At 40.1% G+C, this 144,179-nt stretch overlaps 6 protein-coding genes and 2 long non-coding RNA genes across 9 annotated transcripts; 4 read left to right on the top strand and 4 right to left on the bottom strand.

Annotated features, from left to right (window-relative positions):
• The first annotated feature begins 241 nt into the window (after window positions 1–241).
• On the top strand, window positions 242–12,034 carry LOC309712303 (integrin alpha-M-like). The gene is made up of 30 exons (XM_082543012.1): window positions 242–328; window positions 755–857; window positions 1,039–1,142; window positions 1,467–1,537; window positions 1,953–2,067; window positions 2,577–2,704; window positions 2,829–2,974; window positions 3,321–3,471; window positions 5,475–5,625; window positions 6,022–6,095; window positions 6,267–6,387; window positions 6,531–6,670; window positions 6,796–6,942; window positions 7,037–7,249; window positions 7,353–7,486; window positions 8,165–8,307; window positions 8,420–8,574; window positions 8,670–8,795; window positions 9,282–9,355; window positions 9,822–9,963; window positions 10,053–10,151; window positions 10,253–10,332; window positions 10,408–10,494; window positions 10,594–10,660; window positions 10,740–10,838; window positions 10,912–10,992; window positions 11,206–11,316; window positions 11,446–11,559; window positions 11,639–11,749; window positions 11,956–12,034. Exons 1-30 carry the CDS (start codon window positions 292–294, stop codon window positions 12,016–12,018), a joined length of 3,387 nt encoding a protein of 1,128 aa, XP_082399138.1. The 5' UTR covers window positions 242–291; the 3' UTR covers window positions 12,019–12,034.
• LOC309712330 lies at window positions 11,826–15,457 on the bottom strand. Its single transcript, XR_014278240.1, has 3 exons — window positions 15,426–15,457; window positions 13,552–13,603; window positions 11,826–12,044 (listed from the first exon to the last, which is right to left on the bottom strand). It is a non-coding gene; the product is annotated as an uncharacterized lncRNA (long non-coding RNA).
• Window positions 15,458–29,904: 14,447 nt separating this feature from the next.
• LOC309712319 (uncharacterized protein) lies at window positions 29,905–32,388 on the top strand. The gene is made up of 3 exons (XM_082543036.1): window positions 29,905–30,182; window positions 30,371–30,433; window positions 30,785–32,388. The coding sequence occupies exons 1-3, from the start codon at window positions 30,081–30,083 to the stop codon at window positions 31,895–31,897; spliced, it is 1,278 nt and encodes a 425-aa protein (XP_082399162.1). The 5' UTR covers window positions 29,905–30,080; the 3' UTR covers window positions 31,898–32,388.
• A 4,503-nt stretch (window positions 32,389–36,891) lies between these two features.
• On the bottom strand, window positions 36,892–37,878 carry LOC309712328. The gene is made up of 3 exons (XR_014278238.1): window positions 37,822–37,878; window positions 37,313–37,536; window positions 36,892–37,028 (listed from the first exon to the last, which is right to left on the bottom strand). It is a non-coding gene; the product is annotated as an uncharacterized lncRNA (long non-coding RNA).
• Window positions 37,879–37,883: 5 nt separating this feature from the next.
• Window positions 37,884–43,468, top strand: LOC309713175 (G2/M phase-specific E3 ubiquitin-protein ligase-like; the record flags this gene model as incomplete). Its single annotated transcript, XM_082544576.1, has 9 exons — window positions 37,884–38,068; window positions 39,919–40,344; window positions 40,556–40,616; window positions 41,184–41,319; window positions 41,541–41,636; window positions 41,863–42,155; window positions 42,440–42,663; window positions 42,948–43,148; window positions 43,259–43,468. Exons 2-9 carry the CDS (start codon window positions 40,237–40,239, stop codon window positions 43,466–43,468), a joined length of 1,329 nt encoding a protein of 442 aa, XP_082400702.1. The 5' UTR covers window positions 37,884–38,068; window positions 39,919–40,236.
• Window positions 43,469–44,219: 751 nt separating this feature from the next.
• On the bottom strand, window positions 44,220–46,693 carry LOC309712320 (uncharacterized protein). The gene is made up of 3 exons (XM_082543037.1): window positions 46,426–46,693; window positions 46,175–46,237; window positions 44,220–45,823 (listed from the first exon to the last, which is right to left on the bottom strand). The coding sequence occupies exons 1-3, from the start codon at window positions 46,525–46,527 to the stop codon at window positions 44,711–44,713; spliced, it is 1,278 nt and encodes a 425-aa protein (XP_082399163.1). The 5' UTR covers window positions 46,528–46,693; the 3' UTR covers window positions 44,220–44,710.
• Window positions 46,694–55,334: 8,641 nt separating this feature from the next.
• LOC309712304 (integrin alpha-M-like) lies at window positions 55,335–82,350 on the top strand. 2 transcript variants are annotated; one of them, XM_082543013.1, is made up of 30 exons: window positions 55,335–55,445; window positions 56,144–56,246; window positions 56,507–56,610; window positions 57,451–57,521; window positions 57,873–57,987; window positions 59,611–59,738; window positions 59,864–60,009; window positions 64,972–65,122; window positions 72,505–72,655; window positions 72,919–72,992; window positions 74,487–74,607; window positions 74,741–74,880; window positions 75,008–75,154; window positions 75,245–75,457; window positions 75,562–75,695; window positions 76,282–76,424; window positions 76,535–76,689; window positions 76,825–76,947; window positions 77,502–77,575; window positions 79,796–79,937; window positions 80,026–80,124; window positions 80,238–80,317; window positions 80,403–80,489; window positions 80,569–80,638; window positions 80,738–80,836; window positions 80,959–81,039; window positions 81,134–81,265; window positions 81,427–81,540; window positions 81,627–81,737; window positions 81,904–82,350. In XM_082543013.1, exons 1-30 carry the CDS (start codon window positions 55,409–55,411, stop codon window positions 82,000–82,002), a joined length of 3,444 nt encoding a protein of 1,147 aa, XP_082399139.1. In that variant the 5' UTR covers window positions 55,335–55,408; the 3' UTR covers window positions 82,003–82,350. The 2 variants fall into 2 exon arrangements, with proteins under 2 accessions (XP_082399139.1, XP_082399140.1); XM_082543014.1 differs by having other exon boundaries at window positions 81,155–81,265.
• A 16,317-nt stretch (window positions 82,351–98,667) lies between these two features.
• On the bottom strand, window positions 98,668–123,792 carry LOC309712309 (integrin alpha-M-like). Its single transcript, XM_082543020.1, has 30 exons — window positions 122,930–123,792; window positions 114,158–114,260; window positions 113,878–113,981; window positions 113,370–113,440; window positions 113,021–113,135; window positions 112,677–112,804; window positions 112,434–112,579; window positions 111,873–112,023; window positions 110,915–111,065; window positions 110,093–110,166; window positions 109,802–109,922; window positions 109,574–109,713; window positions 109,335–109,481; window positions 109,032–109,244; window positions 108,805–108,938; window positions 108,006–108,148; window positions 107,749–107,903; window positions 107,510–107,635; window positions 106,401–106,474; window positions 102,079–102,220; window positions 101,892–101,990; window positions 101,704–101,783; window positions 101,533–101,619; window positions 101,369–101,438; window positions 100,434–100,532; window positions 100,241–100,321; window positions 100,010–100,120; window positions 99,818–99,931; window positions 99,629–99,739; window positions 98,668–99,456 (listed from the first exon to the last, which is right to left on the bottom strand). The coding sequence occupies exons 1-30, from the start codon at window positions 122,961–122,963 to the stop codon at window positions 99,358–99,360; spliced, it is 3,423 nt and encodes a 1,140-aa protein (XP_082399146.1). The 5' UTR covers window positions 122,964–123,792; the 3' UTR covers window positions 98,668–99,357.
• Window positions 123,793–144,179: the final 20,387 nt, after the last annotated feature.

A 144,179-nucleotide genomic window follows, 5' to 3' on the forward strand; every position in this document is an offset into this window, starting at 1 on the left:
TAATAAACAGAATGGCTTGTTTAAGGATTATTGTTGTTTACTGAAAAATGTAATGCTTAAAGAACTTGATCAAAATTAAGTAACACCACTTAACAGTAGCAGCACTGTGTCTTATCAAACACAGTGCTGTCAACATTGTAACTCCTCCTACATAAGACTTCCTCCTAATGACTCTCCTAGCTTTGATCAGTCGCCCTATAATATCTGCATTTTTGGTTTCATCTCCTCTGATGCTTTCAGCAGAAGTAGTACTTCACTCATCTGTCATTTATTTTTCATGGGAGTAACACAATGGAGTGGACAATAAGTGTTACAACTTTATTGTCAGGTAAGACAGGTTTGTGCATTCTGATTTAGTCTTTTATTCTCTAATAATTAACATCTCCAAATAGTGAAGATACAAATGACATTTAATTAAATCTGCAACCTGTGTTTCCACTAAATAAAATCTATAAGCAAATGGAATTCCACATCTAGCTGTTTTTTTCTTCTTCAGTTCTTTAGAAAAGCAAATGTATGTATGGTTGTTTTTAAGTGAATATTGCTCCAATTCACTATGTTCAGAACTTAAATCAGAATTTCTGACTTTGTTGCTCTTTAGTTGGAATACAAAATGAAATAAACAAAACCCATTGAAGTAAAAAAAAAGTGACACAGTGTATACATTTTCTTGTATACCTTAAATATAGATAACTATAACTACATAATCGTCCATTACATGAGACTATGATGTTCTTTCTTCTTTAATTCTCAGTATTAAATGCTGCACTTTGTTTCAACATTGATCCTGTGGCTTGGAAGACCCTGAGGAGTGCTGCTGCTGGTTTTGGCTACCAAGTGGTGCAAAGACAATCAGAGTAAGACAGAACAAGGATTATTATGTTTAATGTGGATTTGCAACTGCTATGTATTTTGTATTTTTAGAACAAAGATCTCTGTTATGGCCAACAGAAATAATTAAACAAGCATACAATATTTCTGAGCTTATTGCTCTCTAGACTTACATCATTCTCATTATTCTGTTATTTATTTCCTTAGTTTGCTCATCAGTGCTCCACTTGAACAGTATTCACAAAATGGAAGAGGGAAAATATATACGTGCACCACCTCCTCCCCAAAGTGCCAAAATATTGAATTTGAAGGTAGGTAACTGTTTGTCTTGACAGGATGTCCTGAAACTTTGACTTTCCACATCCAAGCCCAGAATTAAATTGGTTAAATCAAATCATAGTTTGAGTAGATTTCCAAAACAAATATTTTAGTATGTAACAGTAATGTAGTAAAAATTATATTACTGATGAAGTACACCAAGCAAAGAAAAGCAAATTATTAAGATTATTCTTTTTAATTTTTCAGTTGTTATAGCTGTCATGTCAAAAAGGAAAAAGTTCTTTAATTGTGGTACTTTGGAGTTGTCAAAAGTTTTTTATGAGTGTTATAACAAATGTAGAATACTTTTATTACAGCACCAGGTTTTGCAGTCAACATGTCGCTTGGTTTAACAATGAAAAGTGATCCCACGGCACAAAACACTGTGGTGAGTTGTTGAACTACAGACATTACCAGTGCTTTGTTAAAAATCACAAAGGATGAAATTCTTCTGTCCTCTGCGTCTCAGATGTTTTCTTATAGTTAGAAAATAAATCATGAGTTTGTGGCATGCCCTTATTATTTTTTTGGTGGGGAGGGGTTGAGTTACAATAACTTCAGAATATTTAATAAAGACATGCAAAATTTTACCTTTATACGCTGAAAAGAATAAAAATTAATAAAACTGGGCCTAAAGGTCTTTTTTTTGTAATTCAGGTTTTTACCATTTAAGCTGTGTGAAAAGCTGAATGTAATTTTTTTTTAAGATTTGGTTGATTTTATATGGAGCAAACTATTGCTTAAAAGAAATGGAAATAATCAACTCAGTGTATTAATCACAACTTGACTTTTTCTCCTCTCAGGTGTGTGGGCCAACCATTCCAAATGACTGCAATAGTATCACCATGTACAACGGTGTGTGCTTTGAGATGGATCACTCTAGTACATTTGGAACACCCAGACCTGATTTTATTCAAGGTAACAGTACATGGAGCTTGGAAAAATATACCTCAAATCATTAAAATCCTGCCTAAAAAAAAAAAAAAAACACTTGCATTTTATACTTCATCATAGTGTCAAAATCTTTTATGTTTGTGCCTTTCTATTATTTTGTACATATTCCTCTAGTTTATATAGCTCTTCTGTTGGCTATTTATTTCTGATGTCTTTACTATTTTTTTTTCACTTACAACTGCAGAGTTGGGATTATACATGTACAATGACAATAAAAAGCTATTTTTTTCTATTCTATTCTGTAAGTAAAGCTTATTTAAGTAAGTTTTACTTAGTTTTTTGAGGCAACAAGTTTGCATAATGTTTTAAGTTCTGGTAACTAATTGGATTTTATAGTGTAATCTCTAAATCTCAGCACAACTGAAACTGTATTATGACTTTATATTTCGTATAACTGAAAGTATGTTGAAACCATTAAAAACATCTATTAACCCATTAAAAATTTATTTCATTTTGAATCTATATCTTGAAAGCGTGCCCGCCCCAAGCAGACATTGCCTTTCTGTTGGATGGTTCAATCAGTGTGTCTTCTAGAGATTTTCAAACAATGAAGAAGTTTGTGAAAGATCTAATCCAGTCATTGCTTTCAATTGATACACAGGTGAGGTGCTGTAATCCTTTAAATACTAGCACACACATAAAATAGTTTCATTATTATTTCCATTTAACTTCACAAAACTTGGCTGTTTTACGTGTTTTAAATATTTTTTCCCCTTCCTTTTTAGTTTTCTGTTTCCCAGTTCTCTACTTCACCACAGGTTCATTTTTACTGCACAAAATTTTCATCATCTACATCACTGGATACTACCATCAAAGAAATTAGCAAACTAGGAGGAACTACTTACACAGCGAAGGCCATCAAACATGTTGTGTAAGGGATGCAAAGATATTATTATTTATTCCCTAACTCTGTAAATCTAACCACACTGAGCACTGTGGTCCATGTGTTCAAGCTTTTTGAAAGAGACAATGAAAGACTTGTGTTTGGGGGTATTCTACTAATTGTGAGATGGCCCAAAGAAAACCTCAATTCAAATACTTGCAAAGCTAATTTTGAAAAAAACAAAACAAAAAAAAAAACTCCAATAAATAAATTTGCTAAGTACAAAAATCCGTCTACATCGAAAGGTAATATGAAAAAGAATGATGCATGCTGAAATAATACTCAATAATTCTCAAGATGTTTTGACATTAGATTTTTGTTTTTCATTTAACAGGGAAAAGGTTTTCATACCACAAAGAGGTTCCAGACCAAATGTGAAGAAGGTCTTGATAGTAATTACCGATGGGCAATCCCATGATCGAAATCATCTGCACAGTGCAGCACAGCTAGCAGAGAGTAAAAACATTGTTCGATTTGCTATTGGGGTAAGTACTTTGATTATTTAAGCTTGCAGAATGTGTAAAGTTGTTTGACCATCGGAACCAATGCCATGAAGGTTCTAATGCACTGTTTTTGTTACCAGATGAAATTATTGCGTAAGCAGGGGGTGTCCAATGCATTATGTACCTCAGCACAGCTGTATTTAATTATAGTGAGCATGTAATCATGCGTAGTATCAGAACTAGAGATGGCACGATACCACATTTTTATGTCTGATACCGATATAAATTTGGATATCTGCCGATACCGATATGAATCCGATATAGTGTGTTTTTTAATCAATAAAACTGTTTTTATTAATATCTTGCTGCTTTTTGTATAAGTTCAGACTCAAATTAAAAACTGTGGCTCAGGGGGTTGGGAATTGCATCTGTAACCGGAAGGTCGCTGGTTCGATCCCTGGCCTCTCTGTCCTGGTCGTTGTGTCCTTGGGCAAGACACTTTACCCTACTTGCCTACTGGTGTTGGCCAGAGGGGCCGATGGCGCGGTATGGCAGCCTCGCTTCTGTCAGTCTGCCCCAGGGTAGCTGTGGCTACAACTGTAGCTGCCTCCACCAGTGTGTGAATGTGAGAGTGAATGAATAGTGGCATTGTAAAGCGCTTTGGGTGCCTTGAAAAGCGCTATATAAATCCAATCCATTATTATTATAAAAACAAAACAAAACACTAAAGCTATTCTGTTATAAAAAATGCACTGCACCCAGAATATTTCATAGTTCAGCAATACTGATCAATCTAATAAACCTAAACCTACTCCATCCTCCCTATTCTGGTATTTTAAAGAGTAAGCAACCTAACTAATAGGGTTCTAAAACTCCCAGCAAAAAAATAAAATAAAATAGGGAATCACCCTCCACCTCGTGATGCTTAATCGACATAATCAACTTTAATTTGATGCAGTGTGAAAAAAAATGCACAGAAATCTATTATTTTTCAAGAGTAATTAAAGAGATTCAACATCTTTCTTCAACAGAATTGCAGACTGCACAGATGGTACCTTCCCAAAGGAAAAAGTACTATAGCTTACTAGGGTATATTAGATTTAATAGTTACTATATACAGTAATGGACTTCTATACATTTTACATCAGATTAAAACTTTGGGTGTAAGATTCGGATAATTATTTATTAAAAGCTAGACATTTTAAATGAGAATAAGAAAGGAAAGTATGTCTTTGTGCCCCCCTTTTCCCTGTTCATGCCCTATCGGCCCCCCTGGCTAAACTTTGCTAGATCCGCCCCTGCACAGTTACCAGCCGTCAGCTACGTAGAAAAGGATCCTGGTGTAGAAAGTAATATTAAATAAATTCTAACAACAGCTTATCAAGGTTAAACGTGCTGCTGTTGTTCAGCCGCTGGTTTCCTCTTTCTGGCGCGAAGTGGGCGATAAACAAACAAGAGAGACTGACTCGCAACAGAAAAGCCGATCAGCTGATCATTAATCAGTTTCACATAGCAGCAGGAGAGAGAAGAGGCAGTCGCTCCATATATCGGTTGTTAAGCTTAACGTGGGAATTCTTTATAAACATTCAGAGATGAACTTACACACTTGCTTTACTTCTCTCTGGGATCACTTCCTCAGAGATGAAATGCCGGATTGCTAGCAAGGCTACAAATACACACAGCCGCTCTATCACATGACGCATACTGCTCCGAGGTGCTACGGTTATGAGCCGAGTTACGCCATGTCGCAAGTTTTTTGAGGTGCTTTTTTGATATTTAATGGATCGGATTACTTTTTTTATTTCCCTCCGATATCCGATCCAGTAATTTACGTCAGTATCGGACCAATACCGATACTTAATATCGGATCAGTCCATCTGTAATCAGAACCCAAACATATTTCTAACAAATAATGCATCATTCCTGTCTGTAAATGATATATTATAATGGGGTGAAAACGTTAAGTTTATGATTGTATTTTGTTAAAGGGACCAAATCATTTTGCATAGCATGACAATGTAAACATAATTTCCCAACAAACCTAGGTGGGGAATGCATTTACTAAAACTGAAGCAAAACGAGAACTGCACACCATTGCATCGTCTCCTTCAGACAAACACGTGTTTCAAGTGAAGAACTTCAACGCACTTGAATTAATAAGACAGAATCTGCAGGAGAAAATTTTCTCCATCGAAGGTACAAACATGAATTTAATGCTAGATTTTTGTTTCCTTTATTGGTTTGTTATCCTACTGATTGACTAAAATAACATACATTGTAAATACATTGTATTAACCTTTTTATTTACTATATTACTTTATTGTGTCATGGCAAAATATCTCATCACTATACATTATTGAAACTGAACACTAATTGCCACTTCAAACCTAATGAAAGGATTGAAAGAATTAACTTGTAAATGTTGTATTGTGTCTCTTTTTTACCTTCTAGTTTATTTTTGTGTTTATAATAAATAGCAAAAAAAATAAATCTTTTGAAACTATTACTTGAAGCATAATGAATTTGTATTTACAAAATTTGCAAAGTGAAATTTGTTTTATGTGTTTTATCATCTTGTTTTTTATGTTACAGGATCTCAAAGCAGTGGAGAGTCACTGAAAATGGAAATGTCTCAAGAGGGATTCAGTGCAGTTTATGTGCCTGAGGTAATTAAAACCACCTGAAACTCACCAGACAGTATAGTCATAGAAAGAGAGATTCCTGTGTGCCAAATTGTGTGACGTAAAGGCAAACAGACAGTTATGCAACTGAACACCATCCAGATTTTAAATGCAAAGTAAATTGTATTTTAAATGTATTTTCTGTCTGCACTGTAGGGAATTCAAATGTCTATTGTTGGTGCAAACCAATGGAAGGGAGGCTACGTGCAATACACAACAGAGGGCCAGAAAGTGAAAACATATGAGGATGTGTCTTTGGAGCCTGACAGTTATCTTGGTAGTTTTTAACAATTGAATTCATATATCTGTCTTTGTGTGTATAGCTCTACTGCAATTAATTGACCAAAACACATGTATCAGTTTGCAAAATGGAAAAAGTCGCAATAAGGAGTCTTTCCCTTTTGATTACCTAAATTCTAGGTTACTCCATGGCAATTGTTATAACCAAAAATGGCACACTTACTATTATTGGTGCTCCAAGATATAAACACAGAGGAGTGGTGGTCGCTGTTAACAGACAAAGCTTTGAAAACCAAAAGATTGAGCCCTTTTCATCACAGGTATGTACTTACAGCAATACAGATCTGAATTACATTGTAAACTGTACATAAATTATTTCCTAAAACAAAAGCTTTTGATTAAAGAAAACATGAATCATTTCATTAATAATATCTTCCTTACACAGTATCAGACTGGTGAATATTTCGGTGCAGAGGTGTGTACCATGGACATAAATAATGATGACATCACTGATCTAATCTTCATATCAGCCCCAATGTACACGGAGCCTGATAGAGAGGGAAGAGTTTATGTTTGCAGATTAACTGGTTTGGTAAATTGCATTTTAACTACTGCCATAGAATTAATCAGTTTATTTGTATACTTTTTAATGATGATAAAAAACACTCTCACTTTCCTCCATTTAGTTTGTGGAGTGTAATTTTGATGATCCATTAGTACTAAGAGGACATGCAGCTGTCAAAGGAAGGTTCGGCTCTTCTCTTGCTGTGCTGCCTGATCTAAACTCAGATGGATTCAGGGATTTGGCAGTTGGAGCACCTTTGGAGAATAGTGGTGAAGGCAGCATCTACATATTCCACAGTGAAGGAGGAGGAAGAATCAGTTCTACTTACTCACAGGTACACAACATCAAAGAACTCACAAGATGACTGAAATCATCTACCATGTAAATCCAATATCTAAACAATCTGCAGCTTAATTAAAATATGTCCATGTATGCAGAGAATAACTGGCTCTGAGGTCCAGTCAGGACTGAAGTTCTTTGGCCTGTCCATCAGTCAGTCGTCTTTTGACCAGAGTGGTGATGGACTTCCTGATTTAGCGGTGGGTTCAAAGGGCACAGTTGTCTTACTGAGGTAAGTCCAAGATACTCCAGTCATGCACTATTGTTGTCTGTCGTAATTCTACAATCTTTGTTGATGGTCCAACTTAATAAATACACTAATTGTATAAAGTTCAGGTCAGTTTGTATGCTCAATATTCTAAGAAGAGTGCATATTAAGTTGGTCAAAAATGATCAGGTTTTTCATGATAAGGGATTATTGAATTTTAATCACATACAGCTATCATATTATATGAAGGTTTGTTTTAAAATCCTCACAGACCATTGGCATTTTTGGAATTGACTTACCACAAGATAAGAAGCACAGATTAAGCACAGCTCCTGTGGGTTTCATTCAAATATCAAAATGAAATATGAAATGCATAACAGTAGCCTTTTCCTAACAAACATGAACAAATGCATACATTACCTAACAGCAGAAGATGTCATTAAAAGGGTGGTTAGTTCAGAAGACCGTAATGTTCAAATCGTTTTTATTTAGTGAGGCTATTACCATGATGAAGTTGCACCACTGGAACATAAGAGTGATAATCTTAAAAAAGCGGTAATGTTCTAAAACTTTGAAATGTTGGTAAAGCAAATATTTGACTGATGCTAATTCACGGTAAAACACCAAAATTGAAGGGCAGCTTTTAGTTTGGTACTATTTAAAGAGCCAAATCTTGTTCTCATTTGTTTTCCTACTCTCCAGATCAAGACCCATAGTACTGATTGAAGCTGACGTGTCATTCAGCCCAAACCGAATTCCTACTCAGAATGTAGACTGCTCAAAACCATTGGAGAACACAGCTGAAATCTGCTTTACTATGAGTACAATATCTACAGTCAACACAGGTTCATCATTCTCCTTGTTTTCTCTGAACTACAAAGCCACTGTCCAGCGATTTAACTTTTTATTTATTTATGTACATTTGCAGCATTGAAATCAAACACTCATTTATTCCAGCTCAAGTGAAGATTAATTATACTTTAACACTGGATGCCACTCGCAAGCCTCCAAAAAACCGAGCTTACAGCAGCGGGAAACAACAAGAGGAGTCCGGATCAGTTATTATTGACTTAAGAAGAAAAAAGTGTTCAACTATAAAATTTCTTATTGAGGTAAAGCCTAACAACAAAATATTTTGTTTAATGAATTTTATTTTTAAGACTCGACCAAATCTGAATTTAAACTTAACACTGCTCCCTTCTTGCAGGCCTGTCCAGAAGATGCTCTTAATGAACTTTCCAATTATCTTGAATTTTTGTTTTATGGGTTGCCCTCCAACACAAATCTCAGACCAAGTCTTTCCCAGCAAGCTCAAACAACAACAATTTATCCAGTAAGTGAACTTTAAAAAACAAACACCAGACACCTCTTTGCTGGTGCTTGCTAAAGGATGTGGTAAATGTCTCCACTTGACTCAAAAAGTGAGAAAGAAAATGAAAGAATGTGTACTTTGTATCAGATCAGAGAGTGGCTTTTTGACTTCATAGTCACTATAGGCCACATTACTGGCACCATAGACAGAAAGAATTTGACCCTCTCATGCCTGGGTGTTGCTGCTAGTCCAGTTTCCTCACGAATGGGGCAAGCTAGGAGCTAAGCAAAAAGGTCTGGGTTAGCTCCACACCTAGCAAGAAAGAGCCATGTACTACTGTGGGAAGTTCCATCCTCCTCCTCAAGACATTCTCTATCCTGAATGAGGAGGATTTCCTCAAAATATAAATATGAAAGAAATGACATTTGATTCACCTAAACAATGTTTTATTTTGTCGGTAAATATTATATTTAGTATATGCTCTTTACATCATGTCATCTTTCACAGTTGAGGTTTGAGATTAACTGCAGGACTGACAACAAATGTGTTGATAACCTGAAAGTGGATTTCAATTTCACCAGGTGAGTTGATCTGCTGAGAATCTTCCTACATAAACAGATCACAAGAATGTCTCCTTAATATCCCCTTTTGCACCAATTTATGTCCCCTCAATACAAATTTTAAGTGCTTTGTTAAAGCTTTAACTCCCCCACCCCAATTTCCATAACGTACCGTTAATAAAACGAGAAAAACTGATGACAGCCTCAATGGTTCTTTACGTCAGCAAATTTGAGCATAACTCAATAAATTAGAAAGGTAAAAATATATTCCCACATCGCACCCGTGGCCCTTTGATGCATGTCTTCCTCTTTTCTGTCTACTCTTCATTGTTAAGCTACTGAATAAAGACAAATAGTCTGAAAACAAATCTTAAAATAGCATGTTAGCATTGGGCTCAAAGCTGAATATGATGGCGCTTCAATAACTTTTGTGTTGCAGCAGTCTTATTTTTCCCCCCTTTCTTCTGATCCTCATTCAAACCACCAGATCCTCAGTGGTTAAAGTGGGCATTGATGAGCTTCTGAATGTCACAGTCACAGTGGAGAACAGAGGAGAAAACTCCTACAACAGTCGTGTTATTCTCACGTACCCAGCTGGACTCTCCTACAGGAAGTTCACCATTCAGCAGGTAAAGCATCAGAATCAAGTCTGTATCAGTTCATCACTGATCTGCTGTTCTTCCAATGCCTCCAGCAGTCATTTTCTTTTCTAACAAAGGGAAGAATTGAGTGCAACTCCTTGGACAGTGAAGATGGTTTATCACAAGGAATGACAGGCTGCACTATTGACAAGCCAATTTTCAAGAGCAAAACTGAGGTTTGTTTTTTTTAATGTTTTTTTTTAATGTAGAACATCTTTTCTCACTTTTAGTGAGAGTTTTAAAGACAAAGCACTCTTATCTCTCTCAATAAATTCAGGCTTCTTTCATTGTCGCCTATGAGATTAAAACCAACAGTCAACTTGAGAGGAAGATTTTTGTCACTGCAGATATCACCAGGTACTGTTCCTTTGGCACAAGTACATTTCATGTAAGCATAGATACAGTACAAATGTTTTCACTTTTCTCTTTTAGTGGAAATCAGGAGCATGCCCCTACAAGTGAACTTTACAAAAAGCAATGGATTGATGTGAAATACAGCATTTTCATGACATTTGAAAGGTGTGTGTTGTTCTGTTTAAAAATAAAAGAAGTCAATTAGAAATTAACAAATGTTGTCTTGCATAGTATTTATTTAATCTTTAACATATGTCTTTTTAGCTCCCTTAGCTACAACAATTTCACATTTGGGATGACATTTCAGAAACCAGTCCAACAGTCAATCAAAGTATGAAATAACTTCTTGAGTAAGTTCCTTGATTTAGAATGAACGTAACGATTGGTGTTCCTTTTCTTTTCTTATTTAGGTTACAAATTATATCAGAACACTTAACTTTACCGTGGTGATCAGGGTTCCAGTGAAACTTGGTGAAAAAGACATTTGGGTGGATTTGAGCAGCCTACAGGTAATATATAAATGTTTTGCCATGATGCAAAATCATGGCAAAACCAAGCATACATAAATCAAATATACTGCAGATTTCAGACTGTCAGAGTGGAAATGATGAAGAACCAGGTGCCACAGATTTTGTTCCAAAGATACAAAAGGATAAAGTGGTGGTAAGTATGCCTCTGCACTTTAGCTGCTGAAAATCAGACTAATTGGAGAGTTAAAAACACATTGCACACTACACTGATCTTTATCTAACAATGTAAAGCATCTTGAAGCAACTGTTGTTGTGATTTGGTACTATATAAATAAAATTGGATTGAACTGAATATATCACAATACACTGGATCACAGCAAGTGTACTCTTTTTAAATCACCCACAGGACTGCTCTGTAGCCATGTGCAGAGTGTTCAAGTGCAACACATTCATGGCAAGGCTGCAGAGTAGGACGTACAAAATCTCTGCCAACCTCAGTTCAAGATGGATAGAGCAGGTAATTAAAGGGTAATTGTGGTAATAAAAAAAAAAAAAAGTACAACTGTTACTATGTACTTGTAACTTCATTAAATTTTTCAGACATTTACTCTTAACTCATTCTTTTTTTGTTGTTGTTGTTTAAAAGATTGGACTTCAATCTGCCAAATTCCTCTTGACCAGCACAGCCAGTCTGGAGTACGATGAAACCCAGTACATCTACTTTTCAACAGGGTCCAACAGTAATCCTCCTGTATACAAGGTGAGTACACAATATTTCCTCTTGTTTCAGTTATACAAGAGCTGGAAAGTCATCCACATTCTGTCACCTCATTGTTCAGATAGAGGCAGAAGTAGACGTGTGGCCTGAGCCAGATTTTACCAAAGAGATCATTGGAGGATCCCTGGGAGGTTTGGCCTTTCTGGCTTTACTCACTGTTGGCCTGTATAAGGTGAGATGGTCTACTTTTTTTTCCAGTCAATATCACAATTTTAAAAATGTTTAAAAGAGTTAAAGAAACTGTTTCAAAGCTTATTATCTTTAGTCACTAACTTTTTATTACATTATTATTATATTATAGCATTTATTTTCCTTTGTCATTGCAACTCCATTGCATGATTGCTGCCTTTTTAAATGTTTTTTTCCTTGCACTCCTAGGCTGGATTTTTCAAGAGTAAATATAAACAGATGATAAATGAAAATGCAAAAGACAGCAGCTAATGCAGGTGCATCCCCAGCGGAATTACCTAAAAAGAAACAAACATGGTGTGTGTAAATGTTCATGCCACCACATTTGAAGAATTATACAAAAAAACAGCTGTGTCTGAAATCATTCCCTCACTCACTCATTCACTATTATCTATAACATAGGTTCCTACCTGGTGGTCATGACCCTAAAAATTGGGTCACAACATAAACCTCAAATATCAAAGAACGTTTATTTTTTTACAAAGTACCTTCAGAAGTGCTTCATAGTCTTTTACAGGATCATACACATTCATCAGAATATGAGAAAAAACTCCAAATTAAGATGTCTGAACAGAAAAACATAATTGTCAATTTACTGCTTAGATATCACACATTCACCCCAAGGTAAAGCATCATAAATATATATAATTCAGACTCCTGGAAAAGACTAAATGTAGTGAACTACTGGATCGGAATAGAGGGATTTTGATCCAATCCTGTGGTAGATCTTTTCAAAGTGACTGTATATTTTTTAGGAATCTTATTGCTCATCTCAAGGGTGTAGATTTGGTTTTGGTATTGGTGGGGACGGATGATTCAACCACCGAACCCTGCCCTGTTTCTTTTTTTTTTCTTTTGTCTTTGCTTCTTGATAAAAAACGAAAAATATACTTGCCTACATATGCTATTCTACATGCTTTTAAACCATTTAAAATTACAATTCAGAGTTTTATATGTGAATTATATAATGTTAAGTTACAATTAAATAAATGACTAAGTATTTTAGACTTTAGTTTGCTTCAGCCATATTCCATATAAATCAGGTATCATACAAAAATAAAAATACAGTCATGACAATAAAAGAATATGACTTTAAGGACTTAACAACATTACTTCAGTTATAGTACACCAACATCTCTGATACATTAGCACTATGGGAACACTGAATGACTTGGTGGTTTTTGTCCATAAAACTACTCATCTAAGATTACCACAAAGTAAAAGATCTCTCAGCAAAATAATGCAACATTTTAGGCACACTATTGCCCCGATCAACTCAGTGAGCTGGGATTTTTTATTCTAAACATGAACTACTGTTACAGCAACAGACATGGACGACTGGTGTCCCACACAACAACTCAATGTCCACTATGTGAAGGAGCCAAATACATGTCTTCTCCTCTCGTTAACTGAGATAAACTGCTGGTATATTTGTTTTATATATATACTGTCCAGTCTCTCCTGGTGGACATGGCATACAGCAGCATTGTTTAATCTCATTTGAGTCATTGTTGAACTTAGCCATGTTTTTAGTCTTCTGAGAGCACTGAAGCTTCTTTCAGCCTCAGCTGAGGATACTGGGATGATGATAATAAATACTAGTTAATCTATAGCACCAAAACATCAGTCAGTCACCTGTGACCTCGTCTCTTCACCTCTGTCCGAGCTACAACATGGCAGAGCTGCCTCTGTCACTTGATAAGTAACAGTGAGACATTCCAAATACATGCAGTCACACGTGTTTTAAATAAAGTAATGAACCAACAAGTCATCATCCAATTTCACCTGTGATCTTGTATCCCCATTACTCTGAGCTTTATGTTGGTTCTTCTGTCACCTGACAAATAGGACATACATGACAATACGAATAAAATGGGTAGCTGCTTCAGTGTTTCTATCAATTTGTGCAGATCTTGACTCATCAGTAATGTTTGTAGGGTGAGTGCATTTTTAAAACAATTTGTGCAAAATGCACTACAAGGTGGAATATTTGCAAAATCATGACTAGAGATGGACCGATCCGATATTACGTATCGGTATCGGTCCGATACTGACCTAAATTACTGGATCGGATATCGGAGAAAAATAAAAAATGTAATCCGATCCATTAAATATCACGAAAGCACCTCACAAAACTTGCAACACGCCGTAACTCACCTCAGAACATTAGCACGTCGGAGCAGTATGCATCACGTGATAGAGCGGCTGTGGCATGCGGGACCTGTCGGTGGTCTGGATAGCATGTGGAGCTTCGCTAGCAACCCGGCATTTCATCTCCGACAAAGTTATCCCGAGAGAAGTAAAGCAAGTGTGTAAGTCCATCTCTGAATGTTTGTAAAGCATTCCTGCGTTAAGCTTAACAAACGATATATAGAGCGACTGCCTCTTCTTGCTGCTACTTCAATCATGAAACTGCTTAACGATCAGCTGATCGGCTTTTCTGTCGCCAGTCGTGTCTCTAGTTTGCTTTTGGCCCACTTTGCACCAGAAAGAGGAAACCAGCGGCTGAACAACAGCAGCACGTTTAAGCTTGATCAGCTGTTGTTAGAATGTATTTAATATTACTTTCTACTCGAGGATCTTTTTCTACGTAGCTGACGCTGGTAACTGTGCAGGGGCGGATCTAGCAAAGTTTAGCCAGGGGGGCCGATAGGGCATTAACAGGGAAAAGGGGGCACAAAGACATACTTTTCTTTCTTATTCTCATTTAAAATGTCTAGCTTTTAATAAATAATTATCTGACACCCAAAGTTTTAATTTGATGTAAAATGAATAGAAGTCAATTACTGTATATAGTAACTATTAAGTCTAATATACCCTAGTAAGCTATAGTACTTTTTCCTTTGGGAAGGTACCATCTGTGCAGTCTGCAATTTTGTTGAAGAAAGATGTTGAATCTATTTAATATTTCTTGAAAAAGAATTGATTTCTGTGCATTTTTTTTCACACTGCATCAAATTAAGGTTGATTACGTCGATTAAGCATCATGAGGTGGCGCGTGAGGGGTGGTTCCCTATTTTTTATTTATTTATTTTTGTTGTTGCTGGGAGTTGGAGCCCTATTAGTTAGGTTGCTTAATATTTATGCTAAGTACTCTTTAAAATACCAGAATAGGGAGGATGGTGTAGGTTTAAGTTTATTAGATTGATCAGTATTGCTGAACTATGAAATATTTTTTTTTGCATACAGGTATAACAGAATAGCTTTAGTGTAGTTGTTGTTTTAAACTTGAGTATGAACTTATACAAAATGCAGCAAGATATTTAAAAAACAGTTTTGTTGATTAAAAAACACTATATCGGATTCATATCGGTATCGGCAGATATTCAAATTTATGATATCGGTATCGGTATCGGACATAAAAAAGTGGTATCGTGCCATCTCTAATCATGACTACCTTGTGATATTTCGTCTCAAAAATTAAATATCCTGGCTTGCTCGAGGCTGCCGTTTTCTCTGACAGTTTCAATCAAAATTTGAAATGCTACTCTGCGAGACTGAGATAACTAATAGTGCTGCATGTTGTGCAGTTAGTTTCCAAAACACGTTATTATTGGTTACATACAATTTTAGACTAATGTGGGCCAAAGCCTAGCATAGCCTGTAACGTTATTATGATGGACACATATTATGAGTTAACTTGGCTTCAAGTGACTTACAGGTTTCTTTGAAAAATTTCTCTTTGCTGCCATCCTCCTCTCCTCCTTGCAGGTCCTGGCAGCGCAGGCTTGCCACTGCCAAAACTAAACAGAGCTCCCTGAAAGGCACAGCCAATCAAATTGGCCATATTTGTCACATGATGTAGGACTCCAGTAGAGAAGTAATTTAACTCTTTCTGCACTGCTAGGTGAATGAGATGTTGACAGATCGATTTTTTTCTTTCTGTCGGTTTTGTTTTTCTTTACTCGAAGAGATCAAATTATTGGTGGGTACAATTCAGTAACTGCTGGATATTGGTGGGGACATGTCCCTTCCATCCATGCCAAATCTACACCTTGGCTCATCTATGTTGTAACTTGTGTGAGTTTAAATTTCTGCAAACATTTCACAATGATTGTTTAGAATTTTTTTGCTAGGTGAAAAGAACTTTCATGGCATCATGTATTGTAAAAATGTATGAAATTCGGTGGATATATTTCAATACTTAGCTTGCTTATAAAACCCTGAGAAATGTGACTTGCTTTATTCAGAAATAAATTAAAAGATTTTTCAGCTTTGTGTTGTATTATATGAAAAAGGTATTTCATATTTCAGTGTTAATCATTTGCTGTATGTAAACATAATAATTAATTACTGATCTCATATGACTCATTAACACATTTTTAATTTGAAAAATGAAAGTATAGCGTAATAAACATATTCTTGGCTAATGAGTTTGGATCATCATTATGCAAATTAATGCACTCTTGATGAGTCCTTCTGAAGCAGGGATGTCAAACTCATTTTACATTGTGGGCCAGTAAAACTTCTTTACACTCCAGTTACATATTTAACTGTTTTTCTACACGATAAAGAGAAAACTGTTGTGACAAAGAAAGAATTCTGTCAGCATGACTCTTTGGACTTAAATTGTCAAAAAGAGAAACAAAAATTTCTATAGTAGAAAGTGAAAAACAGAAAAGTTTCTGTTTTTCACAAAGTTACAGATTGTTTTTTTAGAGACATAGCTAAGAGTTTTGCAATTTGGCATAATTTGTGAAAGCTTAAATTACTTCGGTACTGAATGTCAGAAATTAGGCCTTATTGTCAGAGGTTATTTTGGGGAAAAAACAACAACAACAACAAAAAAACCCAATACACTTTCTGTCTTCGGAACAACTGCCCCCCCTTCCTTCTTTCATGATAAAACGATTGGCCGCAAGTCCCACCTCTGCCCGCATGGATTCTTAGGAGGGCTGAAAATTCGGCTCCAACATATAGACTGGCCATTAATAACTGACATATGAAATTGTCTTGCAGTCCAGATATAATTCCCTCGAAGCACAGGCAGACGCAAGTGGTTTTCTGTCACTGATTTATTTGAAGACTTCTCTCCAAAGCCACCATAAAAACTATACAGCATTAACAAAATAAAACTCAACGTAAGACACAGCACCAAAAATAACACCGTACAACAAACACGATAAATCAATAAATATCTCCTTGGCTGCATGCTGCAAAAAGCGAATAAGCCGCCGTTCTTCTGAGGTTTCCTTTAACCGTCTGTAGTTAAAGTCCACTTAACATGACTTTCAATAAAGACCATTTTTTCTGCATGCTTACAGGTGTTTTCGCCTTCTTTCTACCCAAAGAGGAAACTAGCGCAACTGGTAAGCGAGCTTGACTTTCAAAATAAGAGCACCAAAACGTTAACTGCATAAATGGTGTATGGGGAAAGAGGACCCAAGATGCAGGACTCTGCGATGCAAACAGTGCGTTTATTTACAGTGGAGTAAACAGTACACAATAAATTCCCCGTGCGCCTCCAAATCCCGTGCCGTGACTCCTTCTCAGTGCCCGTGCTCAGTGTCTCCGCTCCCGTGAAACTTGTGCTCGCTGCTCTCCCGTTCCCGCACTCCTGCTGGAAAACTACAAAGACAGCCGTTAACCCACAACTTAACAGCGATAGACTTAGCATGCACTGACTTTGCTGGAAACACTGACGGGTAGTGACTCAACGATCCAGCGTCGAGGAGCTCTCAGCCACACTGCTTTGTAGCTCCGCTGACGAGGCTTGATCGCGCCAGGTGTGTGTGGAGATCCTTGAGTGTGCCTGTCACCCCCACGCCCACAAACACACACACACACCTGCCAAAACACCTGCCAGACCCAATCCCTAAATAAACAAAAACAAAACCCTCTCTAGGGCCACAGTCCAAAAAGTCTGACCGAGCACCCAGCAGCGGTGTGAAAACTGTCCCCACAAAACAGTTCAGGTGGCCTATCACGGGTGCAATGGCAGCAGCGCTGCAGCTCCGGGGAGCAGCCACGGATCCGGCGGAAACAGTGTGGCGGCTCCGGCGGCCTGCCACGGGTCTAGTGGCAACGTCGTTGCAGCTCCGGCGGCCTGCCACGGGTCTAGTGGCAACGTCGTTGCGGGTCCGGCAGCCTGCCACGGGCCCAATGGCGATGATGATGACGGGGCTCAGGCGGCCCGCCACGGGTCCAGTGGCGGCGATGCTGCACCCCTGGCGAGTGGCCACGCGTCCAGTGGTGGCGGCGCTGCAGCTCAGGTGAGCCACAGTGTAGAATGGCCCATGATCCCTGAAGTGCTGGCCGAGCTAAACGTGGACGACATGGAGGCCACGCTGGATGTGGAGGGCGCGCTGGACATGGGGGTCCCTCCAGCACACTGACCTCCTGCCAAAACACAAACATGGAGCACAGGAAAAGCAGCAGAGCAGAACACCCCCATAAAATACAATAATAATAATAATAATCATAGTCCACACTGCTGACAGACCCCGAGTCCCTGGAACCGGGTCCGTGAAAATAAAATAACAAAACATAAAGTAATGTACAGCTTAAACAATTTACAGTAATGGCATGGACCTTGACAAGATAAAGAAATAATCCAAATTATATAAACAATGTCATCATGCCAACAGCTACACTCCCACCAAATCGCACTAATCTTCATGTGGGATTTTCCTAATGAAATAGTGTCTTTAAACAAGCATTTCTACTTATCACCAAAGAATGTCCTGTTATCAACTCTTTGTCAGGTAACTTCTAGCAAACAACCCTTTAGTCTGCTTCTAAGAGAGTAACCACCCTTTGAACAGGTCTCTCAAGAAAAACTGTTTTAGCTGTGGGGGTCCCACCTTTGTCATGTGTATTATCACCAATGAGCAACTTTATTTTCCTCACTCGATTATCTGATCCTGGATAAACTTCTGACTCTAAGATAAACATCTTCTTTGACAAACTCTCCAGGCGGGGGCAGAACGATCTTGGACTTCATTGTTAAGATGTGGTTTGGAGTCAGTGGTTCAGGGCCTGATGGATCATTCAAATGTTCAGTTGTGAGTGGTCTGCTACTGAAGATAGCTATGACCTCATACAGAAAGGTTCTTAAGGAGGTGCAGTCAAGCCTTTGTGATGACTGATCGTAAATAGCAGTAAGAACACTTCTTATAGTCCTTATTTGACGCTCCCAGACACCTCCCATATGACTTGCTGGGGGGGTTCATGAGAAATTCACATCCCAGAGTGCTAGCCTTTTCTTGATCATTCCTTTCATTAACTCCATGATCTCTCTCCTAGCACCAACAAAATTTGTTCCTTGGTCGGATCTTAGCTGTCGAACATTTCCTCTTATCAATGAATGCCCTTAAAGCATTGAGAAATGCATCAGTTGTCATGTCATCAACCACTTCTATATGTATGGCTCTTGAACATAGATAGGTATATAAAAGACCATATTTTTTGAGTCTTTCTTCCTTCCTTAACATAGATTGGACCAAAGCAGTCCATGCCAAAGTAAGTAAAAGGCGGTGTTGTTTCTGTCCTATCTTGTGGCAAGTCACCCATTTTTTGCTCTTCAGTGGATCTTCTGTAATTCCTGCAGGTCACACATTTAATAATATGTGATGAAACTGCACTGCTGCATCCCAGGATCCACCAACCATTTGCTCACAGTTCGTTCATTGTCATTCCACATCCTTGATGATGGATTATTTTGTGAAAATGCTTGATTAGTAAAGCTGCTACATAGCTATTCTTTGGTAGAATTGCTGTATGCTTCACATGAGGGTGCAACGTGGCTTGACTTAAACATCCTCCCACTCTTAAAATCCATTCTTCATCCAAGAAAGGATTTAACTTGCACAGTGGACTGGTTTCAACTATTGTTTTTTGTTTCAAGCTCTTTATCTCATCTGAAGCAACTTGGCAATAACAAGTTCTGCTTATTTCCTTTCCTCTAGACTTGTGCTATCACTTGTCATTCTGATGTATCGTTTCAGTCTGGCAACTGCTCTCGATAACTTTGACCAGTCAGAGAATTTCTTGAGGTGATCCAACAATGATTGGTCTTCCTTTGACTTAGTGTTACACACAATCAGTTCAGGATCATCCTCCTTGATTTCTCCCACCTTGCATTGTCTGCCAGGCAGTGGCATTTCAAAGTGACCTGTATCATTTTAGATTATGTTTTCTCTTAACTTTGTCAGGAACTTGAGATCATCTTGAGACACAACATCTTCTCCAGTTCTTTCTGAAAAGTCTGATTCCAAGACCCTTATGATGTCTGAGGGAGTGACTTCCTTTACTTTGGTTTGGCTCACATAATGAACTACCCTTTTGAGGTTGACAGAAGACAACATCTGGTATCACTTGTCTCACAACTATCCGATGACTGATTCCAGTTGCGTCCCCATAAGCAACACAGGAGTTCCCATTACCAACAATACTCCATCCAAGGTCTGTACGTTGGGCATAAGGCCCATTCTCTTTGCCAGACACAACCTCTCTTGGAAGTAGGGCTTGTGTACAGTTGTATCCAATAAGCAGACCCACTTCACTGTCCTGCAGAGGTGCAATTTCTGCCTGTAAGTGTTCTAGATGGGGCCATTCCCCTGCAGTTTCATTACCGTATTTTCACGACCATAAGACGCACTGTACTAAAAGGCGCAGTCTCAGTTATGTGTGCCATTACTGTATTTAACACACACATAAGGCGCACTGGATTATAGGGCGCATACAAGTACCATATGCGTATTTAAAAATAAAGCGGGAGCAAACCTGAGTTCGGTACCTTACTCACATTTCTATTACCGGTAATCGTCATCATCAACAACACACAAGCATACAAGTGTGCGTATTTAAAAATAAAGCAGGAGCAAAACGAAGTTTGGTACTCACATTTTTATCATCAATCAAACCCATCGAAGTCCTCATCCTCTGTGTCTGAATTGAACAGCTGCGCTAAATCTCCATCAAACATGCCAAGTTCACTTTCTTCACTGTCAGAGTCACTTTCCGTGCCGTGCGGCTCCTCGGAAATGATGCCGGCTTTTGCGAAAGCTCGAACAACAGTGCCAGCAGACATGTTAGCCCAAGCATCTACAATCCATTGGCAAATTGTGGCGTAACACCCCCGGCGCTGCCTTCCACTCTTGGTGAAACTGTGGTCTCCATCGGTCATCCATCGCTCCCAGGCCGCTCGCAGACTTACTTTGAACGGGCGGTTCACACCGATGTCCAGCGGTTGGAGTTCCTTTGTCAGGCCTCCCGGAATGACAGCAAGCTCACAGTTCATTTGTTTCACTAGTTTTTTCACATCGGCTGTGAGATGGGCACGCATAGAGTCACAGATTAAGAGCGATGGTGATGCGTGGAAAAAACCACCTGGTCTCCTTACATACACCTCCCTCAGCCACTCTTTCATCATTTCCTCATCCATCCAGCCCTTTTCATTTGCCTTAATGATGATTCCTGCTGGAAACTTCTCTTTAGGCAAAGTCTTTCGCTTAAAAATCACCATAGGCGGCAGTTTCTGTCCATTAGCATGGCAGCCAAGCACAACAGTAAAAGAAGACTTTTCATACCCTGTTGTGCGTATCGCTACCATGCTGGTCCCCTTCTTCTCCACAGTGTGACTCACCGGGATGTCAAAAGTGAGCGGGACCTCGTCCATGTTTGTGATGTGGCTGGGCTGGATGTTTTTGTCGCCGATGTGTTTGCTGCAGTAGGAGCGGAAGATGGCCAGCTTTTCCTTATAATCCGCTGGAAGTTGCTGCGCTACCGTAGTCCTGGTCCGGATGGAAAAATGGCACCGTTTCATAAAACGAAAGCACCAAGACGGACCTCCTTGGAAATGTTCAATGTTCATCTCTTCAGCTAGTGAAACTGCTTTTAGCCGAATGGTGACCGTCGAAACACTTCTCCCGCTCGTTCTTTGCTCGATGATCCACCGCCCACACTTCACCCTTTAGCGTTCTCATGGTGTTCTCTACTACGTCCTCCTTACAACACACAGGGCGCACTGCGCTATAGGGCGCGCCGTACTTTTTGAAGAAAGTCTAAGACTTTTAGTCTTATGGTCGTGAAAATACAGTAGCTGGGAGTTCTGTTAGCTGGGATGAAATCACGCATGTACACTGGTGGTAAGGAGATTCTCTTGCTGGAGTAAAAGCCACAGACTTTATTAAGCCCGATTCTTTTATCCCCATGATAGAACAGAGAAAACCCAACTTAGAGTGGTCAAAACATTCAGAATTCTTTTATTCAATCATCTTCCGGAAGAGAGAGCCCTGCACAGCCCAAAGCCAGTTGCAGAATCTCTTAACATTAGAAGCTAGAAACTGTGTCTCATATAGGTGTTATTCTGGTACTTTACACGTCACACACAGTTTTGATACAAACAACTCCTTATATTTTACTAGTTCCTCTTTTTCTGTCTGGCTTCCTATATTTATTAATATGCTTGTACAGCTTTACAGTAACTTCCTGTTTTTCATTCTGGCTGAGCACTTAGTTTGTGAGTCAAACTGGCCTTGGTTTACAAGCCTTTGTTACTAAGATACATAAAACAATATCCTCAGAAAATAAGCACTAAGAATATATGTTTATTCCATAACAATTTGTAGGTCATTACTCTTTGAGAACTCACAACTGTAGTTCTTGACGTCATGATACTGGGGAAACTCTGATAGGAAGAGGTCTGGCAGACCCAAAGCCACAACTGAATCAGAGGACAAGTTTCTGAGAGTTAACAGCTTGCGTGATAGGTGGCTCACAGGACAACAGCTTCAAGCACAGCTTAATAGGGGTCATAGTAAGTGTGGGAATATATTATTATAACTCTAGGGATTTAGCTGCGTAACTGTTAGCAAAGCATTATATTTGTTAGTCATTTAAGTAGATCATAGGTCAGTAGGTCATACTAACATGCACACACATAGAGAGAGAGAGAGATAAAACTCGGAGAGTGACCGCAGCTGGACAGAAGCAGATAACACCTTTAAGTGTTAGTTTCTGTGAGAATGGGAAACAACTCCTTAAAAGGAGATAACAGTGAGCCTGTGGGACCCCTGTGAGGATTTTACTTTTCCACTAAGGTTGAGAGTCGGGTGACAGGAGGTGGGGGTGCAAAGGTATAAGTGTAACTGCTGAGTCAGGAGGGTTCAGATCAACTAGTGTTATGTAGGGCATACCATGGTTTGTGTGCAATTGGTTGATCTCCAAATGCGAATTTGTTTAATTTGTTTGCAATGAAAAGTTGAACCTAGTCTATTGTCTTGTCGCGCTTCTTCTGCCAAAAAGATCGGGGAGAGACGGTGAGGGCTCTAGTCTCTACAGTTTTGGTGTTTCTGCCCGGTTATTGGCAGGAGTTTTGAACTGGTCGAGGCAACACCGGCTTAAAATAAAGACAAAGCACGTACAAACTCCAAAAAGCACATACAAATTCCAAAGCACGAACAAACTCCAAAACACATTTCTAGCGTTAACTGAACTTCCAAAACAGAGCTACCTAGATCACTTAAATTACACAATTAAAAGCATATGTGTATTGTTTGTGTATTTATACACAAGCACTCATATATTCAAATAATTTAAAAAAAAAAGTTCATTTACCTGTTACTAACACACACCAAATTCGGTCGTTGGTACTTCCTGGCTTGTGTAGCCACTAGCCAGGAAGCAGCACAAAAGCTCAACACTGCGCCGAGAATCCTGGAGCACTTCTGTTATGTTTCGTACGTGCTTCGGACTTTGTACGTGCTTCGTCTCTAGCGGCCACTGGAAATATACTTTTATTTATTCACTCCACATAAAATGTAATAAATAAATCATATAATACAAAAACCAACTATTTATATTTCAACTTTTAACTATTTAAATTTTCAGCTTTCCTTTTAAACAAATTTAAAGTGAAACAACACAAAACACTGCAAATCACAACACAAATATAAATTAAAATATGAAAACAAAAAGAAGATGCACATTCTCTGTCATATGGGCCTGCATGAATAAACTTTCTGAATCCTTTATCATCTGCAACTGAAAATAGTTGTGGATGATTACTATACGTTTCTAATGTGACGTTATTGTCCCTGGCTCTCTTCCTCTCTTTCCCTCCTGCTCTGTTCCTGTGCTATTGCGAGTGTTACTACCGCCCCTCCCCTATGAGGTGCCGTAAGGGACATTATTACTGAAACGCTCTCACACACACAACTGAAACGCTCTCACACACACAACTGAAACGCTCTCACACACACAACTGAAATGCTCTCACACACACTACTGAAATTTTAGCTCTCACACACACAACTGAAACGCTCTCACACACACTACTGAAATTTTAGCTCTCACACACACAACTGAAACGCTCTCACACACACTACTGAAACGCTCTCACACATACTACTGAAACGCTCTCACACATACTACTGAAACGCTCTCACACACACTACTGAAACGCTCTCACACACACTACTGAAACGCTCTCACACACACTACTGAAATTTTAGCTCTCACACACACAACTGAAATTTTAGCTCTCACACACACTACTGAAATTTTAGCTCTCACACACACTACTGAAATTTTAGCTCTCACACACACTACTGAAACGCTCTCACACACACAACTGAAACGCTCTCACAGACACTACTGAAATTTTAGCTCTCACACACACTACTGAAACGCTCTCACACACACAACTGAAACGCTCTCACACACACTACTGAAATTTTAGCTCTCACACACACAACTGAAACGCTCTCACACACACTACTGAAATGTTAGCTCTCACACACACAACTGAAACGCTCTCACACACACTACTGAAACGCTCTCACACACACTACTGAAACGCTCTCACACACACAACTGAAATTTTAGCTCTCACACACACAACTGAAATTTTAGCTCTCACACACACTACTGAAATTTTAGCTCTCACACACACTACTGAAACGCTCTCACACACACTACTGAAACGCTCTCACACACACAACTGAAACACTCTCACACACACAACTGAAACGCTCTCACACACACTACTGAAACGCTTTCACACACACTACTGAAACGCTCTCACACACACTACTGAAATTTTAGCTCTCACGCACACTACTGAAACGCTCTCACACACACAACTGAAACGCTCTCACACACACTACTGAAACGCTCTCACACACACCACTGAAACCAGAGGCATTTCTGCTGAACAGGAAGTTGTTTCCTGACAAGGAAACTGATGGAAAAAGTGGTATATTTCAAAACACTACAAGGATTTCTACTCAGCAACCTGCTAGTACAGCAGTCCCCAACCTTTTTTGCGCCACGTAAACAATATAAAAAATAAAAAAACGATAAATACCATGAAAACCATAAATAGAAATGTGTTCGAATTTTTGTGGAGGAATAAAACCCATTACATAGAAAGATCTCAGCTTGTGAAGGGATACAATAAAGGTGGTATCAAAACTCCAGAATTGGAATTTATGGTTGGCACCCTTAGAATTAAATGGTTAAAATCTTGTCTGTCACAGCCAGACTCTACTTAGCTCCACATCCCATGATTCTTGTTTAATAAAATAGTATACAGGATTAGACTTTATTTTGAAATGTGATTTTGCGGCAAATAAAATCCCCATAAAGATATCAAACTTTCCAAAACAGACGTTGCATTTTTGGGAAAATGAGATTTACCCACAACTTCTCCCCATAATTCAACCTTATGGAATAATAGGGTAATAACACTTAATCAAAAATCAATTTTCAAGAGTGACTGGTTTGAACAAAAATATTATATTCATAACAGATTTGTTGGATGATAACGGTGTCATTCTAAGTTACACAGACTTTTCAGAAAAATATTGTCTAAACTGTTCTCAAAGAGAATATAACAAATTTTGTGAACTGGTCCCACTGCCTCTGCTTCATTTGATTAAAATTTTTATGATATACAATAATTTCTCATCAGTGCTCCCAAATTTATTGCTAGGGCAATGTCAGCTGTTTGATAAAAATGCAATAAGAAATTTGTTAGTAGTTTCTTCAAAGACAAAATATTTCATAGTTACAACAGAATGGTTACATGGCATGGTTCTAATTTAGTTATTTCATATACACTGGATAAAGCATACTAAAAATTTATGAAATAGCCTATTCTACCTAAAGTTAAAGAAACACACTTTAAACAAAACTAATACTGTGGCAGAATTTCTAAAAAAAGAGATTTGGCTTTGAGGTGGATCAGTGTTCTTTTTGTACTGATGAAAATGAAACCCTAGAACATCTTTTTTTTTTCCTATGCCCTATCACACAATGTATTTGGTGCAACTTAAAAAATTGGATTTCCCTAAATATTAATGATGTGCCACTGTTTGAATTACATCATAATTTTTTTTATATGGATCATCTAGCATTGGATGTCTCAGACATTATTAACATCATCATACTTGTTGAGTATTGCAGCATCGACAGCGATCAACTCGAAGGAAAATGACGACGGAGGAAAAAATGTCCTTAATATTTTTGGGAACTTTATTCCTCATCAACATGCGGCAAAACTTTTCTCATGGGTGCCATTTTCGTTGTGGTATACTTTTTTTTTTTCTTAGGGGCGTGATGACGCAGCATCCGTGCTCTTACAATGAAACAGTGCCTCCTTGTGGTAGCAACTAAAATACTGTCTCTGTTAAACCACAGTAACCATAATGCAGTTAAACACTGTACAACATGAGTACACACAATGAATATCTTAACAATACTTTTGAGTAAATATCATATCCATTGTGCTAAATGGAGGAACGCTAAGCCTTCTCTCCCTGGTTTTATTGATGGTTTTAAGATATTTTTCTTTGCTAAAAAAAAGACAAAAAGCACATATGCCAAAAAAATAACCAGGATAATGCACGTCTCCCGCTATTCTAAATTTTGACTTATGCTGAGGCTAATATATTGTTAAGTAATGCAGCTGTCTCACTAAAGTCCAGAATCGATTTGTTCCACGATTCGATTCAATTCAATTCGATTTGATTATGGGGAATTTTGACAGTCAGAAATATTATAATTCAGATCAGTACATTTACATATTTTTGTATTTAAAAAAAGGAAGCTGACACACGCAAGACTTTATCAAAGGTGTGAGCATCACAGCAGATGCCTTTGTGTCAAAGTAGCTGAAGATAAAACACATAAAAACATGAAGGTGGTTTTCCTGGCCTGGGATTTTATAAAAAATATTCTGCAGTACATCAAAAACGAAAGAAAACCATTAACATATGAACGTTACCTCTGACGTTACAGCGGTTTTATTAGAGACACGGCTAACGTTTTGCATTTTGCATAATTTTAAAAAGTTTAAATTTATTCAGTATTGAACGGCAGAAATTAGGTTTTCTTTTCGGAAGTATGTAAAATGAAAAAAAAAAACAAAAAACAGCGGCCGACTGCGCTGTAAACAACAGTAGACTTGTGCATAACAAGCAAGCGAATAATACAGAAAACAGATTTTTAGACGGGAAACTGTTCTTGAAGTACAGAGAGAGAGAAAGAGAGAGAGAGGGCTGTGCATGACGTGCGATTTTATCGTGGTGGAAGCAAAACAGTTAGGGAATTCATGACGATTTTTATGTGAAGTGCAGTTTGGATCTTCTTTTGCTGCTGGTTCAGTCAATATTGTTTGGAGAGAGATAAAACTAACAGCTTTAGAATCGGCGCAAAAACGGGGTGAAAACAAAGCGCGGACCTGCCGACAGATCAGAGTCAGCGAGCTGTCGGCTTTCAGCCCCGACCGTGTCCGTGCTGTCGGGTGAGAAAGGCGACATCTCACTGATTCTGATCCGCGGGTCCGCGCTGTGTGTTTACGTCTTTGTGCAGAAGCCATGTACCTGCTCTCATTTACTGTCTTAGCTGTTTGGTGGTTGTTGAAATTTTGTGAGGTTTCACCAGAGATTCTGGCATTTCGGGTAAAATAAATTTATATTAAAAAATCGATTCAGGATTTTAATGAATCGATTTCACGTTATCCAAGCCAGAATCGATTTTAATCAATAAATCGATTATAAAAACCCACCCCTAACTAACAGTTTGCTGAGTAGACATCTGTGTAGTGGTTTGTTTGAAATCTAACACTTTTTCCTTCAGTTTCCTTGTCAAGAATTAACTTCCTGTTTAACTGAAATGCCTTCCTGTTTAACTGAAATGCCTTCCTGTTCAACTGAAACGCCTTCCTGTTCGACTGAAACACCTTCCTGTTTAACTGAAATGCCTTCCTGTTCAACTGAAATGCCTTCCTGTTCAACTGAAACGCCTTCCTGTTCGACTGAAACACCTTCCTGTTCAACTGAAACACCTTCCTGTTTAACTGAAATGCCTTCCTGTTCAACTGAAATGCCTTCCTGTTTAACTGAAATGCCTTCCTGTTCAACTGAAATGCCTTGGTTTTTCAGTAGTGTGTGTGAGAGCGTTTCAGTTGTGTGTGTGAGAGCTAAAATTTCAGTTGTGTGTGTGAGAGCGTTTCAGTTGTGTGTGTGAGAGCGTTTCAGTTGTGTGTGTGAGAGCGTTTCAGTTGTGTGTGTGAGAGCTAAAATTTCAGTAGTGTGTGTGAGAGCGTTTCAGTAGTGTGTGTGAGAGCGTTTCAGTAGTGTGTGTGAGAGCTAAAATTTCAGTAGTGTGTGTGAGAGCGTTTCAGTTGTGTGTGTGAGAGCGTTTCAGTTGTGTGTGTGAGAGCGTTTCAGTTGTGTGTGTGAGAGCGTTTCAGTTGTGTGTGTGAGAGCTAAAATTTCAGTTGTGTGTGTGAGAGCGTTTCAGTAGTGTGTGTGAGAGCTAAAATTTCAGTTGTGTGTGTGAGAGCGTTTCAGTTGTGTGTGTGAGAGCTAAAATTTCAGTTGTGTGTGTGAGAGCGTTTCAGTAGTGTGTGTGAGAGCTAAAATTTCAGTTGTGTGTGTGAGAGCGTTTCAGTAGTGTGTGTGAGAGCGTTTCAGTAATAATGTCCCTTACGGCACCTCATACTCCCCCCTCTTCCCAGCGCAAAGCACAAGGCTCACGTGCAGAGTGAAGCGGAAAAAAGTGCGAGAGAGAGGGTGAGAGAAAGAAAAGAAAAAACCCACGGCTTGCGATAAGGAGCCAGCTCGCGTTGTTCACTTCAAAGATCCGGCTCTAAGAGCCGTTTTGTTCTTGACCAACAGATCACTACCACCATCCCTAGAAACCTACACAACTCACACCCGGTACTAGGTGTGGGGAACTCTTTAATCACTGCTACTTTGGCATCAATGGGCCGGACATGTCCACGTCCCACCGCCCTGCCCAAGTACGTCACCGTAGCTTTGGCAAACTCACACTTGGCTAAGTTGAGAATTAGAGTCGCCTGAGCCAAACGGTGGAATACCTGGCGTAGAGTTTCCAAATGATCTTGCCATGTTTCAGCATAAATTACTAGATCATCTAGGTAGGCACTGCAGTTGGACAGGCCACGGAGGACTTTATTTACCAGCCTCTGGAAGGTGGCTGGAGCGTTATACATTCCAAACGCCATGACTGTGTACTGCAAAAAATCATCAGGTGTTACAAAGGCAGAGATGTTAGAGGCACGTTCAGTTAAAGGAACCTGCTAGTAACCTTTAAGAAGATCTAATTTAGTGACATACTGAGCAGTCCCAATACTATGGGGCGCCGTTTGTAAACTGAAACATGCCGAAATTAACAGCAACATTTTTCCACATTTAGCTCTAAATCTTACAAAAACATGTTTTTTCGAGTCATTTTTTACAACATTTAGTAAAATATTTGTAACTTTTCATATTTAAAACAGGATTTTAAATGTTAAATCTAAATGCTAAATGTTAAATCTAAATGTTAAATGTTAAATCTAAATGCTAAATGTTAAATGTAAATATTATATTTAAATGTAAATGTTAAATGTTAAATGTAAATATTATATTTAAATGTAAATGTTAAATGTTAAATGTAAATATTATATATAAATCTAAATGTTAAATGTTAAATCTAAATGTTATATATAAATCTAAATGTTAAATGTTAAATCTAAATGTTAAATGTTAAATCTAAATGTTAAATATTAAATCTAAATGTTATATATAAATCTAAATGTTAAATGTTAAATCTAAATGTTGTATATAAATCTAAATGTTATATATAAATCTAAATGTTAAATGTTAAATCTAAATGTTACGGGAAACTAAATATTTAGCTAATATGCAAATTTATTGTACGGGTCAACGGAAATACCAAAATAAAAGCTTCAAGAAAACCTCCCGCGCTAAAGTGTGCCGGTCGCGGTCAGGAACGGTGTTTGCGCTCCTCTTACGGTCACTTTTGACTGCCATGAGCTGCTTCGACTATTCCCTACCAGCATGTCCAGCGATTTAGCTGAAAACATTGGAAGAGCCGTTTTGTCGGCCATCCAACGATTCAGCGGTAATGCACCCTCGACCTCACAAACGCCGCAGCACTTGGTAAGTTTATTGTATAGCATTTTGGACGGGTTGATAGCAGTGTTAGCAAAACTAGCAAAGCTAAATTACTTAGCTAGTCCTCAATTATTTCATTTGGTAGGCAGCAGACAGAGATCGAACATCATACAACTCTATTTATTTATTTGGTAGGTAGGTAACAGTCGTTCTTGATGTAAATGTTTCCTTAGGAATCCAGCAATGCACCTGGACCAAGTAGACCTGCCGTCTCCACTGGGATACCATACTGCTCGGTAGGCCTTCTTACACATATCATTTAGCTGACTAATTTTTGTTTTTTCTTTGGTGTAATATGTCACCTTAAATTAAATCCTGTCAAAGTAATGATTCTGATTCTACATACATTTCATCTTCTTAGGGGTCCATTACTAGCAGTGTCACATCACCACCAACAACATTCACAAGTTTTACGTCATATTTTATTACGGTTTTTGCTGTGAAGTGTCTTTTGATTGCTCACTTTCATATTTTAAAACTATTGATAAAATATTACTCTAGCTAATCTGTCACAGTACAATTGCCTCAAATTACCCATCTTTTGTTATAGAATTGTGCTCATTGAGATTTTCTGTGCCGTGTTCTAGGATGGTTACCAAGGAAGGCTTCAGATTTCCAAAGAGGAATTGGAAAATGTTCTTTCCCTGAAAACATCTTTTACTGAAGCTGCATCTATCCTTTCCATCTCCAGGCCCACTCTGTATAAGTTACTGCAAGACTATAATATCTCAGAGTCAAAATTCAATGTAATCAGTGACCATGAGTTAGATCAGATAGTGTCCCAGATAAAAACTGAACATCCAAATGTTGGAGAAGTGATGCTGATGGGTCATCTGCGTTCCAAAAACATAGTGGTTCAAAGATGGCGCGTAAGAAAGTCACTGCGGAGGGTGGACTCGGCTGGTGTTCTATCCAGGAGAAGAACTGCAGTTGCTCGGCGAGTATATTCTGTGCCTCATCCAAATTTCATATGGCACATAGATGGAAATCACAAACTGATTCGTTGGAAGTTTGTTGTTCATGGTGCAATAGATGGATACAGCAGGATGTTGATGTTTCTTCAGTGCTCCAGCAATAATCGAGCTGAGACTGTGAAAGCCCTCTTTACTGCAGCTGTTGGACAATTTGGCAGACCCCTGCATATCAGGACTGATCACGGAGGAGAGAATGCTCAGATTTGGGAGGACATGCGAGCAAGCAGGGGTGAAAGCTCTGTCTTAATGGGAAGTTCTGTGCACAACCAGAGGATTGAGCGTTTCAACCGAGACTTAAACAACAACTGTAGCCGCATTTATGCACCTATATTTTATGAATTGGAATCACTTGGTATCCTAGACTTAGAAAATGCAACAGACCTATTTTGCCTTCATTATGTGTTTCTACCACGAATCAACCGCACTTTGAAGGAATTCAAAGCTGGATATAACAATCACTCTGTTTCCACTGAAGGTAATAGAACTCCCATCCAGCTTTTTGCCTGCGGAACTCATGTGTCTCATCGTCACAACCCAGAACTTTCTACAGCAGAGGTCTCCATACCCTCCTTGTCAAACTCTGAAAGTAGGTTTGTCCCATTAAATGACAGCGATTTACAAGAGCTATATACAAGCATTCACCCTTTTGAAGAAGACAACAATAATGGTAAAACATTGTTTCAACGAACACGGCAGTATATTTTTAACAAACTTGTAAATGTGTGACCTCAACCACAGGATACCAGTGATGTTCTAAAGAGTGATGACACTTAATATTCTTAAATGCTGTACAGTAAATGCATTTTTTGTACTACTGCAGAAGCCCCTCCCCTCTAGCAGTGATGCCTCCTGCCACATAAGGACTCAGAGTTAATGACTGACAGTGACTCATAGGCTATTCAGAAGGCTACAACCACTTTTAGTTTATGGGTAAAACCAGTTATTCAGATTGAAGTAAAGATCAAATTCACACTGTAATACAGTATAACAGTGAAAATTATCAACACGGAACAGTCAGTCTTTAAATCAATTCACAAGATTATCTACAGTATTGTTTTAATCATTGTAAAGTTGCAATAGTCTTAATAAATGTTGCTGTTAGATGTCTAAGTAATCCTGGCTTGTTCTACAAAGCATGTTTAGTATACTCTGTGCATAAACTGTTTTGAAGTGTCCTTGTTTAAAAAAGAAAAGCTTAATAAAATTATTGTATTACACCAGTGACTTTATTGATTTGTCGTTGAAAATACAGAGTTAGCATTTTTATAAATCTATTGAAGCTTTGAAAATTATTACATTTCAACATTAAATGCAGTCAGAATTTATTTCAACTATCTTGTATGAAGCAAAGTTACTTGAAACTACAATTAATGAACAGGATTAGAGTTAACAAACCCACCATTTTAATTTCACTTTTTTGGAACATGTTTAGATGGTGCTGAATAAAGCTCCATTCATGAGTGCTACTAAGAAGCAGTAATGAAAAGCATCATCATCAGCCATTGTTGTTTCATTCACAAAAAGCTGAAGCTCATTTGCACATGTGTGTGCAATCGGGAGATGTTTGCTTTCATCGTGAATGAATGTTATTTTAGGAGCTGGTTGAAAACCTATGGCTGGAACCTTGCTGCTCCCGGTGGCAAAAGCCAAGATGTGACCAGGCCTCAAAGCCTTCACAAATGCCTCTTCATCCTTGGTAAGAGTCCTTTCTCCAAGTGAGTCTCTCAGCTCTTCATCTAAAAACAAAGAAAAACCACCGTTAACCTGGGGACACTAAAATAGTTAAAGCTTGAGCTAACAACTAAATGATGGCTAATGTTTTTATAAAAAATACAGAGGTTCTGTCTTTGCCTTGCTTGTCAGTTGTAAGCTATCATACATCTTTATTCCTGTTTTGTGTGTGCGCATGTGACATAAAAAGACAAAGTTTTACTTTAGTGTCCCGAATTGTTTCATGGCCAGACTACATTATGTGAATTTCTCCTTAATTTCGACACACTGGAGAAATTCCCGAAATTTGACCACCATCAGCTCCTCTCTAACTCTTCTGTTGCTCCCAAGGACAGAATAGCTTGGCCTGAGAACCCCAGCAATTAAACTGGCTGTCAGATCTTTGTCCTCCCCAGATAGGTCAAGCAGAACACGCAAACTGGGGTTCTGTCATGGTCCTGGGCCATGTGGGCCCAGTATTCTTAGTTTTCATGTATTTTTGTATTTTGTTCTTTATTTAGGCCATGCTTCCTGGGTTGATCTGTTACGTTGTTCCTTATGTGTTTTCCCTTCGTGACTCTTACCCCCTGTGTGCCCCTCCGTGTATTTATGAGCCCTCGTCTCTCTTTGTGCTTTATTCTATGTTTTCCCCAGCCCGTTATGTCTGCGTTCTGCCCGTGCTCTCTCTCCTCCTGTTTGAACCTCTGTGTACTTCCTGCTTTACTTTGCCCATCTCCCATCAGTGTTACGTTCACTCCTGCCGTGTCTTGTTATGATTATCAGTGTCACCTGTGTTCCCCGTGTGCATCCACTTCCCCTGATCATCCCTCATGTGTATTTAGTCTCTGTGTTTCGTACAGTCTGTGTCGCGTCGTCTGTGTTCCCACCCTCCGTGTTTCCATGCCCGGTCTATTGTATTCCAAGTCATAGCCTTACCTTAGTTTATTCCCAGTTTAGGTTTCTGTTTAGTTATTGCTCTTGTGCTGCCCTTATTCTGGTTTGCTTCTTTTGTATTCATCAGCCACAATAAAAGGCTCGCTTTTGTTTAAAGTTCACTTCCTTATCACTCGTGTCCGCACCTGAGTCCTCCACGCACTCTCCACACGGTCTGTCACAGCGGACCGTGACAGTACGACGCGACCATGTCGGACTCAGCGGACATTTCGGAGGAGGTGGGAGAGGAGCTGAACAGGCTCTGCCGCGTTATGGATCGCATCATCGGATGCACGGATCCGAGAGTGGTTTCCACGGGATTGGCGGCCGTGGACGCCATTATGTTGCGGGAGCCGCGGTTGCGACAGCTCCCCCGCCTCGTCGAGGCATTTGACTCCCTGGGCCCCCTGAAGGAGGAGCTTCGTGCCCGTGCGCTGGCCCAGAGGGTCCTGGATGCCGCCTCAGCACCCACACCTCCACCCCGTAAACGGGTGTCGGCGCCGCTGCCTCATGAGCCAGAGGCTGCGACAGGGGGAACGCTGAGGTCCACTTCCACTCAGCCATCGCCTCACCGTGGATCGGCTTCCTCGTTTCCGCCACCGTCATGCTGCACTAACCGGCACACGGAGGCGGTGGAGGCCATAGACTTCGGGGACGATGAGCGTCAGCAGGTGTTACGGGCTTATCGGGAGGACGAGCTCCGGTGGAAACCCTGGCTCATCCCAGAGGAGGAACTCTCACCTGCTGCACCGCCTACCAGCCGCTCGCCGTTTCCAACCCGCTCAGACTTCGCTTCCCCTGCCTCGCCGTTAGCGAGGATATGGGCAGAGGAGGGTGTTGCCGCTACGCCACCCTCTGCAGTGGTGGCATCAGCGCCCATCGCGCCAGCTACCAGAAGGGGGCGGCGCCGGCACCGCCGTTGCACCGCACTAACTCCGGTGAGTGACTGCGTTTTTGCGCCTCACGTCCCTTCTATGAAGCAGAGTGAGATGAGTGTTGATTTGCCGGGACCGGAGACTATAACGGAATTGGGCTCCAGAGCTGAAAGAACTGTGTGTAACTGTTTTGAAGGAGCACACAACGAAACCACAGACCATGTTCTTGTCTCTGTAGAATCCAGGACTTTTTCTAGCGTTGCTCTCATAGTCGTACCACATGAAGCCCAGGTTCATGAGACAGTGAAAGGGGTTCACACGTCGGCTGTACAGTTTGCTTCTGAGCCTGCTAGGAATGGCGTGAGCTTTCTCTCCGCCTCAGACTGCTTTCTGCCCCGGCCGCCTATCTCCGCTGGAGGGTCCGAGGGGCCTGTCCAGCCTCACGCCTCGTCAGCTGGAGGGTCCGAGGGGCCCGTTCAGCCTCCTGTCTCCGCTGGAGGGTCCGAGGGGCCCGTTCAGCCTCCTGTCTCCGCTGGAGGGTCCGAGGGGCCCGTTCAGCAACCTTCCTCGTCAGCTGGGGGTTCAGGAGAACCGCACCAGCCTCATGCCACGTCTGCTGGGGGGCCCGAGCCGCCCGTCCAGCACCATGCCACCTCAGCTGGAGGGCCCGAGGAGCCCATCCAGCCACCTTCTGCTTCTGCTCCTCCTAGTCCAGCTCCAGCCCGTGCTTCGTCAGCCGCAGCTCCAGCCCGTGCTTCGTCAGCCACAGCTCCAGCCTCAGAGTCTTCGTCAGCCGCAGCTCCAGCCTCAGCCTCTGCAGCGACGCCTGGTCCGGCCCCCGCATCGCCATCGGCTGGTCCTGTGCCCACCAGGCCATGGCCAGCACGCCTGAGACTGGAAAGCCGCCGCTGCCTTCCGCGCGGCCAGCCCCCTGAACTGCTCCGTCGTCTCCCTCGCCGCCGCCGCTGCCTTCCGCGCGGCCGGCCTCCGGACCAACTCTGTCGTCTCCCTCGCCGCCGCCGCTGCCTTCCGCGCGGCCGGCCTCCGGACCAACTCTGTCACCTGTGCCACCCGCCTGGTCGGCCCCCCGACCGTGTGACCCGTGAACTCTTGTGCCTGTGGGCTCTGGGTCGGCCCCCTGAACCTTATTTGGACTAGTCATGTGCTCCTGTGTTTTCTGTTGTTTGTTTTTGTTTCCCGTTCTGGTCCCTCCGTCCTGGTCCCCCGCCTCCCGCCCTGGGTGGGGTGTTTTCTGTTTCGCTTGTGTTTTGTTTCTCGGGTTTGGGCTGTCGGGAGCCAGCCCTTTAGGGGGGGGTGGTGTCATGGTCCTGGGCCATGTGGGCCCAGTATTCTTAGTTTTCATGTATTTTTGTATTTTGTTCTTTATTTAGGCCATGCTTCCTGGGTTGATCTGTTACGTTGTTCCTTATGTGTTTTCCCTTCGTGACTCTTACCCCCTGTGTGCCCCTCCGTGTATTTATGAGCCCTCGTCTCTCTTTGTGCTTTATTCTATGTTTTCCCCAGCCCGTTATGTCTGCGTTCTCCCCGTGCTCTCTCTCCTCCTGTTTGAACCTCTGTGTACTTCCTGCTTTACTTTGCCCATCTCCCATCAGTGTTGCGTTCACTCCTGCCGTGTCTTGTTATGATTATCAGTGTCACCTGTGTTCCCCGTGTGCATCCACTTCCCCTGATCATCCCTCATGTGTATTTAGTCTCTGTGTTTCGTACAGTCTGTGTCGCGTCGTCTGTGTTCCCACCCTCCGTGTTTCCATGCCCGGTCTATTGTATTCCAAGTCATAGCCTTACCTTAGTTTATTCCCAGTTTAGGTTTCTGTTTAGTTATTGCTCTTGTGCTGCCCTTATTCTGGTTTGCTTCTTTTGTATTCATCAGCCACAATAAAAGGCTCGCTTTTGTTTAAAGTTCACTTCCTTATCACTCGTGTCCGCACCTGAGTCCTCCACGCACTCTCCACACGGTCTGTCACAGCGGACCGTGACAGGTTCTCTCTCAGGAGTGATAAAATCTAGACAGAAAAGTTTAAATAATGGTTAAATTCCAGTTTTAAATATAAAAAGTAGCTCACTCTAAATGATTATAAAATAATGACCAATTGATACAGAAAAAATATAAATCTCACTCCATAGTAGGACAAGCCATCAGTTAGTTGATCGAAACAGCTTTGCCGTTGCTGAACTGCAAGGTATAGAGCTGCATTTTTCACAAACAGATCTTTATTGGCCATGGTGACTGTGAGTGGAAGACCTTCAACTTGATATCGCCATGAGTCGCAGCAGCTGACTGCTTCCTCCAAATCATGTTGAGTTGTTGCATTTACAACCTAAATATTTAAGAAAAACACTTTAAATGTTTGTTTTTTACCAGTGTACACAAATACTGCAGATGGTTCATTTTAATTGGACTCGAAACGTTTTTGTTTTGGTTTATTTGGCTGTATTTCACCAATATTTTTTTTTTTAACAAAAAGGAAACAAATTGAAAATATAATACATGGAATTGCCTCTAATAACCAAAAGTGTATTTATTATATATTATAAAAGAAGACCAGAAGACTTGTGAATATAGGAAATATTACAATATTCTTGTTATAATATTGCAATTCACCTTTTTCAGATTCTCTCTTAACTCAGGGTCACCTATATCATCCGGTGTTAGGTGTACTTGAAGAATGTCTCCTGACACAATGTAGTCTACTACATGTGGAGAGAGAAAGGCAGGTGCTTCTCCACCTTGCACTATTATCGTGGACAACATCCTGCCAATGGTTCGATATACTCCATTTTGCAAGTGTAGGATGTTAAATTTCAGTGTGCATCCATTTGGTGTAGCTGAAAAATAACACACAAAAAAGTATATTCTGTACAGACCCCAAACTGATATCTTGAGATTGACAGACAAAAATGTATTACTTTTTTTTTTTTTTTACTGTTTCAGACACACAGAACATAACAGATTTATTATCTGTAGTCATTTATTAACTTGTTAATGTTCTGTCAAACAATGTTCAGATCAGGTGGTTGTTGCGTTTGTAACATTATAAAAACGAGTGTCGTCAACAAGCCTTTAGGCCTTGAGTAAGTAAGTTAGTTAGTTTGACTGTGAAATCCTATTACCTTCAAAAGCACCACTGTCCTGAAAGATGGCCTTCACCAGTAAACGGAAAAACTCCCTAAATTACTTAGCTAGTCCTCAATTATTTCATTTGGTAGGCAGCAGACAGAGATCGAACATCATACAACTCTATTTATTTATTTGGTAGGTAGGTAACAGTCGTTCTTGATGTAAATGTTTCCTTAGGAATCCAGCAATGCACCTGGACCAAGTAGACCTGCCGTCTCCACTGGGATACCATACTGCTCGGTAGGCCTTCTTACACATATCATTTAATTCATTTATCATGAAATTTCCCCTTGTGGGACTAATAAAGGTATGTTATCTTATCTTAGCTGACTGGTTTTGATATACAGTCAGGTTCATAAGTAGTTGGATACAGACACATTTTCTAATGTTGCTTCTGTACATTACCAGAATGAATTAAAAATGAAACTACTCCAATGCAGTTGAAGTGCAGACTTTAAGTTTTAATTCAGTGGGTTGGACTAAATGAATGCATAAAAATGTGAGAGGGAAAAATTAATTTGTAAACACAATCCTATCATTTCAGAGGCTCTAAAGTAATTAGACAAATTAAATAACTGAAAATAAAATGATAATTTCTATTACTTTATTCAAAACCCTTTGTTGGCAATGACAGCCTGAAGTCTTGAAGTCATGGACACCACCAGATGCTGGCATTCCTCCTTACTAAGGCTCTGCCAGGCCTTTACTGCATTGGCTTTCAGTTGCTGTTTGTTTGTGGGCCTTTCTGTCCTAAATTTAGTCTTCAACAACTGAAATGTATGCTCAATTGGGTTAAAATCCAGTGATTGACTTGGCCATTCAAGAATATTCTATTTCTTTACTTTATTAAAGTCATGGGGTGCTTGGACTGTATGTTTTGGGTCATCTTCCATCTTTATTATTAAATGCTGCCCAATCAATGTGACTACTTTTAGCTGGACTTAAGCAGACAAGTATGTCTCTGAACACATTCAGCTGCTTCAGTCCTGTGTCACATATTCAGTAAACACTACCAGTGCCACTGGCAGCCATGCACGCCCAAACCATCACACTGCCTCTGCCATGTTTTACAGATGATGTGGTATGCTTTGGATCATGAGTCGTTCCACCCTTCTCCATACTTTTTTCTTGCCATCATTCTGGTAGAGGTTGATCTTGGTTTTATCTGTCCAAAGAATGTTTTTCCAAAATTTAGCTGGCTTTTACTAGATGTTTTTTTTGTTTTTTTTGTTTTTTTTTTTTTTTTGTTAAGTCCATTCTAGCCTTTCTATTCTTGAGGCTTATGAGTGGCTTGCACCTTGCAGTGAACCCTCTGTATTAGGGCTGTTTGATATGACAATATGAAAACATCTATCTTTTCATATTATACGCTATCATTTGTTCTGTGGTGTCACAAAATAAATTTTACGTCAATATTTTTCATCGTTTTGATGGTCACTGTAGTGGCTGTATTAATTTCTTAATTTTCTTTTTTCTGTTATGTTCTCTTTGACCGCATGTTGTCTGTTCACAGTAAAATTTTCAAAATGCAAACACTACGTCTCAAATCAATTCCAGGCCTTTTATCTGCTTAATTGGTAATGACATCATCATTTTAATATGGATACCCTAAATTAAAGCTGAGTCTGCACATCATGTCCATGATATAATTTTGATTGGAATATGTTTCAGTAAACGGGCAACAAAATAAACTTGTTAGGGTCCAAATACACACTGACCTAACTGCAGGCCTTTTCTACTCTAATTGAGTGCTCAAAGCACTTTATACAACAGATCTCATTTACCCATTCACATGCACAGATTAATACAAGCACTTTTTCTGTCCAACATTCGCACACAGTCATAGTCGGATAAACTCATTGGGAGCTCTAGATTAGAGCACCTGGGAACTGAATCACCAACTTGACCAACAATCAATGCTAATCTACAAGATACAAAAGGTTCAGTTTTCTGTGTAATGGGTAGACAATAGTAAGATGGTCTGAGTCTACAGTTTGTTTGTTTGTTTTTAATGAACAGATAACAGAAACCTTACGGATGTATTGTAATGCATAGGTGTCTATCTGTATCTGTGTTTGAATTCATTTCAGGTTCCTCTTCCATCAGTTCCTCAAGCTCATGCTACGCGCTCACATTTTGTGAGAAAAAACAAGACCTGCAAACACTATACAAAAGATGTTGTGTGCTTGCCCTTGTCTTCAGCATCAACGTTTCTCATACCGAGAGGGGATTCACGAGCAAAACTAGCACAAGATGGCCTTATTGGGAAGATCTCCTTTACATCTGACTGGTCTGAAGCACAACTTAGAGAAGAAATAGCAGCAATCTTCAGAAGAACATTTGCACTGTCAACTGGCCAGACATTCCCTTTTGAGTATTTGAGTACAATTAGAGGATGTAAACGACTAATGAAACCAAATGTTTCTAGCAGTTTTCTTTGGGGTGGCCAAGAAGTTGGCTCAATTTGTTCCACCACCTGCCTCTATATAATGGCAGGGATACAAAAACCTGCACAGGTAAACATTTTATATTGCAGTGCAGAAATATTTATTGTCTAAAAAGTGAGTCTGTTCCCTTAACATAATTTTATTAATTGTATTACGGTAATTAATATTGCAGTTTCAGCAGGTGTAAACAGTTTTTAGTGCAGCCATGTGCCTCTGTGTTACCAGTGATTTGGTGCAACTGTATTTGATTTTATGTAGAACATGCTTTCTTTTCCCTCAGGAGGAACCAGAAGAGCTGTCTGACAGTGACTTTGAAAGTCCAGTCTGCCGGAGAAGACGAGGTATGTGACGTGAATGAAAACCTAGTGAGGTTCTAAGCTCGATGACCAGTTAGATTTTGTTACTGCAGTGCGTAATAATTCCTGGGGGGTTTGTTTGATGAGAGCATCGTTAATTTGTCCGATTGGGGCGATCGTGGCTCAAGAGTTGGGAGTTTGCCTTGTAATCGGAAGGTTGCCGGTTCGAGCCCCGGCTCGGACAGTCTCGGTCGTTGTGTCCTTGGGCAAGACATTCACCTACCGCCTACTGGTGTTGGCCAGAAGGGCCGATGGCGCGATATGGCAGCCTCGCCTCTGTCAGTCTGCCCCAGGGCAGCTGTGGCTACAACTGTAGCTTGCCTTCACCAGTGTGTGACTGGGTGTGTAAAGCGCTTTGGGGTCCTTAGGGGGACTAGTAAAAGCGCTATACAAATACAGGCCATTTACCATTTTAATGTTTACAAATTATCACAGGTGATTACAGCCAAGGAGGAATATGTGCCCAACTTTCACTTAAACTAATATAAGGATATATAAAGGCTCTGTTAACATTATGAAGCAAGTCATGCTGACCTTCTTTCCTTTGTTCAGTGCATCATTCGTTGTCTACAACACCAGGTGAAAGTGAGGCCAAGCATCAGGAAACAGAGAGCTGCATTCAAGAGAGTGAAAATGAGGGACAGGCAGAGGGACAGCAGATGTTTCCATATAATGTGGCAGAATTTGTGTAAGCTGTTGTCTAGGGGTTAAAGAAATCCTTCATTTTAGATGTTGTTTAGGATATTGTTTTGATGCAAGTTTCCAATTTGCATGTTTGGGTTTTTTTTTTGCTGAATGACTGCAACTTTAGGATTTACATTTAATTTTTTTTTTTTTTTAATGATGTAGTGTGAGAAATTCTTCAAGGCTGACATGTTTTATGATTTCTAATATCTCTTATCTACTTAGCCCTATTTTTCTGGAGGAAGATGACGCTCTTGAAGAGGCAATTCAGCGTAGCCTCCTAGAAGAGTCTGATAGACAGAGTGAAGTTCATATTTCAAGGTAAGATTTGAAAGTAACCTTTGATAATTGAATATTTTATTTGCATCTTTACTTGCATCATTTTTTGCAGTTACACAATTACAAAGGTAATTGCTCATTTCTGACTAATTTAATATGGACTATCACAACATAATTATATGTTGTAACTCTGTGCACTTGAGTCAAATGTACAGCAAATTTCCATTTTTCCCCAAGATCTGTTTGTCATTGTCCCTTTTTTATATAGGTCTTTTAAGAAGCTCAGCAAAGAAGAAATTGAAGGTCTTCTTAGAGCTCATAGTGAGAAAGTCATTACACCAGGAACAAGACAACTCCATATCAGTCGAGCCAATGTGTGGTCGACTGCTTTGCGTCAGTTCAAGAGACCCAAGTTTGCAGAAAGCTGTGAGATGCTTTATGTCACATTTGCAAGCGATGAACATGATACAGAGGAAGATGCTGCTGACCTTGGGGGGCCAAGGCGGGAGTTTTTCCGTTTACTGGTGAAGGCCATCTTTCAGGACAGTGGTGCTTTTGAAGGTAATAGGATTTCACAGTCAAACTAACTAACTTACTTACTCAAGGCCTAAAGGCTTGTTGACGACACTCGTTTTTATAATGTTACAAACGCAACAACCACCTGATCTGAACATTGTTTGACAGAACATTAACAAGTTAATAAATGACTACAGATAATAAATCTGTTATGTTCTGTGTGTCTGAAACAGTAAAAAAAAAAAAAAGTAATACATTTTTGTCTGTCAATCTCAAGATATCAGTTTGGGGTCTGTACAGAATATACTTTTTTGTGTGTTATTTTTCAGCTACACCAAATGGATGCACACTGAAATTTAACATCCTACACTTGCAAAATGGAGTATATCGAACCATTGGCAGGATGTTGTCCACGATAATAGTGCAAGGTGGAGAAGCACCTGCCTTTCTCTCTCCACATGTAGTAGACTACATTGTGTCAGGAGACATTCTTCAAGTACACCTAACACCGGATGATATAGGTGACCCTGAGTTAAGAGAGAATCTGAAAAAGGTGAATTGCAATATTATAACAAGAATATTGTAATATTTCCTATATTCACAAGTCTTCTGGTCTTCTTTTATAATATATAATAAATACACTTTTGGTTATTAGAGGCAATTCCATGTATTATATTTTCAATTTGTTTCCTTTTTGTTAAAAAAAAAAATATTGGTGAAATACAGCCAAATAAACCAAAACAAAAACGTTTCGAGTCCAATTAAAATGAACCATCTGCAGTATTTGTGTACACTGGTAAAAAACAAACATTTAAAGTGTTTTTCTTAAATATTTAGGTTGTAAATGCAACAACTCAACATGATTTGGAGGAAGCAGTCAGCTGCTGCGACTCATGGCGATATCAAGTTGAAGGTCTTCCACTCACAGTCACCATGGCCAATAAAGATCTGTTTGTGAAAAATGCAGCTCTATACCTTGCAGTTCTGCAACGGCAAAGCTGTTTCGATCAACTAACTGATGGCTTGTCCTACTATGGAGTGAGATTTATATTTTTTCTGTATCAATTGGTCATTATTTTATAATCATTTAGAGTGAGCTACTTTTTATATTTAAAACTGGAATTTAACCATTAAACTTTTCTGTCTAGATTTTATCACTCCTGAGAGAGAACCCCAGTTTGCGTGTTCTGCTTGACCTATCTGGGGAGGACAAAGATCTGACAGCCAGTTTAATTGCTGGGGTTCTCAGGCCAAGCTATTCTGTCCTTGGGAGCAACAGAAGAGTTAGAGAGGAGCTGATGGTGGTCAAATTTCGGGAATTTCTCCAGTGTGTCGAAATTAAGGAGAAATTCACATAATGTAGTCTGGCCATGAAACAATTCGGGACACTAAAGTAAAACTTTGTCTTTTTATGTCACATGCGCACACACAAAACAGGAATAAAGATGTATGATAGCTTACAACTGACAAGCAAGGCAAAGACAGAACCTCTGTATTTTTTATAAAAACATTAGCCATCATTTAGTTGTTAGCTCAAGCTTTAACTATTTTAGTGTCCCCAGGTTAACGGTGGTTTTTCTTTGTTTTTAGATGAAGAGCTGAGAGACTCACTTGGAGAAAGGACTCTTACCAAGGATGAAGAGGCATTTGTGAAGGCTTTGAGGCCTGGTCACATCTTGGCTTTTGCCACCGGGAGCAGCAAGGTTCCAGCCATAGGTTTTCAACCAGCTCCTAAAATAACATTCATTCACGATGAAAGCAAACATCTCCCGATTGCACACACATGTGCAAATGAGCTTCAGCTTTTTGTGAATGAAACAACAATGGCTGATGATGATGCTTTTCATTACTGCTTCTTAGTAGCACTCATGAATGGAGCTTTATTCAGCACCATCTAAACATGTTCCAAAAAAGTGAAATTAAAATGGTGGGTTTGTTAACTCTAATCCTGTTCATTAATTGTAGTTTCAAGTAACTTTGCTTCATACAAGATAGTTGAAATAAATTCTGACTGCATTTAATGTTGAAATGTAATAATTTTCAAAGCTTCAATAGATTTATAAAAATGCTAACTCTGTATTTTCAACGACAAATCAATAAAGTCACTGGTGTAATACAATAATTTTATTAAGCTTTTCTTTTTTAAACAAGGACACTTCAAAACAGTTTATGCACAGAGTATACTAAACATGCTTTGTAGAACAAGCCAGGATTACTTAGACATCTAACAGCAACATTTATTAAGACTATTGCAACTTTACAATGATTAAAACAATACTGTAGATAATCTTGTGAATTGATTTAAAGACTGACTGTTCCGTGTTGATAATTTTCACTGTTATACTGTATTACAGTGTGAATTTGATCTTTACTTCAATCTGAATAACTGGTTTTACCCATAAACTAAAAGTGGTTGTAGCCTTCTGAATAGCCTATGAGTCACTGTCAGTCATTAACTCTGAGTCCTTATGTGGCAGGAGGCATCACTGCTAGAGGGGAGGGGCTTCTGCAGTAGTACAAAAAATGCATTTACTGTACAGCATTTAAGAATATTAAGTGTCATCACTCTTTAGAACATCACTGGTATCCTGTGGTTGAGGTCACACATTTACAAGTTTGTTAAAAATATACTGCCGTGTTCGTTGAAACAATGTTTTACCATTATTGTTGTCTTCTTCAAAAGGGTGAATGCTTGTATATAGCTCTTGTAAATCGCTGTCATTTAATGGGACAAACCTACTTTCAGAGTTTGACAAGGAGGGTATGGAGACCTCTGCTGTAGAAAGTTCTGGGTTGTGACGATGAGACACATGAGTTCCGCAGGCAAAAAGCTGGATGGGAGTTCTATTACCTTCAGTGGAAACAGAGTGATTGTTATATCCAGCTTTGAATTCCTTCAAAGTGCGGTTGATTCGTGGTAGAAACACATAATGAAGGCAAAATAGGTCTGTTGCATTTTCTAAGTCTAGGATACCAAGTGATTCCAATTCATAAAATATAGGTGCATAAATGCGGCTACAGTTGTTGTTTAAGTCTCGGTTGAAACGCTCAATCCTCTGGTTGTGCACAGAACTTCCCATTAAGACAGAGCTTTCACCCCTGCTTGCTCGCATGTCCTCCCAAATCTGAGCATTCTCTCCTCCGTGATCAGTCCTGATATGCAGGGGTCTGCCAAATTGTCCAACAGCTGCAGTAAAGAGGGCTTTCACAGTCTCAGCTCGATTATTGCTGGAGCACTGAAGAAACATCAACATCCTGCTGTATCCATCTATTGCACCATGAACAACAAACTTCCAACGAATCAGTTTGTGATTTCCATCTATGTGCCATATGAAATTTGGATGAGGCACAGAATATACTCGCCGAGCAACTGCAGTTCTTCTCCTGGATAGAACACCAGCCGAGTCCACCCTCCGCAGTGACTTTCTTACGCGCCATCTTTGAACCACTATGTTTTTGGAACGCAGATGACCCATCAGCATCACTTCTCCAACATTTGGATGTTCAGTTTTTATCTGGGACACTATCTGATCTAACTCATGGTCACTGATTACATTGAATTTTGACTCTGAGATATTATAGTCTTGCAGTAACTTATACAGAGTGGGCCTGGAGATGGAAAGGATAGATGCAGCTTCAGTAAAAGAGGTTTTCAGGGAAAGAACATTTTCCAATTCCTCTTTGGAAATCTGAAGCCTTCCTTGGTAACCATCCTAGAACACGGCACAGAAAATCTCAATGAGCACAATTCTATAACAAAAGATGGGTAATTTGAGGCAATTGTACTGTGACAGATTAGCTAGAGTAATATTTTATCAATAGTTTTAAAATATGAAAGTGAGCAATCAAAAGACACTTCACAGCAAAAACCGTAATAAAATATGACGTAAAACTTGTGAATGTTGTTGGTGGTGATGTGACACTGCTAGTAATGGACCCCTAAGAAGATGAAATGTATGTAGAATCAGAATCATTACTTTGACAGGATTTAATTTAAGGTGACATATTACACCAAAGAAAAAACAAAAATTAGTCAGCTAAATGATATGTGTAAGAAGGCCTACCGAGCAGTATGGTATCCCAGTGGAGACGGCAGGTCTACTTGGTCCAGGTGCATTGCTGGATTCCTAAGGAAACATTTACATCAAGAACGACTGTTACCTACCTACCAAATAAATAAATAGAGTTGTATGATGTTCGATCTCTGTCTGCTGCCTACCAAATGAAATAATTGAGGACTAGCTAAGTAATTTAGCTTTGCTAGTTTTGCTAACACTGCTATCAACCCGTCCAAAATGCTATACAATAAACTTACCAAGTGCTGCGGCGTTTGTGAGGTCGAGGGTGCATTACCGCTGAATCGTTGGATGGCCGACAAAACGGCTCTTCCAATGTTTTCAGCTAAATCGCTGGACATGCTGGTAGGGAATAGTCGAAGCAGCTCATGGCAGTCAAAAGTGACCGTAAGAGGAGCGCAAACACCGTTCCTGACCGCGACCGGCACACTTTAGCGCGGGAGGTTTTCTTGAAGCTTTTATTTTGGTATTTCCGTTGACCCGTACAATAAATTTGCATATTAGCTAAATATTTAGTTTCCCGTAACATTTAGATTTAACATTTATATTTAACATTTAGATTTATATTTAGATTTAACTATAACATTTAGATTTATATTTAGATTTAACTATAACATTTAGATTTATATTTAGATTTAACTATAACATTTAGATTTATATTTAGATTTAACTATAACATTTAGATTTATATTTAGATTTAACTATAACATTTAGATTTAACTATAACATTTAGATTTAACTATAACATTTAGATTTACATTTAGATTTAACATTTAGATTTAACATTTAGATTTAACATTTAGATTTAACATTTAGATTTAACATTTAGATTTAACATTTAGATTTAACATTTAGATTTAACATTTAGATTTAACATTTAGATTTATATATAACATTTACATTTAACATTTACATTTATATATAACATTTACATTTAACATTTACATTTATATATAACATTTACATTTAACATTTAGATTTAACATTTAAAATCCTGTTTTAAATATGAAAAGTTACAAATATTTTACTAAATGTTGTAAAAAATGACTCGAAAAAACATGTTTTTGTAAGATTTAGAGCTAAATGTGGAAAAATGTTGGTGTTAATTTCGGCATGTTTCAGTTTACAAACGGCGCCCCATACAATACTGTCCACGCAATCCTCAGTTCTTGGGAGAGGATGTGAGTCAGCCACAGTCATAGAGTTCACCTTCCGGAAGTCTGTGATAAAACGGGGTGAGCCATCTGGCTTAGACTGGGCTTCGCTAAGCCATGTTGCAGCAAATAGTCAACCTCCTGTCTCATGAGCAAGCATTTATGGGGGCTGGCTCGATAAGGATGCTGCTTAATAGGCTTAGCTCCCTGGACATCAATATCATGCTCTAGCACTGTAATGCGAGTTGGCACATCCCTGAAAAAACAGGTGTATTCAATAATCAAGACAGTTATGTCTTCTTGCTGCTCTGAAGACAGATGCTCGAGCAAGCTAGTTAATGCTAGCTTTCTAGTTTTCTGCCGGTACACAGCGGGCATGACAATCTGCTTGACTTTACTCCATTCTGCACCTTTTGCACCTGGTGGAGACCACTGACGCATTAGAACATCATGTTCTACAAAATAGGCTTGTTGTTCTTTATTGACTTGCTCAGCACTTACCGTATGTTTAAAACAGTTCTGCAGTGTTTCATCAGCTAATTGAGCTGCTGACAGCTGGTCTCTAGTCAAGGGCAGCGAAGAGACCTTTGGAAATGGATCAGGCTCCTCAGGTTTCGCTGAGTCTGGGGGTGACAAAACATTGTTTCTTTTAGTTTGTACATCATTCTCCTTGGAACATCAACACCAAATCAGAGAGGGCAACATTAGTATCTTTATGAGCTTTTGCCCGAGTAATCGCACAGGTTGGATACAGCCCAGGGTGCACGGAAACATCAGAAGTCTTCTGATTTAGGGGGTTGTCTAAAACCTCCAGATGAGGGAGCACTAACCCTTCCGCAATATCATTGCCCAACAACATGGCCACACCCTCTATTGGCAAGGCCGGGCAAACAGTAACAGGGAAAAATACTGTGACAAGTTCTGGACAAGCCCCCACTTATGTTATGCCCCGGCTCTGCTAGGTGACAGGGGAGGTAACATAAATGAGGTAACTTAAAAAAAACACAAGGTTCATTACCACAACTGAAAACCGTTAGTGAAACGACTCACTAGGCAATGAGGCAATTTAACAAACAAAAAACCCTCATATTTTCAAATAACACAAGAACACTAATCATCTCACAGGCAGCAACTCAAAAAGAGTGGTAAAAAAAAAAAAAGCAGCGGCAGGAGGGACAACGTCTGTTCAAACCAGTCCCCCACGAGTGAAGAATCCTCAGCCTTTTGTATTCCCAGGTAAACACAGGCAGCCATGTCATTGGTCCACGGTGTCCGAGGATCCCACAGCAGCCAATGGTGTGTGTGGACTGGCACACTCCGATCTGCATGAAGTTGGGCGGGCATAGGTCCCTGACCAGCCAATTACCTGTGAGTCCTGGCACGCTTCAATTTCCATACAGGAAGGCGGGCCCACATGAGGCCAGGGGCCGTAACATTAGCTTCACTTCCATGTGTTCCTCATCCTGAAAAGCAAGCTCCAAGGACGTTAACCTCTCCCTGAAGATGAGAAATGCAGTTCCAAAAGCAACAACATGGCAGGCCGAGAGACAACAGCAGTGTCCTGAGCAGTGAGCAGGTCCAGCAACAGCAGTATGGGCAAACTGCATCAGCAAAGAGAACAACGCCATCATCATGACTGGATGGATGGAGATGCGATTCCAACAAGCTGCAACTTGACTGTATGTGAATGGACCTTTGAAAAGACTGAGTTTGACATTTGCCATTTCACTCCACGTTTGGAGTGAAATGGCAATGAAAGAGACAGTGGGATTGCACAGGACAAAGCTGAAGGGAAGAACTGCCACTGGAAAGGCTGTTGTTCAGCGTGTGAAATCAAATTGGGTTAGCGAACCTGGGGAGGAAAAACCGACTGCTTTAAGTGGGAAAATTTAGAAGGTGTCTTGGAGCACCACAAAATGGGACAGGTATACAAAATCACACACACAAAAAGAAAATGCATTAATCCTACTAACACAAACTCAGTATACAATAAAGCTCATGAAGACCAGACAATATCTTAAGCATGTTTTTCTGTTCTGACTATTGTCAATGTTGTACATGTTTTGTTTTGTTTGGTTAGTGCGCTGGCCCTTTCAGAGAAAGCTTGGTCTGTGCAGAGAAGTGTCAGAAAGACTCAGACAATTGACTGATTAATAGGGGTGGGGGAAAAAATCGATACTGTGTAGTATCGTGATATTTTGTTTACTAATAATGTATCGATACAGGGACAGCAGAAATCGATATTTTGTTACAAAAAAGGTTTTTGTGCTCTGACTTCAGAGCATGTTGATCCTTTTTCTGAGCAAGAATCCTGACATTCCTTCACTGTCCAAATGTGTTTAACTGTTTTTTGGCAGGAATAAACATGACAGTTTACTTATTTTAATTTAAGACATGTTTTATTTTAATTATGTTTAAAACTTTTTTATTTAATGTAAAATTATATTTTGTTTTAATTTACTTTCAAATTCTTCAGTTGCTGAATGGGCTGCATAGTTTTCATAAATAGCTATAATTGTACCAGATGGACAAGTTGGACTAGACTGTAATACAAACCGTTCAGTTTGTCAACAATAAAACTGACTGAAATGAGAGACTGAGTGTGAGACTTTGATATTAGATAAAATGAATATTGATAAAGTTTACCTTTATGTACCTTTATGACACCATATGGGGTTTTACAATGGGGGTGCTTGTGTGTTCACTGACTAAAGGCTGCGAGGGGACACTGGTTTTTTGGTGTTGTTTGAGTGCAGGTGCAGAGCTTGCTGCTCTGTGATTCCGACCGGGCTCCCCTTGCAAGTTAAAATGGATTGATCTCTGATTGTCTTGCTTCGTTCACGGTGATAAGTCTCTGAACCAGTGAGGCCTGCGAGTGCACACCTAACAGAGACACACTGATAAACAAAGGAATGTTTACTTCCTGCCTTTATAGGTTCACCTGTGCTTGTATATGGTGGACCGTTAAAGGAGTTGAGCCATATACAGGGGTGAGGGGAGTTGACACACGTGCTCGCACATGCATATACACACACATACAGTGCCTTAGCTTACACACCACAGGGGTGTTACAATGGGGGGTTGTGTAACTGTTTGTCACTGAATAAAAGGCTGCAAGGGGACGCTGGTTTTTCGAAGTTGAATGGGATCAGGTGAGGAGCTTTCAGCTCCAAGAGCCAACCAGGCTTCCCTTGAGCAGCAAGTAAAAACCGACTGAGAGGAATTGTCTTGCTTTGTTCACGAGAGTGAGTCTTTGAGTCAAGAGGCCTGCAAGCGCAGACCTAACATTTTCATTATTGTAGCTATCAGAGGAAATGGAACAATTTTGTATGTACTTTAAACTGAAACTATATTCTTAATAACCCTGAATGTATTTCTTATGCTGAATTTAAAGGGAAAATAAATATATTTTTAACTGAATAAAACCAACCTTACTTATGACTGAAATTTGCAGACACGAATAAACTTTCCAATCTGTTTAGTTTAAATGTTAGTAGTATTTACTGAAAAAATTACATTACTAAAGTACTGGATCAAAATTAAACAGTCTCACCACAGTTTAGTGTATCATATAAAACAGTGCTCTCTGTCTTGTAACTCCTCCTACATAACACTTATTTCAAATGACCCTCTTAGCTTTGAGCAGTCACACTATGATTTCTGCATCTTCGGTTTCAACTCCTTTCCTGACCCTTTCAGCAGAAGTAATTCATTCATCTGTCATTTATTTTTCATGGAAGTAACACAATGAACTGGATAATTAGTGCTACAATATCCTTGTTAGGTAAGAGAAATTTATGGCCTTCTATTCTGTCTGTTGTCTGAATTTATGCAAATAATGGACATATTAGTAGCATTTCAGTGAAAATTGCTTTTCTGCTAGCCACAGCACAGCAACATTTTTCAATAAAAAACATCTTTTCGTTTTAAAAACCAGCGGGGATGTTAAATTGATAAGTTAAATAATATCTTCTAGAAACGCTTTTGTGATTGTCATTTCCTCATATACATTTTACCTCCTGTGAATCACACTAGTTGCTGAAATGTGTGATTAGCTCAGTCAGGTCTTGACTGTCCTATGAGTTCATGCAGTCATCATATACACCTGCTTGTTTTTGTTTTACTGACACTGGACCTACTTTTGCAACAGGCATCTATTTTTTTGCATGCAAGACACATTGTCCTGGATTGGCCTTCCACTTGCATTTTTTTAAAGTGCCATGGACAAGCAAATCTGTACAGGTTATTTTTTCATGTGAATAGTTGTTCAGCACCACAGTGTTGAGAACTTTCAAATGTCAGACGTTGATACTTTCAAGTGGTAATGAAAAAAACAATGTGGTTAAAAAAATAGAATGAAAGTAACACAGGGCGTATGCAGTTTCATGCATGTGGTTATACTTAGAGGTGCTGCAAACACATTGTTCTATAAAGTGGCTTTAAGTAAGAATAATGATGATGCTTTTTCTTCATTAATCGTCAGGGTTAAATATTGCTCTTGGTTTCTTTTTTTTTTTTTTTTTTTTTTTTTTTCTAAATGACATCAGAAACAGCAGTATGCGACATTACGTGATGGCAGAGCTTCAGTTCATCCTTTGTCTTTTTTTTTTTTTTTTTTTTTTTTTTTAATAAATAGGACAGGGGGAATGAATGAGAGAGAGAGGGGGAGAGAAAGAAAGAAAACCAAAGGGGAGAAGAGACGGTGAGAAGGGGGGGGAAGAGAGACAAAAAAAAAACAAAAAACTCCTGGGTCACCTGTATGGAGAAAAAAAACAAACAAACAAACAAACAAAAACAAACAGAGGAGACAGCAAACAACAAAGAGCAACATAATAATAGAGAAAACAAAGCACCATCACAATAAACTAGCTAGTCATAGATATCAGTATTTACTAAGTAATAAACGATATTGTGCAGCACGCAAGATAGACAGCGCACAGTGTGCTTTGAGGCAGCAGCCAAGAAAGCTTTAGTCCGCGTCTGTGAATACCCATGTGTGCATACCTGTGTGGATCAGCATGCTTGCATTCCAAAGGTTTCTCCATGTAATGATCTGCTAGGGAGTGTGGGGGGGCCACAGCCCCGTCCTCCAGGGTGTGAAGCGGGTATGGAGGAGATCAAAACTCCAGACATCCAGAGGCCCCCAGAACACAAGAGACCATGGAAGACCAACAGAGGGGCAGCCGCGCCACTGTCCCAGTAAGAGCTGAGGAGAGTCCCAGATGAGGGCTCGCCCAGCAGCCGCGGAGCAGAAGTCAGGGGGAGTTGCAGTGACGCGCCCGTGAGCTCCGCCGGCCCCCAGCTGCGCCTGAGTGACCGAGCCCTAGGCCGAGAGGCCGGGGGCACCCCACCTCCAAAGGGGCCCGAGCGAGCCCCAGGCCCCAGGCCCCGACAAGCGGCCGCCAAGGAGTGAGCCGGTGTGTACCCGGACGCCCACCCCCAGACACAAAGAACCACCAACACACCGACACCTGAGGGAGTCCGCCACCGGCAGGGGAAGTGGTGGTGGGTGGAGATAGGCCTCCAAACCTTGGAGGGCCTGAGGTGTCCCCAGAGAGGTGGCGTCTGATACCCAACCTGACATATAGACACAGACATACAGGCACACACAGACACAAACATCCATTCCCACCCTCATGCTCTCATATGCACTCACTCCACACTCAACCAACGTAGAGACAGACATAAAGAGACGCTGTACACACAATCACACTCCCCAAGCGTACTCTACAAACCGGGTCTAGGTACCCTTGCCCCTGGAGGGGGGAATTGCACCCAGACCCAGGTGGTGTTACCCTTTTCCCTGCGGTGGGGAGAGGCAGACCACCCCGACTCCGCAGCAGCAGGGAGGCCCCACACCCCAGACCGCAGTCGGACGGCCAACTCCTCCTACTAGCCCTCCCGCTCCAGCAGGCCGCAGAGAATGGGGGTGGGAGAAGACTCCAAACCTCCCTCCACCCGCTCATTGTAGTGTTGATGCATATGTGTTCTAAGGTGCAATTAAAACCCAGGAGGGCATGGAGCTACCTGCCAAGGAGCAGCAGGTAAGCGCATAGTCCCTCCTGCTAACCCTCAATGACTAAGTGTATTTAAAATTGAGAGGTGGGCAACGACGTCAGGGGTGAGGTATACACCCTGATGGTGATTTGGACTCCGTGATTGTGCCCACCCCCAAGATCCTATATGTATGTGTAATGAGAGTGTGAATAATGTGAATGTCTAAGTTGTGGGATAAAATTGAGGCAGAGGCAGCCAGAAGGGGACGGGGGGGGGGGAGGGGTAGCCTCCTCTGCACCCTGGTGACATACCCCCACTCCAAGGCCCTGCATGTGTGGGTGGTTGTGGAGGAGCGGGAAGAGGGAGGCAGCTGGAGATGGGGAGGGAAGGAAGGGAGGGGCAGGTAACCCCTCCCTGGGGCCAGCTCCCCCGCTGACCCCAGTAGGCACTCCCACCCTCCGCGACCCGCCAGGGAAGGGGGGCCCAGGCCCATCAGACCGGGGCCCAGTGCAGTAGCGCCCCCCGGCTCCACAGAGCCCTGGACAGTCCACCCAACCCCACTACAGAGAAAACTGCACCCACCCCACCAACCACACATCTTCCAGACTACATAAGACGGTAAACGCCCAGGCTGAGATCTTCCTCCACCTCTCCTGTATCTCCCCCTCCTGCAGAGAGTTCCTGAGAGAAGAAAGCTCCTGCAAGATGTGACCATCCCCCCCACCAGTTGAAGAGCCCCCCAGGCGGCTCGATGCACCGGCGGCACCCTGCTCCAGGGCCGGGCCCCCATGCACCCACCCGCCCACAACCCCGGCAACACACCAACCAGGACCCGAGCCCCCGAGGCCCGGCCCGGGCCCCAGCCCAGAGACGGAGCGCCCCCAGAACCTCACGCCCATCCCGGACCCACCCAGGGGCAGCCAGGTTTCCAGGTCAGTAACCCGCGTCCGTCAGCACAGACCCTCCCCTAGCCCCGCTGCACGCAGCCGCGAGGAAACAGTCACCTGAGAGCCAACAGAGCCCTCAACCGGACGTGACCGCTACCCCGGGTTGAGCCCCCCAAGGAAGATGCCTCCGGGGAACCCCCCGACGCCCTAAGCCTGTCCCTACCCCCTCACCAATCACAACAGTGAAGGCGGGACCAAACTATGACCCCCCACCCCCACTAGGTGATGGAGCTGATAAAAGGGGCCCAGAGCAATTGATCTAATGTGGTGGCAGAGGCTGTGTCAAGACTAATGTAATCTAATAGATAATTTCTATATTGGTTAGAATTAAGATTATTTTTATTTTTCCAGTTCATGAGGACTGTTTTCTTGGCTATGCATAGGGCAGTGAAGATCATATGGGCTATATTCTTTTCTGAAGTGACATTATCTAAGCTGCCCAACAAACACACTAAGGGGGAGGTTGGAATGTTACATTTCAGACATTTTGATAAGTCTTCACATATCTCGCGCCAAAACTTTTGCACTGGTGGACAGAACCAAAGAGCGTGGATGTAATTGTCTGGTGTATTGCCTTGACAGTGTGAGCAGTTGTTGGAATTGTCTTGCTTTGTTCACGAGAGTGAGTCTTTGAGTCAAGAGGCCTGCAAGCGCAGACCTAACATTTTCATTATTGTAGCTATCAGAGGAAATGGAACAATTTTGTATGTACTTTAAACTGAAACTATATTCTTAATAACCCTGAATGTATTTCTTATGCTGAATTTAAAGGGAAAATAAATATATTTTTAACTGAATAAAACCAACCTTACTTATGACTGAAATTTGCAGACACGAATAAACTTTCCAATCTGTTTAGTTTAAATGTTAGTAGTATTTACTGAAAAAATTACATTACTAAAGTACTGGATCAAAATTAAACAGTCTCACCACAGTTTAGTGTATCATATAAAACAGTGCTCTCTGTCTTGTAACTCCTCCTACATAACACTTATTTCAAATGACCCTCTTAGCTTTGAGCAGTCACACTATGATTTCTGCATCTTCGGTTTCAACTCCTTTCCTGACCCTTTCAGCAGAAGTAATTCATTCATCTGTCATTTATTTTTCATGGAAGTAACACAATGAACTGGATAATTAGTGCTACAATATCCTTGTTAGGTAAGAGAAATTTATGGCCTTCTATTCTGTCTGTTGTCTGAATTTATGCAAATAATGGACATATTAGTAGCATTTCAGTGAAAATTGCTTTTCTGCTAGCCACAGCACAGCAACATTTTTCAATAAAAAACATCTTTTCGTTTTAAAAACCAGCGGGGATGTTAAATTGATAAGTTAAATAATATCTTCTAGAAACGCTTTTGTGATTGTCATTTCCTCATATACATTTTACCTCCTGTGAATCACACTAGTTGCTGAAATGTGTGATTAGCTCAGTCAGGTCTTGACTGTCCTATGAGTTCATGCAGTCATCATATACACCTGCTTGTTTTTGTTTTACTGACACTGGACCTACTTTTGCAACAGGCATCTATTTTTTTGCATGCAAGACACATTGTCCTGGATTGGCCTTCCACTTGCATTTTTTAAAGTGCCATGGACAAGCAAATCTGTACAGGTTATTTTTTCATGTGAATAGTTGTTCAGCACCACAGTGTTGAGAACTTTCAAATGTCAGACGTTGATACTTTCAAGTGGTAATGAAAAAAACAATGTGGTTAAAAAAATAGAATGAAAGTAACACAGGGCGTATGCAGTTTCATGCATGTGGTTATACTTAGAGGTGCTGCAAACACATTGTTCTATAAAGTGGCTTTAAGTAAGAATAATGATGATGCTTTTTCTTCATTAATCGTCAGGGTTAAATATTGCTCTTGGTTTCAATATTGATCCCGTGGCTTGGAAGACCTTGAGGAGCTCTGCTGCTGGTTTTGGCTACCAGGTGGTTCAAAGACAATCAGAGTAAGTCAGAACATACATTGTTATGTTGAATATGGGTTTATAATTGCCTGTTTAAGATTACTGATAATTATTTATTTATTTATTTATTCATTCATTTATTTATTATTTGTTTAACAAAATTATCACCACTTATTCCTGACAGCATTAATAAAACAGGGATAAAATACTTATTAACAGAGAACATATGTAGTTTATTTACTGTAACTACAGTTTGCTCTTTGGACATATCATTCTCATCATGGCATCATTTATTTCCTTAGTTTGCTCGTCAGTGCCCCATTTGAACAGTATTCACAAAATGGAAGAGGGAAAATATATATTTGCACCACTTCTCACCCAAGCTGCCAAAATATAAAATTTGAAGGTAGGTAACCATTCATCTATACATTTCTTTACAGGATTTCCTGAAACTCTGACAGTAAGTATTTTGCCTTCAAAGAAATAAACCACAGTGTCATGATCACTAGGTCTGGGAGGAAGTGTTTTGAGCTTTTCGAGAGCTCTTGGTTCATTTTGCTTTTTGGCATGCACAGTATTTGGCACTAAAAATTACAATATCGGTATTGTTTATGTTTGTTTTTTCCCTTGAGTTTCCTTGAGATTTTTCCTCCATGTTGTCCTTTGCCTTTCAGTGATCCCCTGATGTTCTCTATGCTCACTGTGTCATGTCTAGGTCTTCCCCCTGCTTGTTATGTTGATTGTATTCATATGTGTGTAGTTCCCCACCTGTTTCAGTTTCCCTCATTACCTCTTGTGTATATAATGTTAAGTCATTCTTTGTCCTTTGTTGTGTTGGACACATAGCTGTGTATCCCTTAGCTCTACTTTTCCGTTTCTTCACGGATATGTATTCCTAATGTTCTTTGGGTATTGGCAATACATAGGTTCTCTCTTTTTTATTAGATTTTTATTAATTTCCATACTTTTCAGCATTAAATGCTAACCTTCTCTTTTTTGACTTTAGTCTCCTGAATTCTGCTCTCGAGTCAGCAAAACACTCCACACTAAAATAAAGTAATAGTGAAACTTAATTCTATTTAGAATTCCTTCCTGTTGTATCATATGCACCATAATAATAGATGTCAAAATGTCTGATTTATGCTAGTTTCCAGCCTAGAGGAGATATTGCCCATGCTTAAGTGTTTTAATTTTAGTTATCAATTTCACAGTTGTTCTGTGTTTTTGTATTTTGGTTTGAATACAGCACCAAGATTTGCAGTCAACATGTCCCTTGGTTTGACTATGAAAAGTGATGCTACAACTGCAAACACTGTGGTGAGTTACTGAACGGCAAACATTACCAGTGCTTTGTTAAAATTGGTGATAATCAAAAGCCTCTGTTTTCTGTGTCTTAGATGTTATAATAGTTTGTTATAATTTATAAATGCATGCAGGTCATTCCATGAAAAACAGTGTTGCTCCCACCTGTCACCAATAACATTACTTTCTTTAAATATGCTACTGTTATTTTAAAAAATCATGATTCCCAGTGTTTTTTGTTTTGTTTTTTAAATTTGTTTTGTTCTTTTCAGATTTGGTTGATCTTACATGGAATGAACCAATGTTTAAAGGACTTGGAAATAATCGGCCTACCATATTAATCACAACTTAACTTTGTCTCCTCAGGTGTGTGGTCCAACCATTCAAAAGGACTGCAGAAGTATCACAATGTACAATGGTGTGTGCTTTCAGATAGACGGTGTTACTACATTTGGATCTCCCATACCTTCCTCTCTTCGAGGTAACAGTAAATGGAACTTGTAAAAATGTATCCATAATTATCAGAGTCCTGGTTTGCCATTAATAACAAAGCTTTTCCATTTTACACCTAATGTAGTGTTATAATATTTACCTTTGTGCTTGCATATTTTCTAAATCTCAGATAAATTGAAACTCTATTAAGACTTCCCCTTATATATTCAACCATTTAAGAATTAATGAGAAAAGGCAATGGAGTAAATGGAAAATGATTTTTGTGGAAGATGAGATCACACCAATGGTGGATGAGATTGATGCCATTCTGTATGAATGACTTGCATGATTTGGTGGACTAAAAATGGCACATGAGGCTAAACCTGTAGCCACAGATTTGGGTGCATGTGCATCCCAAATTGCCACCAGAAAAAAATCTCGTACATTAAGTCTACACATTTCTTAGAAATAATTTTCACATCAAAATAAGGTTGTTATAAATAATTAGTTGCCCCCTCTCCGCCTTTGCTTTATTTCAGATAGTCTGTTTAATAAGTGAGCTAATGGAAACCAGCCCACTGAAGGAACAATGGGCTGAAAGACCTAATCCAATCATTTGTCTTCAGTGGGCTGGTTTCACTCATTATGCAAATGTACTGTTTATAAGATTGGGGAAAATGCAGTCAGCTGAGACTGAAGAAGTCACTTGGATGAGTGACAGAACATTTCTCCCACTGAAAACACTACGTCCAGATGAACAGAATCAACTTTTGGAGATTTACTTACCTGGATGATTGAGAATGCATCAAGACATTACAGAAAAATATGATTTAATTACAGTACACAACACTGAAAATCAAAGTATAGTAATATAAATTCAAAAGTGTTAAGGATAACTTAAGGATTAAGGATAACTGTCTATACATTTCCTCTCCTTGTCCAGCACTACTATGTCCAGTTGATTAGCAGGTTGGTTATCACCAGTTCATCTGTATGTATCTGGAAGTCGCACAGGATCTTAGCACGGTAATTCGCGACAACCCTTGGGGGCATGTCCCATTTTGACTTCAGGACTTCCAGGCCGTACTCAGCACAGATATATTACTATATACTATGCCAGCCACTTGGCATTCCATGTATGCCCTGCCTGCTAGCATCTTGCACCCTGCTGTCTCAGCAACATCATTACACAGCCTGCACATGGTGTCTTGCCTGGTGTGGTAGAACTCAGCCTCTATGGATCTTAAACATTCCAGCCACTTCCTCTATCTGCCAATGGTACATACCATGCAGGGGCTTGTCCTTCCATGATGCCTCCTCCCCTTGGTCTTCTTTCTTGGTTTTCTGCTGCCTGAGGCATTTACTAAGCATGCGGTCAGTTATGATCATCTTCCTGATGTACTCATGGATATTCATTGTCTCATCCTGGAAAATGGTTCAGACATGCATTAGTCCTCGGCCTCATTCCTTCCACTTAGCGTTCAGGCTCAGGGTGCTGGACTGGGAGTGAAACCCTCCATGCATGGTAAGGAGCTTCCTTATGTGTGTGGCATTCATTACTGAATACTGTCTTACTGAAAGCCTCAGAATCCTTTTGCTCGCATGATGTGAGGAAAAATGTTAAAATTAGCCCATAAAAATTGATTCGATTTTGACTCCATGTCTTTGATAGAGTGCCCACCACAAGTAGACATTGCCTTTCTGTTGGATGGTTCAGGCAGCGTATCATCTCCTGATTTTCAAACAATGAAGAAGTTTGTGAAAGATCTAATCCAATCATTTGTCTTAAATGATGCACAGGTAAGATGCTGTAGTCCCTCTTCAGTTAATAGTAGCACAGACATAAAACAGTTGCATTATTATTTCTATTTAGATCCATGAAGCATGACAGATTGATATATTTATTGTTTTCCCCTTTTTTTTAGTTTTCTGTTTCCCAGTTCTCTACTTCACCATGGGTTCACTTTTACTTTAAAACATTTTCTTCGTCTGGATCAGTGGAGACTGACATCAATGAAATCCAGCAATACAGGGGAGCTACCTTCACAGCTAAGGCCATCAGACATGTTGTGTAAGGAAAGAAATCACATCACTGAAGCACTATGCTAAATTTACTGTCCAGAGTTCCTGTCCAGGTGACTCTTATTTTCTGGGACTCTTACCAAATTAAATAAAGTGTGGACTCTGATGCCAGTCTTTCAAAAGAGATAATGTACACAGACCTTTGTTTTCAAATATTATCAACAGAGCCGATAAGTATTTCCTAACTGAATAATGAATTGTACAAAAAAATATGTCCATTATCCGTGACTTTTCTGGACTTCCATAGAGATGTTCGTAACAAAGGCTAAATTGAATTTCAATTTGAAAATCTAATATTTGGATTATCTGGATTGGCAGAATAGAAAAATCTGTGTAATGCTAAATGAAAATATAAAAAAAGAAGGATGGATCCAAAAATAACAATCAAACGTGTTACATAAAGCAGTTTCACCCCGGTTCCTTTTTTATTCCTCGGGCCTCCAGAGACGACACAGGACTCAGTAGTCATTTCACAAAACCTTTATTCATCTTCAGTTACGCATGCACCTTCTAGAAGGGGAGACGTACAGGTCCGGTGTCCCTCTGCAAATCTCCACTTCTTTGTTTGTTTCCACCAGTTTTATAGAACCGACCCCATTGTAAAACCCACATGGTGTGTTGTAAACTCTGTGTTTGTGTATGTATGCGCGAGCACGTGAGGGCCTGTGTGTGCGCGTACCAGTGTGTGTATGTATGTGCACGTGAGTGAGCGTGTGTCTCTGTATATGTGACTTCCTGCCGGTCATAAAGTCATCTCCCCTCACCCAAGGTACACCAAATTCCACTACCAGACATACAAAACATATTACAAGCACTGAGACCCCCACTCTGCATCCACTGGGCCATTGGCCTCTTGTTGTCTTACTCTTACAGCTAAGCATGTGGAGAGTCTCCTGGAAACCTACTTCTAAGTTATGACAATTATGAGCTTTTATTACATTCAGGGACAAGCATCAGCATCCCCCAACTGTAGCTTCCTGTCTCCTTTTATGACAGGTTGACCCCCAGTGTCCATAAATTCCTCTCCCTCTACACAGTTACACACTCTCAGGCCTATGGCTAAACCAAACTAAAACACACAGACAAATCCTTCCCTATTCTCTGATGTACTGCTGGACCCTCTCATCTAAGCAAGTTTAACACATTATATTCTAACAATTGTTTTCTTGTACCCACACATGCAGTCTACCCCATGACCATACGTCCACTGTAAAAAAGATTTATTGACATTATAAATAAAATTATGTGTATATATATATATATTAGGGGTGCAACGATAAACAAAATTCACGGTTCGGTTCGATACTTTGGTGTCACGGTTCGATATTTTTTCAATACAAAAAAATGTTCATGCCTTTTTAATTTGTCATTTATTAAAATTATAAATATATATTTTAACTCAAAAATACAGTTTAAATTTAATGTTGCTGAAACAATAAAATAATTAACAAAAAAAAAAAATCTATCTGATCGAGAAATCACTCATCTTTGGAAAAGAGAGTTTAATACAGAGAAATGGCTCTTTCCAAAATAAAAGCTATACTATACGTTTCTTCTGGGCTATATTCTCAGCAGCATATTAAACGTATCAGGTCCCCATAAGGAGAATCATGTGCTAACGGCTGTCTAAATCAGCGGTCCCTAACCCCCGGGCCTCGGACCGGTACCGGTCTGTGAGTCTTTTGGTACCGGGCCGCGAGAGTTGAGGCTCAGGTGTGAAATATATGGTTTCAGGGTTTTTATCGGTTTTCAGCGTTATTTTGTTATCGTTTTTATCGTTAACTCGGTTTTCCTTGGTCTTTTCACGTGTGTTATGAATAGATCTTCTTTTTTTCAGCACCGGTACTAGTTTTATTTTGTTGTATTTATCCGCGACACCTTAAAGGCCGGTCTGTGAAAATAATGTCGGGCATAAACCGGTCTGTGGCGCAAAAAAGGTTGGGGACCGCTGGTCTAAATGACTCGGATACAGTTTGTAGCATGCGTGCTTGTTGTTTTTGTCTGCTTCCACTTGTCTTTGCACTAGGATGATGTCTGCGTAAATGTGCAGTCATATTCATTGTGTTCCCACTAGTGCTGTCAGCATAATCTCGTTAAAATGACATTAACACCATAACGCGGCAAATCTCCGTTAACGAGTTACTGCAGATCACCCGGTGCGTGGGGCTGGACGGCGTCAACACGTTAACAACAGAGATGGGCAGTAACGCGTTATTGTAATCTGATTACTTTTTTCAAGTAACGAGTAAAGTAAGGGATTACTATTGCAAAAACGGTAATTAGATTACAGTTACTTTCCCGTAGGAACGCTGCGTTACTGCGTTACTAAAACCGTGATTTTTTGCGAGAATGTCTCACGACAGTGACGTAAGCGAGTGCGCCGTTAGTGACAACAGCTGTGTGCAGATCAACAATGGATCACATATCGATTGTGGGAGAGAGTATGAGCGTGCAGCGTTTAAAGCGTGGAAGTACTGACCTTACTTTGAGTTTGATTCCATAAAAAGTGACAAAAACATTAGCATCCATCCTGCGTGGGAAGAAAACTTCTTTTTACAGTGAAAAAAACCCCTAAACTTCCAAGCAAGCACCGAGTGCGCAACGACGTAATGGGAAATTCACAGAGAAACTCGCGGATTCTTCAACTGACCGCGGCACACCTGCACCAGGGTAAACATCCGCCTACCCTAGTCCTGCTTTACAGGTGAAAATAGAGCAACAGGACTGCTGAGTCTTTGACTTTATTTATTTCCTGCTGTGTTTTACTTGCATCTATTTGAAAGAGTGAGTGTAAACACAAAAAATATTTTATTTTATGTGCTGGAATGTGCAGAAAATAGGTTTAAATGTTAAACTAATTTATTCAACTCAGAGAATGTTGCATATAATTAAATTTTTGCTTGATGCATAAAGTTAAAAGATTAAAACTGATAAAACAAGTTAAAAAAAGAGACTTTTCCATTTGATTACATTTTGTATGATGGATTATGTAGAAAAAGTAGAATTGGGCTGAAAGATCTATCGCTTTATCTCCTCTTCAGGTTGTAAATCGTGTTTTTAAAAAGTAACTAAGTAACTAAGTAATTAACTCATTCACTGCCAGCCATTGGCAGTGAATGAGTTAAACCCATTGACTCAGTCACTGCCATTGACGTCTATAGACGTCAATGGCAGTGAATGAGTTAATTACTTTTGAAAATAAGTAATCAGTAAAGTAACAGGATTACTTTATTGTGGAAGTAATCAGTAATTAGTTACTGATTACTTTTTTCAAGTAACTTGACCAACACTGGTTAACAAGCTAACTGCACTAACGCACTAGTTCCCACCAATGTAATTGAGCATTGCGTGGCACATCCGACATACTGTTTTACTTTGTCCATGACGCGCTTACCATCAGGGTCATGCTTCACATGAAAACCAAGATAGTTCCAAAAGCCAGATCTGAATGAGGGTGGGGGAGGTTCAATTTCGGGTAGCATTGAGGCAGTTGCCATGTTGCAACGAGCTTAGCTTCTGTCTTGCTGCTAGCTTGCGCTGCGCTCAGTGGATCTGCACTCGACAGTGCAGCCTAGGCGGAGTGGTCGAACGCAGATCCACTGAGCGCTCAACATAGCCAGCGTTGTCAGAAGAAAAGTTGGTAAATAAATTACAAATTTTGTATTGTTCAATACATATGCGTACCGAACCGAAAGCACTGTATCGAATGGTTCAATACCAATACAAGTATTATTGCACCCCTAATATATATATATATATATATATATATATATATATATATATATATATATACAGTTGTGGTCCTAGCCTGTTTGGAGCCCTGGGCGAACACTACCTCTGCCCCCCCACACACACACACATAAAACATAGGATTGTACATTAACATAAAACGGCTACCACAGCCATCATAATTCGTCATACAATGAGAACAGGACAAATCAACAACTAATTAGGACTAATTAGTATTAAAATCTGTAACATAATGTATTGTTTGGAGTGTAGTCTGTTACTGTTGGTATTTTTACCATTTCTTCTTGGAGCAACTTTAACTCACATAATTTCCTTAGGGATTAATAAAGTATTCTGATTCTGATTGTTTCAGGATGACCTGCTATTATCCAATGACACAACTGCTTATCTGTATCTTTTGCTCGTTTCTCCTCCTCTTCTTTTCTCTTTTTTCTAAAGTGAGGACCTGATTGCTTTGAACTTTTCTTGTCCATCTTCCATTGGTTTTAATTTTGCACTCCAGTATGAACACCCATCCCCTACAACCTACACCTTAGTTCACAGATTCGCTTTGTCTAGGGTTTATTTCTGGGATTTCGCACAACCCAGGATTCAAATCATGAATACATAATGGGCTTGGATTTACATCATTATGAATGAAATGTGCTGTATTTGGAAGCAGCCGGACCCTCCCCTTTCGACGAGTTGTGTGTGAGACTTTAAATCATCGAACTGTAAATTACACATTTTAAATTGTTATTGATCCCTTTACCCCTGGTCCTAAAGTGTATATTTATTTTCTTACTCTTCTTATTGTTTGTTTACTTGCACTGCTGTAACTGGAGCCTCGTCGTCTCGGTCAGAGAATCCCATGCCGCCCCGCCCTCTCCTCCCTGTGCCTCAAGCAGAAGTCGCACCTCGCAAACGGAGGGCGCCCTTACTCCCAGCAAATGGGCGATAGAAAACCGATCGGTGCCTATGCCATTCCCGATATGCGCTGGCATGACGTATGAGCAATTTTTTTTTTTTTTTTTGCCGATGACCGTGCAACCGCCCGTGTCGCCCGTATCAAAAACCGCTACTGTATATATATATATATATATATATATATATATATATACAGTATATATATATATATATATATATATATATATATATATATATATATATACATATATATATATATACATATAATTTTTATTTTATTTTTTTAATTTCACAGAAACACTGTTTTCATACCACAAGAAGGTATGAGACCTAATGCAAAAAAGGTCTTGATAGTAATTACGGATGGACAATCTAATGACCGGACTTCTCTGGATGGTGCAGTACAGCTAGCAGAGAGTAAAAACATTGTTCGATTTGCAATTGGGGTAAGTACTTCAATTATTTAAACTTACAGAATGTGCCATACTGAAAATATGCTTTGGTCAGCTGTCAGGCTAAGACTGATGTGGCACTATATGGAAAAAAGCACTGAGCCACCCACTTATTACACCTCCAGAAGCTAGCTCTCTCTCTCTCTCTTTTTATATATATATATATATATATATATATATATATATATATATATATATATATATATATTATGGAATGCCGTTTAGAAAAATATTATACATATATATCAATCAAAGTCTTAATATATAGAATGAAGCTTGAATGTATATAGAATGATCTTCTGAATGTATAGAACGAAACTTGAATATATATAGAATGAAACTTAAATATATATGTAGAATGAACTTTTGAATATGCATGCCACATGCTTCAGTTATTAGTAAATTAAGTTGTGTTCAATAGAAATTTTTATTTTTTTTGCCAGACACTAAAAATTGTGAAATATCACAATACTGAAAAAGTTCCAAGGGTATTATTTAGGTAAAGGTTGATAAGACTGGTTTTATCTTCTTATTCACTTGTGCCATTTAAATCATAAAAGTAGTAAAATAAAGTTTTTAAAGTACACTTTTCTTTCATGACAAACCATACTTGTCGCAGTAAAAAATGTTACACTTTATGTTACATATCATGGTATGATGTACTAATTTATCTGTTAATAAACACGAATTGTGAATTTTATTAAATAAAATATCTGTTATACATTTTCAACTTTAAAACACAGAAATGTTTTATTTAAACTCTTACAGGCTGATATTTGGAAAAAAATGACACATAAAAGGTAGGAACACAGAACACTATGTATTTCCAGAACCCAGAGGAAGAAAAGAGTATTCTGTAGTAATAGAGCAACACTGACCTTAACAAAAAAAAAAAAAAAAAAAACAAAGAAAGAAAGAAAAGAAAAGAATAAAACAAACAAAATACAATAAGCCTGTCTAATCAAGTAAACAAAATCCTTAAACATTCCCTAAAGAATGTAAACCAGGTTATGTTTAACAGTTATTATTATTAGTAGTAGTAGTAGTATCATTATTTGATAAGAATGTAATGTCATATAGTGCGATGATGATATAATGTTCATATTTCAGCTATATATTATTATATATATTTAATGTGTGTCATATTTATAGACAACTTGCTGGCAGTGTTGGAGATACTGTTAGTCCCCCTTTAAATATGTTTTCATTAGTGTTACTGTAACACTTTTCAAAACTTTCCCAAAACCTAACAAAAACTATTATTTAAACCTGTGAGTTAAGCTAGAAATCAAGTGAAAATTAATATGAATTTCTGTGTAAAGCATAAATATTCAAATGGGACACTGAATCGGAGTCCAAACAGAAACACTTCTGGTGGGTGGCTGCGTGGCCAGTGGCTGAGGCGATTGAGCAGGTCCGGAGGCCGACCACGCCGGCGACGAGGTCCAGTCAGCGGCCTGAACGGTGTCCGCCGACGCCAAATCCGACGTGGACGAGGAGAAGGTGATGAAGCAGCAGCTGCAGGTGACAGCGTGGAAGCCGGTGTGACGGAGCAGCAGCTGCAGGCGACGGTGTGGAAGCCGGCAGTGACGGAGGATCCGTTGACTGCACTACAGGAGACTGGATGACAGACAGGACTGGCTGGACTACAGGAGACTGGACGACAGACTGAACTGACTGGACTACAGGAGACTGGACGACAGACTGGACTGGCTGGAGGACCGGCGACTGGGGGACAGGAGGAGACTGAACTGACTGGGCTGGAGAGGTGGATACTGAACTGACTGGACAGGAGAGGTGGAGACTGGACTGAGCTGCAGGTGACTGGACTGACTGAGCTGGCAGCTGAACAGCAGGCAACTGAACTAACTGGACTGGCGAGGCTAATGGCTGAGCTAAAGACTGAGTTAGTGAAGGGGACAAAGCTGCAGCCTGGGCTAGCGCATCAGGTGCTTGAGCTGGGAAGAGCTCAGCTAGCCTGATCAGAGACAGTGCTAGAGCATGGAAAGCTGGATCAGGAGGTGGATGAAGAGGTGGACTAGCAGGTGGACAGGCTAGCTCTTTCAAGCCTCTAGGGAGGTCAGGCTGGGTTCTGGCTGCCCTCAGCCTGAGCACTGGGACAGGCACGGGGGGTGGCTGGACACCAGTCACCCCCACCCGAGAAACATGAATGTGTGTGGAGGTAGACTGGGTCACAGCTGCCCTCGTCCTGGGAGCTGGCACACGAGTGGGTGCTAGCTGGGCCCTAGCCATCTGAGGTGCTGCAGGGACAGGCTGAGCATTAGCTGCCGCCCCCCCTGAGAAGGTGAAACGGGTGGAGGGGAAAGCAGGCTCTGAGCTGCCCTGCTAGGAGAAAAAGGTTGAGTAATGGGTGAGGAAATGGTGATTGAGTGGGAGAAATTATCAGGTTTAACAGTGATAATGTCTTTAGCAGTAGCCTGAGATGGTGGAGCAGTCTGTTCGGAGGCAGGATGGTTAGAATTAATTGGATAATCCAGAATGTAGTCACATTAAACCAGGGGTAGGCAACTCCAGGCCTCGAGTGCTGGTGTCCTGGAGGTTTTAGATGTGTCCATGATCCATCACAGCTGATTTAAAGGGCTAAATGACTCCTCAGCATTTCTTGAAGTTCTCCAGAGGCCTGGTAATGAACTAATCATTTGATTCAGGTGTGTTAACCCAGGGTGCGATCTAAAACCTGCAGGACACCGGCACTCGAGGCCTGGAGTTGCCTACCCCTGCAGTAAACAGTCTTTGGTTTAGGTGGGCGGTGAACAGTCTCTGGATTATGGCGAGGTGAAAGAAAAAAGTCTGTTTCGCTCACCACCGGATGCTGCTGCTCCAAACAGGAAACAGGATGGCGGCGTGAGCCTTGCCTCCACTTAGCTGTGGCAGCAGGCGGATGAATGAGGCGGTGGGTGAGTGAGGAGCGGAGCGGCAAGAGAGGGAGAGGCTGAAGCGCGGCGAGAGACGCCCACTCTCCGAGGCAAATACTCCGGTGCAGGTGAGGCAGCAGGTGGGAGAACACGGCCTCTCTGAGGTCCGCCCAGAGCCAAACGACTCCCCTCGAAGATGTGCTCTTCTTCCGCAAAGAGCCGCTGTTTCCCCCTGAGCTCCTCCGCCCTAGCGGGAGAGCGCTGCCTCCTGCTGCTCGAACAGGACAGTGTCCACTGAGTCCACAGCGTGTCGTCATGGCACGGTTTGTGTCATTCTGTCAGGAGTCGTGGTGTGTGGGTGAGAGGACGACAGGAAGGGACCCAAACGCAGGACTCACGGTGCAGAATGATGATGATTTATTAGAGCGAGTGAGTGAACAGAACAGGAACGGCAGGACTCACTAACTAACTGAAAGACTGAATGGCTGGCTGAACAACGGAATACAGACGGGAATGAAGACAATCACAACATCAATGACAGGACAGTGAACTGGTAAAACTGAGGAACTTGAATACAAAGACTGAATGATAATTGGACACAGGTGAGTACGGCTGAATGTAATGAAACAGGAAATGGAACATGTGGAAGAAACAGTAAACATGAACTGAAAACGCTGGGTCAATGACCCAGGAATCTTGACAGACTTATCTCATTTGAGAATGTAAAGAAAAGTTGCTCTAGGTGGCAGATCGTTCAATGACTACATCTAGCTATAGTATTTCAAAAATAAACAAAGGTATCTGAAATACAAAACATGGCTGATAAACCTCGTATATTATGACATTACCACTGACATTCCATACATTGTGTGGAATAGCTAGACACAGGAAGCATTTGACAAAATTGAATTCTATTTAACAGTGAGGTTGTGGCATATTCTTTTGCTGCCTGCAGGGGTACTAAATAATCGAATGTTACTATGGGTCATATCAGAGAACAGAGACAAAACATGCAATATAGGCAGGAAAACAGATGAACTTCAATCCAAAAACAAAATATGCCTCATATGTATAAACTGAAACCAATTGCATCCATCCATTCTCTTCTGCTTATTTTTATCTGCGTTGCTAGCCTATTCCAGCTACCACAGGATGAGAGGCAGAGTACACCCTGGACAGGTTGACAATCTGACGCTAGGTTAACAACATTAACAAGAAACAAGAAAATAAAACATGCATATGCAAAACAGAAAAACAAAAACAAAATCCTCATCATTTCTACAATCCTTGACATCATTATGCTCTTCCAAATCCTGGTGAATTCCGTATTGCAAAATCCATGTCTGATTTGAAAGTAGTACACTACATGAACTGGTATACGAAGGATATTTTCACAAATATTGGTCACTGGAAATCTGCAGTTAGTGATGAACTCAAGGCTTGGCTTTGGGGAAAAACCCAGGGCTGAAATGCTGTCACATCCGGTGCAGAAAACAAGAATATCTTTCAAAGAGACTTCACTTTCAACTATAAGATAGAAAAATACAAAATCAAAATGAGATTCTAACTAAGACTATTGGTATACTGATACGTTAAAATACCAAAAGATTAATGCAAAAGAAAAACTGATGCATATTTTGAAAATTAAGCTGTACTTTGAAAGTCACACATGAAGCTAATTAGCATTTAGTGAAACCATAGTGTCGAAAAAAGAAGTTAGTGAAGACCACAACAATTTAAGCTTAGGTGGATGCAGAAATAGTCTATTATTTGTACTCAGTAAACAGGATTGGTAATAATGCATTTATCTACGCTTTTAATACACTGAAGTGAAACTGAAATCACATTTGGGTATAATCTTTCTTGTAAATTCAGCACTTGCATTGGTACTTGGTATTCTATACCTACTGCACAATCCACTTTGTATTGTCCCTGTTCTGTCTTTGTTTATTGTACAGTTAGTATTGTACAGCTATGATTATAGTATTGTATAGTTAGTAATTAGTATCTTTTTATCCCTTAATTTTACCCAAATTTAGCATGCTATTTATTTGTAATTTCTAGTATTACATCTCTTGGAGATATATATTTTATATACGTATAAATGCAACATGGTTTCCAGTTTATTTGGAGCTACTTTTAGATAGGAATATTTACCGCATTTGTCAGAATTCAACATTTCTGTGAAATCCTGCCTGCTTGTATGGCTACTCTCTCCATCAGAATATGTCTGTAAATATAAACAGATAATACTTTTCAATATACTGACAACAAAATGGCATAGTAAATATTAATATTATGTTTATGTATTATGTATTTAAACATAATACAAGTGACAATGTTTAAGGGAGTTAAACATTGTCCATCTTTACTTTGATTTTATTTTATGAACATACATTCATTTGCTGAAATGCTCAGGATTAATTACTGATTCATTGTCCTCACATTAAATAACCTTTTGAGGTCTGACATAAATTGACTTCTGATGAAACAGTTTTTTCACAAGGTCTCCATTCAAAGTCTGTTTGGAAGTGAGTGATGGCTCAACTAGTTTGGTGTGGCATGTCAGCAAAATCTGTAGCCTAGGGGAGGAAGAAAACATAGTGTATATGAAAGTTTTGTTAATGCTAACAGACTACAATACAATACAATACAGTACATCAAAAGGTTTAATTTTTGTTAACTCTAAAAGATATCAATCCAGTCATCTGATCAGTGCCCACAGATCCTTTTTGGAAATACCCAAAGTTGACCTTTAATAGTATAATAATCTAAGTAACAAAAACAATCTTTTTATGAAAAAGGATCTAAAGCTTACCTGCATCCTTCAACAACTGGCTGGAAGGCAGTCCTTATTGACTGCATTACTTTGTCTGAGTCCCATTCACAGCTAAACTCCAGTGCAGATTGTATATGTCCATTTTCAAAAAGCCAAGCTTTTTTGTTACACCTTGGCACATGTGCAGTTAGATGGTCCTGCAAGAGAATCACTTTGGTGAAAGACTGAGCCAGAGATTGTGACCTACTTAGCTGTGCTCGAAACCTATTAGAGAATAAAGGCAAAGTAAACATTTCTGCATGTAATATACTCCCACTACTCTGATCAATGAAGCACATTTTATTTAACAAAATACACCATGCTGTACACATATCCAATTTGCATTAATAAATACCCACTAGCCCCATGGTAGCTAGGATAGGCTCTTGGAATTCTGAATTGGATAAGTGGAAGAGAATGGATGGATGGATGAATGGATAGATAGATGATGGAAGATAGTGGGATGGGTGGGTGGAGAAACTTAACAATCACATAAAAAATTTCCTAAATTCACAGAGTACTTTTTGTTGCTTTAGAAAAATGTTTCATTAAATTATATACTGCCAAAAACTATGTATTGTAACAACTGAATGATGTGCTTTGCTTTCACACAATGTTTGCAGCTTGAAATATTATAGAAATCGCATGTTTTCACAGTTTAGTCTCCACAATCACACGCTGTGAGTCTATCGCACACTGTTTTTTACTGTGATATTTTTGTTTACTTAGCTTAGTCTAGCAATTGAAACTTACGGGCAATTGCTAACCTTCCACTAGTAATTTCAATGTATTTAGTTCCGTTCTTACCTCTTCTGCTTTGGGCCCTTTCGAGTGCAAGGTCTAAGAATGTAGATGGGACACGCTGTGAGGGACTCTTGTGATGTGGAAGGCACGTTCTCCATAACATTAGCTGGATAACCAGGGGCTATCTGACCGGAGAGGTTCACTGCATTTGGTCTTCCACAGTGAATTTATTCAAATTTCTTCATCAGTAGCACGATGCAGTACACTGGTACTAATATTAGGTTGGCCAAAACATGCATTTGCCTGGGTGTTAATAGCTCCTCATTACTTAAAATCTGAGCCACACGATTCTGTGCGGACTGGCTCATAGTGCCTTTCTTCGCAGCTACAAACAAGGAAAACACTAGTGACTGTATATTCAGAAGATCATTCTATATATATAATATTTTCCTAAACGGCATTCCATAATGTGTATATATATGTAAGGACACATATACACACATATGCACATGATTTAAAGGACACACACATATATACATCTCTCTCTCTCTCTCTCTCTCTCTCTCTCTCTCTCTCTCCTCTATCTATCTATCTATCTATCTATCTATCTATCTATCTATCTATCTATCTATCTATCTATCTACATACACACACATATATATGTGTGTATGTGTCCTTTAAATCAAAGCACATCCCAATAAATACACAAAGCTGAAATGAAGTTTTTCAAATAAATGGCAATGCAAAATTACTGATTGGAACACGAATAATGTGTATTCTGGATTTGGATGTAATGAGTTTAACGCTACATAAAACATGTCTGTAAAATGTATTATAAATGGAGATAAAACCTTAAGTTTATTAAAAACTGTGTTTTAATAAAGCAAGGCATCTTGCATAGTATGAGAACTTAAATGTATTTTTTTCAACAACCCTAGGTGGGAAATGCATTTAATAAAACTGAAGCAAAACAAGAACTGCGCACCATTGCATCATCTCCCTCAGACAAATACGTGTTTCAAGTGGAGAACTTCGATGCACTTGAAATAATAAGACAAAATTTGCAAGAAAAAATTTTCTCCATTGAAGGTACAAACATAAATGTATTGTGTTAACTTTGTTACAAATTTCTGTAAACATACAAATTTAAAATGATTATACTTAATAATAAGGAAAAAACAAACTTAATGTCTCATGTCAAGGTAAAATTCCTGTTGCTCTACATGCTGTTTATTATAAAAGTGCTGTGACACATTTATGATGAACAGCAAAAAACTTGAATAATAATGAAAATTTGTCTTTGTAACGTGAAATTGTATTGTCTTTTATCTTCGCTTATTTTTCTGTCACAGGATCTCAAACCAGTGGAGAGACACTAAAAATGGAAATGTCTCAAGAGGGATTCAGTGCAGTTTATGTGCCTGAGGTAATTACAGTTTTTCTCAGTCGATTTGGTGCTTTTCTCAGATCAAAATGAAAATTCTCAAAACCATTAGTGCAACCTCCACATTTAGTCATTTGTGCACATCATAGTAGCAATTTCTCCTTCCTCTGAACAAATTGCAAATGCTCTTGGACATGTATCAGTTGCTTTCATTCAATTCTCTGCCATCGACAACATTATCATTTGCTTATGTCATGTCAGTCAAAATGAACTATACTTTTGGAAGCTAAATAGTGGTTCCCAATCAAACTAATAGTCTTTATTTCATTGAGTCATTAAATACAAAATTGGTGAATTAGTTTTCAAATGCTGTCAAGCAAATGTTATACCTTTTTTTCATAAATTTTTTCCTGTCCCTGAAATTGAACAATTTCTCTCATGCCATAGTCCCTGAGAATGAGAGGGGTGGAGGTCAACTCAACAAGTATGTTGTTGTGTGGGATAATGTCCCTTTTCACTACACACATCTGGTCAGACAGTGGTTTGCAGCACATGACAGAATGTCTGTTGAATATCTCCCTCCCTACTCCCCATTCCTTATTCCGATAGAGGAGTTTTTGGCTGCCTGGAGGTTGAAGGTTTATGACCGGCATTCACATGCACAAATGGCCCTGCTAGCAGCCATGGATGCAGCATGTGATAACACCACAGCAGAGTCATGCAGAGGGTGGATTCGCCACTCCAGGAGACTTTCCTTGCTGCATTGCAAGGGATGATATCCGTTGTGATGTAGATGAGACAGAAAGGAACGTCTGAATGTGCCAGAATGATTTACGTTACAATATGTACTGTTATATTGTTCACATTTGTGCACAGCTCTACCAAAAGGTTATTTCTCATGTTTATTCTAAATACGTGACTGTAGAGTATTTTTCTTTTGCACAATGTTGTAGAATTACAAACATCCTACACAGTAAAAATGTGAAACATATGTATTCAGTGTCTTGTACTCTCTTACTTCCATAACTACTGGAATGTCTAACTTTACTGCAGATTTTACTGTACATGGCTGTGCAAAAAGTGTATAGTGCTGTCTTGAGCATTTTCAGGTAGTGTCACCGACCTGACCCTTTTTTGCACTAAAAGATACTGAGAGAATACTGTACACTGTGAAAACATGACAAAGCCATTTTTTAACTTGTTCATCAAGATGGTGTCAAGACTTCTCATTTTGGTGACACTGACAGTTTCATTGACACGAATACTTGCTTTTGAGGAATGGATTATCGATTTTGAGCAAGTGACCTGCTTTTGCAGGTTATCAACTAGGTTTTGCAGTTTGCACTAATTGTTTTGAGAAATACACTAACTGCTGTGCAAATGTTAATAGTGATGTGAGAAAAGCACCAAAGCGACTGAGAAAAAATCACCAGACAGTCTAGTCATAGAAAGAAAGATTCACATGTGCCTGTCTGGTAGTTTTTATGACTTTCTGTCTAAATTGTATATAAATTGTATTTTCTTTCTACACTGTAGGGAATTCAGATGTCTATTGTTGGTGCAAACCAGTGGAAGGGAGGCTACGTGCAATACACAACTGGCGGCCAGAAGGTGAAAACATATGAGGATGTGTCTTTGGAGTCTGACAGTTATCTTGGTAAGAATATTACAGCTTTAACAATCTAACTTATACACATGTGATCATGTACATTCACAGCTCTGCTGTAATTCTTTCACACAAACATCAGATTTTATATCTGTCTTTCCTTTTTGGCCTACCTAAATTCTAGGTTACTCCATGGCAATTGCTAAAACTCAAAGCGGCTCACTGACAATTGTTGGTGCTCCAAGATATAAACACAGAGGAGTTGTGGTCGCTGTTAATAGAGAAAACTTTGAAAACCAAAAAATTGAGCCATTGGCATCACAGGTATGTATTTACAAGACAGATGTGAATGTAACACTGTAAACTATATATAAATTATTTTCTCAAATAAAAGCTGATGTTTTTTTTCCTAAACCTGAATCCTTTCAATAATAATTTGTTTCTTACACAGTATCAGACTGGTGAATATTTCGGGGCAGAGGTGTGTACCATGGACATAAGTAATGATGACATCACTGATCTAATCTTCATATCAGCCCCAATGTACATGGAGCCTGATAGAGAGGGAAGAGTTTATGTTTGCAGATTAACTGGTTTGGTAAATCACAATATCACCTACTGTAATTAAATTATTCGGTTTATTTACCAACTTTTAATGATCTTAAAATATTCACTCTTCTCCTTTCAGTTTGTAGAGTGTAATTTTGATGATCCATTAGTACTAAGAGGACGTGCAGCTGTCAAAGGAAGGTTCGGCTCTTCTCTTGCTGTGCTGCCTGATCTAAACTCAGATGGATTCATGGATTTGGCAGTTGGAGCACCTTTGGAGAATAATGGTGAAGGCAGCATCTACATATTTAATGGTGAAGGAGGAGGAAGAATCAGTCCTACTTACTCACAGGTACATAACGTCAAAAAATTCACAAAGAGTTTTAATTGCATTTATCCTGCAATATGTCTAAACAATCTGCAGCTTGATTACTTAAAATATTTTCATGTACACAGAGAATTACTGGCTCTGAGGTCCAGTCAGGACTGATGTTTTTTGGTCTATCAATCAGTCAGTCGTCTTTTGACCAGAGCGGTGATAAACTTCCTGATTTAGCGGTGGGTTCAAAGGGCACAGTTGTCTTACTGAGGTAAGTCCAAGATACTCCAGTCATGTGTTATTGTTATTTATAGCAATTGATATTGTTCACTTTACAAGGTCAATTTTATGAGAATTGCACATGATTGATTTATGACTTTTTAATCCAATACCGATGCAGGGTAAAAAAAATAAATAAATTGACTTTTTTGAGGTCACATTATATTAATGAATTTTATCATGCTAAAATGGTCGAATCACTAGAAAAAATTTCTTTTCTAATCATCTTGTTACATCATTATAATCATGGTTTCTCTCGTGATTAAAGAAGCAATACATCTGTCAGTTAAGGTCCTGGAAAAACAGCTTGTGTGGATTTGAGTCTCAAAAAAATGTGAAATTATATTTTATTTTACATCTGTTGAACATCAGTTTTACATCTGTTACAATAGCAACAGCTTTGTTCTAACAAATGACTTTGATGCAGAAATGCAAATCATGTGTTACTCAAAACACTAGACAACTGGGTAGTCTTGTTACTAATCCAAGTCAGAACACCAATAATGGAGAGCAATTTTTAGTTTGCTATTGAAGATTAACGTAGCTCACATATATTTTCCTTCGATGTCCATTTACAGATCAAGACCTGTAGTAATGGTTAAAGCTGAGGTGTCTTTCAGCCCAAACGAAATCCGTATTCAGAATACAACCTGCTCAAAACCACTGGAGAACACAGCTACAGTCTGCTTTACCATGAGCAGAGTGTCTACAGTCAACACAGGTTCATCATTCTCCTCACTTTTTTCTAACTACAAAGCCATTATCCAGCAGTTTGATGGTTTCTCTGTATGTAAATTTGTAGCATTGAAATCAAACTCTGATATATTCCAGCTGAAGCAAGGATTAATTATACTTTAACGCTGGATGCCACTCGCAAACCTCTGAACAACCGAGCGTACATCAGTGGGAAACAACGAGCGAAATCTGGATCAGTTGCTGTGAACTTAACTAGCAAACTGTGTTCAACTGTAAAATTTATTATTGAGGTAAAACCGAATAACAACATCAGAAAAAAAATATTATGACCATTTCATGAAACAAAAGATGTTATTTAATTAATTGTATTTTTTTTTGTGTCCTCAAACACTGAATGTGAACCTAACACTGCTCTCTTCTTGCAGGCTTGTCCAGAAGATGCTGTCAATGAACTTTCCAATGAGCTCAAATTCACATTTGATGGTTTTCCTTCAAAAAAACTTAGACCAAGTCTCGCCCCACAGGCTCAAGCAACAACTATTCATCCTGTGAGGAACCTTTAACGACACCTTATTAACTTGGCATCTGAGTCTAGTCTTTATGAAGTTTATGAAGTTACGAAATTTTAGTGTTTTGCCCTTAAATTGTCTGAAATAATGTTATTATTGGTGTCTGTTTGAGCAGTATCTATTGAAGAGACTAGAAGTAAATGAGTTAGTTGTAGTTGTAGCTCTCTATATAGTAAACGCATTACAAATTCTACTATGACTTTACTTTCTATGTAACTCTAGCTTCGGGGCCAAGGAGAGACTGTGCATTTCTCAACTGCTTCAAACCTAGTGACAAACTTCAACTTTGAAAATAACTGAATTAAAAATACACAAGCCTTATGAAGGGTATCTCTATGTGGGATCACACCTGATACATAGGTTCCTGTGTGTGCAGAGGATTTTCCAGAAGTGGATTGAGAACAGAAATGTTCTGCAGAAAACTACAGCTAGATGGTGGAATACAAAAAGTGGTGATTTCAAATGTTCAATGTTAAATTTAGTCTGTAAATAATGTAATAAAAATATGTTTTATATTATGTTTTCTTCCACAGTTAGGGTTTGAGATCAACTGCGGCACTGACAACAAATGTGTTGATAACTTAAAAGTGGATTTCAACTTCACCAGGTGAGGGTCAGGTGCAAAACTCAAGCTTTGGTGTCTGGTAGCATGTCAAGTTTAAGAGTATGAACACTAAAATTATTAATTAATTTAAAGGAATAAAATGACAAACTTGGAAGTGAACAGAAATAAATAAATTATAAAAACAAACAAAAACAAAATGCTTTTTTAGATCCGAGTTGTATTTACGTCTCACTTCCCAAATCAACAAATATAAGATTTATTCTGGGTGCCAAAACTGTGTTGTTAAATGTAGAATATGTTAGGCTGGAAGGACCAAAGGACAAGGGGGAACTAAGATAAAATACAGAACAGATTTGTCTTCCAGTAATGATAACAGAGAACAAAACAAGGAAGTAGAACTCAAGAAACAAGCTTGTTTGTCCAAACTTGACACACAAAGACAAAAAAAACCCCACTGAGACAAGCCTGGAGGAACACAAAGGGATCAAAAAAGGAATCAACTATCAAGAATAAAAACTAAGCAAGGAACTAACAGGACACAATAATAAAAGCTCATTAGAAATAAGGAACATAAAATCAAACATTTAACAGAAGTCGACAGCGCCTGAACGTTTTTTAAATCAAAAAGAAATCATTAACCCACTAAAACTCAAACACTTGGCTCCATGAAGACAGAAAGAGTGACAGATGATTTAATATAACTGATAGAATCACTAATTATTTAAGTCATCTGGTGAGAATCTTCACATATAAACAGGTCAAGAAAGTTTCTTCTTAATGTCCCTTTTGGCACCAATTTGTGATTTTAATTTCTGCTTTTACTTTTGAATAAATTAGAGTAAAAATACACTCAACAAAAATATAAACGCAACACCTTTGTTACTGCTCCCATTCCCCATGGGATGGACGTAGAGACCTAAAATTCATTCCAGATACACAATATAACCATCCCTCCCAAACAGTGGTCACAAATCAGTCCAAATGTGTGGTAGTGGGCACATCTGCTATATTGAGATAATCCATCCCACCTCACAGGTGTGCCACATCAGGATGCTGATCTGACATCATGAGTAGTGCACAGGTGTACCTCAGACTGCCCACAACAAAAGGCCACCCTGGAATGTGCAGTTTTTTGCACTATTGGGGGTCTGGGGACCCAGAACCGGTCAGTATCTGGTGTGACCACCATTTGCCTCATGCAGTGCAACACATCGTCGCATGAAGTCTATCAGATTGTCAATTGTGGCCTGTGGAATGTTGGTCCACTCCACTTCAATGGCTGTGCGAGGTTGTTGGATATTCGTGGGAACTGGTACACGCTGTCGTATACGCCGGTCAAGCACATCCCGAACATGCTCAATGGGTGACATGTCCGGTGAGTATGCTGGCCATGCAAGAACTGGGACATTCTCAGCTGCCATCTGCCCTGAACAATGTGAACCATGATTCATCCGTGAAGTGCACACCTCTCCAACGTGCCAGACGCCATCGAATGTGAGCATTTGCCCACACAAGTCTGTTACGGCGACGAGCTGGAGTCAGGTCAAGACCCCGATGAGGACGACGGGCATGCAGTTGAGCGTCCCTGAGACGGTTTCTGACAGTTTGTGCAGAAATTGTTTGGTTGTGCAAACCAATTGTTCCAGCAGCTGTCTGGGTGGCTGGTCTCAGACGATCTTGGAGGTGAACCTGCTGGATGTGGAGGTCCTGGGCTGGTGTGGTTACACGAGGTCTGCGGTTGTGAGGCCGGTTGGATGTGCTGCCATATTCTCTGAAACGCCTGTGGAGACGGCTTATGGTTGAGAAATGAACATTCAATGCACGGGCGACAGATCTGGTTGACATTCCTGCTGTCAGAATGCCAATTGCACGCTCCCTCATTGCTTGTGGCATCTGTGGCATTTTGCTGTGAGACAAAACTGCACATTCCAGGGTGGCCTTTTGTTGTGGGCAGTCTGAGGTACACCTGTGCACTACTCATGATGTCAGATCAGCATCCTGATGTGGCACACCTGTGAGGTGGGATGGATTATCTCAATATAGCAGATGTGCCCACTACCACACATTTGGACTGATTTGTGACCACTGTTTGGGAGGGATGGTTATATTGTGTATCTGGAATGAATTTTAGGTCTCTACGTCCATCCCATGGGGAATGGGAGCAGTAACAAAGGTGTTGCGTTTATATTTTTGTTGAGTGTAGTATAGCTGTAACTTTATTTTTTCCTTCCATTTTCCTTGTGCTTCCTCATACTCTGACAGATCCTCAGTGGTTAAAGTGGGCATTGATGAGCTTTTGGATGTCACAGTCACAGTGGAGAATAGAGGAGAAAACTCCTACAACAGTCGTGTTATTCTCACGTATCCAGCTGGACTCTCCTACAGAAAGTTCACCATTCAGCAGGTAAGACACCAGGATCAAGTCTGTATCAGTTCATCACTGATCTGCTGCTCTTCCAATACATCCGGCAGTAATTTTGTTTCTAATAAAGGGAAGAATTGAGTGCAACTCTTTGGACAGTGAAGATGGTTTATCTCGAGGAAGGACAGACTGCACTATTGACAAGCCAATTTTCAAGAGCAAAACTAAGGTGAGCTTTATACTTTTTCTCTGTATAGAATATCTTTTCTCACTCCTTTATTTTCACTTTTACACAGTTTACAGACAAATAGGAGTCATTCTTATCTCTCTCATTCAATTAAGGCTTGCTTCATTGTCTCCTATGGGATTGACACCAACAGTCAACTTGAGAGGAAGATCTTTGTCACTGTGAATGCCAGCAGGTACTTTTCATTTTGCTACAGGTACTCCTCATTAAAACAATAGTCCAATAGATACAGTACAAATAATTTATTTTCTCTCTTTCAGTGGAAATCAGGAGCATGCCACAACAAGTGAACTCTACAAAAAGAAATCAATTTATGTGAAATACAGCATTTTTATGACATTTGAAAAGTATGTGTTTTTCTAACTGTAATGGGGAAAAGTTTATTTTTTTTACATGGCATTTAATATTTCAAATATACCTGTTTAGCTCCCTCAGCTACAACAATTTTACATTTGGGATGAACGATTTGCAGAAACCAGTCCATCAATCAGTCAAGGTGAAATACAACTTCTGCATATGTCTGTAGTTCAAAAGTTCATTGTATGATGTAGACCTAACTATACTGCTGAGTTATACTTTTGTTTTTCAATTTTAGGTTACAAACGATATCAGAGCGCTGAATTTCACTGTGGTGATCAGGGTTCCAGTGAAGCTTGGTGAAAAAGACATTTGGGTGGATTTGAGCAGTCTAAGGGTAATATGTGTTTGAGAATTGATAGTTACAGACTCAAAAATGACCTATGCTTGTGTATGGATGATTGGGTTTAGAGAAATTAAAATAAAACCAAACGTATATAAATAAAACATATATCTCAGATTGCAGAATGTCAGAGAGGAACTGATGAAGAACCACCTGTGAAAGCTTTTGTTCCTGAGATACAAAAAAATAAAGTTGTGGTATGTATACTACTGCACTTTACCTGTTGAAATTTAACCAAAGTGTATTGTTAAAATTAACATTACACTGGATCAAAACTTGTGTTGCATTTAGTCTTCTTCAAATGGCCCACAGGACTGCTCTGTAGCCAAGTGCAGACTGTTCAAGTGCAGCACATCCATGGGGATACGGGAGAGTAGGACATACGAAATCTCTGCCAACCTCAGCTCAGGATGGATAGAGCAGGTAACTGGCAGGAATTTTATGTTCAATTATTCATTAATATTTTTTATTTTTACAGATGATTATGTAGCAGTAACTTGTTAAATCTTTTGATAAAATCATTCCTTGTTAAATCAAGCAACACCTAATTTATCCCCAATTTATTTCACTTTTTTTTTTCTTAGATTGGACTTCAGTCTGCCAAATTCCTCTTAACCAGCACAGCCACTCTGGAGTACAACAAAAACCAGTACATCTACTTTGCATCAGGGTCTAACAGTAATCCTCCTGTTCGCAAGGTGATTGGAAATTGCTTTCTATTGTTTTCTCGTTTCAGTTATATAATAGTTTAAATTTATTTACTTTCTATTAACTTGTCTGTCAGATTGAAGCAGAGGTAGAGGTGTATCCTCAGCCAAATTTCACCAAAGAGATCATTGGAGGATCCCTGGGAGGGCTGGCTTTTCTAGCTTTACTCACTGCTGGCCTGCATAAGGTAAGTTCGATTTTTTTTCAGTCAGTGTCACAGCCTCACAAAGTTAGTATAGAAAACATCTAGTTAAAAATAAATTATTATATTCACTCATGTAGCTTGGTTATTTTCATTCCTTTTTATTGCCACAAATGACTGATGCATTTTTATGTTTTTTTTTTACTCCCAGTTGGGATTTTTCAAGAGCAAATACAAACGGATGATAAATGAAAATGAAGAAGACAGTCCAGGTCCAGGGACTGATGCAGCTGCAAAATCCGCTGAATAGCAAGGATCACGTTTGTAGTCTTGATGCTCTAAATCTTTCATTACATTTTATTAATAAAAATGATGCCCGGAAATGTCCAAATGCTTGTGGTGTCTAAACTACATCACTCCTTGACTAATTGACCAAAATAAAAATGTTTCTACCTAGTTGTCAGGACCATCAAAACAGGATCCCAAAAATGAACCTAAAGGCAAAAACTTTTTCAGGACTTGAAACGTGTTCAGATTAAACCTGTTCCAAATGACAACTACAATTTTCTTGAGCAGAAAAAAACCATTCAAATGATCATGTTTTGGAAAATGTGTGAAATTCAACTGAGATGCTTAAAATTGTGTAATGTTGCTTGTTTTATTCGGGAATAAAGATATTTTCAGCTTTGTGTTATAAAATTACACCCCTGTCCACTCAATGTAAATGAGGGTCTTCCATCCATTACTCCATTATTCATATTTCACAGTACTCAACACAGTTATAGATCCAAATGGTAGATTCCTAATCATTAAATTATCTATACTTAACAAAAAAGCTATGTATTGTAAGTGTACATGGCCCAAATGTTGTTGAACCCTTCCATGTTTTTTTAGTGCACTCTCTGAACACCTAGATTGCGCACTTGTTCCTGGTGGCAACCTCAACTTTGGACTAAATGAAGAAATGTATATGCTCAATACAGCAGGAACTGAGGATAACTGGGAATCCACAAATATAATTAAATCTCACATGAGCGATTTGGGACCTTGCAATGCATGGCGCTTCCTTCACCCCAACCGTAAAGAATATACTTTCCTCTCACATGTCCATCACTCCTACTCTCATCTGGATTATTTCCTAGTCAGCAGCTCACTGTTGAGTGACATTTAAGACACTGAGATACACCCTACAGCTGTCAGTAATCGTGCTCATGTATCTTTAATACCAACACATAAAAAAACATTCTGCCAAGTAAAAACTGGAGATTTAATACATGATTGCTAACCCTAACCTCAATAATAAGGCTCCATGTCCAGATGGATTTCCAGTAGAATTCTACAAAGAATTCTGGTACCAATATTCCACAGAACATTGAAGGAAATCAAGAAAAATGGCAGACTACGACCAAATAAGAATTCTGCCAACATCAGTCTCATGCTAAAACCAAAGACCCTATATTTCCCCTCAAACTATCGCCCAATATCCCATATTAATTAAAGAAGAGATTTAAGATATTAAAGAGATAGAGAAGATAACCCCCTTCTTAAAACAACCTGATCAAACCGCTTTCATAGAAGGTCAGCACTCACCACCTAGATTACTTAATTTAATAGACTACTCATGTAGTAAAAACACTGAAAGAACAATATTGTCTCTAGATGCAGAAAAAGCATTTGACAGATTTGGAAGCTGAAAATTTTTGTTTAATTATGTGGGCTAAAGAAAATAAAGTTATGGACTATATTTATATGAAACATGTGTATACTTACTACATGACTACATTTGAAGTATTTTAACCATTTTAACCATTAACCATTAAGCATCCAAAACAGCTTTTTTGAAACACTGCTCTGAAGTTTGCTTCAAAACACCCAGGTCACATGACCACGACCAAACCACAGTGTTTCCACCCAGATTTGACAGGTGACGTACCCGCTGCTTGTAGCCATTGGCTGGCACCAGGACTTTTTTTACTAACCAGAGTCATTTGCCATGACTGAAATAATGTTTTGGATATGACTGCTTCTATTTCTTACACACGCATTACCAGAAAATAATAACTTCTCTTTTATTATTCTTTTTGCGGTGGATTGCGAAGACCAAGAGCCATGGCTAATCCAAAGATTTAAACACTGTAATCAAAAGTGTAATCGACTGAATATTATATAGATAGAATAAGGCATATATATGAGAGAAAGTGCAACATTCCTGGGTGAGCTCCATTCACTCATTTCAGAACAGAGAGAGTGGTACAATAAATTCATGAAAATCTCTCAATAAAAAACAGCCTCCACTTTCAACAAGAAAACAAAAACAACTCCGCCTCCATCTGATCTCTAGTTTTTTTTTCTACTTTCAAAAGAAGTTTATTTTTTTCCCTTATAAACAGGAGGCTTGCAGGTTCACTATAACCAGGACTTCAGACTCATCATGTCAGTCTTGCAAGATACAGCATCCACAGAACTTTGTACTGAAATTTTGTCAATTTTCCGTTTAATATATTTTTTAACGCTATGCCAGCTTCTAGCCAGTGTGTGGAACAAACCTGATGACATGAAAACATAGAATGCTTAAGAGTTAACAAAACACATGCAAGGTTTGAGGGCTGTGACCAAAGCAGAACAAAAAAACAAAGCCAACAGAGCCCAAAAATGCTCCAAACTGTGATGTTATGACAGGAAGCACAGCAGTCTTTTCTCTGTATGTTTTACTTTATAAATTGATTTATTGTGCCCAGCACAAACATTGACAGAGGGAGAATTTTGCTGACAACAACAGCCTCAATATTTTTCTTTCTTTATGCAGGGATTTCTCCCAAGCATGTGTTAATCACAATTATTGACAGTCTGGCATAATAAGTAACTTTGTTTGGAATTGTGCAGAGCTTTTCTGTATCACAGTTTCACAGAAGAGCATTATCAAGATATGGCAATGGCCAAATTGGCCAGCAGGTGTCACTGTGGAGATGGATTTCAGATTGTATCGCACCTTGAAACAATTCCAGCACAAATGCTTCGAATATTTTGGTGTTCCACGAAGCCTTGCTTTGCCGATCACTAGGAACAAGTACAAAACACGGTGAAAGTCAGAACAGGAACAAAGGGAGATGGACACAATAAATACACAGGAACACAGCTGGAGCAAATAAGACTGTGAGACAGGAGAAGAAAACTGAGCACAATTCACATATGACGAGGTACTGTTAAAAAAAAAATAAAAATAAAAAATAAGACAGGAGTCACAACAAATGGAGACAGAAATGCAGGGAGAGAGAGAGCCAAAGAGAGACAGGGAGATACTGTACACAAAAGAAAACCAACTTAAACTAAACACAGAACTTGGAATAAGGCAAACTCAAAAGCATGAAATAATACACTCAAAATTAACTAATGATCTTAAACCTCATTCCAGAAAACACTAAAAGTGTCAGGAAAACATGAAATACAGACCTGGAACTAAGAGAATCGAAATGTTTATGTTTCCACTCTATGCACTAAAAATGCAGAGTAATGAATTTCTGCAGCATTAATCTTTTGTCTAATTTTCAACAGTAGGTGGATAGTGATCATTTGGTGTGAGTATGTACAAGCTTAAATCAGGAACTTCTGCTTGACAGAAAAATCAACAACCTCTGTTCTGATATAATTTGTAATAATGAAACAATACACAGTGGAAAAAGTTGAAAAAAGGGAAATCATGAACAAAGGGAGGTGCAATAGGGCATGGAAATGATGTCACCAGCTGCAATCTATCAGTAATTGTAAAGCAATCCTGCTACTTAGTGCAAATTAATCTCAGCTAGTTCAGTCCTAATTGGTGGTTTATAAAAAGTTGTCTCATTACCAAGGTGTCACACAAGAAACATCTTATGATGGGTAAAGCGCTCTCTCAAGACCTTTGCAGCTTTGTTGTTGCAACACATACTGATGGAACTGGCTACAGAAGAATTTCTGTTGCCTACATCATCTGGCCGGGGTCTTGTGTGGAGTTTGCGTGTTCTCCCCAGGTACTCTGGCTTCCTCTCACAGTCCAAAGACATGCAGTCAGTGGGGTCAGGTTAATAGATGATTCTAAATTTCACATAGCTGTGAATGGTTGTCTGCCTCTGTGTTAGCCCACTGACAGGTTGGTGAACTGTCCAGGGTGTACCCTGCCTCTTGCTCTTTGTTAGCTTGGATAAGCTCGAGGCCACCTACAACACTGATAAGGGGACAGGATGCCAGTGACTGTGGCATGCTGCAAGGGACAGGTTGCAGATGTCCAGAAAAACCCCTGCCAGTTGGTCAGTGCATATCTTCAGAGTCCTGCCTGACACCTTATCTGGTCCTGCAGCTTTGATATCAATTCTCCTCAAAGTGGAACTCGCTTGGTGTAGCTGCAGAATGAGAGGCTACCCCTGCTCCTCCAGTCGGGGGCGATGTACAGTCTCACTGTTGCTGTCAGGGCATGCAAAGAAACTGTTCAAGGTGTTGGGAAAAGTTGGATCATGGCTGACCTGTTGCTGTGTTTGCAGTGTGCTGTGCTCCCGATGAATCTCCACATATTTTGTGGGTAGTTATTGTGGAAGTTCTCCTCAATGCACTGTTTGTACTTTGCCTGCTGGATTCCTTTTCTGAATCCTGTTCGGGATCTGTGTGAATGTGGAGGAAAGACCTTGGGATTGCTAGGGATGATGCAATGATCGGGGACCATTCTTAATTTCGTTGTACCTGTGACAATGACAATAAAGTGTCTGATTCTGATTCTGGAAGCAGTTTGGGACAGCATTTGTTTTTTGGAGCTTTCTGAGCTCTTGTTTAAATTTACTGTAAATAAATTCATTGGATCATTGGAAGGCTGCATTTGTGTCCAGCTTTTAGGTCACCCCCACATAAATGGCTGTATGAGTTTAACTTGGAGTAATGTGTGTTCCTGAGATCACCTCATATAAATTCAGCTGGCCTAGAGTTAGCAGGTGGAACATTTAAAATGGTTTATTATCAGATCAGTATCATCGATAGCTGCTTGAATTGTACTTTTTATCAGAAAGGAAAGCAGTGGTATTACACATGACTATAGAAAGCACGCAAACTGTTTGTGTGCAGTTCGTCACACAGCGTGTTGCTAGCTAAAGGTCCAGCTGCTATATTTCACAGGGAGAGAAAAGAATGAGAGCTAAACTCACCCAGAGATGGAGAAAGATAAAGCCAGGAGAGGAAAAAGGGGGGCTATATTTAAAGGTAGGAACCCTGTCCCTTGCTCTCACTTGCTCCCTCTCTCCCCTCCGTGTCCCTCGTTCCCTTATCTCCCAGGTCCTAGTCATGTCTTCTGTTTCGATGTCTGTTTCTCCCCCCGGTCCCAGAGTCAACTGTGCCTTAGTCTGCATGTTCTCTGTTTTATTTTGACAGTCTTACAGCCAGTGTTCAGTTTTGCTTACCCCTATGCCATTATATTTATATTCTCCCCAGCTGTTTTCCCTGTGTGTTTCCACTTCCTTCGTCACCCCATGTGGATTTCTTGTGAGAGTTTTCCTTTGTTTATTGTCAGGTTGTATGTTTGTCTTGTGTCATGTTCCATGTTCCCCATGTCCAAGGTTTACTTTTAGTTTTCCCAATGTAGTTTACTGCTAGCCTTGTTTCCTTCTGCCTGTGTTTTTCCATCAGCCATAATAAAGGCTCGCTTCTTTTTTTTTTTTAGTTCAGGCCCGCCTTCATTTGTCTGCATTTTGGTCTACACACAACAAATTCAGTCATATTTCAAGAGGACTGATCAAGAGGGGAGCTGCCGCAACATGTGTAGCTGGTAATACACAGTGCCGCTCTCACATTATCCACAAAGAAATTGAAAGTTTTCTCATGCCTTAAATGAAGGTTCAATGCAGGCAGGCTGTTGAACACCAAGAAGAGTGTCTGTGGTATTAAACAATATGAGGCTTATTGCAGTTTGACCAAATTATCTTTGACAGATATTTCCTTCTGACATCTTTCACAACTGTATGATGGCAATAACAGAATTCCTTAAAATTTGAAATGAAACATGGAGCTTTCTTCCACTTTTGTACACTCGCACCTAATTGCACTTGTTGTTTCATCCAGCCAAGGCTAGAATAGGTATTGGCTACCTGGGTTTTAATAAAAACATAGCATCTAACACTGTATGACCAGTGGAGTGAAACCAAGAGTGGAAATCATCTATCATGACACAGCCTCAACGCAAACAACACTGTTCCAAAGAAAGTTGAAAACCAAAGAACAACTTGCTGAACAGGAGCGTGAGGTTCAAGAATGTTCCCAGATGAGAAAATGTCAAATGTCATTACACGCATGTAATCCAAACAGCGTCACAAATCTTCACATTAGAAACAGACACTTTAAAAATGTCAAGGGAGTTTCCCCGTTCCTGTGTGAGCGCAGACATGCACTGCATAAAATTAAGAGTCAATAAGGCTTTTAAAGTCCTTAGCTGATGCTTGTCCAGGACAGCACACATGTACTGCAATCACCAACACACCATATTTAGGCATGATTTCAGCCAAACGTTCAGAAAATGTATTTAAAAAGTCATTACTGTATTTGGGTGATCTGTTTATTAATGCGCAAAGTACAAGATAGGACCAACCAAGTTCAAACAGCTAAAGTTCAAAGCGGGAGAAAGGATAGTCATGAAAGCCGTTTTACATCTGTGAAGATGCTTCTAAGCAGTCGCTGTTCCTCCTCGGCTCAACATGAAAGTTGAAATGGCAGAAATCTAATGGTAAAAGTTCAGAGAAAACACCAGACTCAGCAGCATTCACCCAGGTCTCCATGATGCAGAGGCGACCACTGGAGTTGAAGAAATCCTTAAGGATGAGAGTTGTTTGATACTGACCTTCGCTTTCACTGGGCCAAATTATACAGCAGCTGGGGGACACAAGGCAATGGCAGTTAGTTTTACTTATGTGTTACGAACTTGTATGTCCGTGTGTTTGTTTGTGCAGGTGCTGTGTTTTTGTCTATGTTAATTTAGCTGTGCCAGGTCCCTGTTCCGATTGGTGCGTGGACTTAATGCCCCGGCGTGATTGGATCCAGCTGGAGGACCCGCCCAATAAAAGGAGGCTGGAGTGCTACAGCGGGAGAGGTCCTCGCGTCTCTCCTCATCACCCAGCAGTAGTCCTGTGGTAGCCGCTGGCTGCAGTATACGTGCGAGAATTGTGGAAGTGGAGTGGGTAGGGGTGAGCTGCCGTTTATTTTGATCACCCGTTTTCTCCTGTTTTTGAGTTGGTTAAGGAGGTCAGACTCTGTCTTTATTTTGACTTTATTTTGGTGAGGTCAGGGGTGCGGGATTTGTGTAGGTTTGTTTTGTTTATTGTTTTGGCCTTGGCTCACCCTGAAGTGTTGACACTCCCGTTTTGGTTCTCTTTATTCACCTTGTAAATAAATCACTTCACATCTAACAGATTTGTTGCGTGTGACTGCTTGGGTCTTGGGGAGGGAAGCGAGTGCCTCGCTCATGTTATGGCCTGGCCCTAGACGGGTCGTAACATGAATTGGGGGCTCGTCCTCTGCCTTTTTCTGTGGGTTTTTGCGTGTGTTTGGTCTGTTGGTGGTTTTCTTGGGTGTGGGGGTGGTAGGTGTGTGGAATTATGGAGTTTTCTTTGGATGATTTTGTTACTTCGCCTTCGTGGGATAGAATTGTGAAGTGCAGGAAAGCGGATTTGCTTATCATTGCTAGTTGTTATGACGTTCAAGTGTCCTATGGTGCCCGCAAAGCGGTGGTTAGGGACGCTTTGTGTGCAGAGTTGGTGGAGCGAGGCGTTCTTCCTGCCCCGCAGGCAGCTGTAGAGCAGCCTGATGGCGGGGGTGTGAAGGTGGCTCCGGAGGCTGAGCCGGGGTCGGATGCCAAAGGGCCTGTTAACGTGCTACCAGCCGAGGCGGACTCTGATGCGGCTGAGGCGGGCTCTGACACAGCCGAGGCGGACCTTGATGCTGCTGGGGCGAAGCCTGAAGCAGCTGAGTCTGGTACAGCCGGGGAACCCCTGGCGGGGCGGTCTACGGAAGATCTCCGTTTGACCCTCCGTATTAGGGAGGTGGAAGCCCGTGCTAAAGAGCTTGAGGTACAAGCAATGCACCTCCGTGTCAGAGCTTTGGAGCTGGAGCGAAAGCCCTCCACATCTGCCTCTAGTCATCCTAGTACGTCCACCGCGGTCCCGACAGGTTTTGACATCACCAAACACGTTAAACTGGTTCCCCCGTTTCGTGAGGCCGAAGTGGATTCCTATTTTAACGCTTTTGAGCGTATAGCGGCCGCGTTAAGTTGGCCGAAGGAATTTTGGCCGCTGCTGTTGCAATGCAAATTGGTTGGCAAAGCCCAGGAGGTGTGTACCAGTTTATCAATTGAAGATAGCCTGGATTATGACGTCATGAAGAAGACTGTGTTGCAGGCATATGAGCTCGTCCCAGAAGCCTACCGTCAAAAATTTAGGAAGTGTGAAAAAACCGCCAATCAGACATTTGTGGAGTTTGCCCGTGAAAAAAGTCGCCTGTTTGAACGATGGTTGCAGGCCAGTAAAGCACAGGATTTCGAGGGGCTGAAAGAGCTTCTTTTGTTAGAGGAATTCAAAAAATGTTTGCCGGACCAAGTAGTTATTTATCTGAATGAGCAAAAGGTGACCTCACTTGCTAAAGCGGCAGTGATGGCTGATGAGTTTACTCTCACCCACAAAACTATATTTTCAGCCGCTGTCTCACAGAATATTAGGGTGGGACAGGAAAGGAAGATAAAGTCACCAAAGATAGGACTGAAAGATAGACAGGAGGATGGTGTTAATCGCGACTGTTTTTATTGTCGCGAACCCGGACATCTAATCGCTGTCTGCCCTGCGCTCCGGAGGAAAGAGCAGCGCAAAGGCTCTAAAAACCCAGCGGGCGTAGGTCTCATCAAAGTTGTCCCTTTGCCTAAATCGCATTCCACTCTCACCCGTGATTTGCACCATGTGGATGCAGAAATAGAGCCACGTTTTAAACCGTTCATCACGAAAGGCTTTGTTTCTGTGACGGGAGAAGAGGGGGACAAAGTGCCTGTTACTATTCTTCGGGACACAGGTGTGCATCAGTCGTTTATGTTGGATAGTGTACTACCATTGTCAGATAAAACTGCTTGTGATTCGGATGTGTTGGTTTGGGGAATTAAGATGAGCGTTCTTCGGGCGCCATTACACAAAGTCCATTTACATTCGCCCGTGAAAACGGGGCATGTCAAAATTGCGGTGAGTTCCCAGTTGCCGATTAAAGGGGTTTCGTTTATTTTAGGAAATGACTTGGCTGGTGGGACAGTTTTCCCACCGCCTGAAGTGGTGGAAACGCCTATTTCTTCTGTCACTGAGGTTGCCGCCCCTTTGTCAAATGTGTTTCCTGTTTGTGCAATCACTCGTGCGCAGTCACGCAAATTTGATGACGTTATGGATGTTGCTGACACGTTTATGGCGACGCTAGACGAGAGAAAATCTCCCAGCCGTGAGAGTGACAGAACAAAAAGCGATGTGATGAAACTGATGCCAGAGCTGGATGAGAAATTGAATAGGGATGCATTGACAACCGCTCAGCAGAATGACTCATCACTGGCTCCCTGTTTTCTATCTGCAGCTAAGAGTGCAGGAAGTGAATCACCCACTTCTTATTTTTTGCAAGATGGAGTTCTTATGAGGAGGTGGTCCTCTGACCGGTGTGGTTTGCCTGGTGCTACGCAGGTGGTGGTGCCGAAGCCACATCGAGGGCAGGTGCTTAGCTTAGCGCATGATGCCAGCATGGCTGGACATCTTGGGGTGAACAAAACATATCATCGGGTGTTGCGCAACTTCTTTTGGCCAGGGTTGAAAGCTGATGTGGTGGCATATTGCCGTACCTGTACCACATGTCAGATGGCGGGGAAACCTAACAGACCCATTCCACCTGCTCCGTTACATCCTATTCCAGTAATAGGTGAGCCGTTTGAAAAAGTAATATTGGATTGTGTGGGTCCCCTGCCAAAAACCAAATCCGGACACCAATACATACTTACAATAATGTGTTCAGCAACAAGGTACCCAGAGGCAATTCCACTACGCACGCTGAAAGCAAAACCGGTGCTAAAAGCACTACTTAAATTTTTCTCTACTTTCGGGCTTCCAAAGGTTGTTCAAACAGACCAAGGAACGAATTTCACCTCAAAAATGTTTGCACAGGTTGTGGAGGAGTTGCACATAAAACATGTAAAATCCAGTCCATACCACCCGGAAAGTCAAGGTGCTCTGGAAAGATTCCATCAAACCCTCAAAGCTATGCTGCGCAAGTTCTGCGCGGGGTCGGATAGAGAATGGGATGAGGGTCTGCCGTTATTGTTGTTTGCAGTCAGAGAAACCACTCAGGAATCCTTGGGATTCAGTCCGATGGATCTGGTGTTTGGACACGTGGTCCGCGGTCCCCTCCGCCTTCTGAAGGAGAGGTGGTTGTCAGAAACTTCTGAAACTCAGCATAATGTTCTGGATTATGTTAGCGGACTTCGGGAAAAGCTTCACCTTGCATGTCAGTTAGCTCGAGAGAATCTGTCACATACGCAAGCTAAAATGAAAACTCGCTATGATAAAAAAGCTGTTTGCAGAAGTTTTCAGCCGGGAGAAAAAGTGTTGGTGTTGTTGCCTGTGGTAGGGTCCAGCTTATCAGCTCAGTTCGCTGGCCCATATGTGGTGGAACAAAAACTCAGTGACAACAACTATGTGATCCAGACCCCAGACCGCCAGAGAAAGTCTAGGGTTTGTCATATTAATATGTTAAAATCGTTTCACTCGAGGAGTCCTTCGGGTGCGCCGTCTCCAGTGTGCGCCGCTAGTACTGTTTCTCCCTATGAACCCTCTGATGACAGGCTACTCCAGAAAAGTGAAGCGCTGGGTAGCGGCCGGTTGAAAAATTCGGAGATCTTAAATGATTTAGACACATATTTAGTCCACCTGTCTGAACCCGCTCGAGCTGACATCACTGATCTGATAGAAAACAACTTATCACTTTTTTCTGATCACCCTCGTCAAACTGCGGTCCTGTGCCATGATATTGATGTGGAAGGACATAAACCGATTAAGCAACATGCTTACCGAGTGAACCCAGTGAAAAGGGCGATAATGCAGAAGGAAGTTGACTATCTCTTAGAACACGGTTTAGCCTTTCCGAGCGCCAGCGCATGGAGTTCGCCGTGTGTGCTAGTACCAAAATCCGACAACACTCCTCGGTTTTGTAATGATTACAGGAAAGTTAACGCTGTTACCAAACCTGATTCATTTCCTCTTCCTAGAATGGAGGATTGTATTGATAGAGTGGGATCGGCATCGTTTGTAACCAAACTTGATTTGTTAAAAGGTTACTGGCAAGTACCTTTAACTCCCCGAGCCTCTGAAATATCTGCTTTTGTTACACCGGACCATTTTCTCCAGTATACGGTTATGCCGTTTGGGTTGCGTAATGCACCCGCTACTTTCCAGCGCCTTATGGCCAAAGTACTGGCAGGCGTGAATAACTGCGATGCCTACCTGGATGATGTTGTCATTTACTCATCCACCTGGTCTGACCACTTACAAACACTCTCCCTCGTTTTCAGCCGTTTTCAGGAGGCCTCGCTTACGTTGAACCTAGCCAAATGTGAATTTGGCAGAGCCACCATCACATATCTGGGAAAACAGGTGGGTCAGGGACAGATACTGCCGGTGACCGCGAAAATACAGGCGATCGTTGAGTTTCCAGTCCCACAAACGAGAAGGGCGCTGCGCCGATTTCTAGGAATGTGTGGTTATTATAGAGGGTTTTGTAAGAACTTTGCCACTGTCGTCGTTCCTCTCACCGATTTGATCAGTCCGATGAAGCCTTTTGTGTGGACGCCTGTTTGTCAGACTGCTTTCGAGTCTGCGAAAGCATTACTGTGCAGTTCCCCTGTTCTTACGGCCCTGAATTTCATGTCCCCTTTCAAGCTCGAGGTTGACGCTAGTGCGGTTGGTGCAGGAGCTGTCCTCATGCAGGAAGACCATTGCGGCGTGGATCGCCCAATTTGTTACTTCTCAAAAAAATTCAACAAACATCAGATGAACTACAGTACCATTGAAAAGGAAGCCCTTGCCTTGTTGTTAGCCCTACAGCATTTCGAGGTGTATATCGGATCCAGCTCTATCCCTGTTCAAGTGTTCACTGACCATAACCCATTGGTTTTTCTCTCCCAGATGCAGAACTCAAATCAGAGACTTATGCGTTGGTCCCTTCTCTTGCAAGACTTCAACCTGCAGATCAGGCATAAGAAAGGGACGGAAAATGTCATCGCGGACGCCCTGTCGAGAGCAATTTTGTAGTTTAGGATTAAACACTAGAAGGATTGTTTAATTCTTATGGAAGGGGGTGTTACGAACTTGTATGTCCGTGTGTTTGTTTGTGCAGGTGCTGTGTTTTTGTCTATGTTAATTTAGCTGTGCCAGGGCCCTGTTCCGATTGGTGCGTGGACTTACTGCCCCGGCGTGATTGGATCCAGCTGGAGGACCCGCCCAATAAAAGGAGGCTGGAGTGCTACAGCGGGAGAGGTCCTCGCATTTCTCCTCATCACCCAGCAGTAGTCCTGTGGTAGCCGCTGGCTGCAGTATACGCGCGAAAATTGTGGAAGTGGAGTGGGTAGGGGTGAGCTGCCGTTTATTTTGATCACCCGTTTTCTCCTGTTTTTGAGTTGGTTAAGGAGGTCAGACTCTGTCTTTATTTTTGACTTTATTTTGGTGAGGTCAGGGGTGCGGGATTTGTGTAGGTTTGTTTTGTTTATTGTTTTGGCCTTGGCTCACCCTGAAGTGTTGACACTCCCGTTTTGGTTCTCTTTATTCACATTGTAAATAAATCACTTCACATCTAACGGATTTGTTGCGTGTGACTGCTTGGGTCTTGGGGGGGAAGCGAGTGCCTCGCTCATGTTATGGCCTGGCCCTAGACGGGTCGTAACAGCACGCTTGACTTTTCTCAGTTCATGGGCAGTTATTTTGCGCCTTGGTTTTTCCACACGCTTCTTGCGACCCTGTTGACTATTTTGAATGAAACGCTTGATTGTTCGATGATCACGCTTCAGAAGCTTTGCAATTTTGAGACTGCTGCATCCCTCTGCAAGATATCTCACTATTTTTGACTTTTCTGAGCCTGTCAAGTCCTTCTTTTGACCCATTTTGCCAAAGGAAAGGACGTCTCCTAATAATTATGCACACCTGATAAAGGGTGTTGATGTCATTAGACCACACCCCTTCTCATTACAGAGTTGCACATCACCTAATATGCTTAATTGGTAGTAGGCTTTTGAGCCTATACAGCTTGGAGTAAGACAACATGCATGAAGAGGATGATGTGGACAAAATACTCATTTGCCTAATAATTCTGCACTCCCTGTATGTTGTTCAGTATATTTCTATGCAAAACAATAGGAACTTCAATACACAGCAGTATATTCAAAGTTTAAACCAGATATTTACATACACTTTATGAAAAACACAAGAACATTTTTTTTACTGTACAACATCAATTTAGAGTAAACTTGTTTTGTTTTGGATAAATAAATATTGAAATATCTTTTGAATTAGTTAAATGTCAGAATAAAAAGAGGGAGCTGTCTATTTTTTTTATCACTTTCATCAAATTTAGGAGTACATATACACTAAGTTTATTGTTAATTAATAAGAAAACTCCAGACGATTCCATTCTGAGCTGAAGAAGCTTCTGATAGGTTAGTAGAGTCCATGTGAGTAAATTGGTGGCACAGCTGTGGATGCATATAAGGCAAAACACAGAGCCTGTTTCTTTGAAATGGGAAAATCAAGAGATGTCAACCAAAACACCAGAAAAAGAACTGTGGAGCTCCATAAGTGTGGCTCAACTTTGAATACAATTTGGTGCCATTTGCAATTAAGAAATACAGATAGTTTCTCTTTTTACTCTTAAAGTTAACAAATATGTTTTTTATATTTATCAATCTAAAAAAATAAACATTTAGTCTGATTTGATGTTACAATTAAAAAAGTGTTTGTGTTTTTATCTGAAGAGTTTGTAAATATCTGGTTTCAACTGTATATTGGATGATTGCCATGACAAAGAGGGAGAGAGAGGAACAGAGAGGGAGATGGAGAATGAGGACAGAACAGAGATGGAACAAGAGCAGGTGAGACACACATGTTAGTCAAATGGTCGTTTGCCAAAAGTATCACCGTATCATAGGTTTTCCATGTATCTCGAACCTAGTGTTTCTTTTTAGGTTTGCTATTTTTCAAATTCTACATTTATTAAGTTATGCAGGCTTTTTTGCACAACAAGGCTAAATAATTATATAAACGTCTCTCAATCTAAATAGTCGACTTAAAAAATAAGTGTAGTGCAGGTCTATGATGATTTTTAGTGCTACTATCATCTAGTTCTGATTCTGGTTCTGTCTTGGTTAAGTCCTCAGTAGTCCTGATATTGAACTGTTGTAGTCCTGTTTTAATTCCGGATCAGTTCTTGGTCTGGTTGAATTGGGGTTTAGTCCACTTCCACATGCATACTACCCTTTAGGGCTAAGCCCCGTGTGTTTCAAATGTCTGGCTCCGCCTCTGTATGTATGTATATGTACATATATGTATATGCATATATATGTATATGTATGTATATGTATATATATGTGTGTGTATATATGTATGTGTGTGTGTATATATACTGTATACATATATACATATATATATATATATATATATATATATATTACTGCATGTTTAATATATGGAAGGACCACAGAAGAAGACACACTGCAATTAATCATGGCAAGAACCACCAGACCTACTGTAGGAAAAAATCTCCTCAAAAAAATCAAGAAGTAACAGCATCAAGGGAAGAACTGGAGGGTCAAAGTCACAGGCTTTAAAATGGTTGAAAACTGCAGAATGACAGAGAGGTAGAAGGTCAGAAACAGAAACTAAAATATCAGCCTGGTGGCAGCCTCAACTTACCAATAAAAAAGTTCAAAAATGCATTACACATTTTAAGGAGTTTTCAAAAGAGACAGACTGAGGCATTAAGAACAGAGTCAGAAGTTTTAAACAACAGGCATGGGCTATAGAATAGAATAGAATACAATAGAATTCCTTTATTGTCACTATACAGTTGTACAATGAGATACAGGTTATGAGAGTGAGATGCAATAATGTTTGATAGGTGTTAGTTAAAATAGCTCGAAGGTTTCCATCATGTCCTACCCATGGTTCTCCTTCACCACAGCACAGGATCTAGCTTAACCACTCAAATGACTTTACATTTATTACAATAAGATGGCTTTATCCCAAAAAGTTGATTCTGTTCATCTGGATGTAGCCAATTCGGTGGAAGAAACATTTTGTCACTCATTCAAGTGACTTCTTCAGTTTCAGCTGTCTGCAGGTTTCCCCAACTTTATAAACAGTACCTTTGCACAATGACTGAAACTCGCACCACTGGCGAGTAATGGGCTGTGAGGTCAGTTTCTAGATGATTAATATGCAAATTATCATTACCATTGATCAACAACCACCGATAAAAGCTCATTGATCATTGATCAATCACTACTGAGCTGAGAACATGAGTACCATTCACAGAGATTTAGGGAATGTCTGCAGTCACAGCGTTGTAAGATGGTGAAAGATGTACCCTTAGGCCCCCTCCTCTATTCAGAGATATGTAAATGGCCTCCTTGACTCTGCGCTCAAACCAGCGTTCCTCCCTGTCCAGGATGTGTACATCCTCATGGTTGAAAGAGTGGCTACTGGTCTGTAGGTGTGAATAGACTGTGGAGTCTTGGCCTAACGAGTTAGCTCTTCTGTACTGTGCCATATGCTTCGCCAGAGGTTGTTTAATTTAAGTATATATGATACAATGTATAAATCATGGCAATCCTCCTATATTACTCTACTTTGTGCCGGAGGACCAGATCCTAGGGGTAGACCCTATTTTGGCGCTGCATGTTTTAGGGTTTAAAATCCACAGAGATGCAGCGTTTAGAGAAAATGCATCTCAACTGTTGTATTATTGTAGGGTCTATTTTACAATATAAATCTCCCTGAGTCGGCTGTGTTGTGATTTAGCGCTGTATAAATAAAATTGAACTGGATCGATATTCCTGACACTTAGGGTTTTCACTTAAACAGCAGTTGTCCTTCTTCTCTCCTGGATCACCTGGAGCTTTCTTTAGGTGCTTTCCAATGTACTGCTGGGATAAGCACATTTACTCAGGGCCGTCTTGATATGATGTTCTTCTGCTTCCCTGGCCGCTGTGTCTGTGGACATCTGTGTTCGCTCTGTGTTGTGGCATCCTAATGACACCCATTTTGTGCTCCAGTTGATGATGAGAGTCAAACTTTAAAAACACTGATCACTATGCATTGCTTTATGGTACACATCAACTTTTAAAAGTCCCTCATACTGACAGTTCAAAGAGCAATCACACTTGGTCGCTGCAGAGAGTGGTCCTGTTGCTGAATTTGGGGTCATCCTGTAATCTCTTTCGAACGCTTCCGTGAAAAGAGATGTAACATCATACGAGACCATTCTTTCATCTGCCTCCATAATGACCTCTCTCATCTTCTCAACAACATCCAAGGTGAGTGCCTTCCTCTCTTCCATACTGATGTTGGATGCTGGGTGCTTTGGATTGCTAAGACAGGCCGAAACTTTCGTCCACAGTTGCTCTGTTTCCATGTCTGCAATGCTGTTGTTTCGAATTGCTGTTTCTGTGTATCAGGGGCTGGGTCTGTGACACAGTATTTTGAGTTCATTTTGTATTTTTGATTTCTTATAGTTGAGTGCTATTCTGGTTTAGGTTTTCATCTATGTCCCTTTGTGTGAGTCTGCTCTTGTTCTCTGTGTCAGTATGACTTGTATTTCTTGTCTGTGTGTTTCATGTTATCAAGCCCGTGTTGTCATGTCTACAAGTATTTTCTTATCTGGATGATTGACCATGCATCAAAGACAACATGACAATATGTTGTATAAAAATGATTTCTTTTAATAAACTTATGATAAACTGCTGTTATCTTTTGTTATGGGTTTCCTTTGGGCCTCACCCGTGCACGTTTGAAAAGACAGATCTAAGGTCTCTGTGTTTTATTGCTCCAAGTACTTGTTTAACGAATTGTTTCCTCTAACATCTTTCTAATTATAACTTCATCATATGAAACCAAAAACATTTTTTTTTTTTACATATTGCAAATGACAAACACTGACGTATGAGAAATACTTTTTATGCAAAGTCACATCACAGAGCTAAAACATTGCATTCCCTGTCCATTATTTCTCAAAAAAGCAAGTCACATTTCACAAGTTCAGTTTTTTAAAGCAAGCAAAGTGTTTTTTAACTGTATCTATTGAATTTGAAAAGTTTTACAGTACATGATGGCATGACAATTAGTTTCACTGTACAATGTTTGCAGTAATTTAAATTGAAAGATGAGCAGAAGGATTCCTCACAAAATACAGTATTGTGAGCCTGTTTTCAATGTCTTGACCACAAGTGAGGGAACTATATGAGTGATATTAGACACAGCAAGCTGTTTTTATTTGATCAATCAAATGTAGTAGAATGGACATTTCTACGTACCATGTTCACTCCTAAAACTATCCAGAGGATCTATAGATTTCATATAAATTAAATGTACAACTACATATGTGATCTCTTTTACTCTGGTAGGGTTGCGCCTGCATCAGTCCCAGGACTCGGACCATCTTCAGCATTTTCATTTATCATCTGTTTGTATTTGCTCTTGAAGAATCCAGCCTAGGAGTGAAAAAAAAACCCCACATAAATGTAACAATCGTGCATTAAAAATGAACAAAAATAATCAAGGTATATGAGTAAATATAATAACCATTAAACTATTTTCAACAGGATATGTTCTCTAAAACCTTTATAACTGATTAGTTGAAAAAGTGTAAGAGGAGTCTTTCACCTTATACAGGCCAGCTGTGAGTAAGGCCAGAAAAGCCAACCCTCCCAGACATCCTCCAACGATCTCTTTGGTGAAATCTGGCTCAGGGTAAACTTCTACCTCTGCCTCAATCTGAGAGATGAAGTGACAGGATGTTGATACCAATGAAACTCTTAATAAGTAAAATGAGAGAAAATAATGTGTACACACCCTGCGAACAGGAGGACTGTTGTCAGACCCTGTTGAAAAGTAGATGTACTGGGTTTTGTCGTAATCAAGACTGGCTGTGCTGGTCAAGAGGAATTTAGCAGATTGAAGTCCAATCTAAGAAAAAATGTAAAGCTTAACAGTTGTAAAAAAAAAAAAAAATCTTTCATTTAACCCCAAAATCCCTCCAGTTACCTGCTGTATCCATCGTGAACTAATGTTGGCAGAGATTTTGTACGTCGTACTCTGCAGTCTTTCCAGGAACGTGTTGCACTTGAACACTCTGCATGTGGCTACAGAGCAGTCCTGTGATTTAAAGAGAAGATGCAACACAAGCTGTGATCCAGTGTAATGTGATTTTTGTTTGTTTGTTTAAATCTACAATTAGGTTAAATTTGAACAGGTAAAGTGCAGAGGCATACTTACCACCACTTTATCCTTTTGTATCTTCGTAACAAAATCTCTGACACTTGGTTCTTCCTCATCTCCTTTCTGACAGTCTGGAATCTGACATATGTTTGATTTAAGTTTTATTGGTCTTAATTTTACCATATGCATCCATCCACAATAAAGTTATTTGTAGTTTCAGCAGCTAAAACATATATTACATAAATATTACCTGTAGACTGCTCAAATCCACCCAAACGTCTTTTTCACCAAGCCTCACTGGAACCCTGATCACCACAGTGAAATTAAGCGCTCTGATATCATTTGTGACCTAAATGAATGAAGAAAAGGACCAAATGAATTAGAGTTAGGTCTAAATCATACAATAAACTTTTAAAGAGGATAGAAGTTATAGTCTAAGGAGCTTGGAAAGAAAAGCATCTGGACTTCTTTGAGTTGCTTGAAGACGTTTCACCTCTCATCCGAGAAGCTTCTTCAGTTCTGAACCGAACTGAAGAAGCTTCTTCAGTTCTAAGGTCAAATGGTGGAGAGTCCCAGATTTAAACCCAGTGGGAGTTTCCCCCCAAAGAGGGACAAATGACCCCTGATGATCCTCTACCTAATCACATGAGCCAAGGTGTGAAAGCTGGTACTGGGTACTCTCCCTTTAAAAGAGCCAAAAGCCTTGCTTTTCACTTCCTCCATGTAAAGGTTGGCTACAATAAGTGACACGGGGGTTTACGACACCAACTGTCTGCCATCTATAATCCAGTTTTGAGATCCCTTCCCAGACGCCTTAACGCCCACTCACATCCTGGGCCATCTGACCTCAGGAAATCACATGATAAGGTGGGGCCAGGTTTCACAATGAGCTCACCTGAAACCCTGGCTGATTGTGACCCACACCCGCTTTCACACCTTGGCTCATGTGATTAGGTAGAGGATCATCAGGGGGTCCTTTGTCCCTCTGTGGGGGGAAACTCCCACTGGGTTTAAATCTGGGACTCTCCACCATTTGACCTTAGAACTGAAGAAGCTTCTCGGATGAGAGGTGAAATGTCTTCAAGCAACTCAAAGAAGTCCAGACGCTTTTCTTTGCAAGCTCCTTAGACTACGATGACCTGGATGACTGAGAACCTTCACAGACAGATAGAAGTTATATTTTACCTTAACTGACTTTTGGACTGGTTTCTTCAAATCGTTCTTCCCAAATGTGAAATTGTTATAGCTGAGTGAGCTAAACAGACATATTTTGAGGTTTAAATATACATTATGTAATAGAACATTTGTTACTGTGTGATTTCTTTTGTTACAAACATAACAACACACACCTTTCAAATGTCATAAAAATGCTGTATTTTACATCAATCGATTTCTTTTTGTAGAGTTCACTTGTAGGGGCATGCTCCTGATTTCCACTGAAAGAGAAAAGAAAAAAAATCTGTTCTGTATCTGTGGTGCTGTTGCATATATTAAGAGTATCTATACCAAAGCAACAGTACCTGGTGGCATTTGCAGTGACAAAGATCTTCCTCTCAAGTTGACTATTGGTTTCAATCCCATAGGAGACAATTAAGGAAGCCTTAAATGAATGAGAGAAATGAGTGACTTCCCTTTGTCTTTAAATTGTGTAAAAGTCACAAAAGAAAGATGTTCTGTACAAATACAATTAAAAAAAAAAGAAACAAACCCCAGTTTTGCTCTTGAAAATTGGCTTGTCAATAGTGCAGTCTGTCCTTCCTTGTGACAAACCATCTTCACTGTCCAAGGAGTTGCACTCAATCCGTCCCTTTATTAGGAATAAAATGACTGCTGAATGGATTGGAAGAGCAGCAGATGAGTGATGAACTAAAACAGACTAGATCCTGATGCCTTACCTGCTGACCCGTGAACTTCCTGTAGGAGAGTCCAGCTGGGTACGTGAGAATAACACGGCTGTTGTAGGAGTTTTCTCCTCTGTTCTCCACTGTGACTGTGACATTCAAAAGCTCTTCAATACCCACTTTAACCTCTGAGGATCTGACAGAGTACAAAGCCCGATGAGAACAAGGCAAAACAAGACAAGACTAGAAGCATACTAATGTCATAGTATTCCAAATGTAATGCACTTTGAGCTTTGATAAACCATGTTATTTTCCAGCTCAAACAGTAAGGTAAATTGCTTTGCTAAGATACTGATGCTAAAAGTGAAAAAAAAAACAAAACATTCGTAACTTCTTAGTGAGTTAACATTCTAATACTTGCTGGTTCCCCATATGGAAAAGAAATAGAAAAAAACTTATAAAAGACTTTCATCAGATGTGGCCTACTTCATATAGTGAATCATAAAAGGCTTATATGATTTACTCATGAAAGTGGACACTTTCATATATTGTTTTAGTAAGTATCCAAAACATACAAGTTTCATTTATATAATTATTCCAGGGATCTTATATCTGTTTTCACTCTTGTATGCTTTTCATACAAGTTTCACACAAGACAGATACAAATTGTATAAGATTTATATACATCCTCAGTGACCGCCTTATTGCTGTCCGTCCTCCCGAATCCACCCAATATGGAAAAGATATATATAAATCTTATAAATTTGTATCTGTCTTGTGTGAAACTTGTATGAAAAGAATACAAGAGTGAAAACAGATATAAGATCCCTTGAAAAATCATATAAATGAAACTTGTATGTTTTGGATACTTACTAAAACAATATATGAAAGTAATGAGAAAGTGGCCACTTTCATTAGTAAATCATATAAGCCTTATATGATGCACTATATGAAGTAGGCCACATCTTATGCAAGTCTTTTATAAGTTTTTTCTATTTCTTTTCCATATGGGTAGCACAAAAACAACAGTGTCATCAGTTTCAAAAATATTAATAATGGTTGTATAAGGACAAGTTAAGTGACATTAAGTACAACTTGCAAATAACAACACATTTGAAGAAAACAAGACGCACAAGCAAAGCTTAAGTTTTGTACAGTGGGATGCAAAAGTTTGGGCAACCTTGATAATAGTCATTATTTTCCTGTATAAATCGTTGGTTGTTACAATAAAAAATGTCAGTTAAATATATCATATAGGAGACAAACAGTGATATTTGAGAAATGAAATGAAGTTTATTGGATTTACAGAAAGTGTGCAATATTTGTTTAAACAAAATCAGGCAGGTGCATAAATTTGTGCACCGTTTTCACTTTATTGATTCCAAAACCTTTAGAACTAATTATTGGAACTCAACTTGCCTCGGTAAGCTCAGTGACCCCTGACCTACATACACAGGTGAATCCAATAAGGAGAAAGAGTATTTAAGGGGGTCAATTGTAAGTTTCCCTCCTCTTTTAATTTTCTCTGAAGAGTAGCAACATGGGGGTCTCAAAACAACTCTCAAATGACCTGAAGACAAAGATTGTTCACCATCATGGTTTAGGGGAAGGACACAGAAAGTTGTCTCAGAGATTTAAGCTGTCGGTTTCCACAGTTAGGAACATATTGAGAAAATTGAAGACCACAGGCTCAGTTCAAGTTAAGGCTCGAAGTGGCAGACCAAGAAAAATCTAAGGTAGACAGAAGCGACGAATGGTGAGAACAGTCAGAGTCAACCCACAGACCAGCACCAAAGACCTACAACATCATCTTGCAGCAGATGGAGTCACTGTGCGTCGTTCAACCATTCGGCACACTTTACACAAGGAGATGCTGTATGCGAGAGTGATGCAGAGGAAGCCTTTTCTCTGCTCACAGCACAAACAGAGCCGCTTGAGGTTTGCTAAAGCACAGTTGGACAAGCCAGCTTCATTCTGGAATAAGGTGCTGTGGACTGATGACACTAAAATTGAGCTATTTGGGCATAACAAGGGGCATTATACATGGAGGAAAAAGAACACAGCATCCCAAGAAAAACACCTGCTACCTACAGTAAAATATGGTGGTGGTTCCATCATGCTGTGGGGCTCTGCGGCCAGTGCAGGGACTGGGAATCTTGTCAAAGTTGAGGGACACATGGATTCTACTCAGTATCAGCAGATTCTGGAGACCAATGTCCAGGAATCAGTGACAAAGCTGAAGCGGCGCCGGGGCTGGATCTTTCAACAAGACAACGACCTGAAACACTGCTCAAAATCCACTAAGGCATTCATGCAGAGGAACAAGTACATCGTTCTGGAACGGCCATCTCAGTCCCCAGACCTGAATATTATTGAAAATCTGTGGTGTGAGTTAAAGAGAGCTGTCCATGCCTGGAAGCCATCAAACCTGAATGAACTAGAGATGTTTTGTAAAGAGGAATGGTCCAAAATACAGTGGGGCAAAAAAGTATTTAGTCAGCCACCGATTGTGCAAGTTCCCCCACTTAAAATGATGACAGAGGTCAGTAATTTGCACCAGAGGTACACTTCAACTGTGAGAGACAGAATGTGAAGAAAAAAATCCATGAATTCACATGGTAGGATTTGTAAAGAATTTATTCGTAAATTAGGGTGGAAAATAAGTATTTGGTCACCTCAAACAAGGAAAATCTCTGGCTCTCACAGACCTGTAACGTCTTCTGTAAGAAGCTTTTCTGTCCCCCACTCGTTACCTGTATGAATGGCACCTGTTTGAACTCATCATCTGTATAAAAGACACCTGTCCACAGCCTCAAACAGTCAGACTCCAAACTCCGCCATGGCCAAGACCAAAGAGCTTTCGAAGGACACCAGGAAAAGTATTGTAGACCTGCACCAGACTGGGAAGAGTGAATCTACAATAGGCAAGCAGCTTGGTGTGAAAAAATCAACTGTGGGAGCAATCATCAGAAAATGGAAGTCATACAAGACCACTGATAATCTCCCTCGATCTGGGGCTCCACGCAAGATCTCATCCCGTGGGGTCAAAATGATCATGAGAACGGTGAGCAAAGATCCCAGAACCACACGGGGGGACCTGGTGAATGACCTGCAGAGAGCTGGGACCAAAGTAACAAAGGTCACCATCAGTAACACAGACGCAGTGCCAGACGTGTTCCACTGCTGAAGCCAGTGCATGTCCAGGTCTGTCTGAAGTTTGCCAGAGAGCACATGGATGATACAGCAGAGGATTGGGAGAATGTCATGTGGTCAGATGAAACCAAAGTAGAACTTTTTGGTATAAACTCAACTCGTCGTGTTTGGAGGAAGAAGAATACTGAGTTGCATCCCAAGAACACCATACCTACTGTGAAGCATGGGGGTGGAAACATCATGCTATGGGGCTGTTTTTCTGCCAAGGGGACAGGACGACTGATCCGTGTTAAGGACAGAATGAATGGGGCCATGCATCGTGAGATTTTGAGCCAAAACCTCCTTCCATCAGTGAGAACTTTGAAGATGAAACGAGGCTGGGTCTTCCAACATGACAATGATCCAAAACACACCGCCCGGGCAACAAAGGAGTGGCTCCGTAAGAAGCATTTGAAAGTCCTGGAGTGGCCTAGCCAGTCTCCAGACCTCAACCCCATAGAAAATCTGTGGCGGGAGTTGAAAGTCCGTGTTGCTCGGCGACATCCCCAAAACATCACTGCTCTCGAGAAGATCTGCATGGAGGAATGGGCCAAAATACCAGCTACTGTGTGTGCAAACCTGGTAAAGACCTATAGTAAACGTTTGACCTCTGTTATTGCCAACAAAGGTTATGTTACAAAGTATTGAGTTGTATTTTTGTTATTGACCAAATACTTATTTTCCACCCTGATTTACGAATAAATTCTTTACAAATCCTACCATGTGGATTCATGGATTTTTTTTTCACATTCTGTCTCTCACAGTTGAAGTGTACCTCTGGTGCAAATTACTGACCTCTGTCATCATTTTAGGTGGGGGAACTTGCACAATCGGTGGCTGACTAAATACTTTTTGCCCCACTGTACCTTCAACCACAATCCAGACTCTCATTGGAACCTACACGAAGCGTTTAGAGGCTGTAATTTCTGCAAGAGGCGGATCTACTAAATATTGATTTCATTTCTTTTTTTGTGGTGCCCAAATTTATGCAGCTGCCTGATTTTGTTTAAACAATTATTGCACACTTTCTGTAAATCCAATAAACTTCATTTCACTTCTCAAATATCACTGTGTGATATATTTAACTGACATTTTTATTGTAACAACCAACGATTTATACAGGAAAATAATGACTATTAACAGGGTTGCCCAAACTTTTGCATCCCACTGTAACTGTGCCTCACCTGGTGAAGTTGAAATCCACTTTCAGGTTATCAACGCATTTGTTATCAGTGCCGCAGTTGATCTCAAACCCTAACTGTGGAAGAGAGCATGATGGAAAAGTACACATTATAAATTATTTAAAGACTAAATAAGTGGTTTTATGGTGATCCAATGTGCTACCACATGTAGGTCTACAGGCAATAAAATCAACAAAATAAAACTTTACAAAGACAGAAAATAGAAGTTAATATATACACACAAAAAACACAGTTAATAACTGCAACCCTGCACAAATTAAAAGGACTTTGAGTCTGTTTTGAATGTAAACACAAAGCCACAGTAACAGAAACCCTTTAGCACACTTCTAATCTAATTGTGGGAACAGTTCAAAAAGCTGCACTTGATCTGATGTGAGGTTTTTTGAGAGACTGGGGAAGCAGTTGTTCTAGAGTTTTATGAACCAAAAGAAGGATTTTTATTTTAATTTTTATTTATAAAGAATGAGAGCATGATGGTAAAGTGTAAAATGCATCATGGACAGAAACAACTGCATTATGCTGCTAACACAACTTCAGCTCTTTGCAATCACCTGCACAGACAACATGCTGATACAAGTACTCAGAGTTATGTTAGCTGAGTGAATGTCGACCTCAGGTCAGCAGCAAGACCCTGAAGTTCAACATGTAACAAACTGATAGGGTGTCAGGCTGTATCCCCTGCTTCTACCTGTTCATGTTTCTAAAGTAGAATCACCGTGGCGATAGCTTGAAAGTCTCTTTTTGCAGGGTTTCATATTTGCTTTTTGCTGTCAGCTTTGTATTCATACATAAATACTAAGAGGAAGGTCATATGTGTGACTTAAAAACACATTTTTTTTTCTATTTGATATTTATTTCTGAACAGGCAGAAGGCCTTCATGGGCTCAGCTTAAAACATGCCGTCACTGCATTAATGATGACTCATTTACTTCAAGTACTTGCGCAGAAGTCGCTCAAAGAAGTATCAGTCAGTTGCATGCCTACAATAAAATTGATTCAGTAAAGTTAAGGGCAAACCTAAAAGTTTCTCATAACTTCATAAAGACTAGCCTCAGTTGGTCAGCTAATAGGGTTTTTAAAGGTTTACTTACAGGATGAATGGTTGTTGTTTGGGCCTGCGGGGCAAGACTTGGTCTGAGGTTGGTGTTTGAGGGCAAACCATTAAACGTGAATTTGAGCTCATTGGAAAGTTGGTTGAGAGCGTCTTCGGGGCAAGCCTGCAAGAAGAGGTTTAGATTCAATGTTGGAGGAGTCTTAAAAGTAAAATTAATTAAACAAAATCTTAAGTTTAATGACTTTGAAGGATTTTAAGATTGCTATTAGATCTTACCTCAATGACGAATTTTACAGGTGAACATTTTTTTATTCCTAAGTCAACAGTAACTGATCCAGACTGCTCTCGTTGTTTCCCACTGGTGTAAGCTCGGTTGTTTGGAGGCTTGCGAGTGGCATCCAGTGTTATAGTGTAATCAATCCTTGCTCGAGCTAAAATAGAGAAATAGAATTTGATTTTAATGTTGCAAGTTTAAATACAATAAAAATAAAATGATATGCAGTGATTGAGAAAAAGAGAGAAGGATGATTAACCTGTGTCGACTGTAGACACTCTGCTCATAGTAAAGCAGATTTCTGCTGTATTCTCTAATGGTTTTGAGCAGTCTACATTCTGTCTAGGGATTTTGTTTGGGCTAAACGATACCTCAGCTCTCACCATTGCTATGGGTTTTGATCTGGAAAGTAAAAAGAACACGTGTGAAGGACATGGCAGATGGCTGCCCCTGCCTGAGCCGTGTTCAGACAGAGGTTTCTTCCTGTTAAAGGGGAGAATTTCCTTTGGGAAAGAGAACTTTTGATTTTATCTAATTGTCTGGGTTAAGCTGTGTGAAAGGGAAAATATGGACCTGAGGAATGATATCTAAACTGAAAAGGCAGCTTTAATGCTGAATACTTTCAAAACAAAAGCAAAAAAAAAAGCAAGGGATTCAAACCAGAAATCACAGGACTTATTTAGAGGGAATATGCAACAAGGAACCGAGGGAGACTCAGACAGTATAAAACATCAGATAATGATGGAGATTGGAAACAATGAAACAAAACACAACTGAAAATAATAAACAAATAATTCACAGAGGGAAGTTTGAGTATAAAGGGAAACACTGGGGCGCACTAGAAAGTCAGGAACTAAAAACTTAATAAAAATTGAAGTAGATCTAAATCATACCCCAAACCCCAAAAAACAGAAATGCTGTAAATTATTGTTAATGATTTGTGTAATAATTTAACATAAATCATTAAAGCTTTTAATAAAATATATTTGTAAATGTGCCATTCTTATAATAATGAACTTTAGAATGTACCTAAATATTTGACCATTACCTGGACTTACCTCAGTAAGGCAACTCTACCCTTTGAGCCCACCGCTAAGTCAGGCAGTTCATCACCACTCTGGTCAAAAGACGACTGACTGATTGTCAGGCCAAAGAACTTCAGTCCTGACTGGACCTCAGAGCCAGTAATTCTCTGAAATAATTTAATTAATCAGATTTCGTAAAATATTGACTTTACTTGATAGATGAGTTTAGACATCTTTGTGAGTACTTTGATGTTGTGTACCTGTGAGTAAGTAGGACTGATTCTTCCTCTTCCTTCGCCATTAAATATGTAGATGCTGCCTTCACCATTATTCTCCAAAGGTGCTCCAACTGCCAAATCCCTGAATCCATCTGAGTTTAGATCAGGCAGCACAGCAAGAGAAGAGCCAAACCTTCCTTTGACAGCTGCACGTCCTCTTAGTACTAACGGATCATCAAAATTACACTCCACAAACTGAAAGGAAGAGAGTTAATATTTTATAAACATTAAGAAAGTTGACAAATAAACCGATTAATTTAACTGCAGTAAATAAAACTGATTTACCAAACCAGTTAATGTGCAAACATAAACTCTTCCCTCTCTATCAGGCTCCATGTACATTGGGGCTGATATGAAGATCAGATCAGTGATGTCATCATTATTTATGTCCATGGTACACACCTCTGCCCCGAAATATGCACCAGTCTGATACTGTGTAAGGAAGATATTATTATTTTTGTATCTGAGATCATTTCTATGGAAATTATAATTTAATTCATATCTGTCTTAATACAAATGCATACCTGTGATGCCAATGGCTCAATCTTTTGGTTTTTCAAGTTTTCTCTGTTAACAGCAAACACAACTCCTCTGTGTTTATATCTTGGAGCACCAACAACTGTCAGAGAGCCATGCCAGGATTTAGCAATCGCCATGGAGTAACCTAGAATTTTGGTTTTCAAAAGGAGAAGGCAGATTAAGATTCCTGATTAATCCTTTTAAATTATGTCTGTTTTGCAAACTATTCTTACCAAGATAGCTGTCAGGCTCCAAAGACACATCCTCATATGTTTTCACCTTCTGGCCTCCTGTTGTGTATTGCACGTAGCCTCCCTTCCACTGGTTTGCACCAACAATAGACATCTGAATTCCCTACAGTGTAGAAAGAAAATACATTTTATAGACAATTTATTTTACATTTAAAATCTGGACTGTGTTTAACCTGTATTTGCCATTAGAACTTAAAAACTGCCACAAAGGCACATGTGAATCTTTCTTTCTATGACTAGACTGTCTGGTGAGTTTCAGGTAGTTTTAATTACCTCGGGCACATAAACTGCACTGAATCCCTCTTGAGACATTTCCATTTCCAGTGACTCTCCACTGCTTTGAGATCCTGTAACAGAAAAATAAATGAGAAGGTAAAAGAGAGACACGATGAGTCAAATTCAATTTGAAGATTAATCTTTTTTAGTATGCTTCAAGTAATTATTTAACCTCTTAGGACCTGGCGTCCACATATGTGGACATCACATTTTGGGTTATTTAGACCAAAATGCTCAATTTTGCTCTACATGGGCCTGATATCCACTGACGAGGACATTATACTGCTACTGTTCTATCAAAATTTTAAACAAATATCCTCATATGTGGCTCTTATTTTTCTTAAAAACAAAAATAAGGTAAAAAAAAAAAATCTGGCAATCCTTTGTTTTTGCATTCATCGGGCCCCAATCAGCCCAAATATCAAAGAGAAATTAAAAATGCATGTCGTGGAAGAGTTCGGGTCTTAGGAGGTTACAATTATTTTTTACAGTTTATTTTAAAACTACTGAGCATTTATTGCTCATTTTACAAAATGTAAAGTTACATTTGCTTTTACATGTGACTTTACTGAATACAGTACAATAAAGTTAATACAATGTACTAATTTTAGTTGCTTCTTATTGTAGCATTTTACACAACAAATGAAAGTTAACTGCTTCAATTCCAGAAGGACACAGATCCTCATAATGAATGTGAAAAAAATCCCTTGTGAAAAAGTGAGCGGCTGAAAGTAGCATTTATTACACTGCAATCATTTTAATTTTTGAAACATTTACAGGAATTTTAACAAAGTTGTAACAATAAATTTATGTTTGTACCTTCGATTGAGAAAATTTTGTCCTGCAGATTCTGTCTTATTACTTCAAGTGCGTCGAAGTTCTCCACTTGAAAGACGTGTTTGTTTGAGGGAGATGATGCAATGGTGTCCAGTTCTCTTCTGGCATCAGGTTTATTAAATGCATTCCCCACCTTGTTGACAAATATGTTTGAGTCCTCATACTATGCAAAATTATTTGCTCACTTTATTAAAATACATTCGTTAAACTTCACTTGATTTACAAACAGGTTTTAAACTCGCTAACACTGAATAGAACCTAAATCCATGATAACATTTATGTCATGCTATAAAATAGTTTGTACACATATTTTTTCCTCTACTAGCTGTATTTGTATTACACACATATCTCATGTTTCCATTAGTAATTCAGCTTTTTCATTTAAGAGACTTCATTTAAATTTTACATGGTCAGTGAGTTTGGCTTTGATTTAAATAAATGCACTACATGTACATTATATGGTGCATATACAAATGTGTGGCCAGCATGTAACCAAAACTCCTAATCTTTGAATTCGGGTGTTTTCGGTCATATCACTACAGGCAAAAAAACATTCAATCCCTTAGCCATGCAGTCTGAATTTACAAATATTTGTGAATGAGTGAGTCATTCTAAAGAGCTCACTGAATTTAAGTGTAGTACTGTAATATGATCGCACTGCTGCAACAAGTCACCAAATTTTATTTGGTCTGCCTGTATATTTCATGATTGACTTTAAGTGGTATTATTCCAAAGTGGAAACATTTAGACAAAAGCTGTGCGACAGGAATTTCATAACATTGGTTTCTACGGCCAAGCAACTTAAGGAGCTGTAGTGAGTGAGTGGTTCAGGACTTTTCTCCCTATAGTGCAGCATAATGTGACTGTAGTGTGACAACTGAATAAAACTCATTATTATAAAACTCAACATACTGCAGGTTTAAATAATGGAAGTACTTACCCCAATAGCAAATCGAACAATGTTTTTACTCTCTGCTAGCTGTGCTGCACCTCCCAGATCAGTCCGATCATGAGATTGTCCATCAGTAATTACTATCAAGACCTTCTTGACATTTTGTCTGGAACCTCTTTGTGGTGTGAAAACATTGTTCCTGTCAAATAAAAAAAAAATCAAAATAATTTCAAAATATTGTTTTACAGTTGATCTTGTAACTTATACACAACCAGGTAAACTGCATTAATATTATTATTTCTGCATGTCATTCTCTTTGGCAATTTTTTTAACTTTTGCACAAATCAACCTAATACAAGTTTGTTTGTTTGTTTGTTTGTTTTTTCAAATTAAACTCAGCAAATATTTGAATTTAGCCAGTTGGGGCCATATTATCTTCTCAGTAGAAGATGACACTCTGAAGCACAAGTTTGTGTACAGTGTGTCTTTTAAAAGGCTTCCCTCAGTCATACAGTCCACACAGTACTTAATGTGATCAGATTTATGGAAAAAAATCAACTGGACAATAATGTATCTGCACTTCTTCACTATTATAACTGCATTATTTACACAACATGTCTGATGGCCTTGGCTGTGTAAGTAGTTCCTCCATGTTGACTGATGTCATTGATGTCAGTCTCCACTGATCCAGATGAGGAAAGTTTCTTAAAGTAAAAGTGAACCTGCGGTGAAGTAGAGAACTGGGAAACAGAAAACTGAAAAAGAGAGAAAAAAATACTTAATAGAAATAAAAATGTAGCTATTTTATGTCTTTGCCATGATTTTACTGACAGAGGGACAGCAGCTGCTCACCTGTGTGTCGCTTAAGAGAAATGATTCGATTAGATCTTTCACAAATTTCTTCATTGTTTGAAAATCAGCATTATATACACTGCCTGAACCATCCAACAGAAAGGCAATGTCTGCTTGTGTTCTACACTCTGTCAAAGAGATGGATTCAGAATTATGTTAATTTTTAAGGGTTAATTTTATATCTTTTCAAACTGATATCATGCAAGCAAAAGGATTTTGTACCTTAGTAAAGGGTCAGTGAATACCACACACCAGGAGTAATGATATACATGGTGTGTGTGTGTGTGTGTGTGTGTGTGAGAGAGAGAGAATGAGACAGAGAGGCAAAGACCATTTACTGTTACCTTGAATAGAAGAAGGTATGGGTGGTCTGATCCTTTTGAAACTTTCCATCTGAAAGCACACACCGTTGTACATGGTGATACTTCTGCAGTCCTTCGGAATGGTTGGACCACACACCTGAGAGGAGACAAAGCCAAGATGCCATAATTCAGCAGGTTGAGTATTTTTTGTCACTTAAACAATTATTAATTCTATATAAAATCAAACAAGAAATTCCGACACAAATCTTTAAAATCTGCTGACTTTTAGTCTGTTTAAAGAAGAGAGAGAGAGAGACAGAGAGATATACAGATATAGCGATAGATATAGAGAGATACAATCACTGGTAATGTCTGCAGTTCAGTAACTCACCACAGTGTTTTGTGCTGTCGGATCACTTTTCATTGACAAACCAAGCGACATGTTGACTGCAAACTCTGGTGCTGTATTGAAAGCATTACAAATGTGTTAAAACACTCCTAAAATACACTTTGTGTAAGGAAGAAAACAATATTCAAATTGAGAACTACAAAGTGCCACAATTCATGATAACTATAAGAAGTGGTATCGTCTAGACTGGAAACTGAGATAAACAGTAGTTTTCATCTGGTATATTTTCAAAATGAAGGAATGCAAAACAAAACTCAGTTTTACTTTTCTTCGTCACTATTGTCAAAATTTAAGAAATTTTTTCTTGTTTTTATCATCAGTTGGAAAGTTTATTTCATTTTTAAGGCTGAACGTTACATACTAAGATATCTAATATGGAAATCTACTGTAACTGTGATTTGATTTATATGCGACAGGATCTATGGATATCTATTTTTATGGCAAAATACTATCCGAGTTTTAGCACATTTAGAAATGAATGGTTACCTACCTTGAAACTGTATATTTTGGCAGTTTTGGGCAGAGGTACTGCGCCTAAATATTTCTCCTCTTCCATTTTGTGAATGCTGTTCCAGTGGAGCACTGACGAGCAAACTAACAAAATAAATCCAGTCAATCATGTAAGTCTAGAAAGCAAACTCTAATTAAATAAACTCCATATGTCCATATAGCACAACAGAGATGGTAAATAAATAAAAAAGAAATAGCAGTAATGTTAAACATGCAGCTGTAAACTCGCTTTCAACATAACAATGCATGTCCGGACTTACTCTGATTGTCTCTGCACCACCTGGTAGCCAAAACCAGCAGCAGAGTTACTCAGGGTCTTCCAAGCCACGGGATCAATATTGAAACCAAGTGCAGCATTTAACACTGAGGAATAATGAACACAAATCTTTAAAATCACTGTAAAAAAAGATAACATTATTATTATAGCACTACTAATCATAATGACATTTCGGAAACTGTTTACGCTGTGTTAGTCTAATTTCATTCTACCTCTCGAGTACCAGAGTGTTTCTTTCATTACCACTAGAGTGCACTAGAGTAAGACAATTTAAAGGTAGTAACTTTTCACTTATAAAACTTTAATGTGGAGCCCATTTTGTTTGTTTGCTTTCCTTTTTTTTTTTTTGCCTGTTCCGTTCAGTACTTTAGAAATCAGAATTATTGTCTGAAGGTCAATGGATTTATTTTTCCAAGTGGGTCAGTATGGCTATGCCATATTGGTCCATTTGATTGATCTTTATTATTAACATTATTATTTATTTATTTATTTTATTTTAAGTTATTATAGACTGGACAGAGATGAATGGAGGCTAAGAAAGGGAAAAAGAAAGAATGGGAGGGAAAGAAAAACAGAGGGGAAGAGGGACACTGAGAGAAGACACAAAAAAAAAAAAAAAAAAAAAAAAAAAATCAGCTGGATCACCTGTTGGAATAAAAAAAGAAAAAAGAAAACAAGCAAAAAGAGAACAACACAGTAGGGAGACCACAGCAACAACCTAGATGAGTAGTGTAACAATAAATAGTAAATACTGGATGGTATTGAGGAGCACGTAAGACTGACAGTGCGCAGTATGCTTTGAGGCCAGAGCCAAGGAAGGGTAGTTTGTGTCTTTGAACACCTGTGTGGACAACTGTGTGCGTGAACACACTTGTTTTCAAAAGGTCTCTCCATGTAATGATCTGCTAGAAGGTGTGGGGAGCCATAGCCCCGTCCCCCAGGGCATGAAGCAGACATGGAGGAGATCCAGCCCCCAGACATCCAGAGGTCTTCCAGAGTGTGAAAGGACCCAAGTCCCCAAGGCCCTGCCAGAGCCCCAGCACGGAGGCGGAGCACCCCTGGAACCCCAAACCCTGCCAGCACTGACTGCACAGAGAATAGAAATCAAGTATTCTTCAGAAAGTTTTTCCAATGTCTGTTGCTGAAGTTGTCATAAATGTGCGGCACTGTAGGTTGCTTTTCTTTCACTATTCTGTCCAATTCATCCCAAACCAGCTCGATGGGGTTCAAGTCTGGAGATTGTAATGACCACTCCATGTTTTCAAGCTTACCATCTTGTTCTTTCCTCCTAAGGTAGTTCTGGCACAGCTTGGACTTATGTTTTGGGTCATTATCCTGCTGTAGGATGAACCCCTGACCAACTAGGCACATACCAGAGGGTATTGTAAGCAGAATGCTGTGGTAGCCATTTTGGTTCAGGGTGCCTCTCAGTCTGTACAAGTCACTGACCCTGAATCCAGCAAAACAGCCGCAGATCATCACACTTTCTCCTCCATGTTTGATAGTTGATGCCACACACTGTGGAAACATCCTTTCACCTACTTGAAGGCATACAAAAATCCTGCGTGATTTCAAATTTCAATTTATCAGTCCATAATACCTTCTTCCAGTCTTTAGTAATCCGAGGCTGGTGTTTCATTGCCCAGACAAGCCTCTTTGTCTTATTGTGGCATCGTAGCAATGGCTTTCTTGCAGCAACTCGTCCTGTCCAACCTGCAGCTTAAAGTCTTCTCTTCACAGCTGAAACTGGGACTTGCTTACTACGCCCACTACTAAGCTGTGCTTAAAGCTGTTGTCCTGTGAGCCACCTATCACACAAGCTGTTAATTCTCAGAAACTTGTCCTCTGATTCAGTTGTGGCTTTGGGTCTGCCAGACCTCTTCCTGTCAGAGTTTTCCCCAGTTTCTGAGAGCCTTTTGTTTGATAAAGCTATGTGATAGTACCATATTACATAATAACACTATATAATAATGCCACACTGTAAAGAGTTAGTAATGTATTAATAAGTGCTAAATTCATCATTTATAAAGCTTTAATCCTGCTTAGTATGTAATTTATAAATACAGATTTGTTTATTAAATGCTTGCTCTTGATTGATAATCTTATATTCAGTATAAAGATAACTTTAGATCTTTATAAAGTCTAGATAAGTGAATAACCAAGTATTTAGATGTGGATTTACATATATGATTGAATATGAGCTCATTGTTTGCAAGTGACATTGACGTTTTATAAATATTTATTTTATACTGTCATTCATGGTTAATTCAGGCAGTTACCACTTGTACTTAACCCTCCTGTTATGTTAGTTAGCACAGCAATGATGTTCCTGGGTCAATTTGACTTGAGGCATGCCAAGTTATCCAAAAATGTAAGCAATCAAAAAATTCCAATGGACATGTTTATATCTCATTAGTAAATCCAATACCAACTATTTCAATAATAACATAACATAATTTCCCTAGGGATTAATAAAGTATTCTGATTCAATCGATATTTATTGCAAATATGTTCTGCTTCCCCAATAGCTTTATAATTTCAAGAATGATTCAGTTATTAGTTGTATTTAGTTGGCCAAGACCAGCTTTAATTGACAGACTTGATGCCTGCCACACAAGTCATGCTATGACATGATATAACACAGCTTCCTAAAAAAAAGTTAATATGATATCAAACGATGCTATTTTTTTCATGTCAAAATGTTCTGCAACTACATTGAAATGCAAATGTTCTTTTTCTTCTCGACACAACCGCAATTGTGTTGTTGTGGCTTTTAACCCTTTAAAACCGATCGGAGCGGGCACGCTCTGTTTTGCATAACTATTTTTAAATCCCGGTAGCACTGCAACCACGTAAGCTAGCGCAAAAATGTTTTTTGCATATGAAACCGGAGGAGTTGTACTTACATCTTATGTCATCAGCTTGTCCTAGGTCACAGTTTCCTTCCACATATAGCTTTGCAAAAACTGCATAAAAAGCGCTTGCAGCAACACAAACATAATATTCCAGAAACACGCTTTGCCGATCCGATCAGCTGTTCATAACACTTCCTATGTTGGAATAGACATCAGCGCGAACTTTCACATGTCCACCATTACATGCCCGAAACCGGAAGTGACGTCGTTTTCGCAGAAATGTAGTTTTTTACCATCAGGGCCTCATGAGCCTATACTGGTGTTTTTAAAAGTTATCTTTGACTTTATGACTTTCTGTGTCGTTTCTGGGATGCTGAGGACTCATATTGCACTGCTGGAAATAGTTTATTTTGATGCATATGCTGCTTTTTTTGCAAATTTGCATTATAATATTTATTTTCGTTTTTCCTGCAGTATATAAAAATTGGTGTATTTCAAAAATAAAACTATGAAGACACTCAAAATAAATTTCCTGTGGTAGGAAACTATTTTGTGCAACTTTTTTGTATTTACAGTTTTGAGGGATAAGCCTCTTAAATTTCTCTAACTAGAAATATATGTTAAAAAAACAAAAACGATTTAAACATTTTTTTGTAGTTTATTGCACTTTTTTGCAATTTATGTAATTACTATGCACTTAATGCATACATATTATTAAAATCTGGGTTATAATGGTTGTATTGATGTATGGCAACTTGAAATGCTTCCAAAAATGGCTCCACAGCATGTAAAAATATAATATAAGCTCTGGTGAACTTGGTTCTATGGTAGGTCTTAAAGGGTTAAAGAATATACCATTTTTATTTATTTTTACACAGTTGTGAATGTACATTATATCACAACATTAAGAAAAACATAATTAAAAAGATTATTGCACTTTCTGTATTTAGAAGGAAGTCTGCAGTTTTTATTGCATAAAGTACCAATCAGTCCCGTGGCTGGCTATATGCCCCCTTAAACAAATGTCCTACCCCTTAAATCAAACTTAATAAATAACAAAATAAGAAATAAAATAGATTACCCACAAACATGAATATGGACAAGATTTACTACAGTAGCTGAAAAATCCACTAGAAAAGGCACAAATGAGATGGTTTCACATAGGGCTGCACGATTAATTGTACCGCATTTTGATCCGGGACATAATCTGCATGAAAACAAGCGCTCACGCTTCCTGCTCAACAAATGACAAGGGTGGAGCCTTATACCACGTGATACAGAAGCCATCTGGCAGGGAAAAAAAAAAACAAAAAACAAAAAAAAACTTAGAGCACGTGAAACTGCCCGAGGGGAGAAAACACAATGAGCGCAGAGAAAACGTTTCCTGATACCGGTGAGAATGACAACCCCACTGTAAAATTACTTCCAAGAAAAGGTTCTCATTCCTCCGTGTGGAAGTTTTTTGCCTTCAAAGAAGATGATGAGAGTCAAAAAAAATATCATTTGCAAGCTGTGTTTTGTGTGTGTGTGTGTGTGTGTGTTAGTCCCCATAGGGAAATAGTTCCTCTGCATTTAACCCATTCACCCAGTGAAGCAGTGGGCAGCCACCAATGCAGCACCCGGGGAGCAGTGTGTAGGGACGGTACCTTGCTCAGGGGTACCTCAGGGTAGCCGTTCAGTGGAGTTGAACCCCCGACCTTCCGATCATGGGGCCACCACTCTACCTACTGAGCTATCCCTTGCCATAGTAGCAGCACCGCAAGGTAACACTACAAATCTGTATAACCACCTCAAACGTCACCATAAAGTGCAATATGACGAAGCTGTAAAGGCCAAGAAAGTGACAGGAGAAACTCCGTCCCCGTCAGCCACCCAAACATTAATAACGGGAACGTTATACAGCACTTCCTGTCGACCTCCTCACCCTCCTCCCAGCTAAACATCCAATCACTGTTAGTATGCAAATGACCTGGTGTCAGGTTTCTCAGCAGGTAGGGCAGAGCAAAATGAAGCAGCAAACCTCTGTCGTAAAAATCACTTATTATCTCGTGAGATAATTAACAACTAAAAAATACAAACATATTTATACAGTCAACGATTCCATTGTTGTTTTCACAGTTTCAGTCTAGTAGAGCAGTGTATCTTTCTGTGAGCCTGTCTGCTGCACAGAGTTGACTGAAGGGCCTGTGTCTGTGTCCGCGACACAAAGCCCTGCCCCAGTTTTCAACTCTGCACTCAACAGTTTTCTCATTTCACATACTGATGTAATCACAGTGATTTTAGTAAAGCTTCTTCACGTTTCACCCCAGCTTCCAGCAGCTCACAAAGGGAGTGAGTGAAAAAGAAAGTGAGATACATTATTTTTTCCAAGCATTTAAAAAATTCTGTGCTGCTCCTGCCTGTACCAATACCAGTAGCAATGACGCTGTTGCTGGTACATCAGAGACAACAGCTAGCATGTCTGCTCCTGTGGCATCAACAGGTGCTGCTTCTCCTGTACCTCTGCCAACAATTGCTGTCCCAAAGCAACTTGCTCAGCTACCCAGTGACTTAAATTGCAACACACCACAATACTGAGCAGCACTGTTAATGAGAAGGATGTAGTTTTTACCATAACTGGTTGTAACAAATGGAAAACAGCACCTGGTCGAGACAAGGGGCTACAGAGGCATGTGTCCAGCCACAACCATGTGCATGCTTCAGCTATCTGGACTGAGCATAAAAACAGAGAGGCCACAGGGGTGACTGTGGATTCAATGTTGGTTGGTAAAACACAATGTGAAAAAAACATTGCTATGTCAAGAGTATTGGTAGTGCTATATATTTCTCTGTGTAAAGGAGTTGGGGCTTCGCGGTACTCCTGAATGGTAAATGGCCTGCATTTGTATGGCGCTTTACTCAGTCCCTAAGGACCCCAAAGCGCTTTACACTTCATTCAGTCATTCACACACACACACACACACACAGGCAATGGCAAGCTACATTGTAGCCACAGCTGCCCTGGGGCGCGCTGACAGAGGCGAGGCTGCCGGACACTGGCGCCACCGGGCCTTCTGACTACCACCAGTAGGCAAACCAGTAGTATCTTGCCCAAGGATACTTGACAGGAGGCAACCTGGGATCGAACCACCGATCTTCTGATTAGTGGCTGACCTGCTCTGCCACCTGAGCTACAGCCACCCAACCTTGAGACATGATGCAGCGGGTAATGATGATGACATTGCTTCAGGTATTTTTCTACAACTGATGAAATATACCTTAGAGAAGGATGAGAAGCTTTTGCCTCAAAAGTGATGGGACCAGGGATAGGTTCAATGTGGAAAATGTGTCTGTGATAATACGGTTCATCGGGAATTCCATGCCAGAGGAGCATCTTACTGGGTTGCTTGACTTGCAACAACTTAATGCAAAGTACATCACCTCTGAGATACTGTTACATCTTTCTGATGCTGGCTACTATCAGATTATTCTGTTATTATATGTTACCTTATATATGTAATCAAAGTAGTTGAATTAGAATACTGCTGTAGATCATATTATACCCTTTAATATAGAGTGTGTGATCTGTATGTAGTTTAGTTCTCATTATACTTTTAAGTTAAAAGAACATATTCACTTATTAGTTTATTAGATAAGTGTGCATCACTCTGTATCCTTGATCTGCTGTGAATGTATTACATGCTTAATTGTTGAATCATGAAAAGAAGGTTGTAAGCAGGAGACTCTGTGTCTAAGACAGGGGAGATAGACAGACCACATTCCACACCCCCACCTTACAGAAAGCAGAGAAACAACTGCCGAGGTCATAACTCAGGCGCCGTAAGAGAGAAAGAATGTTAATGTTTGGTCTTTTACGATTAGGTGGGGGCCGTTAGAGGGTATAAGAAGCTGTGTAAACCGTCACCATTTTGAGACTTGCTGTGACCCTCTTCAGGCAGGTCTCCCCATCATGATGGTTCTAATGCTCTTTGTGTTGAATTGTATGGAAATAAATGATTGTTGATTGAGCATAAATACACCGAGTATTGTCCTTCCTTCAGCCCAAAGATTCAAAGAATTGGGAGATTTCAACACTACAATGCTGACAGTATACTTTGCCAGTTTTATGATGGGGCTTCTGTAAGGAGTAGGATTAAATGTGGTGTACACGCTTTGAGAGGATTGACAAATATGTCCCATACATCCACTGCTACAACAACCAACTGCACTTAGTGGTTGTGCATGCCATTAGAGTGAGCCATGTGCAAAAAGATTTTTTAATCTTTCTAGTTCACTCTACAACTTTTTTCACCACCACTATGTGCTCAATAAACATGATGCACCTTGTCTAAAAAGGCTGCTTGAGATCAGATGGTCAAGCCACTATGTGGTGACAAGGTGCACTGTGGAAAATCAAGAAGAAATCCTTAGTATCCTGTATGAGATGACAGAGGATGATAATGCTGCCGTTGACCTGTGCACCGAGGCATCAGGCCTGTTATGCCAAATTAAGAGGCATCAATTCTTTGAGATTGGAAAGTTCGTACTGTGGGTGCACGGTGTCTTAAAACCAGCAAATGCTATTCTATAGTGTCAGTGAATTGATCTGTGCAGTGCTTCTGAGGTTGTTAGTGCAGCACTTGACTCCTTAAAAAACATCTGTGAGGATGACTGCTGGGGGGTGTCATCTCCTGCTGAGGAGGAGTCACATCCAACAAAGAGAAGGAAAACAATGAACAAACAAAGTGTTGCGCTCTCAACTTTGGACCAAACAGACTCTGGTGATTCTCCCCATCAGTCTCTGAAAAGATCCCTGCTCAACATCCTTGACAGGGACTTTCAAGAATGGAAACTAGATTTTCACATAAGAATATTGAAAATTGTTTGTAACAGTCCTGCTAATTGGTGTGTCTTCAGCATCGTATGAGAGTTCCTTCTCCACTTTGTCATAGGTCTTAACCCCTATCGTCACACCATGTTACATAAAAGAAAGAGAAATTTGGTGATCTTGGCCCAATAGAAGTTCATAATGAATAACTTGGATATGGATGAAAGTTTTTGGAAAGAGAAACAGGAGACTGTTATTGTAGAGCGGATTGAGGAGAAAGGAGAGTGTTTAGTTGCAAACACAGAGTTCTGTTTGTTGTAATTAAAAAAAAAAAAAAAGACAAAAAAAGTTAATATGTTCTGTTCTGAATCCATTGTGTTCTACAAATTAGTTTGAGTGTTGTAGGAAGAGACATGGTGAATTGTGTGTGTGTGTTTTATTACTATGCAAACTCTTTTTAGTTTTGTAAATATTGGCTATATTGAGAAGTCTCATTTTATTCTTACTTAATCTTGCCAATTAATTTGAGATTTGGGCCATCCAATTAAGATAAATTTTATGTTGTTGGTTGTAAAGATCCTGATGGATATTTGGTGTTCTTTTTTTTTTTATTATTCTATTTTCCTACCCTTTTAGTTTTGTTAATATTGGCAATAGTGAGAAGTGTTATTGTTGGGTTCGAATATATTTGATACAGGCCATCCAATTAAGGTAACTGTCATGTTTTTAGCTTTTATAATCTGATGAGAAATATTTTATTTTTTGCTGTTTTATTTTTCAGTTTTCCCCCTGAGGGATAGCCACCTTAATGTGGTCAGGGGGTTTGCATGCCTCAGTGACCCTAAGAACTAGACCAGGAGAAGCTTAGCCTTTAGGTGGGACAGCCAATCCAATTACATGACAAAAACAGTTATCCACAGCACCCCACCCCTTTCCCTCCTCCATTGCCACAATATGCACATTGCTACATTTCTGTTTGCCCCCTCATATATGCCTGTCTAGAACCGGCCCAGGTCAGTCCATTTTTCATAGGTTGCTGTAATTCATAAATAGAAAATGAAAAACAAAATCAGAAGGTACAAAGTTGTCTTACCTGACAATAACGTAGCACTGAATATCAAGTCCATGGTGTTGCTCCCGACGAGTGTGATTTCTTTTCTTTTTTTAAAGAGCACTACTAGTACTGGAAGTTTTGAGTCAGATTACAAATTCATGTAGACGATATCAGAAAAACTGTAAGGCTGAATTTATTTTCTATCAATTAAATTAATTTTTATGGGTTGGAAATGCTTCCCACAGCATTTTGTGTTAGCAGTACTTGTAAATTGATCTGTAAATTCAGAAAGTAACTGCTTTTCTGCAAATCTTTTATATGTTTCTACCAGTCCTTCAAATAGAAATAACAGCCTGTTTATTTTCCCCTGTTTGCTTTTCTCCGCGTCTCCCTAACACACTGTTAAATTGTTCCTCTTGTATCATTTAAAGCAATTGTGTCCCGTCAACTCTCCCTTAAAGACACAGTACAGCCACTTCGCAACGGATTTCGGTCCTGAACCAAAGTAATGGAGAGAATTTTGCTTCATAAGTCTAGCAAATGCGTACGATATGATCCACACGTGTAAACTAAGATGTACAAATGTGTACAATGATTTGAAAGACTCACAAGCTTTAATCCACACCCAAATACGAAGCAACCTGGCCACACGTAAAACTACTTTACAAAATTAAATACTGACCATTAACGCACAGCTTACTTTAGGTTCAGCCCCACGAATCCGATTATTTTACCTTACGAAAACCTGTGCGTACAAATGTCGAAAAACACGTAACATCTCTCTCGCTCACCAACAACCCATTAAATACGTGCGGACGAATCGTCTGGAACGCGAAGATCGAGGTCGTATTTCAGATGCATTGTCCCAGTGTAAAAATGACTGCAAAGGATGATCCACAGTGACGGCCCCACCCACTTGCAGCTGTGCACTAAACATTTATAGGCTACTGCTAAGTGTCTGTAATTGGTAACTCCGAGCTTTCTGATAAAGGGGTTGCGAGTTGTTCAATTTATTTAGAAAAAGGAGTTTACATGTTTTGGCAAAACAAAACAAAACAAAAAACAGATGTCCCAGTTTTACACTGGGACTTGAATGCATCTTACATTTGTGGATCTCTGCGAGGGGGGCTGCCTGAAACTTGTGTTATGAAGTGCAAACAACAACAAATAATACTCTAGGTTTAAAAAAAAAATGCAAATCGTTCTTCAACCGCAAGTGACTCCTTAGTCCTTGTGTACTTTTTTCATTCTAATCTCCTAAATGGTAGTGGCACACTGTAACTATTAAATCACTACTATACTAAACTGAATCTCCTTTCTCAAATATGCTGTGAATACATGATGTTGACAGGAAAGATGTGTTATTAACATTAAAACACATGTATCAGTAAAAGATTTTACAGGAATAGGACACGCAGAAGTTGTACAAAGTGAAAAACAGGCAGTGATTACAAACAGAAAGACAATTAAACATTCTAGGACACTGAAAAGCAACGTACCAAGGAACAAAGGGAAGCACCTGAGTATATTCACTGAATTACCATCAATTATATAACTTCAACCTTGCTAAGAGGAAGACTTTTTTTTACCTTACTTTTTCTATCTCATACAAAAACATAGAATAGAATATTATAAACGTAGAATATTATAAGTGTTTGTGGTAATTCAAAAGCTAGCTAAATTACCTGAACTACTTACATATTTTATAAAGCCACTGAGGCAACAGTTTCTGAATGCTGGATTCTTAATTGTAGTTAGATTGTGGCTGGTAAAGATGAAAATGCATACAGAATATAAACTACAGAATTTGGTTTCACTTTGTTAGTAATAAACAGCTGCAAAAGAAATAGACAAAATGCACAAACATGCATCAAAACAGTCACGGTCGTGGCTGTTTACAGTCTTAATTGCACTCACTGTCATCTTCATAATCATAATGATCAGTAGGTGACAAGTGGAGGTCCTGAGGTAGGCGTGACTGTCTCAGGTTTTGCTTCCTCACAAGACCAAAGGTGATCACACAGTGTAATCATCATCCATCTAGAGAAGAAGCACTTAGAGTACTCCTGGTTTTATTTTCTGTGGCTGCAAAAAGACTGAGGTCAACAAAGTTCAGAAAAAAAACCCCAAGATACACAAGGTCCAACATTCAACATTCAGTCTTCATAAATTAAAGAGGGACGAGGTTGGTCCAGTTATACTAGATATCACTATACATCACATTACTGTGTATGAATAATAACAAAGAAACTTTGAAGATGCAGAGCATGTGGTCCCATCATTAAACTATAAATAAACATAACCAAACTTCTTTGTTGGAAGAGCTAATGTGTGACCTCTGCAAATTGACTTACCTCTGCAAGTGTGAGTGTCTTCCTTCTGCACAGGGTGCTGCAAAAACCCTAAACAAAAATTGGACTCTCCAGGCACAAACAAACGACAAAGTCCAAAAGGGCCATGGAAAATGTTATCTGTGTGGAGGCTGGATGCTGCTGGATGTCCCACATTGTGTTGTTCCTGCTCGCCCATGTGGACAATGACGACACAGAGCTTTGTCACACAGTTTAAATTAAGCACTGGAGCTAGAAGAACTATAGCTAATAAGAATATTTATTGAGAACATGTGGCTGAAAATGATCATTTTTGGTAACTAGTAACTTAATTGTAAGTTAGCCATGACAGAGGCAAATATTGCTGTGCGCCATAAACCTGATGGAATGCACTCTGCCCCCCTTCTTTAAGTCTACAGGCCTGACTGGAGGGCAAGAATTGGTTGCCAGGAGAACGCGCGCATTGCAGAGAGCAGCAGAAGTGTCATCTCCAAATAAAGAGATGCCCAGAAAGCTGCAGAAGAAGAAATATGAGCCAAAGTGCTGGATCTCAGCCAAATAAGGAGAACTGTTGCTTTCTTCCAACTTTTGACCAATCACCTTTGTGTCCTGTTTATCACACATAATAAAAAGTGTTTAGTGCCTGGGCACGGCAGCCTCTTGTCTCTGAGTCAGACAGAGGGTTCTAACCATTTTGACAATAAATTGTGAAAACTTATAATTGGAGCATAGTTGTCTTCTCTCGTAAAAAACCCTACATAAGCACCACAAGTACAGTGAAGCATGTAATAATATAATATCATGGCCACTGATCAATGGTATCAGTGGTTGTTGATCAGTGGTCATGACTATTTGTTTATTAATGATCAAGAAACTGACCTCACAGCCCATTGTTTGTCAGTGGTGCTAGTTTCAGATATTGTGTAAGGTACTGTGTATAAGTTTGGGGAAACCTGATGTCACTTGGATGGGTGATGGAACCTTTCTCCCACTGTAAACGCTACGACCAGAGGAACAGAATCAACTTTTTGGGATTTCCTTAATGGGATGATTGAGCTTGTATCAAGACAAATATCTACAAATGCTTTTCAAAGCTGTTATATCAGGACTCGCTGTATTACTCAACAGAACCACATTGACATTATTGAGTGCTTATTGGCACTCGCTGACTTATAATAATCACTCCAGAAATGCTATCAATTTACATCATCTTACCTGTAAACACTGCCGTATCCACCGGAAGTCAGCGACAGTTGATTCTGGAGTCTTCCCATCCTCCTGTTAGTGATCCTCCATCTGAATGGATGATAACAACCTTCTGAAAGTGTATCAATAAACACTTTAGAGGCAGTGACAGCCTCTGTTTTATAACTTCAAAAGATCCAGTAATTAATTTTTGTCCTTTGTGGAGGACATCACTCTGAGACCTCTATGCCAAGCACAATTTATGCAATGTATATGAGTACTACTTTACTGTCAAGTTGACATCGTGGGCTTTCTATTGGTGCCATATTTCTTGGGATTTGGGCTAAAAGAACACACAGATTTTCTTTTCAAAATGTTAAGTGATTGGAACTCAGGCCAGCCCATCGTCAGTATACTCAGCTTGCTGACCAGACCTTCACCTACCCCCTCTACGTATCAGTAAAATCACTCCTCTGTTTTACCTCGCCAAGTTAAATCACCAAGCCACGAATCCCTTGTTGAGTTTTCCCCTTTATTTATACTTTAAGTTCTCTGCTGTCTCCGTGTTTGGTTCTGCACTGGAGTCCGCAATCATGTACAGGCCTCTGGACCTCTTTGACACAAATAGAGTGTAGTAAATAAAGTCCACTGTGAGAAGTCATTTATTGAAATCATGTTTTAGTGTTCAGGTGTCTTTCTTTCATCTATTTTAATATTCATGAAAGAAAAAGAAATTTGAGCAGAAATCCACTCAAAAATGTGAAGAATCCTACATGATCCCTCAGAATCAGCTCATTAAAAAAAAAGAAAGGAAAAATTAGCGCCATTTAAAGAAGCAAATTTTTACCTTGATAAAACCTTGCATTTTTGTGCCACCATAACTTAAGTGGTCAATATATCTACACTAGTTAGTCTTTAACACATTTTAAATGTGTTAAACCTGAATTAAAAAGAAAAAAATTCAGACCCAGTCAAATTTATTTTGAAGGTTATTTCAAAGTTTATAGACAATATTTTGCATGGCTTCATTAAATATGCTTGAGTTAATGTACCAAAAACATCAGCTGATTTTATGGTAGGTAGGAGGCACACTGACCTTCATGCATTTACCAAACTGCAAACCATCACAGTTCCCTATTCCATTTTGTTAATATTATTCAAGTGGAGCGCTGACCAGCACAATAAAAAATAGAAATCCAGACAATGATGTAAGATGAGCAAACTGTCATTAAATAAACTACATATGTTTTCTATTAAAACGTATTTTATTCTTGTTTACTTATTGCTGTGGGGCATGATAGAGATGATAGCTCTGATTAGACAGATTAGAGAGATTGGATAAAACTTTATTATTACCTCGGGTGGGTTCCTCCCGGAAATTCTGTTTCCAGTAGCACAGCACCGATAGAAATGGCAAAAGAATGTAAGCAGAAATAGAATTATACCATATATACACATATACACATGTATAAATTCAGAGACATAAATACAGAGTATATAATAGCAACAAGTAGGATAGGAATACCAGGGAATTGCACATTTCAACTATTGTGAGTCTGTTGCACCGTTGAATAAAGAAAATATTACACAGTGAAAAGGGCACTACTATTCAAATAAAGAGATAAATAAATAGCAGTGGTAATGATAAATATTGAAACAAAGTGCAGCATTTCTCACTTAGAATCAAAGAAGAATGAATAATAGCAGTTTAAAAAAGGGGGACTGTAAATTAGATGCAGTCTGTTACTTTTTTAACTCTCTCAAGGCAGGCGTTGCCGATTTGCAACAGTTAAAAACTAACAACCTGATTACCTCACATACATATTTTATGATTTTTTTTTACTCAGAAGTACCACTGCAGGACTTGGTTGTGCATTAGCAACAAAAAGTTTAATTTGAGCCTGAGAGGGTTAATTGTTAAGGAGTTATGTTGTGCATGTGTTTTTGTTTTTTTGACTTTTGCTGTCATGATTCCAGGTCTGTCTTGGAATTTTTACCTGGATAAATAAAGGACTAATAATAAATAATGAAACCATAGTGTTGCTTTCATTACCACTAGAGGGCAGCAAAGTCAGACATTTTTAAGTTATGTTTTCTGATATGATTACTTTGAAAATCTCAAACTGCTGTAACTGTGCATAGCAAATTTATTTTTCATTTATTTTTGTTACACAAAGCAAGCCTTTCTTTTTGGGCAAGCTAAGATTAATCAATATGTTTATTTTTTTATTTTTTTTATTTTAATCAACTTTAATTGAATTCACTTTATCTATCAGTTCAAGATACAAACAACAACAACAAACAAACAAACAAACAAAACATAGCATGCGAAAATACTTTGTTAAATGATTTACTACTAGATTGTCAATCTCACCTGGCTGGTAGATGAATAACCCATTAACTCTACTCATGTACATCTTCTCTTTATCACATCTAAGCTGATTTCTTCAGACTGCAATCATCAGGAATTCACACCTTTTTCTGCAGATGACACCTGATGCTATGAAAAAACATCCAAAATGTCTGATTTGTTTTATGTATCTGGAAATATGCCTTGCAGTTGATGAGTGGGTGATAGCACTGTTAATAAGCTTGTGGTGGTGGGGTGGATAAGATAAGCAAATATTATTGAACTGTCTTGGCTGAAATCTTTCTGCAAGACAGGAATCAGATGGAAGTAGGGACAGTGTCTCTGGACTGACAGACTGTAGTGGTTCCCCTTTATAAGAACAGGAGGATGGACCACAAGCACCTCTAATTTAATCAAAGCAGCCCTAATGTTATATTTTTCAAATTTTGTCTATTGGAGACAGTGCATGCTGCAATGAAAACAAGTTTAAATGTCCAATGTTCTTGATGTTATAATGTTACAGTGCACTTACGCAGAGGCTTTGCATGCTTTAGTAGCATGGTGTGTTAATAAATTAGACTTGTGTTGCTGCAGCTGAAAGAAGAAGAAGAGAAAATTCAGTGGCATAAATCAATTCTCCAGCTTCAATAAGTTGCATGCTATAAGTCTGCTATCACTAGTTGTCAGCCAAGGAGCTGAGGTAGCTTATTAGTTTTTTATTCTGGCTGAACTGGGCTTCAGAGCTTATTTACAACACAACAGAGCTCCAGAGAGAAAGTCAGAAGGATGTTACTTGTCAGTGCCTAGAAGCAGCCCTTATTCAGTTAAAATATTGTCAAAAAGCAGTATACATCAGGCTTTTATTAGGTAATAAATGATTTCGCTGTTTCATTTACCTTTGTTGTTACAGTACAATGACTGCGAGAGGAATACGGAGAGGGTAGAGAGAGCAAAAAGAAATGGCCAAGAGTTGACATGTAGTTGTAAAACTGAGGCAGCTTACAGGGAGTGCAGAATTATTAGGCAAATGAGTATTTTGTCCACATCATCCTCTTCATGTATGTTGTCTTACTCCAAGCTGTATAGGCTCGAAAGCCTACTACCAATTAAGCATATTAGGTGATGTGCATCTCTGTAATGAGAAGGGGTGTGGTCTAATGACATCAACACCCTATATCAGGTGTGCATAATTATTAGGCAACTTCCTTTCCTTTGGCAAAATGGGTCAAAAGAAGGACTTGACAGGCTCAGAAAAGTCAAAAATAGTGAGATATCTTGCAGAGGGATGCAGCAGTCTCAAAATTGCAAAGCTTCTGAAGTGTGATCATCGAACAATCAAGCGTTTCATTCAAAATAGTCAACAGGGTCGCAAGAAGCGTGTGGAAAAACCAAGGCGCAAAATAACTGCCCATGAACTGAGAAAAGTCAAGCGTGCAGCTGCCAAGATGCCACTTGCCACCAGTTTGGCCATATTTCAGAGCTGCAACATCACTGGAGTGCCCAAAAGCACAAGGTGTGCAATACTCAGAGACATGGCCAAGGTAAGAAAGGCTGAAAGACGACCACCACTGAACAAGACACACAAGCTGAAATGTCAAGACTGGGCCATGAAATATCTCAAGACTGATTTTTCTAAGGTAACCTGGTTAGTGGCTCTGGTCGCTCTTAGAGGTTGTTCTCCTCGTGGCTGCGTGCAGCGGGGCTGGAGGATGGTCTGTACTGGTGGACATAGGTTACTGGCCTGGTGGCCTGGCTGCCCCTGAGTGGATCCGGGGCAGGCGTGGGGGTTTGGGGTTCGGGGGTGCCTCGCCTCCGTGCTGGGGCTCTGGCTGGGCCTTGGGGGCTTCGGTCCTCGTCGGTGTGTCACCGAGGTTGTGAGCGGGTGGGTGCACGGGGGCTCAGCTCTGGCGCAGGGGGCCTCTTGTGCATCGGCCTAACTGGGGGGCTCTTCAACTGGCAGGGAGGTTGTTCCATCCTTGCAGGAGTCCACTCTGCAGGTGGGGGAGAGACATAGGAGAGGTGGAGAATAAACTTAACCTGGGTGTCTGTTGTCTTGTGTAGTCTGGGAGACGATTGAATGTTGGGGTGGGTACAGTTTCCTCTGCGGTGGGGTAGGGTGGGCTGCCCCAGGTCCTGTGGGGCTTGGCAGTGCTACCGTAGGCCCCGGTTTGGATGGACCTGGGCTCCCTTGCCCCGGTGGGTACCAGAGGACGGGGGTGCCTACTGGGGTCAGTGGGGGAGCTGGCCCTAGGGAGGGGCATCCTCCCCTCCCTCCTTTTCCTCCCCATCCCCGGCTACCTCCCGCTTCCCGCTCCACCACACTCACGCACACAGGTAGGGCCTTGGGGTGCGGGTGTGTCACAAGGGTGCCCCCTCTGTCCCCTTCTGGCCACCTGTGCCTCAATTTTATCTCACAACTTAGACATCCACATTACTTACACTCTCATAACATACATATATATATAGGGCCTTGAGGGTGGGCACGTTAACAGCGTCCAGTGGACGGTCTGTGTACTCAAACCTACCTCTGGCGCTGGTGCCCACCTCTCAATTTTAAATCCATGTAGACATTGAGGGTTCTCGGGAGGGGCCATGCTAACACCTGCTGCTCTCTGGCAGCAGCACCATGCTCTCCCTTGTTTTAAATGCACTTTAGAACAACACGCAGCAACACTACACATGAGCGGGAGGAGGGAGGTATGGGGTTTTCACACACCCCCGTTCTCTGCTAGCCATTGGGGCGGGGGTGCTGGGAGGAGATGTTGGCTGTCCGATTGGCCTCCCTGCTGCTGCGGGGCCTGGGACGGTCTGCTTGCCTCCACCCCGGGGGGAAGGGTAACATCTCTTGGGTCTGGGTTCTGTTTCCCCCTCTGGGGGCGAGGGTACCTGGACCCGGGGTATAGAGTATGTTTGGGGAGTGTGATTGTGTGTACATGTCCATTTATGTCAAATCTTTACGTTGGGTGAGTGCTGAGTGTTTGTATATGGTAAAAAATGGTAAATGGCCTGTATTTATACAGTGCTTTACTAGTCCTTAAGGACCCCAAAGTGCTTTACATATCCAGTCATCCACCCATTCACGCACACATTCACACACTGGTGATGCATGTGTGCATGAGGGTGGGAATGCATGTTTGTGTCTGTGTGTGCCTGTTTGTCTGTGTCTATATGTCAGGTCGGGTCTTAGACTCCACCTCTCTGGGAACTCCCAGGCCCTCCAAGGCCTATCTCCCCTCACCACACTCCCTGCCGGTGACTGATGCCCTCAGGGGTCGGTGCATTGGTGGTTCTTGGTGGCACTCAGGTATGTACCAGCTCACTCCCGGTGGCTACCTGGCGGGGCCTGGCGCCTGTTGCTCGGTCAGGCCTTCTCCGGGGTGCGGGGGGCCTCTCGGGCCTCCGGCCTCTGGGCCTGCGGCTCGGTTCACTCTGGCACAGCTGGCTGCCGGCAGAGCCGGCGGGCATGCCGGTGCAGCCCCCTCTTGCTTCTGCTCGGTGGCTACTGGGTGACGCCTCGTCTGGGGATCCTCAGCCCTTCCCATTAGGGTGGCACGGATGCCCTCTGAGGCCTCTGGATGTCTGGGGCCTGGATCTCCTCCATGCCTGCTTCATGCCCTGGGGGACGGGGCTATGGCTCGCTACATCCTCTTGCAGACCATTACACGTGGAAACCATTTAAATACAAGCGCGCTGATCCACACAGGTATGCACACGGGTGTTCACTGCTCGTAGACTTAAATTACACCTTTCTTGGCTGCTACTTCAAAGCACATTGTGCGCTGTCTGTCCTGCGTGCTGCACAACAACATTGAATATTTAGTATTTACTGCTGTCTACACTTAGCTAGATTAATGCGATGGTGTTGTGTTTAGTATGTTGCTTTGGTTTTTTTCTTTGCCTGTTTTCTATTCTTCTTCTCTCAACAGGTGATCCAGGAGATTTTTTTTTCTTCTCCCCCCCTTTCTCACTGTCCCTCTCCCCTTCTGTTTTTCTTTTCCTTCCTCTTTCTCTCTCCCTTTCCTATCCCTCACTCATGTCTGTCCCGTCTGTAACATCTGAAAATACAATATAATAAATAATAAAAACAAAGGTTGATCAAATGGACCAATACGGCAATGCCACGATGATCCATTTGGCAAAGTAAATCCATTGGGTATCCTTGTTGGTCTTCAGACAACAATTCTGATGGCTAAAGAACCAAATGGGACAGGCAAAAAACAAAACAAAAAAAACAAACATGATTTTCATGCAGGACAATGCTCCATCACACGGTGGCACGGTGGTTAGCACTGTTGCCGCACAGCAAGAAGGTCCTGAGTTCAATTCCAACATCAGGCCGGGGTCTTTCTGTGTGGAGTTTGCATGTTCTCCCCGTGTTTGTGTGGGTTCCCTCCGGGTACTCCGGCTTCCTCCCACCGTCCAAAGACAAGCAGCTTGTGGGGATAGGTTAATTGGATAATCTAAATTGTCACTAGGTGTGAATGTGCGAATGAATGTGAGCGCGAATGGTTGTCTGTCCCTGTGTGTTGGCCCTGCGACAGACTGGCGACCTGTCCAGGGTGTACCCTGCCTCTCGCCCTATGACAGCTGGGATGGGCTCCAGCACCCCCCGCGACCCTGAAAAGGATAAGCGGAAGCGAATGGATGGATGGATGGGTATATATTTGTCTTTTGTTAAGTTGCCTAATAATTATGCACAGTAATAGTCACCTGCACACACAGATATCCCCCTAAAATAGCTAAAACTAAAAACAAACTAAAAACTACTTCCAAAAACATTCAGCTTTGATATTAATGAGTTTTTTGAGTTCATTGAGAACATGGTTGTTCAATAATAAAATTATTCCTCAAAAATACAACTTGCCTAATAATTCTGCACTCCCTGTATGTTCTGCTCATGTTTACTAATGATTTTATGTTCTGAAAAGATTTAAAGCCTGGATCTACCAGCATTCCATCCTGCCCCGAATCCTGTGCCTCTGCTTGTCTATACAGTTCCAATAACTACTGTGAAGCGGCAGGGAGCATGGACAAGGTGGGAGAGCACCTTGCAGCGTAAGGTCACATGGGCAAACATCATGCGGGCAGACTTCCACCGGATCCATTTCCTAGTGCAGGCAGTATATGACACTCTGCCAAGCCCAGCAAACCTCCATCTGTGGGGGAAGAGCGAGCGACCCTTCTGTCCCTGGAAGAGGGACCCTAAAACACCTCCTTAGCAGCTGCCCAAAGGCCTTGGCCGATGGTCGGTATCGTTGGCAGCATGACCAGGTGCTCAGAGTAGTTGCTGAAAAGATTGACTCAGCAATCAGCACCAGCAAGCACCATCATGCTCCGAGGAGGGCAATCTCTTTCGTTAAGGCTGGAGAGAAACCCCAGGTGCGCCCACATTTAACAACCGGCCTCCTTAACACAGCCTCGGATTGGAAGCTACAGGCTGACCTGGCTAAACTGCTAAAGTTCCCACAGCACATTGCAAAAACATCCCTCCGGCCAGGCATGATCATTATTTCTGAGGCCTCACAGTGTCCTGGGAAGCGCGGATTGAGGAGGCCAATGAAAGGAAATGCAATGTTTTCTCTTAATATTAAGTGGTGTTTTAATTTACTATTTTAACACAAAACCTATGTCCAAATTGACCCAAATTCTTCCAAGTTATCTATTAACTTACCAGCTATGGTTAATTGTATTTTTTAGATCTTATTTGGACAGATTAATATTATTGGATAATTTGCATATTTTAAAAAAAGATTTAATTTGTTGTGTGATTAATTCATAGATCTGACACTACTGAGTGACAGATTTTTAATCTTCCCCTTCAAAATGGGCACCATTAGAAAGAGTAGGCTGAGAGTACGTGGAAATTATTTTAGCTTTAATCACATGGAATACAATTGCATGTGCCATAATACGCCCAATACATGATCAGAACATTTGTTTGTTTGTCTGTTTTTTTTCTTCATCTTCAGATAACAACCTTTACCATGAAGTGAAAATCAAAGGTGAAATTATTTTTTCAGTAAAGCCTTTGCAACTTTGCTATGTTAAAAATATACCTAACTGCTAATTTATTCTGACTTCAAAAGAGCCACTCCTAAAGTTATACTTGGACAAAAATGCTATCAGGCCTGCAGGTGTGTACATAGATTGTACTGACTACATTGCACAGATACCTGCTAATAATGCCCATATGTCCTTTAAACAGTACAGAGTTTCTGAGAAACTGGAGCACAGACATCTCAGAAACCTGTTTCATGTGACTTTGCACATAGCATTCTGCTTAACTGCATATTTTACATAATTAAAATGAAAATTCTCACACAAAAACATTAGACACAACTGACAGAAGCAGTTCCAAAACCGAAAGCACCTAAACTGCTTTAAGTACTTCAGTAAATTTAGTTCCTGAAAGTCTACTTATGTGTCATCACTCATAAATAAAACTGTACTTTTGGCATTAATCCATCCAGTCTTCATGAGGATTTATTCTAGTCTATGTTGCTCTGGATGGAATGAGGTCAAAGTCTAAAATGGAAGCTGACTGTAACAAATAAAAGTTTAGCTTTATTTAATATTCAAGTTAATGTTCAAAGTTTATTTTTTAAGTAAATTAGCTATTTCAAACACTAGTGTATTATTAATTCATTTTAGTTGATGATGATGATGGTTATTATTATTATTATTATTATTAACAATATTATTGTTATAAACAATTTGGCTTTTCACTCGTTTCACATGAAGTGATTTGTAGTAGCTGCCTTTGCTGTGTGCATCTTTGTGCCCACCATTTCCTGCAAGCAGGAATCACATGTGTATTCATTCATGAGCTTTGTTTCTGAGATGTTGTATAATCTCAGAAATTTTATTTGTATTCATGGCATTCTGAATATTAACAACCTGATGGAAATTGGCAACTATATTGAGACCTTTACGATGACATTCATAGAAAACACTGGTGACACCAGTGATAACTAGGCTTAAAGCTTTATAAAACAATAGTGGTTACGACGTCCTTTTGACATGGTGTAAGATGTGAAGATTCATATTTTTTTTTATGTGCTGCAGTGCTTTTTTTACCGTCCTCAAGCTGCTCTCCCAGTTAGGAGCTCAGTCTGAGGATAGTTCTCTTTTCTCCCCATGACCCTGATGTTGTTTAATTTCATTGTTATTCTTATCATTTTACCTCTCTCCAACCTGTCCTCCCAACGAGCCATGGATGTATGGTCGGAAGGGGTCCAACCTTCGCTGCACATGACAAAAAATGAAGTTCATTTATTATTGATGCACATTGTTTATTTCCTTAATTCTTTCCTGTATTGCTTGAACATGAAGAAAACTGTGACTTCATCTTATTAAATGACAATGAAAACTATTTGTGACTGTTTCTGCAGTTTTCCCTCTTGGAAGTTTCGGCCATTTTAAAATGATACATTGCTGGCTGGACTCTTTCATAGCCGCATTTGGTTTCCTTAACCAGGCCAAGTTGTTTAATATTTTAAGAGCTTGCTGTTCTAGTTCACAAAAAGTGCTTAAACCATGTACCTTCAGAAAAAAGTGTGCAGTTTTATTCCCAGTTGGTTTAAAAGCTGTGAAGCTGCCATTGTTTTTCCCACTCTCGTTTTAACCTTACAAATGTACGAATGTGTAGTGGTTAACGAGCTATATCATCAATGAAATGTTGAAATATCAGGCCAAACAACACGCACCATTCTCACGATGCTGTTCCTGCTTTTGTAACAAAGCTATTTGATGGTATTGAGATAACTGAAACCAAAGGTAAATACATTCAACATGGATATTTTAATCTTTTCTCATCACTTATAAAAGTTTCCATCTGAGATGCATTTCTTACAGATTTTAGGAAGTTTAGATTGTCATTTTACAGTAAGTCTATCTGACTTAAGTGTTTAAAACCATCTGCAAAGTTAAGCATCTTAGTGACACATCCATCCATCCATCTTCATCCGCTTTATCTGGGGCCGGGTCGCGGGGACAGCAGTCTAAGCAGAGAAGCCCAGACCTCCATCTCCCCAGCCACCTCCTCCAGCTTATCCGGGGGAACACCAAGGCATTCCCAGGCCAGCCGAGAGATATAATCTCTCCAGTGTGTCCTGGTTCTGCCCCGAGGCCTCCTCCTGCTGGGACATATCCGGAACACCTCACCCAGGGTGCATCCTTGTCAGATGCCCAAAACACCTCAGCTGGCTCCTTTCGATGTGGAGGAGCAGCGGCTCTACTCTGAGCCCCTCCCGGATGGCCGAACCTCTCACCTTATCTTTAAGGGAGAGGCCAGCCACCCTCCGGAGGAAGCTCATTTCCGCTGCTTGTATCGTTCTTTTGGTCACTACACAGAGCTATTGGCCATAGGTGAGGGTAGGGACGTAGATCGACCGGTAAATTGAGAGCTTCGCTTTTACACTCACCTCCCTCTTCACCAAGACGGACCGGTGCAGCGTCTGCATCACGGCAGCTGCAGCCCCAATCCGTCTGTCGATCTCCGACTCCCTTCTCCCATCACTCGTGAACAAGACCCCGAGATACTTGAACTCCTCCACTTGGGGCAGGAACTCATCCCCGACTCGGAGTGGGCACTCCACCCTTTTCCGGCTGAGAACCATGGCCTCAGATTTGAAGGTGCTGATCCTCATTCCCGCTGCTTCACACTCGGCTGCGAACCGTTCCAGTGCGCGCTGGAGGCCTTCACCCGATGAAGCCAACTGAACCACATCATGTGCAAAAAGCAGAGATGAGATTCTGAGGCCACTGAAGTGAAAGCCCTCTGCCACTTGTGATTGTGATCCCCCCTGTAGTTGGAACACACCCTCTGGTCCTCCTTCTTAAAGATGGGGACCACCACCCCAGTCTGCCAGTCCAGGGGTACTGCCCCTGATCTCCACGTAACATTGTAGAGGCGTGTCAACCAGGACAGCCCCACAACGTCCAGAGCCTTCAGGAACTCGGGGCGGACCTCATCAACAGCAGGGGCTCTGCCACCAAGGAGTTGTTTAACTTACTCAATGGCCTCGCCTGCGGAAATTGGCGGGTTATTCCCCTCATCTCCAGACTCTGCTTCCTCCTCAGAAGACGAAGTATTCCTTCCACCGCCTGACAATTTTCTCAGTCAAAGTCAGCAGCGCTCCGCCAGCACTATACACAGTGCAAGTAGAGCACCGCTGTCCCCTCCTGAGACGCCTGACGGTTTGCTAGCACCAACCACCTTGCGGCCGCAGCTCAATGCAGCAGCTTCGGCATCTTAGTGACACATCACAGTCTTATTAAAAAAGTTCAGCTTAAAAACTAAAATTTAAACATAAAACATTTAAAAGTTTTAAAATGACAGCAATTAACATAAATGGAAAGAAAACAAATGCTTGTATGTAAATGTGTAAAAAAACTAATTTTTAAAAAAGTCGAGATCTGCTTGTGCGCTATATATTCTTGAAATATAAGAAAAGGCACAAAGATAAAACCATAAATGTATATTTTCAGAAATATAAATAACATGCTGTTAAGTGTGTTTGATTGACCATCATCCAAAATTAAGACAGTTAAAAAAGACCTCATTATGAGTAAGTAGCCTGTGTGCTGGTTTGTGGTGTTAAATGTCATTGCTTTCTTGACGTTGGCTCTGTGTAATCCAATACAAAAGGGTAGCAATATGTTTCAGATGAGAAAAAGTATTCATAGAAACACTGTGGGGTACCTTTTTATGCCATTGAGACTCAATTTGAGACTACTGTGTGGTTAGCAAGTTTTTTAACTGACCTCCCTGTCCATTGTTCACCAGTGATGCTAAGTTTCAGTCATTGAGCAAAGGTACGATTTATAAGGTTGGGAAACCTGAAGTCAGCTGAGGCTGAAGAGGTCAAATGGGACATACTTATCGCATGTTAGATCATGACATGTGGAGAAGATGGCGCCGGTGCGTGTGGCTTGCCGTCTATCACTGCCAGTGTTATGTTTGTTTGTTTTGATTTTATTGACTATTGTAATAAATGCCAACTCTCTCTTGGTGTATGATCGCCTAACCCTACTCGATCTCGGACCTTCTGCCAAAGGCTGGGCAAAGTGGAACCAAACTGGACATAAAACTTTGCCCCCGCTAATATCGGAGATCCCGGCTCACCTGTGCCATGTTCCAGATCCACCACTCCGGCATAAGTGCCGTCGCCGGGGTCGAAGGGCTGGCTTCCTGGTGAAGGTGAAAGCTTCTTTAAGGTATTCTCTTAAGCCCTTATCCAGAAAACAAGGAGCGGTGCCAAACTTCTGTTTCTCTCGGCAATCGTTGGAACCTGTTGGTACCTGGCTGGTACCTGTCATCGGCCCGGATGGGATGTTCCAGTCCCGAAAACTCTGCTATCCTCGCCCCCGCCAGCGTGGTGTGAATCTGCGGAACCTGCGGCCTCTGTGTCGGGCTTCTAGGACGGCTAGCGACGGGAATCCGCCGCTTACCGCCAGGATTGGCCTGGTAAATGCTAGGTCCCTACCGAACAAAACGTTTATCCTGAAGGATTTTTTCACATCCCAAGGACTGGATTTTCTCTGTGTGTGCGAGACGTGGCTGAGCGCCGGTGAGTGTAGCATCTTCTCAGATCTTCTACCTGGCGATTGCTGCTATTTTAATTCCCCATGTATGTTGGGCCGAGGAGGAGGAATAGCTACGATCTTTAAATGTCATTTTAAATGTAAGCAGCTATCAACCCCGTCGTTTACCAGCTTTGAACTGTCTGTGTTTGAGCTGGGCTGCTCTCACACAGTGTTGTGTGCGGTGGTTTATCGGCCTCCAAAATGCAATAAGGATTTTGTGAGTGATTTTGCTGACTTCTTGGCTGAATTCATGCCAAAATATGATCGTGTTCTTATTGTTGGGGATTTTAATATTCAAGTGTGTTGTCCTGATATGCCCATGGCGAAGGGCTTTTTAAACCTTATTGATTCGTTTAATCTGGTGCAATGTGTGACAGGTCCCACACATGAACGTGGACACACACTTGATCTTGTTTTATCTCATGGCTTTTCTGTTTTTAACATAGAGATTTGTGATGCTGTGTTTTCTGACCACAGTCCTGTGATGTTTGAAGTTCCTCTTGCCTGTGCCTCAGTTAAACCTCGCGCTGCTGCTCAGCTCTGTCGTGTTTTTAACTCCTCCACTGCTGAGCACTTTTCAAGAGTCTTTGACCAGATCTGTAAGATCCCGGATTTTTTATGCAGCCAGACTGAGGAACTGAGCTCATGGTTTTATTCCACCTGTCGGACTGCTTTGGACACTGTGGCTCCATTAAAAACCAGACTGCCTAAAAGTAAATCTGAGCCCTGGCTGAACGACATGACTCGAGCTGTCAGACACGACTGTCGTCGAGCTGAGCGCAAGTGGAAAAAGGACAAACTACAAGTGTCATTCCAGATGCTGTAAAAGATGCCAAAAGAAAACACTTATATGACATTATTTTGTCAAACTGCCACAACCCACGTGTTTTATTTAAAACTATTAACTCTGTTCTTAGTGCACCATATACTGACTGTATCGAGCCCTCATCAGAAGACTGTGAAAAATTTTTACACTTTTTTATTGAGAAGGTCTCCTCCACAAGGGCTCAAATCTATCCTTGTGCTCATGACCTCTCAGTCTCTGTTTCCTGCTCTGCTGTCTTTGACAGGTTTGAGCCTGTGACTCTGTCCTTTTTAAAGGAGACTGTTGGTCATCTTAAGCCTGCAGGGTCTCCAAATAATGCTGTCCCTCCTCGACTTTTAAAAGAGGTGTTACCTACAGTTGGTCCTTTGGTTCTTGAGCTGGTAAACCATAGTCTGATGTCAGGTGTTGTCCCTAAAGATTTTAAACATGCAGTAGTCAAACCCCTGATTAAAAAACCTGCTCTTGATCCTACGGTTCTTGCAAATTACAGGCCTATCGCCAAACTACCTTTTATTTCCAAAATTCTTCAAAAGGTAGTTTACAGCCAAATAATGGCCTTCCTGGAAAAGCAAAATGTGTTAGAGGTTTTCCAATCTGGTTTTAAACCCTTTCATAGCACTGAATCAGCCCTTTTAAAAGTTTTTAATGACATATTTTTAGCGACTGATGCTGGGGACTGTGTTGTTCTTGTGCTTTTAGATTTGACAGCTGCATTTGATACCGTGGATCATGCCATTTTATTCTCTCGTTTGGAGCACTGGGTGGGCATTAGGGGCACAGCACTGGAGTGGTTCAGGTCCTACTTGGCGGGGCGAACTTTTTGTGTCGTCCTCGGCTCCCCTCTTGTGTGGTGTCCTACAGGGCTCAGTTCTAGACCCCCTCCTCTTCTCTTTATATCTGCTTCCTCTTGGTTCTGTACTGAGAAAGCATGCACGGCATTGCTTTCCACTTTTATGCTGATGACTGTCAGATCTATGTCCCTCTAAAGAAAAAAGGCAGATACTTTACACAGCCATTACTTCAGTGTCTCGATGACATTAAGGCTTGGATGTCTGTTAACTTTTTAAAATTCAATGATAAAAAGACAGAGGTGATGGTTTTTGGTAGCTCCACTGAGACCCCCAATGTGTATGTAGATTCCCTGGCCAACCCGTTCTCACTCCCAAAGCGTAACATTTTACGCTAGGTGACAAATCGTCACAATATTACGTTTTCGGCTACCCACCACGTTCCTAAATGACGACCTCGGAAAAAGACGAAATATGAGAACCGTCTGGACTGAACCTACACATGTTCGCTCTTTTTCTTCAAATCGCTTAGAAACACGCTATTTAACATCATTAAAGTCCTGGTTAAGGTCAGGAATAAGGTTATGGTCAGGGCTAGGGATAAGGTTAGGTTTAGGGCTGGAATACAGGGCTGGAACGTCTATTACCGCGGGAGCGTCATTGCACTGGATTCCAGCCATAACCCGCCGCGTACCCTAAGAACGCCGAAGGTCTCCTTTCGCGTTCCTCAGGAACGCCGCGGGACGAGACAAAACGTCGACATGTTACGCCTCGGGAGTGAGAACGCTCTGTCCTCCTCTGAATCATAGAGATGTTCAGTGGCAACCTTCAAATGAGCCCTTACATGTATGTTCTTGAGCAGGGGGACCTTGCGGGTGACTATGGTCACAGCTGCTTTGAGATCATTGATAAATTCTTCCCGAGTAATGTAAGCCAGTGTTCCACACTGTTCTCATTCCACACTGATCTCACTTTTCTCATTATCATTGAAGCTCCACGAGGTGAGATTATGCGTGGTGCTCCAGGCTGAGGGAGATTGGCAGTTATATTATGGTTCATCTATTTGCGAATAATCACGCCAACTGTTGTCACCTTTTCACCCAGCTAAACGCGATGGTCTTGGAGCCCATTCCAGCCTTGTGTATGTCCACAATCTTGTCCTGGAAAGCTCTTTGGTCTTGGCCATGGTGCAAAGTTTGGAATATGGATAGACTGAGTGCGTCTATGGACAGATGTCTTTTATACAGGTAACAAGTTGAGAAGGCTTCCAATGTCAGCTCATTACCTGTATAAAAGACACCAGATATCTTGCTGATTGATAGGGGATCGAAAAAGTACTTCACTCATGAAAATGAAAATTAATTAATAACTTTTTTAAATGATTTTTTTTTAAATTTTTTTGGTTTTTGTTCAGTCTCTCACTATTCAAATAAACCTACCATTGAACTTATAGACTGAACATTTCTTTGTTAGTGGCCAAACATGATAATTTTTCCCTGACTGTATAAACAGCCATACATAGACATGAAGTAGGTGCATATTAAATACAGGCCCGTTTAACCAACTCATGCTGACTCCCTTTTACAAAACTGGCACAAATGTCTCAGACAGTTGAGACATTTCACAGGAAGTCAGGCGAAAAGCAGAAATGCACACTGTATTTTTAGATTTTTCTGCTTTTTTACGCAGAGGTTTCACTTTCTGTCCATAATGAGGTTAAATGTTTTTGACAATGTCAATCCATTAGTATGAAAACAAATTGACACTATATATAAAATAAGCCTTTTTTTCCTTTTTACAATTTGAAGTGAAAAGTTCAAGTGAAAATGTTTTTTCTGAGTATAACAATATTTTAGCAAATAATTTTGTTTCACATCTGCATATAAGAACTTAAGCTAGACAAAAGGTTTTATAGGCTATTGACTATTTTAATTAGTGCCAAGAAGGTTATGTTTTTTGTAGCATATGTGTGCATGTTCATGCATGCACGTCATTCTGTCTGTAAACAAAATAGCTCAAAACTTTTAAAATTAATTCCAATAAAACTTTGCAGGGATGTAAAGTTGGGTCATGCCAATGATCCATTAAAATTTGGCTTACATTCATCAAGGTCTTGAAGGTCAACTTAATGATTGATCTGTCAAAAACTGACAAAAAGCCTTATAAATGGGATTCTTACAAGTGTGGTGTGCAATGTCAACACATAGAATGTACTATTAAGATAAATACCTTTATTAGATAGATACCTTTATTAGTCCCACAAGGGGAAACTTCATGTTAAGGCTGCCGACCTATTGCACGCAATGGTGGCGCCATCTTACCCTCCGACCATACATACATTACACAAAAACATCACATGGGGAAGACAGGTCAGAGAGGTATAACAGAAGATTTACAATATGATGTCGTGTTTGACCTCTGACCTCTACTTCAAGATCAATAGATTAATCTGAAAGTCAAAGTGATATTAATGATATATAGAGCTATTTTAAACATATGCTTCTTATTGCCTGTGTTGTATATAGGCATATAGGGAATGCTGTTTAAGATTCTCATTATCACAGGGGAACACCCAGGCGTTTCCAGCGAAGGTGAGAAGTCTTGTTATGCTGCTGAAGTTGTGGCTGAAGTGTGAGTTGAAGATCTCACAGACAGGGGTCTCTGCCAGTATCCTCCTGTGCCACCTCAGCAAAACAGGTGGTTATCTATTGACAGCTCAGCTCCTCTCTTCACCAGAGTGTCCAAAACATAAAGCCTTAAATCTGATGATACAATTGCAAAATCGATCATTGACATGCAGCCTAGGGTGTTCTGGTGCTACTTGCTCTTATGGATATCCATATGTTCAAACATGGTGTTCATTATGGATAGACTGTGATTTGCACAGAAGTCCAATAACAGAACACTTGAGTTCAAATCATGCAGGCCTCACAGTCATACTCCTCAGGGTCTGACTGTCATTACCCACATAAGCACTGAAGTCTACCAGAAGGATGACTGTTGGGTCTGGGCTTCCACAGGCCCCGCTGGTTTAGAAACTTATTCTCGTTAACAACAAAAACAAGACGAACATCTTTTACTTGCTAGCAAGGGAGGCCCCGGTCGGTTTCTCAGAAAAGCACTCTGAATCCAACCACAGACTGACCCCACCATAGGCCTCCGATTGTCACCTTTTATTGAAAACAGTTACAGTACACACAAGCACCTCCCATTGTAAAACCCC

The sequence above is a fragment of the Aulonocara stuartgranti genome, assembly GCF_965226115.1.
Source record: "Aulonocara stuartgranti genome assembly, chromosome: 8".
Lineage (NCBI taxonomy): Eukaryota > Metazoa > Chordata > Actinopteri > Cichliformes > Cichlidae > Aulonocara > Aulonocara stuartgranti.

Bases quoted from the DNA above. Each gene is read 5' to 3' on its own strand.
- LOC309712319 (XM_082543036.1), top strand. From the start codon at position 30,081: ATGTCCAGCGATTTAGCTGAAAACATTGGAAGAGCCGTTTTGTCGGCC. The intron at 30,183-30,370 runs GTAAGTTTATTG...ATGTTTCCTTAG, and splicing joins CACAAACGCCGCAGCACTTG to GAATCCAGCAATGCACCTGG. The intron at 30,434-30,784 runs GTAGGCCTTCTT...GCCGTGTTCTAG, and splicing joins CTGGGATACCATACTGCTCG to GATGGTTACCAAGGAAGGCT.
- LOC309712303 (XM_082543012.1), top strand. From the start codon at position 292: ATGGAGTGGACAATAAGTGTTACAACTTTATTGTCAG. The intron at 3,472-5,474 runs GTAAGTACTTTG...CAACAAACCTAG, and splicing joins TTGTTCGATTTGCTATTGGG to GTGGGGAATGCATTTACTAA. The intron at 6,096-6,266 runs GTAATTAAAACC...TCTGCACTGTAG, and splicing joins GTGCAGTTTATGTGCCTGAG to GGAATTCAAATGTCTATTGT.
- LOC309712320 (XM_082543037.1), bottom strand. From the start codon at position 46,527: ATGTCCAGCGATTTAGCTGAAAACATTGGAAGAGCCGTTTTGTCGGCC. The intron at 46,238-46,425 runs GTAAGTTTATTG...ATGTTTCCTTAG, and splicing joins CACAAACGCCGCAGCACTTG to GAATCCAGCAATGCACCTGG. The intron at 45,824-46,174 runs GTAGGCCTTCTT...GCCGTGTTCTAG, and splicing joins CTGGGATACCATACTGCTCG to GATGGTTACCAAGGAAGGCT.
- LOC309712309 (XM_082543020.1), bottom strand. From the start codon at position 122,963: ATGGACTTGATATTCAGTGCTACGTTATTGTCAG. The intron at 107,904-108,005 runs GTTAATCATCCT...TCTCTATTTTAG, and splicing joins AGTGTCTACAGTCGACACAG to CTCGAGCAAGGATTGATTAC. The intron at 101,439-101,532 runs GTGTGTGTTGTT...ATGTCTGTTTAG, and splicing joins ATTTTTATGACATTTGAAAG to CTCACTCAGCTATAACAATT.
- LOC309712304 (XM_082543013.1), top strand. From the start codon at position 55,409: ATGAACTGGATAATTAGTGCTACAATATCCTTGTTAG. The intron at 65,123-72,504 runs GTAAGTACTTCA...CAACAACCCTAG, and splicing joins TTGTTCGATTTGCAATTGGG to GTGGGAAATGCATTTAATAA. The intron at 76,425-76,534 runs GTTCATCATTCT...GATATATTCCAG, and splicing joins AGTGTCTACAGTCAACACAG to CTGAAGCAAGGATTAATTAT.